Source organism: Colletes gigas, unplaced genomic scaffold (genome assembly GCF_013123115.1).
Source record: "Colletes gigas isolate AHSC1104 unplaced genomic scaffold, ASM1312311v1 Colletes_gigas_Sc00016, whole genome shotgun sequence".
Taxonomy (NCBI): domain Eukaryota; kingdom Metazoa; phylum Arthropoda; class Insecta; order Hymenoptera; family Colletidae; genus Colletes; species Colletes gigas.
The window spans coordinates 390,586-534,764 of record NW_025106645.1 but is presented as its reverse complement, the minus strand read 5'-3'; the positions used below and the strand labels follow the sequence as shown (position 1 = coordinate 534,764).

The 144,179-nt window shown below is 42.1% G+C and overlaps 6 protein-coding genes and 1 non-coding gene across 9 annotated transcripts; 5 read left to right on the top strand and 2 right to left on the bottom strand.

The window, feature by feature from the left end:
- Window positions 1-50,129: 50,129 nt before the first annotated feature.
- On the top strand, window positions 50,130-56,548 carry LOC122400101. The gene is made up of 9 exons (XM_043401343.1): window positions 50,130-53,609; window positions 53,749-53,990; window positions 54,082-54,259; window positions 54,520-54,662; window positions 54,830-55,005; window positions 55,069-55,180; window positions 55,329-55,511; window positions 55,713-55,955; window positions 56,064-56,548. The coding sequence occupies exons 1-9, from the start codon at window positions 50,621-50,623 to the stop codon at window positions 56,142-56,144; spliced, it is 4,347 nt and encodes a 1,448-aa protein (XP_043257278.1). The 5' UTR covers window positions 50,130-50,620; the 3' UTR covers window positions 56,145-56,548.
- Window positions 56,549-56,553: 5 nt separating this feature from the next.
- LOC122400102 (39S ribosomal protein L10, mitochondrial) lies at window positions 56,554-61,491 on the bottom strand. 2 transcript variants are annotated; one of them, XM_043401344.1, is made up of 3 exons: window positions 61,370-61,491; window positions 56,851-57,357; window positions 56,554-56,787 (listed from the first exon to the last, which is right to left on the bottom strand). In XM_043401344.1, exons 1-3 carry the CDS (start codon window positions 61,389-61,391, stop codon window positions 56,558-56,560), a joined length of 759 nt encoding a protein of 252 aa, XP_043257279.1. In that variant the 5' UTR covers window positions 61,392-61,491; the 3' UTR covers window positions 56,554-56,557. The 2 variants fall into 2 exon arrangements, 1 of the variants encoding a protein (XP_043257279.1); XR_006259335.1 differs by lacking the exons at window positions 56,554-56,787; window positions 61,370-61,491 and adding an exon at window positions 57,431-61,204 and having other exon boundaries at window positions 57,228-57,357.
- A 528-nt stretch (window positions 61,492-62,019) lies between these two features.
- On the top strand, window positions 62,020-67,367 carry LOC122400071 (UBX domain-containing protein 4). Its single transcript, XM_043401278.1, has 10 exons — window positions 62,020-62,224; window positions 62,418-62,552; window positions 62,654-62,910; window positions 64,513-64,597; window positions 64,792-64,926; window positions 65,028-65,407; window positions 65,482-65,754; window positions 65,839-66,147; window positions 66,231-66,466; window positions 66,548-67,367. Exons 1-10 carry the CDS (start codon window positions 62,143-62,145, stop codon window positions 66,681-66,683), a joined length of 2,028 nt encoding a protein of 675 aa, XP_043257213.1. The 5' UTR covers window positions 62,020-62,142; the 3' UTR covers window positions 66,684-67,367.
- A 2,125-nt stretch (window positions 67,368-69,492) lies between these two features.
- Window positions 69,493-78,733, top strand: LOC122400126 (homeobox protein ceh-19-like). The gene is made up of 5 exons (XM_043401385.1): window positions 69,493-69,667; window positions 70,252-70,374; window positions 76,016-76,242; window positions 78,309-78,445; window positions 78,520-78,733. The coding sequence occupies exons 1-5, from the start codon at window positions 69,493-69,495 to the stop codon at window positions 78,731-78,733; spliced, it is 876 nt and encodes a 291-aa protein (XP_043257320.1).
- On the bottom strand, window positions 77,632-81,105 carry LOC122400124 (cyclin-H). 2 transcript variants are annotated; one of them, XM_043401384.1, is made up of 7 exons: window positions 80,869-81,105; window positions 80,323-80,547; window positions 80,075-80,248; window positions 79,781-80,006; window positions 79,586-79,697; window positions 79,322-79,485; window positions 77,632-77,757 (listed from the first exon to the last, which is right to left on the bottom strand). In XM_043401384.1, exons 1-6 carry the CDS (start codon window positions 80,983-80,985, stop codon window positions 79,344-79,346), a joined length of 996 nt encoding a protein of 331 aa, XP_043257319.1. In that variant the 5' UTR covers window positions 80,986-81,105; the 3' UTR covers window positions 77,632-77,757; window positions 79,322-79,343. The 2 variants fall into 2 exon arrangements, with proteins under 2 accessions (XP_043257319.1, XP_043257318.1); XM_043401383.1 differs by lacking the exon at window positions 77,632-77,757 and having other exon boundaries at window positions 78,990-79,485.
- Trnam-cau lies at window positions 77,948-78,020 on the top strand. Its single transcript has one exon. It is a non-coding gene; the product is annotated as a tRNA-Met (tRNA).
- Window positions 81,106-124,954: 43,849 nt separating the features above from the next.
- LOC122400176 lies at window positions 124,955-142,970 on the top strand. The gene is made up of 3 exons (XM_043401491.1): window positions 124,955-125,233; window positions 125,788-125,955; window positions 142,841-142,970. Exons 1-3 carry the CDS (start codon window positions 125,163-125,165, stop codon window positions 142,902-142,904), a joined length of 303 nt encoding a protein of 100 aa, XP_043257426.1. The 5' UTR covers window positions 124,955-125,162; the 3' UTR covers window positions 142,905-142,970.
- Window positions 142,971-144,179: the final 1,209 nt, after the last annotated feature.

Genomic DNA, 144,179 nt, shown 5'->3' with positions numbered 1-144,179 from the left:
ACACTAAACGTTTGGCAGCAAGAAAGGAAACCTTTTTCTCCAAAAATCGACTCAAACATCATACTTAACGGGAAACAGGGAACAACGTAGTAATTGGACCTTGAGCTTTAAATACAACGTCAGATTTCATATTTAAAATTACAGAATGAGTAAATACCATTTTCTGTATTTATTCATCTATTTTTCGTCAACATGAAATTTTGTTTAAATCTTTGATTTCTGGTTGTCCTATGAATCTACTAAGTTTCGTTTAAGTAGTTCGATAAGGTTTCCAGAGCAGTACGACGGATAACATTTATTTTATTCGATCGTGACTCGATGATAAATATCTCGAGGCGCGGTGTATGTGGGCCCAGTAGGTTCTGGATATCGAGTGGATGGAATTTATCACTATCGAAGTATGTCCAGGAACGTGGATAAAATTTTGGACACGGAATCGCGTGTATCTCGGCACCCCCATAAGTCGGAAGGGTGGTTTCTTCCAGAGGAATACCTGAAACATGGGCTACGAGCCGTTGATTTAATGCCCATGGAACGTCGAAGGTGTCACGTAGGCCAGATGCTGGCGTCGTAAAGGCGATACTATAAACTGTACCACCGGCGGATGAACGAACGGCTAAGACGACAGCCGGACGAACCTACGAGGGTCGTAAAATCCACCTAACATTTCGGCCACGATTCAAATTAGACCTACCTACGTGTTTGCAAGCACGATACTATGTTTCGGAGATCTGGTACGAGAACATTGTCTAGGATCGTTGTCTTATTTTACCACCAAGATGGCCTTAAAGAAACTAAATATTCTGTCCAAATTGATTTGAAATGTATAAATGTTTGATATAGTCGTCTGCAAGCACGGTATTATGTTTCAGAAAATTGGTATGAGAACATTCTCTAGGATCGTTGTCTTATTTTACCACCAAGATGATCTTAAAGAAACTAAATATTCTGTCCAAATTAATTTGAAATGAATAAATGTTTGATATACACTGGTGGACAAAATGATAAGGCACCGTTGTACACATAAGAAATTCCAGATGTATTTAGTAAAATCTTAAAGTTATTAGCAGTAAACTATGTTATAAGTGAGAAACTTCCTTTCAAGGCCACGTACCAGTCTAGACAAACAAAACACGGTGCATTGTGGTCTTTGAGTTTCATTGTTTCGAAATTTCAGGTGGACAAAATGTTAAGGCACTTGAAGTAGTCTGTTAGAAAACGTTGAAGTGTGCAGTTCTCTGCAAGTTTATCTTGTAGAAATTACTTATTAATAGTTAGTTTATAAGTGTTTAAATACTTTTTAACCCAAAATTAAATTATGAGACGAGGAACAGCATTAAGCGAAGATGAGAAGATTAAAATACTCCAGTTAAAGTCTAATGGAGAAAATCAAGTACAGATTGCAAAAAAACTAAAAAGAAGTCGGTGTGTTATACAGAATTTTTTACAAAACCCCGAAAAATATGGGAAACAGAAGCCAAAGGGAAGACCTGCAGCCTTTTCTTCAAGAGAAAAAAGATTAATTTTGAAAAAAGCATCGAATTCTGGACTTACGCCTTGACAAATTGCAGTGGATTGTGGAGTTAACGTATCGACTAAAACAGTGAAAAGAGTAATTCAAAAAACAAGCTATTTAAAACGGAAGAAATTTACTATAAAGCCGCCGTTAATAGACAAACATAAGACCGCCTGATTAAGTTTTGCAATAGAGCACATTCAATGGAAAAACCAGTGGAAACGAATTATATTCACGGATGAAAAAAAACTGAATTTGGATGGTCCAGATGGATATAAATACTATTTCCACGATTTAAGAAAGGAGCAAAGGGTATTAAGTCGCAGACAATGTGGTGGTGGTGGAGTAATGATATGGGCAGGTATCGGCTATAGAGGAAAAACGGAAATAGAATTCATTCAAGGCCGTATGAATAGTGCTGGTTACTTAAATTTAATTAAGAGACACATAGACACTTACGCTCGCAGAATTGCTGGGACAAAATATATATTTCAGCAAGATAATGCAGCTGTGCATACCGCTCGCATAGTAAAAAATTATTTTGAAACGGAAAATGTAAAGGTTTTAAATTGGCCCGCAAGATCTCCTGACCTAAGTATTATCGAGAATGTTTGGGGAAAACTCAGCCGAACATTATATGAAGGTGGAAAACAGTATAATACAGTGTCCGAATTAAAATCTGCAATTTTAGAAGCTTGGGAAAGCTTGGATCAAAATTATATAAAGGATCTGTACAGAAGTTTACCAAGAAGAATGATTTAAGTGGTACATCGTCAAGGGCAGTCGACACATTATTAAAACTTAAAAAAACTATGTAATCTTATTTCATTTTAATACTTTTGTAATTTTATATTGAAAGTGCCTTATAATTTTGTCCACACTCAATTTCATTTTCTTGGTATAAATAATAAATGGATTGAACGATTTATTTAATTTTTTCATATATTATGTCAAAACTAGTACCTTATTTTGTTGTGTATTCATATTCCACGTATATGTACAAATAGATGTTCATTTCCAAAAATTTTGAGGTGCCTTATTATTTTGTCCACCAGTGTAGTCGTCTGCAAGCACGATACTATGTCCCAGAGAATTGATATGAAAACATTTTCTAGGACCGTTGTCTTATTTTACCACCAAGAGTTTTTACCACTTTAAATAAACTAAATATTCTGGTTAAATTGATTTGAAACGAATAAAAGTTCGACGAAAATTTTATTTTCAAAGAGAACAAATTTCACGAGAAGCTCTGCTCTTTTATAAACGGTAATCTATTATTCCTGTTTCATTCTCATAGGTGCAGACGGAAATTGAGAGTTTCGAAAGATTCCAAAACAGAGCAACGTTACTTACGCGTATTTCAATTCGACTTCGTTTGAATATCCCGCAGTGGACTTCGCGTGGAGGAAATGGCCCTTTAAAAATTCTAATGGCACGCATTTATCCAAATTGCGTCCGAATACAAAACACCATATAAAAGCTAATAACTCCCAACAGTTGCGTCGTAACGACATTGACGATAATATGATTTTATACATTCAGCAGTAGTTTCTGTAATGTGTATTGCGACGAGAATGTAATATCTCTTGAGAAGTATGTCGTGAATGCCATTTCGATGTTACTAAAATTGCAAGTTGAATACTGAATTCATAACAATAAACTGTTAATATATACCCATTTGTAGGGAAACAGAAAATTGTTCGAGCAACAAAACTAACGTTTAAAAACTTTCTTTGTTCTAATCAGATCCTCTATAGTTACTTGAAAACAACTATAAACTATGAGCAAAGTATCGAATTCAGTCTAGACGTGGGCTAGAATTTCAAAAGCGGTTTGGTGTAATTTAACGCGTGATATCGAGGAAACTGGTCTCATAAAATATATAACCGGTCGATCGTTAAAGGTTTTTCATGCTTGGAGGCACATTTAATGTCGCTTCCTCTTCCGTTGTTACGGACCAAAGTGTTAAACGTCATATTATCGTCAAGTTAATGGTAGCGAGGGATTTGATTTCGATGAAACGAACCTATTTCCATCAAATCGTTTCTAAATCCATAAAACGTCAGTAATGATGCCCGTTATAGCAATCCAAAGGTCGTGAAAGCATGACATCTTCTGGTCCGTTCGATCGCGGATCCTCCATTCCGGAAGTCGAGAGTTCTCGACGCCCAAACGTTTTCCTGCGTTTCGATGCTTTGTCGTTCGTCCCTCGTACTGAAAAGAAATTACAATATTAATAATAAGATCGCTCACATTTATATAAAAGCCCCTCAGAGTAAACGTACAGTGAAACGAGGCGAGGTTTCGAAATATCATGGCAATAATTTGGCGAATGTCGTTCCTTGAAACAAAGGCCAAACGAGTTAATTAAATCCCACTTCGGTAATTGGGGGCCGATTGTGCGCAACTACGCGGATTAGAGAGTCATACAGTTAATGTTGAAATCGCTAATTTCATAGCATGCGCGAAGTTAATTTGTCCGAATTTGATGCAATGTATATTATGAACAACCCCACAGCGAAGCTGGTCGTATTTCTGTGAATGCGTGATCACCGACACGGCCAGTGTGTGCCTGATAATTTATAACCAACTACAATTTACTACGATTGCGGAGTCCTCGTGGATAGCTATTTCCACGCCTGCTCTTGTTCGTTTCATAAAGGATGAACAGGGTAACGTGTACAGTCGTTAATCCCCCAAAACAGTAAGTAATCCTCGTCCTAAAGAAAACGCGTACATTTCCTATTCTTTTCATCCTTCTATTTATAATAGATATATTATATATCAATGTTTTCTTGGTACAACAACGAACAACATTATTCTTATCTCGTTGTTTATCTGTCTGGATCCAATAATTTTTTAGAAACTCTTTGAATATTTTACATCGTCACGACGAGAGTCCAGCATTTTATCGCGAATACTGAAATATGAGAAATGAAACGTCGAGACAATGGAAGTTGTACAGAGTATCTAATTTATTTTATGCTCGAGTGGTTTCCGCGAATCGATTAAAAAATCGTAATGTTGATACGGTACGAGCGAGGTTAATGGCGTGGGTGGAGAAGAACAGACCCAACGTCACGCAAGACGCGGCTGTCTGGAATCGTAAGGCAGTCGTCTAGTCAAGACGCAATATCGCGTCGCGTCGCCGTCTCTACATTATAGCCTCGGTATAAACTCCATGGGTCTCGGTGTTGCTTCAGTCTGTCGTGTTCCAGAAAGTTGAAAAGCATGACAAGGACGCTGTATCATGTAAATTTAAGGCTCGCCGCATCGGGAATTTTTAAACGTGAAAAATGGACTATCGCGCCGGGGGAAAAATAAACAAAAGGAATACGATTGACCGTAATCACGCATCTAATCGTATAAATTTTCCTAGTTCCGTATTAGAACTTCAATCGTGTAAAATATTTTCAAGTTGTGGAACGAACGAATTTTTGTCGTTATACTTTATACAAGTATTACATTCTACGTTTGATCAAAATGCGAATTAATTATGATAAAACGCGTAAGGTGTCCGCGAGCATATTTTTAACTTCTGCATGTTCAATTGGCCGAAATTATCGAACGAACAAGCGGGTTGAAAAAGCATAATTGTGGAAATTGTCGTAGTCAAAATTGGAAAGAGAAAATGTAGTAAATGTCGTCTAGTTACTGGACAGTGGATATTGGATAGTTTCGAGCTCGGCAGTAATCAAATATTCGTCGAACCAGTTTCTGAACATTCTACTGAAATATTATTGCTTATGATCAAGAAACGGATTAGACCATGTACGGAAATGATATTCGATCGATGGAAATCGTACGGTTGTTTAAGCGGTATCGATTATTTGTACGAAAGTTTAAACCACAAATATCGTTTCGCGAAATCTCGATATTAATGTTCGCGGACGCCATATTGAATATAGTAGAATTTACCAGATTCGTAATTTTACGGTGCAGTTGTGTTCTCGAGTTCTGGAATTGTTGCTATTTCGGTAGTGTTCTATGGTGGTGTAGCCAGGGGTGTTTCCGCGAATGGAAACCGGCCAAGTCGTGCTGGTTGAGTTATGGGTCTGGTACGCGACGGGTGGATCAGGGGATCACTTACCGCACGATTTCGAAAGAGTTTCGCGAGGGGTAACAGCCCCTGCAGAGAGATAGTATGGAAAACTCAATGGGCCGTGGTATTCGGCCGTGTAACCGAGAACGGCTGCAAACACGGAGGATTGATTTCAAATTTACTAGAAACGTCGTGTTTTTTGTTTCCGTTGCTATTTTATAATTCGAAACGATCGAACGGAACGGGCAACGGTATATTTGTTGCGGGCATCGCGATTAACCCAGCTGTCGGTGAGCGTTAACGTATTCGGTGCATCATCGTCGGTCGCTTATCTACCGGTGGTTATTTTATTAACGAAAATACGAGGAACGAAGCTCCATACTTTCGATCGTCGCGTAAAAACAAACGAACCGAACGCAAGAGTAAACACATAGTACGCATTAAAAGTTGACCAGGATACTTTACGCGGCTTTACACCAGAGCTTATAAATTTATTACTAAAATCAATTTCAATGATACCGAATTTACAATCGGCGTCGCACCCGCACCGGACACCATCGCGAAACAAATAGGGATTTATTCTGCTGTCGCCATTGGTGGATACGTGTGCACCATCCATTATATCGAGTGGGTATTTATCGCGGCGCGTCCAGTGTCCTCTCCCCAAGATAAAACCCCCGATGCGGGGATGAGTCGAACCGGGACGCTCGCTGATATCAAACGTAACTTCCGGTCGCGTATCGCGCGCCATACCCCTTCCACCGTTTCCCCTTGAAATTCCGCGATAAGATTTGCATTTTGTGCCACAGGAAGATCGCGAGCAACGCTTGTCGACAACGTGTGATGGCTATTCAAAGAACGGGATAATCCAAAGCAATGGCCAGCGAGGAAATTACGTTTACCAAAGTAACTGTGTGTGTGCGGTGGCTTGTAAAATCCTAGCAGGCCCTGCCTTAAGGGGTCATTCTGGTTTATCGGGCCGAAAAGTGAGGTAAATTCTATGAATTCTTTCTGATTTAAATACATTATATATTGAAATAAATACATGTAGTATTTATTGTACTATCTTTTGGCTTTATGAAAAATATTTTGTTATACATAAACAATTATTATTGTTAGTGTTCTATTAGCGTAAATATAACACTGAAAAAAAAACCTAAGTTGCTGGCGTAGGTGATTACAGTCTTCAGGGTTATCTGAAAGAAGAAAATGAACAAGATTTTTAATCGGCATGAATGTCGCTATCGCCCGTACCTCGTCGAACAATTTCTGTTAAAATAACAAAATGGCAGCGGTTAAAAGTAACTAAAAAAACGCTGTTTTTCTTTTACGTTTCTTTTAACCGCTGCCATTTTGTTATTTTTTAACAGAAATTGTTCGACGAGGTACGGGCGATAGCGACATTCATGCCGATTAAAAATCTTGTTCATTTTCTTCTTTCAGATAACCCTGAAGACTGTAATCACCTACGCCAGCAACTTAGGTTTTTTTTTCAGTGTTATATTTACGCTAATAGAACACTAACAATAATAATTGTTTATGTATAACAAAATATTTTTCATAAAGCCAAAAGATAGTACAATAAATACTACATGTATTTATTTCAATATACAGGGTGAGGCATTTTAAACAGGTCACCTGAATAACTCGCTTGTTTTTGAAGATAGGAGAAAATGCATTAGACCAAACTTATTTGGTATCGGGGGGCTCATAATCTGGTATTACCAATTTTTTTGTAGGTGGAGGCGTCAAGGAGATATGAAGGTCAACTTTGTTTTTTTAAATGGAACAGTATATTTTATTACTTACATTCTGATAGAGTGTTTCAAGGCGAATACAATGACCTATTATTAAGGTCATTCAAGGTCACCCAAAGTCAACTGCAATAGAAAATAAATTGTGTCAGAGTACATTTCGAATACTTGTGTATCACGTGTGTGTATTGCGTGACACGGGTCACAAAAGATAAACAAACATTCAATCACATTGTACGCTTATCCGTATCCTCAAACATTATTGGTAATTTTACTACCGACTAGAGCACAGCTTCGTAACATTTATTCAGTCTAAGTGTTTAGTTTTCTAAAATGCGTTACACGATAGCAGAGAAAGTAGAAATGGTTCTTATTTATGGTGAATGTCATAGAATTATGAGGGAAGCGGTACGTGTGTATAGTGAAAGATTTCCCGATCGTAATAATAGACCTTCACTTTCTGTCTTTACAAACATTATAAAAAAGTTCCAAGAAACTGGAACTGTGGATAACAAAACACGTAATCTTGCCAAACGAGCAACTGATGATGGAAACTCGATAAATATTGTAGCAGCTGTAATACAAGATCCACATGTTAGTACAAGACAACTGGAACGCGAAAGTGGCATCAGTCAACGAAGTATTTTACGAATATTACACATTAACAAATTTCATCCGTTCCACATATCACTTCATCAACAATTAACTGAAAATGATTATACAAAACGTTTACAATTTTGTGAATGGGGCTTACAAAAACTACAAGACGATGAAATGTTCTTGAGTAAATTGTTATTTACCGATGAGGCCACATTTACAAACCATGGAGCAATTAACCGTCACAACATGCACTACTGGTCGGTAGATAATCCACGATGGTTGAGAGAAGTCGACAAACAGAGACCTTGGTCTGTAAACGTCTGGTGCGGTCTTCTTCATAATAAAATAATTGGTCCATATTTTATTGATGGCACGCTAAATAGTAGTAAGTACCTGAGAATCTTAGAAGACGTTTTGCCAGAATTGTTAGAAGACACTTCACTGGACATACGACAATCCATGTGGTTCCAGCAAGACGGATGCCCTGCTCATTCAGCACGCAATGTTACAGAATTTCTAAATAGAAAATTTGGAGATTCTTGGGTAGGTCGATCAGGAAGTAACAAATGGCCGGCACGATCCCCAGACCTGACACCTCTCGATTTTTATTTGTGGGGAAAATTAAAGGCAGAAGTGTACCGCGAAAAACCAACTACCAAACTTGACATGCAAGAACGTATAAGAAGAGCTTGCTCTGTAATAGATACAAATGAAATTTGCCAGGCAGTGTCATCAGTATTGCAACGATTTAGACTATGTATCCATGTTCAAGGTCGCCATTTTGAACACTTGTAATAGCAGTATCAAAGTATCCAAGTGTTCGAAGAGTGCTTTGACACAATTTATTTTCTATTGCAGTTGACTTTGGGTGACCTTGAATGACCTTAATAATAGGTCATTGTATTCGCCTTGAAACACTCTATCAGAATGTAAGTAATAAAATATACTGTTCCATTTAAAAAAACAAAGTTGACCTTCATATCTCCTTGACGCCTCCACCTACAAAAAAATTGGTAATACCAGATTATGAGCCCCCCGATACCAAATAAGTTTGGTCTAATGCATTTTCTCCTATCTTCAAAAACAAGCGAGTTATTCAGGTGACCTGTTTAAAATGCCTCACCCTGTATAATGTATTTAAATCAGAAAAAATTCATAGAATTTACCTCACTTTTCGGCCCGATAAACCAGAATGACCCCTTAAACGTCAGGAGATATTCAATGGTCGGTCAAGGAGTATGTAGGAATAGATGATCGTACGAGCACTTGTGAGAGAGGTACAGTTGAGCGTAGCCCTGTATTGGCAAGCACGGAAGGTGTCGCCACATAACCTACAGATATTTGATACCTTTATTATTATTATTATTATTTTCGTTTCATAATTTTTTTGTAATAAATAGGAAAACATTTGGCATAATACAGAATACCTTGGCATAAATCGTAATACTGTTGCCTGCCTTCTAGCTCGCGGAAGGCAACGACATCCTATCAATGTGTGTGCTTTACAACAATAATATTATTGCTTTCGCAGCAAGATTTTCTCCGGGGCTATTGCCGTGATTCCCAAGCCGTATACGAGGGGAAACTCCTCGATATGGTTTTTGATAGGAGCCAGCGTTATTTACCGAAGTCTCGCGAGCAGGAAATAAGTAAGTTTCGAGCGTTGTTACTTCGATCGTCGTTGGATCGGGGAAACCGACCAGGGGAAAAAACTTTCTATGACTTCGTGCGAGTATCGGACATCGACGAGGCAGGTAGAGGCGACCGCAGAGAAGTATTGTCGTTCGCCACTTCTGCACTCCATCCACGTCTTCCGGTCCCTTTTTATTGCCAGACACACGGACGAACGATGCCGCTGCAAAAAGCCGCACGACCACACTCGCATACTCAATAACGTTACAGTCGGTACACACGGTCCGGATGACCGGTGCGCTAAGAAATCGAATACCTTCGCCATAGTACGCTCTAGCAAGAGAAAATAGGGAAATTATACTCATAGTTATCTAAATTATTACTGTTAAACTTTATAGAATACTTGACATTTCAGACGAGCCTTATAAAGTATTCATGTTTGCCAGAAAGTTCACTCTCGGCGTGTCTCTTTTCGTGGTTAATTGTAGAACTGTGTTAATTATAAGAACTGTCGTGTAGTAACGCCTCGATGGTGTTTAATAGAACTTACCAAATGTCCATAAAAAGCTATGGCCCCATTGAGTATTTTGCAAAGACAAAAGTCTCATGAATTTAGAGATAAAAAGGAAGAGGCGAAGAGGAAGCTGGATGAGCTGTTGCAGTACCGCGAGCATGATCGTCCTGGGCACATAAAATCGGCATAACGCACGCGGTGTCCGGTTTCTAGAGACGGTCCTTAGTTGATTGTATTTACGATATCACGTTTTATGGCGGTTCTTTTATGCTTTAACAGAGCATAAAGGAGAAGGAAACGTCGGCCGTGTCCTAATGCGTAACGAGTTTCTGTAGAAACAACAGGGGATGGAAATCGGACGGAGAGGGTAGATCCGGAAACAATGGACGAGGACGGAGACGGGGAAACGTCTGTTCTTTTCTCTTATCCGCGATAATATTTCTTGCTTGTTGCTCAACCGAACAGGTTATATGCTTCGAGGCAGAATAACAAGGATTACTTCGCCAGGTTCCTCGAATTTACTTGCGTTATGGGGAGGAAAATTTCGCGATACGAAGGGGGCTCGATCAAAAATTTCTGACCTTGATGAGGCACCGTAGGGGCGCGGATTACGTCGAGGCGTGTAAACAAGGCGACTTTTTCCTGGGTAGACTCGGATCGAGAGAGTGAATCACCCCTCAAAGTTTCCTCGGGTTTTATTTCCCTCGATGTGCCTCGTCGACCGAAGGGTACGAAGAGGAACTTTCCAAATGTAACCGGTATAGTTTTAAGAGACTTACCAAACTGCGGTCGGAAAAATTTAATAAGCTTTCGAGGGCGCTCGAAGCCTCCCAAGTATTAGACGAACAATTAGAAAACGGGCAACTGAAGCTTTTGCAGATTATTCTGCTAACAGAATCGACGTTTCTGGGAACTGAACAATGGTGGAAAAAAAGTAATTTGTAAAAAATTCAATAAATGGTGCGGTCAATAAATGGAAATAATATAACAAAAGATACAATTAACCTCTTGCGCTCCAAGAGCTTCTATTCTAACAATAACAAAATATTCCTTTCCCATGCAAAAATGTATAAATACTTATAATATAAATTTTATTTGTATATTTTCTAATTCGTGTTACCATAAATGAAACTTGTATCGAGATATGGTACGTAATATGTTCGCCACCATGGAGGCGCCAGTGGAACGCTTAAACAGATTCTGTATCTTGGATAGGTTCCTAGCTGGAAGGAACGTCTTAGGAAATCAATTTTTATTTATTTGACGAGGGGGTCGGAGGAAAGATTAGGTTCGAGACGCGGGGATAACCAGGATAAATCATACGATTTCGTCTACGCGTGTAAGCACGTATCGTCGGGGAGAGGTTTTACTCGGGTCCGCGATGTCGCCTTATGGGTTCCCATATTCCGCACGCGTGTCGCGCGACATCGTCCCCGGAGCAGTACGTGTGCGCGAAACGTGGGTGATTTCTATTCATCGATCCGCGTTAGGAGCCGGTCGTGCTCGGCTTATATGGAAGTAACGGCGGTTTTATGACGCGGCTCGATTCCGGCGTTGGCTCCCGGTAATATTCTCTTTTTTATTCCGGTACCCCGGGATTACCGCCCCCTTTTACACGACTTTCCGCAAGTCGAACGTCGAACGGGGCTCGCAGGTAAGCAGGAGGAGACCAAGCGCACGAAAGCACCGGGGGATGCAACCTCGAGGAATCCGGGAACGTCGAGGCACCTCTGATACACTACCCTCGTAAGTTATGGCCGGCACACGGCGCGCCAACTTTATCGGTTATTTAACGTTCTCGTCCGGCGATTTGTCGCCCAATAGATCCACCTAGCGATGGCGTTCGAAAGTCTGGCTTCTGCTAGTCGATCCAACTAGTTTAATTTCGAAACGGCAAAGGATTTTGATTCTGTTTTTAGAGTGGAAGCATGTCTTGTTGGACTCCATGGCGTTCATTTTGTTGGGAGTCCATTATACCAAGGTCTATGAAGCTTCAAACATTGGTACTCTTTTCCAATTTATTGAAACAAGTTCTTAACCTTTTCCACGGATTTAAATATTTGTTTGTTGTCGCCGATATCCAAGACGTAACATTTATAGCGAGCGTCTTATTACATTTGAATTGTATGATCAGTAAAACATTAGTAAAGTAAACCTAGGAGGCACGACCTTAGACGCTGGGAAATTCAATAATTTGTCGAGGTGTATATAAATGGCTGATCGAGCACTTGTGAGAGAGGCAGATTGAGCGTCGTCCTCTACTGGCGACTGCGAGAAGTGTCTCTACATATTCACTTAACCATGGCGTTCGAGTCAAGCTTGCAAGGTCCCCTATTTAGTTTAATTTTAAACAACACAAACGATTTGATTGGAGCTTCTGTTTTTAATGTGGAAGCATGTCTATTAGATAGTGTTTATTATACAAGACTTGATTCAAAATTTAAACTGAACGTCTTACATTTGCATTATACGATATAAACGAAGAAAATTATACACATTTAACGCGGATCAGACGAATTTCCATTTGCAACAGAAACTCCAATTGCTGAGTCTTTTCGAGCAACTATCATTTTACGGACCATTAAAGAATTTTGTTCTCAAAAATGGTTAGGATTTCGAGGGTATGTCTATTGACCAAAAATGACTGCATTTGACCCCTGCAGTCGAAAATAATTTTTCTAGAATGATTTGAAACTTTTCAATAACGCTGAAAAATTTAAGCAACTGCCCCCCTTGTCGATTTTTCTTAAAAATTTATTTGACGCTGTACGGAAATGTTGTTTAATACTTTTTTGTAGGTACCCATGAGCTGCACTTCAGAAAAAAGTGTCATTGAAATATATTCACTATTGTAGGAGTTATGACTGTTTGAAAATTGGACAACTTTTATGGGGTTTTTCACACTTTACGGGGTCAATGAACAACTTTTTCAATATTGTTAGGATTTCTACATATTCTTCACTAAAATACGCGTTATTTGCATTTTGAAACATTATAATCCTCCAATTCGTTCAGGAGTTATGATTTTTTAAACATACGCATAAAATTTCAGGGAAATCAATCAATGTTTGGTCAGACATTGTATTTTCGGTAAAGAATTTTTTTCTCGAAAGTGCGTAGGATTTCGAGGATGTGTGTATTCATCAAAAATGACTGTAATTGGCCCCCCTCCCCGCCCCACCAAAAATAATTTTTTCAGAATGATTTGAAACTTTTCAATTTCGCTGAAAAATTTAGACACCTATCCCCTGTCGATTATTCTTAAAATTTCGTTTTTAATTTTTAATAATTTTGTTTGACACTCTACGGAAATGTTTAATACTTTCTTGTAGATTTCCACGAGCTCTGCTACATAAATAAATTTTAATGAAATACATTCACTATTGTAGAAAACCATTAGAATCTACTACTTCTTCCTCAAATCCCCGAAGCACCAGGACTCATATACAAGGTGGCTATGCATTAGAATGTGTAAGTCCCACAGTCAACTCACATGCATTTACACACACACTACAACTATCTGTCCATCAATACTAATTCAGTGAATAGTTTCCCAACTGACCGCTTTCCATGAGAAAAGGACGTTAAAATCACCTCTGAATTTTCAGGTCGGTATTGTAGTCAGATTGGGTCACGGAAGTCCAGAAGGTGTAAGGTCTTCCCGTGTACCTCGTCTGTGGTTATATGTAGGTTTCCAGGTCAGGGACTCCGTGCGTTGTCACGCAGAACTAGAATCGATGATCGGAGGCGTCTTGGACTGTCCAAGTCCATTCAAATCGTTCGAGCCAACAAGCTTGTAAGACAGCTTGAGCTGGCTCAAACCCCCACCCGGCTTGACTTGTTTGAAAACTGGCAAGCAAGCTTGGCCTGAACGCCATCTCTAGTTCCAGCGCATTAAGATTACGGCGAACTATCGTGGAAGTCGGGATTAAGCTGTGCGAACTGCACCGCCATGTTTCCTCTCGTTCCTCCGGTAACAGGGTTCAAAAGAGTCAGGTATCGCTGAGAACTGAGTACGTTCGCAGTATTTGCTTCTTTATTAAACTAGTAGACAGCCCACTATTGCGCCATTATTTAAAGAATTGTATGAAAGGGTACATGGATATATTGATTTAAATTAAACAAAAGCTTTGCGAACTAAATCCGGGTAAAAATGTTAGTAAATATTAAGCAAATTTGCCAGTTGGAGGATACAACTGGCACTCATATATAATTTAAATATTTGTAATATATTACGATTAAAACAATTTATAAAGCGTGATCAATTTTGCTCACTGTTATAGATATACGCAGCCAATATTTGTTCGTTTGGATCATTGCGGTCGCATACTCTTCGTGATTAACCTTTTCGCTCATGGAACCGTTGAATGTACCACATTGAATTTCATATATTTTGAAACAGAGTGGAAAACAATGTTATCCGTTATTTCGCATTTTCCTACATTTCATGTGTGTAAATTGTATTAAATGTGTAGCCATCTACCTTCTCGTAAAAGAACTGATACGAATCTATGTTTATATAATATAATAATTTGTCACATCGTCCATGGAAAACAAAATTCTTTATTTTATGGAGTTCGTTGAACTGGGATTACCGTGAATATCCACAAAATAGAGTCATTTATAAATTGGAAGAAAATAAAGAATTAAATAGATTTTTAAGTAATTATGTACATTCCTAACGACCTCGTCGATTTTAGCAATCTTCGAATACGCTAAAGGCGATAATTATTAGAATCTTGAATTGTAGTACTTCTTTGATACTTTTTTGAGCACTGACCCAACCTAGACCATTACTTTTCGCTTCGAAACACTCGTAAGTCTTGTTCAATAACGATAATAATTATTTACATTGGTAACAACCTCACCGACTTTAATGGTCTTAAAGTATGTTAAAGGGGAACGGTTCTTGAACATTCCGATGAAGGAATATTCCATGTCAAGATTCGATTCAAAACAATAAAGACGAATAAATAATTCTAATTTCGAAATAACATTGTAATTAGGTATTATTATCCATCCTCTGCGATCGTAGGAAGATAAAAAATTAGTGAAACCCCAAGCTTGAGCGCGTTTTGTTCGAAATATGGTAGAATAACAAATACTAATTTGAAATAATGATTTCAAGTAACTTATTATTTTAAAAATTGAGTGATTTACTCGTCCAACTTCAAGATTTTTAAAATCGATGATGTGCGCAATGTGCATACCCCCATTTTTTATTAACAGAAAACAATGGAAGATATCGTTATAATTTTAGAATAAGAGACGATAAGATAGGTTTTGTCAAAATAATACAAATTTCAAATAGAAAGTATTGATTTTTGGCATATTGCTTTCAGAAGCAAGAAAAATATGGTTTATAGAAAAACAGCTTTAAAGTATTTGATCGCTGCTTTTTGCCACAACCAACCATCTGCTTTAAACTCTTATAACTTTCTCGATTCTTTGAGTTTCAAACTATAATTTCACCGTCTTGTTCTTTCCACTATACACGAAACCTTTAAAAAATATTACATTCGGGAAGGATACACCTTATTTAAAACATTTCGTAACGAATGTTTATTTAATTCGTACACAGAAATTTTGACAAAATGATTTATTATCATTTCGTTAATCAAAAAGAACATTTGGAACGTTTCGAACGAAATTTTGTGCAATGTCAAGCAACATCCAGTTTGCAACGTTAAATATTAACCGTGTATAACATTTAGAAACCATTCCATTTGTAATATATAATTAGTAATGTTTCAAAATGTCAGTTTAACGTTACGTATGAAACGTTTCTAAAACATTCATTATGCAACGTTACGTGAAATTTTCGTATGGAACGTTTGTTTTAGGGCATAGAGAAACATTTCAATAATATTACATAATCGATGTTAATAAATCGTTCATTGCACAACATCGTGCGAGTGTGTATATGTTCATGAAAACAATTAAAATGCAGTATGAAATGGTACTGATTTATACATAGAAAAACACGAAATGTTAGAAAATATGAATGCCCACAGAATTCAAATACATAATTACTATTTGATATATTCAACTAGAAATATTTATCAAAGATTGTACACGTTTAGAGCTTCGGTATTTTTTCAAATTACTCGACCGAAGTTTGAACTTTCCTTGCATATCATCTTAAAAATCGTTTCAATCATCCGTACCATAAACCCAGTCTTCGAAACGTCCCGGAGGAAGTGTTTTCCTACAATAAGCCATACAACGTTTACGATTTCTGGATAGTAAAATACTTTAACGTTGCTGTACTTCTGAAATGGCAATCGCGAAGTTCAGGTTATGTAAGCGAGGGAATAATCAAGTATGTAGTTCCCTATATTTCATTGCGCCATTTCCCGCTACCTCATAACGCACGGCCATGTTGAAATACGCTACAAGCTCGCGCGGGATTTATGTTTCGAATATGGTCTAAAATATGCCGGTGATTCGCTTCCAGGCAGTTTGTAGTTGTGACCGGTGCGTCGGCAGAATTAGAAATATTCTTAAGTAACGATACTCGACAGGGAGGAAATTGCACCCTCCAGGAAAGGATTGTTCCATAGATTATGCGTAAACGTTTTCTGATACGAAACGACCCGCATAGAAATGCGGGTTTTCTTTTAATTAGGATTTATATTCGTGCTGTTACATTAATCAAATTCAATATAAATTGTTAACAAATAATATTTATTATTTCTGTGAACTTAAACATGGAATCTGTTAACAAATGGAAAGACAGAGAGAGAACAAAATTGTTAATGAATAGCGAGACCAATAAAAGAACACGAATATGATGAAACAGTAGCTAAAACGATACTATCTTACAACCGAGAATCGGAAATGACTCATTTATGGCTACGTTTCGCGAATAATGGAGAGCGTTTGATCCAATACAGTCTTTATCCACTGTCTCGTGTGAATCCGGCTGTTCGTCACGATCTCAAAGAAAATGAAGACAAATCTCGAAGATTAAGGGAGACGAAGCTTCATTCTCGCTTGTTCCATGCAAGATTCGTTCCTGTCTCGGTGCACTATGTCACCCTAATCGAAAAGAAGAATGTAATAAGATTACGAGATAATTTTTGGATAATAATAACAAAGACACTTATCCAATCCGGATCTCGAGGGATTCGTTCCCTCCAACAAAGGGAACAGTTTTAAAAATATATAACTTTTCTCGTTTCTCGATACAAACCCATGAAAAGAGAAAACCCCAGGAGATACAGCAAGAAAATTTCTACGTAACTGAAACTACCACATAACTCCGCGGATATTGATTTTAGCAAGAATTGGCTCGAGCGTGTGATACAACGCGGTTCGATAGTGCTCGTACTGTTTCAATTTTTTTCGAAAGGAGCAGGGAGGAATACTCGTTTCTTCCGCGAGTCTCGAAAGACAAAACTACGGGCAGTCATGTGGACTTGAGGGTTTCTCGAGCCCTCCCACATTATTGATATTTTTCTTCGGGAAACGAGCCACTTCCATCGATAGAAAGTAAATTTCACCAAATAATATAGAATCGAAGCAACTGTAATCATTTGTTTCAACGTAACGAGAATTTGATGTTATTGCACGTTCGGTCGAAGGATTCTTTAGCAATGCTAGTTTTTCAAACAAATTGAATACGTTCAACATCGCTTTCTGCGACCAGTTGCTCAACATTGTTGGATCACAACTATAGACCGCTTCGAATCGGACTAAATCTGTAACCCCTTGAAAGGAGACGCGTAATGTGCGATATTTTATTTGCATGTAAAATCCTACATAGCAACATTGTCCTGAAATTTTAACTCTGTTTCATATTAACTTCTCACCATTAGAAATAACATCCTTGGCCAAAAACCTTGTTACAATTAATTCCATTAATTTGTACAACAAACTTTTTGAAGCTGCATGCATTGCTTCAAAAAAAATGTCCAAACAAGTATACAATTGTATCGGGTATAAAATGCATTTGTTCGAAACTTCTTAAATTTATAATTCAAGCACGTGCCAGTCAATGTGTTAAACGTCGACTGATTCGCGTCTTGTCTACCAGTGACTAAAAATACTATCTGTAAACTACTTTCTTCTCCTGCTTACCGAATAAATGTATTATTATAAGAAGAATATTTTACGAAATACATGGAACTTGGAAGGGAGAATTCGATGGTGGCATTTTTCGGCGGAAAGCATCGAGACTGGCCAAAAATTCGCACCTCATCGTTCAGGAGGCATCGACAGAAAGGCCGATTACGCGAGCATCAAACAAAGTAGCGATGTCCCCGACCAAAACAGGGAAACCCTGTCGCCGCGTTATGAAGCGTTCTGCGAGAGAGTTTGATAGGCGTAGGAGAGTTGGGGGATGGAAAACGCGGCGGCGCCTGCAACGTTGAATACCCGAACACAAAGAGTAGGTGGTTTTGTGGGCGGCGGGTACTGGTCGAAAGGGTTTAGAGGGATGGCGGGTTTGGGATTGCGGAGCGACGGGGATGGCGCGGATCTCATCCCTCGACTCGGTCTCCGTTACATTGCGTTACAAAGAGCGCAACCCACCGGCAAAATCCTGTCAACGGTAACGAAGGTTTCGTGGTGCGTTAAAATTCTGCGGCGGGAAACAATATTGACCGAGTTGTTTTTTCGCATTTCGCGTCATCGTGCTCTGTCGTTCATCCCTCTTCATCCCCGGCGCTCTCCGTCTTCATCGCCGTCCGCGAACGCCCCGTTTCCCTCGCCCCAGCCCCATGCTAATTTCTTTTGTTTATTTTCATTATATTTTATTTACACTCGTCCGCGTGCCGCCGCTGAAAACTGTCCTCGCCACCCCGCGAAATTCTGGACCGCGGTTGTCCGTGTCGGTCGGTTTCCCCCGAAACGGCACACAGAGGGTGGATTTCGGGGGTGGCGCGAGGCTTAATTGTGAGATTAAACTGCCGTCGGTACGGGCTGCAACTCTCTGTCGTCGTGCAATTTGTTGTGCACGCTCGCGCTTAACGACTCCCGGAACGTTTAATGTCGAACCTAAGGATCGAACTAGTCCCGCCACGCCCCGACGGCCATAAATTCGTGACGATGCTACCGAGCGTTCGCGACGGGTAATCATCCCGCGCCCCCCGTTGCAATTTCGCTCGCGTAATTCGTCTTTATCGTGGCGCTAACTTGGACCGCGACGAAATTTACTCCGGTTTCTGGATAGCGTGGGACCTTCGACCCTCGAACGCACGAACTTGTAATAATCGGACGTATGACAATGCAACATCGACAGTTTTACGTGTCATAAAGGCTTGAACCTTTCGAAAAATTCCTCGTTCAAAAATCAGGTTTACAATTTGTAATTAAATTATAGATCTCGGTATTTAATTTGCTAAACAAAATTAGTGGTCAATTAAACTACTGAAATCGGTAAAATTAGCAAACATAGAGAATCTTATCCTATATTTAACATGTTGACTGCCAGTCTAAAATCCTAAAATTGTTTACAAGACCAAAACTTTAAGTTTAGTCAATTGTAAACTACACAATTTAAAAGTTGTCCTAGTAGTTACGTTCGTAACTTCATTAAAATTTATGAAGCCTATTAAAATTTATTTTCTTTAACATTTCAACTTGAGAATAAATTGTTTTAGTTCTACTGTTAAAAGTTCTGTCATCCATATATGGGTGACGTGGCAGTCAAAGTGTTAAAGAATATTTAGAAATAAATATCTTATTCTAATTAGTATCATTGAAATTCATGAAGTAGTATGGAAACGAATATGGTACATGAATTAAAAAATATTTCATGATAGTTTTCATCCAATGTTATACGTATCAAAACAGTCATACCAATTAAAAAAATAATGCAAAAGTAGAAATAGAGAAGGAAAAGATTCGTAATAATCAAATAAAATAAACAAATAAATTTTGTGCTAATAATATAAATCACTGAGGTGGAATTACTACTAGTCGACAAATAGTTACGAGTGATCAGCAGAGGTCAGCAATTCACTAATGGGCAGAGGGACAGTCCCAGGGATACTGACGAATGCGTCAGCAGTGGCTTTACTTACATCCCTTTCTATGATGATGGAAGGGAGGCGAAACGCAAAGTGAAAGTTAACAGTTAAGACGGTATGGTCTCTTGACCATTCCTGAATCTTCACGGAACCGTTGACCTTGCCATGAAAACCTTAACGTTGACCATTGAAGACCATTAGTTAACTATTGTTGACCATCGAATAATCACTGACCCATTAAAACCATCACGAAGTCAAAGATTAAAGCCTTCTTACGAGGATCCCCTTACATTTTGTTCCATTTTTAAGTAGTGTATCTTACATATGTTATAAGATAGGCATGATATAGAAACTGGACATATTTAGGATTATAATTATCACTAGACATCAAATCTATGCTTATTCTAATACTATTAAGCATCTTTTTTACAATCATAAAGAGGACCAAGAAACTTACCAAAGCAGTACTACTCCAAGAATGATAGTTGACAGAAACTGTAATGGGATCTAAAAAGCCATATTTAATAATTTGATATTTCAAGGTTTTGGCCACGTTTCCGGATAAGTAGAATATTTTAAATGATCGAGTTGGGGGAAACACACTGTGCAATCCGGGAACATTGCACGCATTCCTAATTACGACCAGGTTCTCTCTGTTGCATCCGTGCAAGGTCCGTGTCCAAGTCTATTCCAGTATTCGCGCTGCTTTACGATACGTCAATCGCTATTGACAGTTAGCATGAGACTCCAAGGCTTTCAGTCAGTTCTGATTACAGTTTCGAATTCTAATGATTATGAGCCAGCAAACTAACATCTCTGTTAAACAGCCGGAAATGTATCCTCCTAAAAAACTGCCTCTGGTTTTAACTCGACGTTAAAGATATTTGTAAGTTTACTGCAGTAGACAGAAATAATCAGCAACCATCCTTAATTTTATACCATCTAGGAACGAAGTTTCATTAGAATCAGAGAAACTTCGTAGATATTCCTTGAGGTTCCGCGATTCGAACCAATTTCAATTCACGATCGAGCAAATTCGAACGATGATTCTGCATCCCTAATCATATTTCGATCGCGTTTCGTTCGCGGTCGTGGTAAACGTGCTCACGACTGCGACTGATCGGGACATCCAATCCTCCCTCTTCCCCCCTTTTCCCTATTTCGATGGACATGTGCAACGGAAAATGAAAAATAATCCACATGTTCGATCGAATGAGCGAAACGTTTCGACGATTCGGTGGAATACCGTGTTCGTTGGCCATGAGACGGAAACCGACAGGCTGATCAAATTGAAATGCGATTACAGTTCATTAGCCGAAATGTTCGGTCGAACGAGAGATCCAATTACCAGCCGGCGGGCAACGAGTAGGAGAACGAACGCTATAGAGAAAACTCGTGTTTCCCGGGTGAAGGAGAAGAAACAGGGAATAAAACGGGACGATGCACGATTCGAAGATTGTCTTGGCAGAAAAAAGGTATCACGCATGCTGTTGGCGATTCAATATAGGTCACTCACCGTCCACTTGTTCGTCATTTTCGAAAAATTGTCGTCAAAACAGGGTCTAACATGAATGAAAAAAGTTCCAAAGCTCGAAGATTGGCCCACAAGCTGTAGTTGCATTTTCAATTAATAAAAGGCGACCAACAACTTATAAAAATATTGTAACTTTAGTCAAAGGAACAGTTAATCCGTTTACATTTGTTATAAAGCATTATTCCTCTGGAATATGGAACAAAACCAGTGACGTAATATTAGTAATATGCAACCATTAGGAATAAATTTAATATATTTTCAATCACAATTTTACAGCCAATATCATTATGTAAGATTAAATTCTAATGTAAATGTTGCAATTGATTAATTCAAGGGGCTAACCTGTTCGAGGCATACGCCATTACTCAAAGCAAGAGCTTGCAGGATTAGTCCGCTTTAACTCTCGTAGCTTCAATTAATATTTCAAAAGCCAGTCGAAGGAAGATGCGATATGGTGATATATTATACAGGATGCATCAAAGTGTATGTACAGAATTTCAGGAATAAATACGGTACGTTCCTAATACACATAATTACTAGTACAGTTCAGTCATAGTTAATATTTTATGTGAAAATTTTTCATCAACTATCAACCGTCTATGAAGACCATAAATGAAAATATTAATACACACTTTATATATTGTAGAAATCAAGAAAAAAGAGAGATATGGAATTCGAACCTTCGAGTTGTTGGCCAGCAGCCATCGTTACTTTACTCCGATCTAGCAATATTGTTGGTACCACATTTTGCTTCAGCCAATTTGAATATTTCTCGAATCGTAACATGGTAAAGATTTCCTCGATTTGTACGAAGAATCGATTTAGAGAATGGTCTCACATTTAATTAGCGAAAACGTTCCATGCATACTTCGTCCCGGAGGAAACTACGATCTTGTTGCACCAGAAATCCCCAAGGCCAATCACGTTCGACTAACCCCCAAATAATCGTCACCCTTCCCGCGGTACGACCGTGGCGAAGATTTCGAAAAGTTTTCGAGAAAATACAGTCGATCGTTACGACCGGGGAACGCAACGTCGCGACGCAATTCGAATCACGTTTTTCCATTACGACGTCAAACATTCGCGATCGTGTAACTTTAATTGAACGTTTACTCGCGAACACAACCGCTGCTCGCAATCTGAGTCAGTCGATTAACATTAACCGCATCCATTACAACCTTGAGTTTTATTTCAATCTATAATTTTGATTCCACGATTATTCGTCTTCGAAATGGGCGTGAAGAAAATTTTTAAACAAATTAATTCTCAAGAATAAGTTCTATGACAAAGTGTGGTTACGCTAGTTTACGAAGTTTAGAAGTTTGGTATAGCAATCAACGAATTAAAGAAATCGATATCGTAGCATGGAAGTTGGGTTCCATTATTATTGTACATTGATTCCCAAAGTACGGGTAGAGTTTTAGCTGTCCTCGTCAACTTTGCGCTGTCATAAAGCTAATTCTGGAAAAAGTTAATGTGTGCTTTCGTTTCCTAGTAACCCTCTCCTCGAATATCTCCATCGTTGACGATATCAATTTCCCGGTACAGTTGATACGATACGTTCGCAAATATGCTGCCATTTCGTTTGAACTATCCACGCTTAAATAATGTATCGATATCATTAACCGAGGGGAGTTACACAGGGAACGACTGTTCGTTTGACCACAATTTCGAAATCAAATACGCGTTTAATGCCTCGACCGGAGTGTTTTCTCTGGCTGCTCGATGTTTTGCGCGTAAAATTGAACGCTGGGCTGATCGACCCGGAATATTGGTATTTTTCAAATGCGGCTGAGAGAGGAAAGTGTACGAACCTAGCCGATATTGGAATAAATTTTGTCTTGCAGACGAACGAAAAAGCCCTTCTCCAAAAAGATGATTCGCTGGCCACGTTTCGGTAAACTGTACTCCAAATACATATTTCTTGTGACTCGACTCTTTTGCTATAATAACTGATAGTGGAAGTAAAAGCTTAAAAATATTCCTCGAAAAACGTTCGTAAAAATTAAGACACACTGAAAGAAAATTACACATAAGAAACACCTTTTAAAATATTCATGTAATCCATAAATAACGATCGAGAAATTATATTTGGACCAGACGCATAAGATAAGAAGTATGACAAGAACCACTACATTGCAATAATCAATTAGGGAAAACACAAGGGATCGAGCGAGGAGTTTGTACTCGGATGATATGAGGTGACGTGGAGGATATAGAATATGTAGACAAGCGTAGGCAGCACGATGACACAGATTAGAGGCGCTCCAAATTACAAGCGAAGGGGAATGTCAAGAATTTTAGACAATCAAGTCCATCGATAAAATCCATAACACAAACAGAAACAAAATGATTCATCGTACGTAAACGAGTTGAAAAAATTCCCTTCGTACAAAACTCAGTTACTGATTGTTGCTACGAAAATCTCATCCACTCTCTGGCAATTGAATTCGTGTTCGCGATTCCGGACAAAGACAACCAATGTGTTAAATTATTCGAATAGTTTCCCGGCGTTACTTGGGAGTTTCATGTGCTATGCTAGACAATGTAGTCCTAATAATCCGGCGTCGGTCATTTGTTGAAAACCACATGCATATCCATTAAATTGCAGATATGTAAATAATAACAGTAATAATTCTTTATTTGACGGGTCGATTCCCCTTTGCACACATTTAAAAAGAAAATTTTTAAGATGGACTTAATACAGAGTTAAATCCAATTTAACTATAATAAATCCAATTGTTTACAAAATTTATTTACACAAATTATAGTGCAATTTATACAATTGCCACAGGCAGTATTGTGAGCCTCTTCGAATATTATGATTTATAAAAATTGACATAGAACCACAATCCCAATGAATCGAGTCAAGATAATAATTTATGAATAATTCGTATTTAGAAATAATGGGAGTCTACCGTTTGAGTCGAAACGAACCGATCGGTCGTCGAACTAATTCACGGGCGCCTGGGCTAGGACGACCAGGCAATACGTTTCGCGCGAGCGGGTCAGAACGAAAAACAACAGAGTCTGTCGGAAGCGGAACCGTGGCTGACTTATTAGGCGAAACTTGAAAATCGCGAAGTTGCCGTAGGCACGTCGCGGTGCAGCTTACACGGAACGACTTTACGAGGTGGCGACGACGTTGTCGTCGGCGTTGAACGTTATGTAAAGTTGGCTGATTTATGCGCGACAGAGTTGGCCCACGAGGCAACACGAAGGATTCCGGCGTAAGTTTAAACGCTTCTGTCGCGGCGCCCCTAGTCGAACGAATAGTTCCCGGTGAAGTTCCGAGCCGCGTTATGGCCACGTGCACCTGCAACCGTGCCACGCGAGAGCCAGGACTTCGAATCTTGATTAATGCGTCCGAACCGTTTGAATCTCCTGCGAATCCCGCTGGGAGAAAAATCGTGCTCACAACCTTACGGCTCGGAGAGTTTAATAATTGACGAGGATCGATCGCCATGTTCATGCCGATCCTTCTTCCGCGTACGTTATTTCTACACCTGCAGAGATGAATATCATCTCTGGAGGTGCTTGAAATCTAAGATGATCATAGGTTTCTTTCATATCGATTCTGAGATCCGATTTGTATCGAAACATTAGTGATATTAGTAACAGCGGTAATCCATCGATTCAAAAAATATTGTGATGTAAGTGGTCGAGTCTCTAAATAAAATTAACAAAGAAGTCACCATTTCCTAACAAAATTAAAATTAAAATATCTCGTCTTCAAGAAATGATTTTTTTAACACAAATAGGTTGATGCTATTCTTGCGAAGAATATCCAGGTGCAACCAAAAATATATGCTCCCATTCAAATAAAAAGGAAATGACCTTCCGTGTGTCCTCTACACGTCCACTTAGAAAAAAATTAGTACCATCAAAAATTGCCCATCTTGAAACCATTCCAACTTCGTCTGAAAAATTCAAACGTAAATCTGAATGGCAATATATGGTAACCCATCCTGTACAAGGATCCAAAGAACCGAACAAAGTTAAATAATTATAAGTCAAGAGATATTCCACAAGGTTCGCCGTTGATAATGAATAAGAAGTGCATGTTAAAAAACAGACGTCGTTCACGAAGTATCCAAGAACGCGAACGAAACGCGCGTCCAACAGGGAAGAATCTACGCCGGTGGTAGCTCGAAAATTAATCCGCGAATTAAGCTTCGGGATTAATGTCAATTCACCGTTGGTAATTGGTTGACACTGAATCGAAGCTGGGCTTAAATTATAAATGACTACGCGATGATCACGCATGCGCGGATTACAGTCCAAGCATCGGCGCTGGATGAAATATTTCTTTTTATTTGCCGACGTCGACGCCTGCGAATATACTCTTATTTATTGTAGCGCGCGACGTCGGATAGTTCGTTATTTATGCACGTTCTAATTTGTATTAGTACCCGATGTTAATGCCCGGTGTCCACCCGATGAAGGTTGATCGGTGCCATTAAATCTCAATCGCGAGAGTCAGAATGCGAATCTATCATAATTTTTCTAAGACTCGTTCGTAGAGCTTTCAAATTCTTCAACAAATCTTCGCGAATAAATGAATAACAATAATAATAACAATTCTAAATGAATTTTACAGCCCACGAAAGATTAACGTTATGTTTCCATTTTTTATATCTTACTGTTTCAGCGAACGGATTATTGCATTAACTTGTAACCGACTAGTATCGATTCGCTGGTGGTTCGACGTCCCAAGAAGAACGTCTGAATTACCCAGCGCCCTGAACGGAGGTTTTAATAGCTCGCGGATAATCGACCCATCAAAATTTAAGGTAACGCGCGCGAGGCTCGGCCGCGAGGGCCGCTTCCGGCGGGGATTTTCGAAGCCGGAAGCCGTGCAGTCACGAGAAGGCGCGAACGAGTATGGATCCGGCGGAGAGGGAGGGCTGCCACGGCGTATTGCCGTGGCGGAAATGAATATTTTACCATTAACTTTGCGCGATTCCATTGTAGTAATTGCGAACACTTCCGACCAGCGGGTGCCAAACCGCAGGGCGCTACAATCAATTACGATGGCGTCATGCCGCAGTCCATATATTATGCAGCACATCGAATGTCCCCTCAAATGATACCTACGTGTTTGCACGGCCGTGCTTTATGCGTCGTTCGGGTGCACGTCTCTGAGGTTTCCCTGTGCGCCGCTGGATTCGGGATGGCTCGCCAATGCATGCGGAAACGCGACGCGTGTGCGCGCGTCAGGATTCGCCGGTGCGTGCACCTCGACAAATTGGCAGCGTTAAATTTAATGTCATTCATTTTCGTCGACGAACGACGATCCCCGACGCGACCCCGTGCAAATGTTTTGCAAAACCGTGGCCCGGCGACGACGACGTCGACCCCCTATTTTTTTGATCGACGCTAGACACCGACTTGTTCTAGCTATTGTTAGCTATATGTTCTGCTATTGGGATCCATCGGTAAATCGATCCTAGGAGGCCTTGTTTTAGACACTGAGATTATGTGATCTCGGCGAGCACTTGTGAGAGACACAGGTTGAGCGTAGCCCTCTACTAACGAGCGCAGGAACTGTCGCCACGGAATAATCCTTTTTACGTGATACGTAATGTGGCGCTGCTGCTTCTTCTGCTGCGGGTATGAACTCGTGAGAATCGTAGGAGGACAGAAAAGGAAAGAAGGGGGCGCGTTTCGTCCGGGTCTGTTAGCGGACTCATCAGTAAGGCTTTCTAGCAGGTCCTGCCTTAGACGACTGGGATATTGGGAAGTCGATCGAAAAATGTATACATACATATACAGCAACCGAGGGGTCGGTCGAGCGCCTGTGAGAGCGCGACCCCTCTAGTGGCGAGCATGGGAGGCGACGCCACAGTAACATTGTTACCTTTGCAAATTTCCTAGTCGAACTCATCGATAAGGCTTATCTGGTGGATCCTGCTGTAGAAATGGTGCTATTAATCGTTCGAGCAGTCTTCGATTACTGGATAGTACATAATTTATTAGTACATAATTGATTTGAACAAATCACTCGAGCGATTAATAGCGTCGCGTCTGAAACAGGATTTGCTAGATAAGCTGTACGAATGAGTTCAGTCGGTAAATCTGGGACGAAACGTTCGAATTCGAATTTAATTTTAACGAATGTAACGGATAAATTCGACTCTCTAGTCGTGAATATTAGAGGCCTGGTCCATTGAGCGTTTCGAAACTGGTGAGATACATGTCACCGTCCAGTTTACACATAGATTTTATTAAGTATAAACTCCATTCTTTTATTTCTATATTGCATCCTTTCTTGTTATTACATATAATACATATGTATCAAATCAGAATAAATTTTGTCATAATCTTGACAAGACTAATGGGACATATGTGTCCCATGTAACTTTGTACTGTTGTAAAAAATCAATTTCTAGTTTTATCCTATTATAATGAATAAATTCATCACCTGAACTATTATGAACTAAATGTGCCCTACCTTATTCGCTTTAGGTTTAAAATCAATTCCCAGATTTCTGTATAAAAATTATTTCCAAATATAAATTGCAACTCTGTCCTCCCACCTTTTGTGTGCATATAACTTTCAAAGGAGTTTTGGATTGATAAATGAACGAATAAATTCTCGCGAACTCCGGAACGTACATATTGCTTCGGTTGAATTTTCTGGGACAAAAACGAGACTTCTTCTTCCACCCATTAAACAAATCTTTTGTCTCGATTTTCGTGGGATAAGCTATTCTGTTTTTTAGGGAAACCCATGGGCTCGCCTAGAGCGCAGCTAACGTCGCTGAGTAAGCAGGGACTTTCTCGCCTCTTCCGGTCGGATACTCGTCTTCCGCCGGCGGTGAGGAAAAAAATCATATCTTTGTGATTTACTGCTCGACCGAATTTCATCGCGGAGAGTCGGATGGAGAAATTGCCAGGACGAAAACGTAGCCCGTGAACTGCTCCTGGCGGAGACCTAATACCTTTTTCGTTGCCGTCGGAAACCTGCGATCTTCGTTTCAACGATCGCTCCAGCGACTCGTGTTTTTTTTTATCTTCGATACGCGAACACGGTCATATTCGTTGATTATCGCGTTCCCCTTTCAAACACAGCGAATCAGAGACACGGCAGCCGTGCATCAGTGTACAAGATAACTCCCGTATAATTTTCCCATTAATACGTATTAGCGAAGGGTCCACTTAAAGCTAAAATAACCAAGAAAAACCGAAGGTTACGAGTCCCCCCCTCCCCTCTCGAGTGCAGACAGTTATAAAGATAAATATTCGCTGCCAGAAACGACGTTAATAACGCTTTAAACCTGGCAGAAATCGAGCTTCGCGCACGGATATTGCAGAAAAACTCTAGAAATTTTAGACCCCTTTTCGTGGGTCAATATTTCGTTAAGAACAGAGTTCTACGCCTTTAAAGTAACGTTTTTTCTTTGCTTTCGTTTGGGTCCTCTTTTAAAAGATAAATGCGATCGTCAGTGTGCTTTAATTGAAATGCAAGAATAAATATTCCACACCTGAAAATTGAAAGAGGAAATACCTGTACAGTATACGTTTGGATGTTGATGAAAGTACCTCTGTTCCAATTCGCAGCATTCACGTCTTTAATTTCGTTCCACACGCTCCAGGCCGTTTTACACGCACGAACGGGCAAATGATCGAGGACGTCGGCTTTACGTTCGCGAACCAGATGGAAAACATTATTTTCCCCGACGTTCTAACGAGGCGAAAACGCTTTTTTCCTCGAGCGACTCGATAAACCGGGGCGGAGTGTTTCACCGAAGTTCGTCGAAAACGGCGATGATAATTCAATGTTTCAAGAATACGCCTTCGTCGTTCCAGCCGACTTCGTTTTCGTCCTTTTTTCGATTCTGGGACGACGCGGATGTGAACGAACCTTGGCAGAAAGCCGGTGTTTAATATCCGTGGTCGAATTTCTTCGATAAGATTTTGCAACGTCGCGCACCGACCGAATTTCCCGTTCGAGGAAATTAACAAACGATTCCGCGTCACGAGTTTATTCGAAAACTTAGCGCATACGCCATTGCACGGTCGCTGCGTGTGCGCAAGGTGGATGCGCGGAAGAATTCAAAGCGTTCCTCGACACGCTCTCTTCTCGAACTTTCCGAACTTTTTTGCGATCGGGAGGAAAGGTGATCTCGAGGGCGTATCGAACTCTTCGGTTTAATAAAAAATTACACGCCGTCCTCCACAGGCCGACGTCGGGAAATTGATTACGTTTAAGACATCGAGCCATCGACGCGAACGAAGGTTGTGGCGGCGAACTACTATAGACGCGTCAAATTTCCCAGGTTATTAATCAAAAACTTGTCGGAAAAAATGCTTCGCGCACACTCTCGTTATCGTTCGATACGTCGCGAATTACGGTCGCTGATGCAATATCCCAGGGAAAATTTGCTTCATAAAACCGGGGACCGTGAACATTATACGGAGACACCGATTCGACGTACTTTGGCTGTTTGCTGGAGTCATTCTCACGGGCGAAAGGATGACTTTTTGCAGCAGCAACGACCTGTGCGACGAACAGTTAGTTTCAATCGGTTGCTCAACAACAGATACTACATAGATTAAACGAACTGTCAATCGACTCGATTGACCGCAACGGTAAACTGTTTATACGCGTTCCGCTCCTGGCACGCTCCGATCAATTGATATGGTCGATTCCTGCTTGTAAATTATGATACGACTGGGACGTCGGTTTTTGACGCTGTCCTGATCGAGAAATCCCTCAGGGAAGACGCGTTATTGATGCGTATGGCGCACGATTTGTAATCATTAACGTTACAAAAGTGCCTGCAAATTGCTAGATCTTCCGTTAAAACAAATTTGAAACTTATATTAACCATTCGTAACACGTTACTCGATGTAAAGCTAACAATTAAAAGTACCACGCACAAACTAACCCCAACCTTAGCTCCAAAATCGCCGAATCCCATCAAGAATGAAATTCCTAAAAGTCGAAAATAACAAAAATTGGAAAATGTATATCATTTTTGGATGATAATTTTCAAGCTTCGTCCTTTGTCGAAATATCGAATCAGCGGATAATCGCGGAACTCGAAGGGGACAATGCGGCCCAATATCGAAGATGAAGATTTTCGAAAGTCGCGAACAAGATTTAGAGCACATAATAATTTCCAATTCCTCGGTGAAATCAACAATATCAACAATGCGCTCTCCCTCGCGTAGCCCCATTCAATCTTCAATAATATCGGGGAGCCTCGATAATGGTTCCCGAATGGGGAAGGAAATATTTCGTCCCCTCGATGCGGCTTACAGCAGCGAGTACAGAGAACCAGCCCTTCAATGTTTCTTCGTTCTCGAATAAAGGTTCCAGTCGGCATTCATGATAGGCAGATGCCTTAGGAGATCACGTTGCATGATTCGTCCACGAGGAACGACGCCGTAAAAACCACATAAAACGCCTGCGGCAAGAATACGCGGGGTCTACGAGCAGGACCTTAACGCGCGTTTCAGTCGACCTCGAAGCCGCGTATCGCTCACCCCGGCTAGAGCAAACATAATAGAGCCTGGCACATACTGGAATTTTCATTTTTCCGGTCGACCTCGCGGAAGATCGTAACCCGCCCGCGCGACAGACGCACCCACCGGGTCACGTCTTCAGGCGTCGCGACACCGAGAAACGTACGACTGACCGACGCTGTGCTCGAAAATGTCCTGTTGGTTCTCGAGAAAATGACGAAAACCCCCCGAAAAGTATCGATTGACTATAAACATCAACGTTGGGCAGAGAAAGAACCATCTTGTAGAGAAAATTCAGACGAAGAAAATATGACGCCGTGTATTCTAATGTAATACCCAACAATGGATTTGGGATTCGTTTGATAAAATTTCCTACAATATTTCATGCAGTTTATAACAGAAGAAAATAACATGAGATTGTGTTGTTAATGTTCTATTAAAGGAGACTTGAAGTTATGGATCACTGTGTAGAAATAGGGGATGTTGAGGACAGGTTTACATAGTGTTCGTATAAACCTTTAATATGGATTGAAGCTTGTCTTAAGGGCACGTTGTCGAGTTTACAACGAGATCCAGAGAAACAACGCCATTTTTTAGAACGTCGCTGCCACGGTTCTGTTTTGTATCGATTTTTAAGGGGCTATTCTGGCGTAGACAGACAATTTTTGAAAATATATTTTCAAGAAACTAAACAATGCTACACAATCGACGTTTTGTACAGATGTTAACATTTCATCGATCTGCAGAAATGTTTTCCCCAGCTCTGATATCAATATTTTAAAAATCACCATTCATGATCATCGTACATATTGTTTTACAATATATTGCGGATATTTGCAAGTAAGATTGCCACGTAATTAACTCCACAAACTCTGTAAAAGCTGGCACCATGTGTTTCACTTTGTATTTGATCGGTTAAATGTCTGCCGTAAAAAACTTGCACGCTCCACGGTGTTTGTAATCTCCGATAATCAGGCCAGTATGTTCGGAGGGACTCGCTGAGCTGTGATCTAAGTAGTTCATCGCGATATAGTTCGTAAACTGTAAAGTTCTATTAACGTAATAAAGATGTATCGTAGAAGAAAAGCTGCAGTTAACCTGTAAATTTACGGACCACTATTTGAAATTTTATTTATTTAAAAGAAGCTAAATATCTCGGTTGTAGAGATACAAAAAATGTTTCGTGCATACGTCAGGTCAGCCTTAAAGGCTGAACGCCGGAGGGTTTAAAGTTTTTTCGGTTAGAAATTTGGTTATTAAAAGCGACAAAGTTTGATAGTTTCTAAACTAACACCTGGAAAAAGTTTTGCAACAGCGTGGTCAACCTTTTTCGTTGGGCACGAGAGAGCAAACCACTCGAACGGGCAGCAACTATGCTGACAAAAGCCAGCTGCCCGTTGAAAACGTTCTTTGTCTCGCGTCGCATCAAATTTCATCCCTTAACGAAGTTTAAATTTTGATATTCTCGAAAATGAGTCCAATCAAGGTATGTCGATCCTTTGTCTAGAATCTAAGGGTAGAAACACGCTTCCAAAGAAATTCTGATCTTCCATACTTTCGCTAATATCCCCCAAACCGTATTGAAAAAATTATTAAAACTGTTTACCACAGTAAATATTACGCGATAACGATCTGATACGCGTAGTATTTGAACAAGGTGGTCCATATTGATCCGAGTTTTTTTAGACTGTTAACAAATTTACAGGCACACTCTCGATTATATAACATCTACATAAAAGTCGCCACCGCAGTTTGGCATGTTCGTCGATAACGACACTAAAGTTCGTTGAAAATTACTCATTACTCGAGCTAATAACAGCGATTAGCCCGTCGATACATGTATTCCCCGAGTGCTCGGTCTCACTTTTCATCGAAACTCGGTTAACCTATAATTTTGAGGGCCTCCGATGCCTCTGGCTCATTACGATATCGACCCCCTCCCCCCGGGGGCGAGATTGTTCCCGTAGTTTTTTGCGCTATAGCTCGGTCGAAAGACCGGCCGAGTGGTTGCGGCGATATTAAATTATTAATAACCCTTCCAGCGAAATGCACGCGTATATTAAAAATTCAAGCACACGATCGACTACAATAATTTATGCCACGAAATGTAGACCACGTATTTCATTCGTTTCCATGTTGATAGTAGGGAAAAACATTTAGTAAAATCTCAGAAATCACTAGTTTTAAAGCATAAAAAATATGCCAATGTCTACTGTACAGAGATCGTAAGTTGCCAACTACCCGAAACTTTTCAACGCGGCGTCTAATACCCTTTAGAAACTCCATCTTTCGATTCTAAGGGATCGCGTCGGGTCGTTTTCCCTCGGATCGTGAGAATTATTGCGGACGATTGTACAAGTGAAATTCGCGTTGCGATATGCGCGGATCGAACACGTCAAGCCACCCTTGGAAAAGTTCGAGTGGCAAATCAGCCAGCAGCGTGTATTATAAGTGTCCGTACGTAAATCTGAGCTGCGATATGGCCGCCGGTAGCAGTAACCGATATCCAACCGAAGATTGCATGGCATAATAGTGAATGGAATTTTTATGGAGCGGCATTTTTCGAACTGAATGTTTTATCGAGACTGCAGCCAGCAGTTGGTGAACCTCCCGCAACCCCTTTACCCACCCCATTCGACGAGCGTATATCCGTGTGTAACAATCCGTGGGTGGGTATCTTTGGGTGTTTGCGACCGTGTGCGTATTCTTCTGCCTTTCGTGTTTCCATCGTCCTTTCACCCCCCGTCACCAACCCCTCGAGACTCTTCTCTCTTCCCTTATAGGCCACTATCTCGGCTCGGGTCTATTCCATCTATCGCCTCCATTCTTCGCGAGCCCGTTAAAAGCAATCCATACTTTATTCTCGCCCCGGCTGTCTCCGCGGCCTTTTCTTTCATTATCTCGGGGAATTTCGACGGATGGCGTGTGCACCCGTTCTTAATGCAGTCTGGCGCGCGGGCCAGACGCCGGCCGTCGGCGTCGTAATTTCGGATCCGTCGCGAGACCGTACCGTGACGCTCGGCCGAACCGGAATCCCTCGAAAAAATTTTTATTCTACTCTCTACGACGAATAATTCTATTTAAATCAGTAATCGTTTCGATTATGAAATAATTTTCCATATCTTCTACTTGCTTTCACAAAGAAGAATCGCCTACTGTTTGGTTGCGATACGATTAATAGTGACAGAACTGTGGCGCGCCTCTCGAAATGGCCACCAGAGGGCCACGTTCACCTGTACCTTTCTTACAAGTGCTCGAACAACCAGTTATTTCTATATACTGAATAACCCAGTACCAACAGCAAGCCGCCGCGTAACTTTTGAGCCACCTGTACACGATATTACTAGTTTCCACCGGTATTCGTGAATTCCCAGATTTCGTGGGAGCTGATTTCCCGATGTTGCAAAGTGGGAAATCTTCTCGCCGAGAGAGAAGCTTCGGAGTAGTAACTTGTTCGCGGGATTCCGTCGCGACGCATCGGGGACGCGTTAACCGAAATGTTGCGTCGCGCGGGCCCCGCGAACTCCTCACAGGGAAAACCGTTTCCGTTTTCAGGAGGAACGGTCGTGCGCATTGTAAAACGCGATTTCTGCAGCAAGCACGCCGAGGTGTCGTTCAATTTCCTCGGCTCGTCGAGTCTCGGGCTTCTCGTATCGATCACTCGATCTCTGGTGTGCGTCAACACTTCCGGAATAGGTGACGACGACGGATCCATGGAGATTCGGTACCGGATGCATCCGGGGCTCCTCCGGCGCTGGGGAGGAAAACGTTTCTGCTCGAACAGAGTAGATAGATACATAGACGTTTATTGGTCGGAGATAACAGTATCTATCGAGACGCAACCGTATGCAGACGAGGGTCGAAGAAGAGATGCTCCTGCTTTAGAAAACTCCAAACCTTTGTCTACGAGAGCCCCAGAGTCATGATATAAATTCTCTCGAACGAGATAAATAAAAATCAACTGTTTTAACACTTTGACCCACCCGTCAAGACGCTGAACGCTGTTTGAAATCGAATGATGTTCGGAAAGATTCGAAACGGTCGCTGTATACGAATGGAACAGGAAGAATAGAGGGAGGGGACGAGGAAAGGAAAAATGTGGGATTATGAGTTTATACCGGCTTCCCGCGGCTGGTACAAGAGTTTGTTCGAGTATTCGATTTTCAAGCGTTCCACCCTCCGCCCCCGTACGTCCCGCATATCCGACGTATGTATCCGCATTGCTCCCCTCTTCCCAACATCCTGGCTGATCATAGGTGGGTACTCATGAAAGTATATTGCACTTTCCGCCACGGTTTACACGTTGCATTCTCTGATGATTGGATTGAAAATCGATCCTTCGCGATTGCGTTATTCGAAGGGGAACGTCGGTGGTTGTGGGTGGCCGGATTCGCACGTGAGGTGGACAGTAAGACGCTTTCTATCCGCTCCTCCTGGTCCTCGTCCTTTCCCTTTCTCGATTTTCTTGTTTTTTCTATGAGAATTTTTATTCTCGAACCACGTTACTCAATCTCCAAACCAAGCATTCGCAAACCCATCAATCTCGATCGATCGGTCGACGTCTTGTCTCGAAATACAGATGGGAATAAACAAATGGGGACAATTCGAGAATCAGATTATGCGTGAAACTCTTGACTTTCCCTATCAATGTGATAGGGAGGAGTTAAGATCGTCAGTGTTCGAATAGCACAATCTTCTCAGATTTTTATATACGCTATAAGATAAGCAAAAATATGGAGGAAAATTAATATTAATACTTAAAACGTTGATTTTAGACAATTGTAAACTACATAACTTAACATTTCTCTTAGTACTTGTTTTCGTAACCTCGTTAAAATTTATGAATCCTATTCAAATTGATTTCCTTTTGACATTTTAACTTGAGGATTGTTTTAGTTCCATAGTGGATGACACGGCAGTCAAAGTTTTAAGATGATGTGGCGTCGCCTCCCATGCTCGCCACCAGAGGGGTCGCGCTCTCACAAGCGCTCGACCGACCCCTCCGTTGCTATATATACACTCCTCGAACGACTTCCCAATATCCCAGTCGTCTAAGGCAGGGCCTGCTAGAAAGCCTTACTGATGAGTCCACTGGCAGGCCCGGACGAAACGCGCCCCCTCCTTTCCTTTTCTGCCCTCCTACGAATTCTCACGAGATCCCCTACCCGCAGCGAAGCAGCGCCACAATTGGTGACCCGGACGGTGAATTGGACAACTAGGAAGCAGCTCGAGAATTTTCCAGGAAACCGCAGACCCGCACGCAGCGTAGGACGAAGGAGGCAGCGCCGAACAACCGTGTCTAATCGTACTAGCAAATAGCTCTTTCGTAATCCCTCTCCTAAGGTGGCCTTTCGTTCACTCGATCGCTCGGTCCTGACCAAATCTACCTGACGAGGCCGTCGTCTCCAGGAGGACACAGATTGGCAGGATTCGAAGCAGCAGCAATAGCACGCATAGTGGGGCCACAGGTAGGACAGCAGCATATACGCTCGATGACTTCAGGAGCGCAAGGCACGAGGACGACTCGCCGCGCCAGACGATCAAGAGAACGACCACGCAGCAGCCAGAAATCACGCAATATCCTACGGCAATAGAATCGAAGTTCTAGCCAGGATCAGAGAAAAAATCTCCAGTGATCGTCAATCGAGATAGAGGCGCTATACGAAGACACGACGACGACGACAAGTCCCAGAGGAACGGAACAACTGTAGATAATGTACATAGTATTCGATAAGTCCTGTAAATAGTAGACTTAATCCGGTATCGTTAGCACTGGCAGGGGGGTAATGTGGCGTCGCCTCCCATGCTCGCCACCAGAGGGGTCGCGCTCTCACAAGCGCTCGACCGACCCCTCCGTTGTTATATATACACTCCTCGAACGACTTCCCAATATCCCAGTCGTCTAAGGCAGGGCCTGCTAGAAAGCCTTACTGATGAGTCCACTGGCAGGCCCGGACGAAACGCGCCCCCTCCTTTCCTTTTCTGTTCTCCTACGAATTCTCACGAGATCCCCTACCCGCAGCGAAGCAGCGCCACAATGATATACCCAAATTTTGTCAGTTTTTAACATCTTCCTTCATGAATGAAGCAGAGACTGAAGGTTGATGCATATTGGATGCAATTTGTAAACAATGGAAAATAATTGCGCGCCGTACAACGTTGAATGATTGACGTAACGCAGGGCTACCGTGAAAGCTGGGAACGTAGACGAGACGCAGTTTCCTGCGTCTGACGCGTCTCGTCAATATTGATTCAAGTGATTTCGAAGGTTTAGCCCTTCCATCAACACGGAAAAGCTGAAACTGTTTGAAAACAGCCTGTTTCGCGCGATACGGATCAAGCGGATTCGGAGAAAGAAATTAATCGGATGCAATAGAACCGATGTCGCGTTCATAACATTTGTAAACCGCACACAATTTCTGGGTTGGTCGGACCTGCGTTCCGTAAGTCACGCAAAAATGTGCGGCGTACAATTATATTAGATCGTGTTGGAAAAACATGATAACGGCGCTATGCAAACGCAGGCCTCTCCCGGCGGAAACGGGATAAGACGGAATAATTAATTTTCCATAAGTCGCGACAAAGAGCAGGTGCGTTCGCGGTAAACCGATAATATATATCACAGCATGTAAGAACGGTAACCACATTATATCGGCGCTCTGTCCCGAAGAACTGCAGATACCGGGAAAAGTGCACAGACGGCTGTATTCCGGCGCGGGGATCCTGTAACTCAGTGTCTCCCAACCTTTTGACCCTTCTGAGTTTCCATGTTTGTCGTTAAAAATAGTATTATCAAGGAGAATTGTCGAAATCGTCAATTTCCATGTCATTCACAAATACAAACTCAACGCAAACATGAAATATACGAGTAATAATAAATAGAATTAGAATGATTAATCTTATATTTAACCCTTTGCCCTCCGAGAATCTTTACGAACAACTGGTAATACCACTCACAATTTTGTGATATGACTTCTAAAAATAAAAAAATATTCTTTTTCCCACAAAAATGTACGAATATCTGTAATTTAAATTTATTAGTATATTTCCTAAATTCAATTTGTGTTATCATAAATGAAACTTGAATCGAGCTAAGCACCACGGCTGTTACTCCACATTTCTCTATTTCTCTAAAACTGGGATTATCATAGAATATTTTCCATTGAAGAAACAGTTTCAGTACCCAAAATTCGACTATTTTACACAATATTGGCGTCACGTAGAAGCTGAGTGAGTCAAATCGATTTCTTAAACTTTCTAATCAGTTTAACACCCCCACCCCTCCCAAAAGGTCCTACCGTGACCCAAGTTGGGAAACGCTGGTCTAAGGGAACGCCATACTTGCGTAATACCCGGATTGCGGATACGCGGACCATAAAATGCTTCGCACGGAACCGTAGGTACCGAGCAAACAAACGCTCAGCGGAACATAAAATTCAACATATAAAAATTCGCGCGCGAACCGCTGCGTTGCTTTTACGCTCGCGGGACCTTTCCTCTTCCTCTATCTGCGCGTTATTTAACGCAGGTCGCATGTGCGTTTGCTTGCGTTTAACTATCCACATTAATATGCTCGAGGTGTGGAAGAGTCTCGCAGTGTCTCCACGGTTAATATGATTGTCGGCGTTTCTTTGGTTGAAACCGCCTTCCGCTAAGAGTAAATTTAATATTTTTGGTTCTTCGATTTTCTTGGCGCATCTACGTGAAAAAATTAGTCGAAAACGTAGAATAAATTTTCTTCTGTACGATGCTTCGTTTTCGAGATAATTGAATCTGAAGATTTGTCTGACCACATATCAGTACTCGCTGTTTCTACTTATTTCTCCGACGAATCTTTGAACTCCATTTTCTCGAAAACAAAGCCTCGTTTGGGAATTCTGTGTTCTACACTTTCGACTTCTTTTTTGGCGTAGAACCATTCTCTTATTTCTTTTTCTAATATTTCTTATACGAATATGATAGATTTTAATAATATATTATTTTTAATAAAGTAAAATTTACACTAATTTCGGTACTATTGAAGTGTAAACTTCTAACAATAAGGAAGTCAAACTGCAAACCGAGTCTTCATATTGTTTTTATCTCAACAGAAACCAAACCTGGACCAACTGTTGATACACTCGTAAGCTCCCATTCGGACATCTGTTTGTGCATCTGTCTATAGAATCTGGATGTAACCAACGTCTAACCCAAAGCTACCTAAAGACTTAACCATGACCCAACCGATACCTAACCCCAATTCAACAAAGATCAAACCGAAACCAGACCAAGTCTAACCAACGGATTTAATCCTTAACGCGAAACTCGGTCTATGCTCGACTACTGTGGACTGTTCAATTTCTACTTATGGCGAGGATGTAGAAGTTCTACGTCGTTACGATTGTATCTACACAAGTATCTGTTTCCTATCAAATTAAGCAAATTGTGCAAAGACGGTACCTGGGCATCTCAGACGTCGTTCATCTACGAAATCATAAATTGGAATTCTTGAACGGTAGAATATATATTTAGTACAGTCATGGGGCCAAGTTTCAATCGAAACTACATTTAAAATTTTGTATATCTCGTCTGTTGACTAATAAAAAGGTGTACGATTAAATCGTACTTGTGATTTAAGAAAATCGTCCATTAGATTGTAAGGAGACCCTTATAAGAAGGCTCTAATCTTCGACTTTGTGATGGTTTTAGTGAGTCATTGGTTATTCAATGGCCAACAATGAGATTGACATCGAGGTCAACGATCCAGTGAAGACCAAGGAAATGCCAAGAGGTAGGACCACCATTCACTATTGTAGGAGTCATAGTCGTTTGAAAATTGGACCATTTTTATAGAGTTTTTCTCACTTCACGGGGTTAAGGAACAACTTTTCCAACATTCTTAGAATTTCTACATATTCTTTACTAAACTACGCACTGTTAACATTTTAAAACGTTAAAATCCTCCAATCCATTCAGGAGTTGTGACGTTTTAAAGATACGCATGAAATTTTGGAGTGACATTGCTGGCCTGAAATTATATTTTCGGTAAGGAATTTTTTTCTCGAAAATGGTTAGGATTTCGAAGGTATGTCTATTGACCAAAACTGATTATAATTGACCCCCGTAACCAGAAATAATTTTTTCAAAATGATTTGGAATTTTTTAATTTCGTCGAAAAATTTGTTCACCTGTCACTTTTTCTTAAAAATTTGTTTTTGAATTTTAATTTTGTTTCACGCTCTTCGGGAATGTTGTTTAACACTTTGTTGTAGGTATCCATAAATTCTACTTCAGAAATAAACAATGAAATACATTCACTATTGTAGTAAACCATTAGAATCAACTACTTCTTCCTCGAATCCCCAAAACTATACGAAGCGTCGGAACTCATATACAAGGTGGCTATGCATTAGCGTGTGTAAGTGGAGGGGTAGGTTCCTTCGAGCACCGGTCTACCATCTAATAATACTGGATTGCCTTTTTCAATTCCTCCCATAGTTAACTCACGTGTATTTACGCACACACGACAGCTATCTGCTCATCGATACTGATTCAGTGAATAGTTCCTCAACTGACCTCCATGCATGAGAAGGGGACAGTCAGATTGGGCCACGAAAGTCCATAAGGTGTAAGGTCTACTCGTGTACCTCGTCTGTGGTATAACATAGTTGTCTTTACGCAAGACACTAAGTTATCGCGAAAGCTTATGCCGGGGCGGCGGTGTATCGGTTGCGGTGGAATGGCCTCGAGAAAAATTCGAGTTGTTACGCGTCGCGACGCCTCGAGACGTTGGAAACGAGGCGGCGCAGCCCTGACGGATATCTCGGTTGGCATTAAAGTATCCCGGATGAAATACGAACGGCGGCATTCCCTTCTCTCTTATTGCAAATGACACGGTGACTCGATATAACGACGGAAATAAATTGCCGGGAAGTAATCGCGATGTGTCGTTCAATATTAATACGAAGAAAACAAAGAATACGAAGCCACCGTGCCACGATAAATTATTACGAGGTAGATACATTATTCTTTCGGACGTGGACCAGTGACGCGCGGCTAATCGTTTTAAAAGTTCGCTCGGTTATTAACCGTGGCACGATTCGCGATCGATGGCGAAGCGTGGGTGCCCGCTGTCTGTAACAGAGTATAATGATACCCTATCCATATCATTACTGCGGTAGGTTATTTCGCGGACATCGAAATTGTTGACGATTCATCGATCGAGCTTGTTTCGCTTGACCGAAAAGCTTAATGTTATCGAGGCTTGCCAATCGAAAGCTAGTAAACTACATGTGTTCGTGACTTGGTCGACTGCGCGGTAATTGTTTAAATGTTGTCCAAATATCGACAGGTTGTCTCGTTCGGACGGCTGTAATTTCTAAATCCGAGACTTGGAAGGTAACCAGAAATTTCGGGAAAATTTTACGAAATCCAAGGAAATAGAGGAAAATTTAACCCACAAAAACATGGAATCGTTTATTCCTAATATGGATCGCAAAGATGTATTCCAGACGACCTGTTTTTGAAACTTCCTCTTCCATTATTAGATTTTCACGATAGAGATTGAAACGCTATGTTCGGAATATCGATCATCGATATTAATACAATGCTGTAGGCGTATCGGTGCCGATTCAATTGCACTTTGAATTGTTTCAGAATTTATCGAGGCACACGCTGCAACGATTCGTTGCCTTGTAGAGGCGTTGTTAGAGGCTACACGTACACCGTATCCTTTAATGTCACCTACAAAAAGGAATCTAAGAAAGCACAGTAAATATTTCTTTGCTTTTGAACGTCTTACGCGCGGGTATTATCGTGTCACAAATTCCGAAACGACTCAAAGTGAAACTAAATCAGCAGCCTACGTCTACAACGATGTATTAATACCGATGGCCGACATTTCTAAATAATTCTTCCTTGATTATCATACTTTCGCGCCATGGATCAAATAAGTCGATTACAGGGCCCTGGAAGCCCCACATGGAAGCCCCTCACATCCCCATGTAAATAGACAAATAGACAATTACCAATATAATGGTAAATAAACAGACATAGATAGTTGAAAGTAAAGAATCGTAAGAGCTTAATCGAATCCAGTACGTCCATTCGGTTGATTAATTCAGTCCGATCGCCGCAATGGGATACAATTATTTAATGGCGAAGTGCTGGAAAGGACACACCATGCACGAGTCGGGCCGTCCCGCTTCTAATAATTTGCGAACGACATTTCATATGCAAAACGATCGGTTTCGAGCGCAGAACACGAACGGATACACGCGGATTTACGCCTGCTGGTGGACCCGTACGACGCGACGTACGTACGCGTCTACCGGGTGGCCAACGATACAGGGACCAGAATCGTACCATTTGTCGAAACGCAAAAATCCCTGACACGATCGGTTGGTACGCACGTTCCACAATGTTTGTCCAATATCGACGCGTAACGTGGTCGTACGGAATGATATATTTAACGTCATAATCCGTATTTTAGCGAAAGCTCGTTCCGCGCAAGATATTCGGATTGTTAACTTTCAACCGAATGAAACGACGCGATCGGGTCCGCGTTCGTTTAACATTTACGCTAATTAATATATGATAAATGAATCGACGTTTTGTTAATAAACGTTCGGCTCCAGGAACGGTTTAATTTGCGTCGCAAAAAACAAACGCGGCGATAAATTCTGTTTCATTACAGATTCGCGGGATTTCGACAAGCATTCGAATAACAATTAATTCGAGAACAGAGGAATATTTGCGAATCGAATACCCCGCGCCGCAGACATCGAACGCTGCTGTGCCAAACGTGATAGGCTACGAAACACTTTTCGACTCGATTATTAGCCGCGACGCGTTCAGTATCGTCGTTCGGTAACTGCTTGCCTTTGCTGGCCTCTGCTGACCACTGCTGATCACTGCTGACCACTTCTGATATATCTGGCAACGTATAATGATTTCTACTGACTGCTGCCAGCCTCTGCCAGCCTCTACTGGCCTCTGGTGGTCTCTGCTGGTCTCTACTTGCTTCTGCTGATCTCTGCTGGCCACTGCTTACCACTCCTAATACTTCTGACAACGTAAAAAGATTACTACTTGCTACTGTTTGCCTCTGCATGCCTCTGCTGGTCTCTGCTGACCACTTCTGATATATCTGGCAAACGTATAACGATTACTACTGGCTACAACCCCTGGTGGTGAGTGCAAGTCGAGACGTACGCAATAAAGGCATAGGTCGCTAGATCTGTAAGACATAATTTACAAGGACGAGCGAGTCGTAAAAAGGGAAACTGTTGTCAGATTGGGCCACGAAAGTCCATTAGGTGAAAGGTCTACTCGTATACCTCGTCTGTGAATAGGCGACCGACCTATTTTCATCGGTAAATAGAACAAACAACGATAAGCGCGATTACGCTCGCTGGCTCGCCCTCTCGTACGGTTTAACCCTCTCCTCTTTCGCTCCTCGACGATTATCAGGATCGATTTACTACTGTTTCTGATAAATGACCATCCGTCCTACTGTTGATCGCACGCGTTCCAGTTAATGCGTTCGGAAGACTACGATCAATCCGCGGCGCGGTGGAACGCAAAGCGCATTAAAGCGTGTTGTGAAATTGAAGAGGAAGATTTACTGGAAATCAATTTCATACCTGGTCGGAGCATTCGATTCAATGGAAGAGGGATTTGAACAGTTGTGGAATTAGCCAGAGAAGGATGATGCGTCATCGGTAAAGCTCCAAATTTCTGCTCGCGTTTGCGCTCGAAAAGACCTGAAAATGGATTATTTATTGTACACGTAAGGAAATGAAATTACAGAATATATCGTAAAGTTTATCGATGGAGTAACACTTCTATACGAGGCGTATGGGATTCAACTTTTATCCGTGCGAATTTGTTTTCTGCTAACAATTTTCTAGGATTCCGGGTCCACCGTGGAATTTCATGGCGGAGATTTGACGGAAATTTTGCCTGTCCATCGACGATCGGCGATTAGGTCCGGGTTTCCAATTTTATGATCATCGGTAGCGTTAATTGGTCGCCGTGCGAGAAATCGAATTTTCGTCGAACAAACGCCGGGGCCCCGGCGTTTCATAATTTACTTCGCGGCGTCGCGACGAAACAAATTTACGGGCGAATGTAATTTGGCAAGCTCGTTATCAGCGATCATTTCACGAATCCGCGCACCCGTAGCGGATTCGGCGCGTCTGTACTCGCGTAGTATTCATCAACGGGTGCAGATATTGCCAGGAGCTGGCTCACAGCTTGCGGTACGTATGGACACGGAGAGAAACTGGGGTCTAATCCCGCGTGCGGTGGGTAACTTCGAGAAGACAATCTAACTATCTTGCTCGCGTACGGAACAACGGTGTAACTAAGGAGATAGCCAAAGGGTACGGGAGGTCCCGGAGCAAGTCGAAGTCCGTCTGAGGAGTATTTTCCCTCGCGTATCGCAGGGTCCCTCTGTTCTCGAGTTAAGATGAACACAGATCGTGCGCGCAGCTTCCCTTACGTCGACCCTCGAGGAAACGCTTTAATACAGAATACGTCAACGAAAGATCGATCAAAACTTTAAACGTCCGTTTGCGTCGATCGATGAAACGCGCGACCGTTGACTAAATTTCCCCCCTGCTACTTGCAAAGTAATCACGACTTGCTATTGTAGGAAAAAATAAGCGAGATAGTGGACTGCTAGTCATATAGGAATAGGTGGTCGGTCGAGCACTTGTGAGAAAGATACAGATAGAGCGGTAGCCCTCTGGTGGCTAGTGCGAAAAATGTCGAGTTTAAGTCGATATCTACTTCATCTGCCAACTCAATAATTTTTTTTAAAATAATGAAGTTCATAAATGAAGAGTCTATTTATTTATTTATTTACGGGCGAACATCCTATTGATTTATAAAGACGTTGGTTCATCGTAAATTACAAAAGATACATTAAAAGAGTTATAAATGTACTTTTAACTACTTATAGACTAATAATATAGCATCCACGGTCAGGCAAATCGTATTATAGTACAAAAGTCAATAGTTTTGAGATTAAGTAGTTGTAAGTTGAATACAAATATTGACATGCTACGAAGAGAAAGTACTACAGCGTGGCGTAAAAGGTAAAGTTAATGTTACAGGACCTTGTACGTGGTCCTACGCACTCTAAATAAAATATATTTGAATCTGTATCTGTATTATAGCACGGAGACGATTATCGATGCTCTTGAACGGGCAGCTCGGCGGTAGAGCACGTCCGCTTTAATTTTAATTTAAGACGCAAAGGAAGGAGTTCGCCTAAATGAAGCCACGTCGTTCCGCGATCGACGTCCCGTTTTACATACCGGAAAACTTTTTGCTCGGATGGAGTGGTCGGGGGCAAAAATTGTGATCGCGATTAATTTATATCCCTGTTCCTGGAAGTGCGGGCGGAGTCGGGCCTGCGCGTAACTGAATAAAACATCGGCTGATCCCAACAGGAGTAACTAAATTTCGAGCAATGGCGCGGCGCCGCAGCCCACGACCTTTCGAAAGTTCAACGACACTCGGCCCGGCGTGCGCGACTTGTAGCGCTTTGCTGGGGAATCCGGCATAAAAATTGTAAATCGCGGATATGCCCGCACCCGGTGGCTCGATACCGGAGGGAATAATCGTGCGTTACGATCGGCCGCGGAACTTCGCCTCGGCGTGGGACGTGAGTTACGCGGACCAAGAGTTTTCGAATAGTTTTAGCCTCTTCGGAATACGCGACAGTCGTCCGTCTGTTTATTTTCGTTTACTCGAGTAGTTCCTACTACTTTGTGCAAACCAACGCAGCCTGTCGATTTACCAGGTATTTCGCGATTTAATTGCTGGTCCGCAACTGTTCGATAACTCTTTTCGATCTCTGCGAAGACCACCAAGTTTCTGTCTACCTCGAGGCTTCGTAGTCCCGACTTGCGTGAAAACTTGCGGGACTCTTGGAGGCCCATCGGTGGACGAAGAACCGGAAAGAGAAGGCTTAAAGGCTTCCGGGTGGGTCGAGGTAGACGTAAGAGAAAGGGAAGCAAGAAGCGACGGGGCAACATTGACTTCTTCATTAATGGTAATGATCGTGTTCTAAAAGTCTTCGGGAACTCGCGAAAGGAAACATCGCGATTTGTATTCAGGACGCGATATGGCGCTGGTACGTAGCGTGGAACAGGGTTCGAGCCAAGCCAAGGGGTGGTGGGTGGATTCGCGAAATAAACTCCCGAACGAGAAGAGGGGTTGGAGATCGAGAACAGGGTGTACGGTAGACTCTTGCGCTCCAGTTCGGCTTCCGACAATAAAAGTGAGCTAAGACCACCCACACACGGCCGCCACGGCGTCGTTCGGACGTAAACGTACACTAACTGTCTGCCCGGTCTCTCTGTCTGAGCCTGGAACACTCGAGGACGCCCTTTCGGGAGACTTTATTTGGCGACGTCGCTCGCTCCACGCCGTCTCATTGCACGCTATAATCGAACGAAATCGAGAACGGATGATAATTTTTACGGGTTACGTTTGGAGAGGGAGCGTAGAAGAGGACAAAATGCATCCGGAAACGCGTACGAGTCGTGAGACTAATATTATAGCGTCGACGATGGTAGCCCTACGAGCGTTTCAGGAATCTGCATAAAATGAGACTTTCAAATTTATTATATTTACACACAGCTCCACGTACATACAAATATACGATACCCATTTGGGAGTAATTGCACGTATCTTTAATTTGTCCTATTTTATATTATAATAAGCGTAATGTCCAACGAAGTATATAATAAAGCTGACGAAACACTGACATCTACGGAACTTGGATTAAAAGTCGGGCGCAACATCCAATAAATCCTTGCAGCTGCAACGTGCAGAGCTTCTCAAGAACTTCGAGGAAAAGAGTTTCGCGAGATAGGGCAAAGGGAATCTAAGAAAGAAGTATTAGGTGTTTTAGGGGATAGGATAGAGCGTAGAATGTTCCCAAGCTGTAGGAAAAACACGGGAAGAGATGAAGAAGTTCCGGGGCGCGAAGAAGCGAATCTAAACGAAAAAGGAAGCAGAGTAGAACCTGGCAGAGTAGATACGAGGATATCGTATGGATCAGAGAAAGCGAGTTTGATCTTTTCGGAAAGCATTCGAAGAAGTCGATCTAAGAGAGGACAGTTGAAAAGTAAATGCAGCAAAGTTATAATTAACGAAGAAGGAGACTAGCGTCTATCGATTACGACGAGTGCTCGACGACAAGGAAGGACCACGTACGAGAAGAAATCCTGCTTATGCCAATTTAAAAGCCCCGGTGGAGATGCAACCGCCGAGGCACCGGAATAATGCTAGCTCCAGTGTGCACGGAGTTGTTTAGCAGCGGCCCTCTTTGAAGGCGCTGTGGGAAAAACCGACTCGTGGTTCATTTAAACGAAACCCTTTAACGAAGTGTAGCGAAGTATCCGGGCGAAAATACTTTGAACGTTGGCGAGTAATTAAATAAAACACGGAAACTCGGATAGACGCTTCCTTAGAACGTCGTTCGTTCTCGCGCGTCTCTTTGGTCCGCGATTTCGACGCCATTGTTCGTCATCGAGGCTCGCGTGTCCCGAACGTAAATACACGTCGTACCAGCGTGTCCGTTTCGTGGTTCGCGCAGTGTTTGCTGAAACTGCTTTGCCTTTCGAGATACCTGCCCGACGAACTCTCGTGCAAGCGTGCTCGGCGATGTGGTTCAAGTCTGCTGGTTGGCTCCCTCTCGTTGGAGCTTTTCTTCGCGGTAGATGTAATTAAAAATACTCGCTCGGTTAATTTCCAAACAGCTACGCGCGCGCAGCCCGCATGGAAAACCGCGTCATCGCCAAAAAATTTGTCGACGATTGCATGTAAAGAGAAGAACGTTTACTTAACCAAAAGTCGAAGATCATCATGGTCTTCTTACTTTTGTCGGTTTAATCGATGGATAGACGCCATTTTGGACAGGACAGTTTGTGTCTTGCACATTTTTTCGGTAGACTAAGATAAATAGAAGTCGTTGACACAAAGACTTTGTAAATAAGATGCTAGAACGCATACATTTTGAAGTTCTTAACTTGAGAAATTTGTTTTGTCCACTTTCCACGAACTTCAAAGACCGCCGCGTTACACCGGAATTCTTAAGGGAAGGTTGCATCGTCAGGAGAGTTGAATTAAGCAAGATACTAAAGGAAGATAAGTTACGAACGAGGGAGGAAGAGCGAATAACCGACCCAGAGAATTTGGTGGGATTTAATTTCAAACCGTGTAAGTTGCACCACCGCGAGAACGTGCGAAGATCATGTTCTACTTCACACTCTGGAGCCACAAAATCTGTAAAAATGAAACTGTAATGTCGTGATTGTACAATTTTTAGGAGATTTAGATTCTAAACCGAATAAAATCTACCGAATCGATTAGTTAACATACTTTGTTGGAAATTAAATTTATAAACCCTTTTGTCGTATACAAATTTTCGATACGCGGGTACAATTAAAATAAAAAAAGTTAAACTATAATGTGAATGAAGCCGCGGGTAACGACTGATCGTAAATAATAGAGCACCATCAGCATACATATACATGTGGCAGTTACCTATTACAAACGAACATTGTTGCATATTGCACATGTACGTCATTGGGTATCTGAAATAAATATAACGCAAAATTTGTACGGAGATAGGATCGGCAGAGGTGGAATACAAAATAAAAAATACAGCACTAACCATGAGATATCGCGAGTAAAACATTCCACCGTGTTCTAAACGGTCGTGTAATATTTTCAAAGCCTTTTTCTCCAAGTGTGATAAATTATAGGGCTGCACCAAACACCTCAAAGGGCAGTGAATCTCCCATTTCTGGTGTAATCCCGTACTCGAAACCTCAAACGCACCAATTATGTTGCTCCGAAATGGCATCGAATATCGGACAACGTATTTTGGACAGTTTTTAATGCGACATTGATTTGCTCGTGAATAAATGTCACCAGTGATACAGTTCAACCAGTAACGAGGTACTGGTCATTACTTCCCTGGTCCATGCTCTCACACAGGATTAGTCAAAGCCCAAAATAATACCGTGGGCGTTCGGTGTTTGCGCACACTGCGATGCAAACATCTATGGTTTATCAAACCTTTATCGCTATGAATTCTTAACAATCGAACCGTCTCTCTTACCATCGATCAGATGTATTTATTTAGTAAATGCTTATCGATCTTTCCTACTTGTAAAAAAATTAATAAATTTAAAAACACTCAACGAACTTGGTCATTCATAAATGTTTTTCCATGTAACGAATTTTATAAGACTTGAAGAGGGAGGTTACAGAATCGAGGTCCGATAATAGAATAGATATAGTAGTAATGGCCGTCTAATATTAAAAATTTGTTTACTATGTGACTTATGCCATACGTGGCCTTGGATCGTACAATTCCAAACAAACGTAGACATTACTAGCCATTAGTTTCTTCGTGAATTGATCAAATTTACCAGTCTTTTTAACAAAAGAAAGAATTTTCGCTGTCCATTGTACTCTCACTGACATAAGATGTATCCGTATAAGTATAGATCAGGAAAAATGATTCTTTTCTAATCTTGCTTCTTTCTGGTGGTTTCTGTCGGTTCTTTGAACATTTTATTGTTCTTTGAACTGTTCCTACGCTTAAGCTGCAATTTGTCTTGCTGTCAATGCAGGGTTGGAAGCTTTCCTCAGAAGTTGGAAGTGTTCCTAATGTCTTAGAAATTTCTATTATTGTACAGTTCTCACAATCGAAACGTTTAATTATGTTACGTCTTGTTGCATTGTCGCGGCTAATAGAACATATTTTCATACAGCTCTGAACTTCCCAAAAATATTATCTGTGTCATTTAAGAACGTCCCGGGATGTAAACAATGACATCCGCACGCGGGGGAAGAATTGTTTTCTTGCAACGCAGAATTACATGGTTTTAGCGTCGAATAGTATTGTCGCCGAAGCGTATCAATCCCATCGCTAGATCATCCGCGGTCGAAAGCCGCGCGCGAGACCCGTATTTCTCTGTTTTGATTTCGGACAGCGGCGCGCAGACAGCAAGAGTGGACTTGAAAATAACCAACGGCAGGAGAAGGCCCGTCTATTAATAGTGCACCGGAGAGTATCTTTGTCGCGCATTCGGCAGCGTCCCCGTCGGTTTCGCAGCAAAATTCGTCGGTCAATTTACCGTTCCGCGATACATTCTTCGCACGTAGACGCGCGAGTCGCGTCGTAACTCGATCGGAAGACGAGGTTCCGCGGAAGTTCGCGCCCGCACCTTGGCAGCCATCGCGAATATTCTCGGGACGGTACGCATCTCTAAGCATCGCGCGAACCAGAGAACCCGGAGCTATCCGGAGTTGTACGGACGACGAAGGGCCGTGGGTGGAACGATCGCAAGATCGACGACGAAACAAAACCAGAGTGCAATAGTTGGCGCGGATGTCTGTGTACCGTAAGATTCCTCGAAGGTTCCACGAGTTCGGGTTCACCTACAGACGAACTGGAAGGAAGTTAAAACCACATTCGAGTGAATCTAAATAAAGAACTACGCGGAGCAGTGGACGAAGGTGGGGTCGGATGCTGGCTCTGGCGAAGAGGGAATATGCGGTGAGTAAGAATGGTACAGCGGGCCGCATGCAGCGTCGAGGCGAACACATTCTCCAATGGCGTACGGATCAGCGACCGGGAAGCCAGAGGGTCGAACGTCGCCGCAACGAACGCCACGGTAGATCACGTACTACGCGCCGTGGACGAGGCACGCGGGAACGCGAGGTTCTCCCTCTTCAAGTGGTTCAAACGGTCCGGTAATCGCGAGTCGTTGATCGAGAAGCGACGAAAGACGGTCGACGAGTGCAGGGAGAATGACGGACGACCACGGAGCGTCTCCTCGAGCGCGGAGAGCGTAAACACCTTCTACAGCACCACCACCGTGCGTAGTTTCGCCTTCCACGCGGGTACCGTGGGCAGATGCGACGGACTCTCGTTGGACATCCTCGAGCAGGCGGCGGAAGTCGGACCGTTCGCGGCCGGAGCCTCGAAGATCGCGGTAGGCAACAAAGAGAACGACGTCGCGGACGCGTCTAGCACGCTGCCAGCGAATGTGCACTCGCACAGAAGAGACATAACCGCCAGATACTCTCTGCAACCGTCGGCGACGTTCGCTTCTTGCGGTAATCTACCGTTTCCGGAGAGACGGTTGGGCTCGTCGAGGAGGCTAGACGACAGAAAGGCCAGCTACAACACGGGATCGGCGCGCAGGAGGGTGCACGTGAAGGGCAAAAGACGCGCGCCAAATCCACCGGAAGTTTCGACGAACGCGACGGAGCTGGATGCTCGAGAAACACCGCGCAACAGCAACAGACGAAAGAGACGCGCGCCCAAACCGCCTGAAAAGCCTGAAACGCCGCCGGTCACGGATGGCGGAATGGACATAGGGGCGCGGAGGGACTCCGAGACGATCAGCAACGACACGCTGGTGCTTCAAAGGGGTGTTCTGCTGTCGAGAAAAGAGACCAAGAAGACCGCGCGAGAGAAGCACGCGAGCACCGTCGCGCCAGACGTCGCCATTCCTCGAGACAGTCCGACACCAACCCCGGTCGTTGGCACTCTGAACGCAGCCATGCCGCGACCTTGGTACAAACGCAGCGTCTTCGAGCATTCCCGGGATTCCGGACCGTCCAGGCGGGGCGACGTTCTCCGGGGGCCTGCAACCTCGACGGGCGAAATAAAAGAAGAATGCGCCGCCTCGAACGTGGCTTCTTCCGCCGGCTACTCCGTGGACGCCTCTTTGTCGAGGCTGAGCTTCTTCCATCGCGGCGGCCAGTCGGAGGAGAGGAAGAGGGAGGCGAAACGAAAGTCTGGCCTGTCGATTCTAACCAACATCAGCGAGCTGGACAAAGAGGCGGCCGCCATCGTTCAGGAGGAACAGGCGAGGGCGAGGGCGTCCATGCTGCTAAAGTCCTCGCGGTTCGTCGACGCCCTCGAGAAACGAAACGAGGTGAACGAGGAAATCGTTCAGGACATTGTCGCATCCGCGATGGAGAACTCGTCTCCCAGACGGGGCACCAGAGCCCTGATCTCCAAGTTCAACGCTATCAGCAACATCACCAAGGTCACCGTCAGCGCAAACTTCTTCGCGAAAGGGGGACGAGACCATCAAGCGTCCAAATTCGAACGGGACGTCGTGAGAAACGCAAGACCGTTCGAACAGGATCAATCGAGACTCTCGGCACCGTCCACCGCGGGTCAGAGCAGCCGTATGGAGAAAGACATCTCGAAATATTTTCTACCGCAACAAAGGACCGCGAAGAGCAAAACGGAGAACACGGACGCGAGGCTACCGGGGGCCAGGATCCCCGCTACCAAAGAACAGAACGATCGACTGGCCACCGAGACTTCCAGCAGAATATCGTTCCTGCAGAGCCAACTCGCTGCAAATCGAATGAACGATCCGATGTATCCGCGGAAGAATGAGGCAGCGGAGGATAAAATTCGATCAAGGCAGGATGTCGAAAAGAAGGAAAGAGCGACGAAAGCGAGCGACGAAAACGCAAGGGGATACTTGTTTGGCCCTGGTCGTGGATCCGCGGGAATCGTTCTCGAAGAGCCCAGAAAGATGGACAAGCATCACCTGGAGAGCGTGCAGAAAGAGTTCTCGGATATCTTCGACGAGATCGACAAGCAACTGCGTATGAAGGAGTTGAAATTCATCGATCGACGCGCGAACGCGACCACGGTTAATCAGAGGGACAATATTCGCGAGGAGGAAGCCGGAATATCAAGCAAGGTAACCAAAGTGCTCGACATCCTGGTGGAAGCGGAGAAGGACGCCAAGACAAAGACGACCGTGCAGTCGGAAAAATCGATACCAGTCGAGGTTTGCTCTTGTTCGGCCGACTCGAACGCGAAAGCAAAATCAGGCAAGACGAGGTCCCCGATACTGAATACCGTCGAGGATCCAATTACCACGGATTTGAAAGAGATGCTGAAGGAAATGAAACACTCGTTACCAAAGCGCTCGAAGCCGGGTAAAATGGTGACGCGTATCGACGACGGGGCTGAGAGAGTGACGAGGGAGAAAGAAACACCAGCTGCCCCGGAAAAGACTACGTACTTTGTGTCCGCGGTGACGAAAGTCGAGAATATCGCGCTGCGCAACGACTACGATACGAACAAACAGAAGGTGTCGTGCTCGGTGCAAACTAGTGGAAACGTGAGAAGATTGAATCAACCGTCCACATCGGCTATACAGCCGTCCACGTCTGGATGGAAGCAGGAGAACGTTCTCTACAAAACATCCGGAAGAAATTTGGGTGGTTCGGGCCTGGTGAAAAATACCTTTCAGCTGATAAGACCGCGCGACTTCGCCGAAATCGAAGCTACCAAAACGACGAGGACCGCCTGCAACGAGAACACTTACGCGAATGTGATCGAGCAGTCGCTTTACGCGAACGCTCACGTTCCTCCGTCGCCGAGACAACGCGACAATTCCGCGCGAAGTAACGACGTTAAAAAGATTAATAACGCCGATGCAACGACGAACGCGTCTCCAGCGACCGAACGAACGTTAAACGCGAACGAAGACACGTTCCGGGGTAGCGAAGAAGGTAAAATGTTAATTAAATGGCGCGGACAGTCGTACGACGCAACGGGTGAATCATGCGCCTAAATATATTACGCGGTGTCATTCGTTTTTCCCTATTACTACGTCCTTATCTCTCTTTCTCTTTCCCTTGTTTCTTGCAGAAGACAATTCAACGGAGAAGAACATGAACACTCTGGCCATAAACCGATTACTTAGAAAGTTAGAAGCTGCAATTGCATCTGGCCATCATCAACAAGCGGCGGGCTTGGCGAAGGAACTGGCGCGGCTCAAGATCCACTGTTCCGTGATTCGACAACGATCAACCCGTCTCAAAGATCAGTTGATTAAAGTCAATATGTACATTGAGGACAAGCTTGCTCACCAGGGACCCATACCTCTTCAGGTAAATACCGGTACCTGCTCGAATCAAGGCACCCGCTTGCTATCCATAACGTGGTATTAGGCTGCTTTGCTAACTCGAGATATGATAACAGTTGCCGAGCAAGATGACGGTGGCCGAGCTGAAAGCAAAGATACACACGGAATTCGAGATACCGGCGAACGTGCAACGATGGATCATCGGTAAGAATTTGGCCGACCGCGATGGAGCAACTCTAAACGACTTACAGGCTGTGGATGGATCTCCGATATTTTTGTATCTCGTAGCCCCAGGTAACGTAAAAGAAATGAAAATCCAAACGCTTCTAAATATTAATAACATAAAGATTATTGATATTGCAAACGGTATTTATATTCATCGATATCCGTACGAACCTTTTAATGTGTCTTAAAACGTAAATTATATTTCTTAGGGATCAAGAAATATATCTGTTCCTTCTTAATATCTTCGAACAGTAAATTTCTCTACGTGTCTATTTGAACTTTTTCCTGACCGCTCTTCTCGTATTTAAATGTTCTTTTTCGATTTGCAGAATTAAAACCTGAAAATGTGATACAAGTAGAAAAACTTAATAACGCAGAGAGACTGCCAAATGTGATAAACGATGAGGCGACTTCGTCAACGGAAGTGCTACAGGCTGTGGAAGAAGATCATGAAGTGATCGAGGAACTCAAAGTACTATTATTGCTAAAAAGATTAATTAATTTGGATACTTGATGTTTTTTTTATGTATCTATTAATATCAAACATTGTACATATATTTATTTATGTTTCGCCAAGCTATAAAAATTTATTCAAATATAAATAATATATATTCTCATTTGTAAAATGACGACAAACAGGTGACAGAGGAAATAGATACACCGGAAATTAAAATGGAACGATACGAGGAACTGATCTCCCTAGAAAACTGTGACGTTATACCGAATTCCGAGCCAATCGAGTGTCCCGTATGTTTCGTTACATACGGTCCACGCGAGGGTGTAATATTAAGAGATTGCTTACACATGTTTTGCAGGTACGAAAAATCGTTATAGACTTATAGTTCCCTGCCCCAGTTACTCGACTATTTTTTTTCTAGGTCGTGTATTGCTAATACGATTAGATACTGCGAAGACGCCGAGGTAAAATGCCCTTACAGGGATTCGGAATACACTTGCGAATCGACCCTTCAAGAACGTGAGATCAAGGCGGTAAATTTATCGTTAAAATCTGCTAACAGTAGTTTTCAAGTTTTTTGAAAAAGAAACCTTCTCTAAGGTTTAAAAATTATTTAATCTCCATATTACAGGAGTTATAAAACCCCAAACAGGAGTGTATTTGATCTGTATGTCTGTTTAGCTTGTCGAGCCAGAGGTCTACCAGCAACATCTTGCGAAGTCGATTGCCCAAGCGGAGAACAATGCTGGGAACAACGCGTTTCATTGTAAAACTCCAGATTGCCCTGGTTGGTGCATCTACGACGACGACGTGAATAATTTCCTCTGCCCCGTGTGCGGCGCAAACAATTGTCTAACTTGTCAGGTCAGGGAGTGAAACGTAAACATTGTAATTCGTCTTACGATACTAACATTTAGTTCCCCCATATTTTAAATCTGAAAACTTGAAAAAATTTTCTCTAACATACCGGGAGTCTTCTAAACAGATGGGGTGTCTCTAAAAAGTAAGTGTCCCAGGTCTCGACAAAGTGCTTATACGGGTTACTAATTAATTGTTACATCTTAGGTCATACACACTGGAAAAAATTGCAAACAATACCAGCAGGAATTAAGACTGTCGAAAGAAACGGATCAAGAATCCAGAAGAACAGCCGCTATGCTGGAAGAAATGGTAGACAGAGGCGAGGCACTCGCATGTCCAACATGTGCGGTTGTGTTAATGAAGAAATGGGGTTGCGATTGGTTGCGTTGTTCAATGTGCAAAACCGAGATATGCTGGGTAACGAGAGGGCCACGTTGGGGTCCAGGAGTAAGTAATCGATACGTTGAGATATCGGTATTATAGAAACAGTAATGTACCTGATAATTACTTGATCGTTTCATTTCTTTATTGATCGTTCCTTTTTCTCTCTCGCAGGGAAAAGGGGACACGTCCGGGGGCTGTAGATGCGGAGAAAATGGAGTCAAGTGTCATCCCCGTTGCAATTACTGTCACTGAAGAGAACCATTAGAAGATACAATTACTACAACGACGCGCAACAATGTACACGATAGAAAACATGTACCGGATGAAATTTTTCAATATTGTTAACATACTCACGTATCGAGTTCAATCGGTACTCGAAACGTCCGACGTCTTTGATACGTGATTAATGACAAGTTCGATAACCGATAAACTAATACTGATAAGTTACATGTATAGGTTACACGCTGCTTGCTCAACGATTAACCTTATCGCGGAACCGTCCTTCGTGGAAATGAGATAATAAAAGAGGCGCTCACCTCGGTTTCTAACGGTTATTCTTATCATCTATCCGAGCAAAAGGATTCGGGGAAATGAATTGTATTTTACTTAAAGCTTCGTGTGAATCATAAACGTATAATAAATTATTGATACAGGTAGTTTTGCAATTATACAGGCACCGATTCTTCTTCGTTCTCGTTAGAGGGCGTTTCATTTGTACCGATCTGTTTCAGTCGTGCCACCAGTGTTGTCTGATGATGCGTGAGTTGTTGATTTAGATTAACACCACCCGCATTTTGTAGTACTTGAACCAGACCCAATTGCGCCGATGTCATGTCCATGGAACCATATTTTATGAAATAATCGTACTTGAATACTTGACCCTCCAATATTCCCGCTAAAAAAAAAAAAAAGTCAACTAATCGATACATTCGTCGGGAAATAATTCTGTATCACTTACCCATCATGTAAATTTGAAAACATTTTTTAAAAATTTTTTCTAGAGCAGCAACATTTATGTCAGGACTGAACACAAATGCAGTGTTTTGACTAAGTAACGGACTAATGCCTTCGTAAGGTGAATCTTCTATTGCTTTGCGCACAATGCGAGTCCCGTATTTCTTGTAGTACATGTTTGCCATTTTTAACGAAACCTTAATATCGAATAAATCATTTTCCTTTATGCTATTTACATGCAAGCAGGCGACCATTTTCGAATTGTCGAACCAATTTCGGACTTCCTTCGCTATAATTTTTTCGTAGGGCCCAAGTTCGTAATTACCTTTCTCGCCTAATGCGTTTCGACATAGTTCGTCCAGAGTCTTATCCTGATTAGGATTGATAAAGAATGGCGTTAAAAGTGCATTCACTACAGCTTTCTTATAAAACACTTTCGGCTTTTTAAGATTTATCTTGCCTCTATAACGCTTCTGTTGGTACAACAACTGATTTGGTGTTAACTGAAATGCTATAACAGAAGAAAACAAGTTTATACTTGCAAGCTACGTGCACCCGTTATCTGGCTTAATTAAAATACCTACCACAATGTTTTCGGGCTCCGATACGGACTGTTTGTATCGATGATTTTTTACGTAGAAATTCGAATTTACAAACAACGATCAAAACGATCAAAGTAGTAAAAATACTTTCTGGGAACCTAATATATTAGTAACAACGGAATAATTCCTAATTCGGAACTATTGGTTATTCAACTTACACATTGCATGAATTGCGTGCACGATTTTTTATTTTAAAAATAGATACATGATCGGTACGAATTGAAGACGAGTACAAAAATTATATATACAGAATGAATTATTTCTTGCAACGATATAAGGCACTTTGGAACAAATCATACATGTAAATATATACTATATGGTCGCGTGTACGTGTACGTGTACGCGCGTAACGTGCGATGAGTGTTAAAATGTGTATTCGTGTATAATATGTTTCTAGATGTACAAGTACGTTTATGTATATCGTGAATTCCGTATCTACGTTATAAATACCCTTCTAATATTATGCGATATAATTGATCGTTCCACTGCAATAATTGCTGGATTCGTGGCGGGCTTCGATACTGTCACCGAAATTGAGCGATTTTCTATTCTTCCCTAATCGAAGCATCGACCGTATGCCACCCTTTTTTCGCGAACGTTTATATCGATCATCTAAAGCTGAATTGAGAGAAGCCTGTTTCACGTCCCCCCTACTATTTGGAAAACCTTCGCGATCGTCTTTAAAATTATTGCCACTCGTTATCCCGCCATGCACATCATCCACGAGCCAATGTTTTCTCGGCGAAGTGAACTTATTATTACATCCAGGTATAGTATACACGTATTCCGACTGAGCAGGATCCACGGACTTTTCGTATCGTTTTATATTACTATCGCTCGCCGTGCTACCCTCGGTGGTACTTTTACTTTTATTCTTTTCAAAATTCTCCGATTTACCTCCTCGTCTCGTCTGATCCTCCGACTCTGTCGCCTGATTCGCGGACTTTTGATTGGCTTGTTCCTGATTTTTATTCTCGCGACCCTCCCGTAATTTCTTATTTCTCTTATAAGTGTCCGTATTCTTTGCATCGAGAGCGGCGTGCCGCTTTTCCGACATACTTTGCCTACCTAACGCGTCGCGGGAAAACTTATTGGAAGAGGAGTTAAATTCCTCCAGAGATAACTGACTGTCGTAAGTCGGGTCCCCTGAACACTGACTGTCTTTGTCGTCTGTGTTTCTCTTAGCATCATTGCACTGTGGTTCACTGGAATCTTCTAACAATACTTGTTCCACCCGCTCGTCGCGCTGTCCTACGGTGACCTTTTTCACGTTACTGGCAGGTTCGATCCACGTTTTATTGGTAGCAATACAGTAACTTTCATTCCTTAGACTGTTCTTATTATACTGTTCTGTTAATCTGTCGATGACTGGATTCCAAGGAGATGCTGTTACACAAGACAACAAACCCCCATTGTCTAAGATATCCGACTGTGAGTTTAAGCTATTCTTTTCTTTCACTCTGCCCTCATTGGCTTTTGTAGAATCGGATATGTATATACTGTTAGCGGACTCTAATTTACAGCGAGGAGTCAAATTCTCAGGAAGATTCTTCTCGTTTCCATCGTACGATGATATCCTCCTAGCTATTGTGAGGGTAATTACACCTGTTACAGAGCTATTTGTATTGAGCATTGCTCTTCTGAGCGTTTCCATTGCATCGGAATTAGATAATCCCAACAAAGATACCCCATTAACATTGAGCAACTGGTCATTCGTCCTTAACCGTCCGTCTCTAGAAGCTGCACCACCGTGAAGAACACTTTTTATAAAAATCCCCAAATCCATGTTAGTGTTCTCATCCGTGTTTGTAGTCTTTCCTTTTACACTGACACCTAATCCTGCTTTTTCCGAGTCGTGTACTGGTATATCCAAAGTTAATATCATGCGATTTTTTCGCGGTGACAAAACAATATCTTCCGAACATTTTACGGACTTGAATGTACATTTATCATAATTACGGGTATTAATTTTATCTTGTGTTTCAGTATTCTTCTTTATCGGTGACGTATTCAATGTGTTCCAATACTTTGAGTTATCTGTAATTTCCGAAGCTTGACTCGCAGTGGTAACATGAGATTGAGAATCTGGAATGCTGGAGGAAATTTCTTCTTGGCGCGATACCACCATTCTCACTTTCCCGCCAGGCGAAATACTTCTAAGAAGCGAAACCACTTCCGCTTGACTTTTGCCGGTCATTTCTTTATTATTTACTTCCAACAGCCTATCGCCAGATCTCAATCTGCCATCCTCGACCGCAGCACCTTTCGATAATATATTCTTAATATATATAGGACAATGTCCTCCTGCAGGATTATCACGTGTGGTGACACTAAATCCAAGACCGTTACTTCCTTTCGTTAATTCTATCTCTATCATACGTCCAATTTTACGAGTGTTAGCAGTCTGTAACAAGTTGTAGTTACTACATTGAAGTCTTTTGACATTGTCATCCGTTTCTGTCTTTTCTGATCCTCCACTGGTGTTTCCATGATTTTTATGCAGCGATTTTTCACGTGGTTTTTTATGCTTGACCACAGAAATTTGCAAACATGGTTCAGTCATACAGGTTCGAAATATTTCTTGCACTTTGGAGAATGGTATATGCAATAGGTTGTGACCATTTATTTTTATGATTTTGTCGTGCAAATCAATTTGCCCATCTCTAGCAATTCGGCCATTGGGCTCGATACCTTCGACTCTGAGTCCCTGATCATTACCCAATAAATCATAACATGGCACCACGTGAAGCCCTAGCGGTCCTGCTTCATTCTTTATCACAATTTTTCGAATTTCCCCCTGATCTCTAGATTCAATATTGGCATTCGCATATTCAAACGATGCTTTGGCATCTTGTCCCAATGGTTCTCTGCGCCGAGATTCTCTGGGTAGAGATTGAGCAGAATATGTAGTTAAACAAGGTTCTCTGGTTGATAGAGCGTGCATTGACAATCTTTTAGTGCTTTCTCTTTTAATACTACTGGTAGATACAGAGGAATGCATATCGATTGGATAAGATAATTCTTTACCATCGGAGTGAAAAAAATCTGGGCTATTTGTCCCAACCGAGCTTGCCCCATCACCACCAGCATGGGTAGTGTCTGTACTTACAAAATGAGCAACAATCTGTTCTCTGTCATCGGCTACATCACATAACCTATCATCTGGATCCAACAGGCCACCCCCAGTTAAAGAAGATAAGCTGTTTATAGATAATGTATTATCATTTTTTCCAGTTGCCTTTTTGTACCTTAGAATAGCCTCGTGCATTAAGTCCTTAACCAGTAGGGTTCCATCCCCGCAAGGAACCACCACTCGAACGTTGTCAAAACACACAGTCACCTTCATGCTCGCTCCGATTTCATATTATGGCGTTATACGTTTACGAGAACGTATTGATTATTCGTGATGTTGTAGCACGATTAAAGTTGTTTCTAATGTATTAATAAATGAATAAGACGATGTATACGCACGTGTGACAAGATACACGAAGTCGTAAATTTTTCTTATATGATACGATTATCTTCTATTATCTGTCGTGTACTTCCATATTCCGATAATGAATCACCGACATTGTACACTGGACACTTTGATTTTCTTATTGTCGGTTATATTAATTTAAAAACAAAACGTATACGCGAAAACCAAGTGAACATATTCGAAACAGAAAACTTTGTCACAATTGATAAGGCGGACGCGTACGCCCAACTTTATCACAACATCAAATATGCGGAACAGACGCACTCGCCATTACCACATTTTATTCCACTATTCCTTATGACAACTCAACGGAAAGCAAGAAACATGGCGATACAAACAGTGTGGCCAACAAAACAATCCAATGTGCCGCTTTCATCTTTCGACATCCAAAGAAATGTAATTTAAGTATAATAAGTAAAAAAAATTATACAATGAACACTTACCATTCTTCACAAGATGCGCCATCGTTTAGCGATACTACTCCCAAAAGAACGATAATAACTGATTCACGGATGAAGTTTACGTCTTCTTCAATTTCTCCATCCACACACTTATTTACACCCTAACCACACTAAAATGGTCCATATCCGTTGGTTCTTATTTAACCTTGGAATTTAAAGGCCGGCTTTCAATGAATGTATCATCGTCGATTTAACAATGAAACTTATTTTTAATTGGTTAAGAACAGGTGTACAATACATGCATAGAACACTAATTGGAATTCTGTATTAATTAATGATAACAATTTGTATAATATTATACATGATAATGATCGTGTCATTTACATTGTTATGACATTTACATAATTTAAATATGTTTCAACATTCAGAAAAATTTTTTCAATCATTTTCGATTAATTTTTAAATAATTTTCCATAAAAATCAAATAGTGGTCAATAGGATACCCACTTTCATTTGATTGAGAGATTTAACTGATACCATTTTTCACATGGATGTGCAAAAATTGGGCTACATCTAGAAACATTGGTGACACCAAAGAAATTTCTGATGACACCTCTTAGTATATCTATTCTGCGCTTACTGAATTGAATTAATTTGATGCAGTTGGATATAGTCCAAAGTTACCTACCCAAACCTTACTCAGATTTTGAAACGTCAGTTATATAGAAAATTTCAAGTGATTAAACTACTTTTTCATTACGTCATTATCAATTGATAATACAATAGAATATAAATATTTTTAAATTCACAAGAAAATGAAGTGGTTCGAGGGTAGTATCAACGAAGCAGTTGCGACGTCAAAATCCAAGAAAGCAATTTTTGTGGTTTTTATCGAAGGTACATATTTATAATTTTAGGTTAAGCTATTGTTCGTTTTGTCACTACTCTTTTATATGGTTACTAAATTATATCTTTGACTGAAATTATATTTGTGCAATCATGTTTGCTTTTTTTACATTAAACCATGGCAACTGTTATTTCTGTATCTAATTAATGTTACAAGTTAAGTTGTATTGCAACCCATTTGCAGGAAAGGATGACAAATCAGCAGACGTTGCTGCAACAATCAATACTACAGAAGTTTCTTCTCGATTAGAACAAGAAAACTTTGTAGCAATTCGAATAGAATATAAATCTGAGACCTATATCTCCTTTGCCAAAATTTGTATCCTTTTATGTAACGTGTTGGCAATTATAGATAGTTTATTAAAAATGCAGTTCTTAAATATCATGGAAATTTAATATTTTCCTAAGTACTTTGATAAGATACAATGGTACCTGCCCCATCTTTATTCTTTATTGGTGAAAATGGTACACCGCTGGATGTAATTATTGGCAGTATAACAGCAGCTGAACTGTTATCTAAGATTGATTTAGTTTTAACAAAGGCAGGAAAGAATGCAAATTCTTCCAAGAGTTTGATAGATGGGGAGAAAAATGCTACTGTTGACAGGAATGTTAATGACTCTGATAATGCAACAAAGTCAAATACAGAAGCATCTATAATGGAAGCATCAAAAAATGTGAGCGATGATGTAACTACAAACAGTATGAAAGTAGAATCTTCTACTAGTTCAAAACCCATAGAAACACCAAACACTTAGTAGTACTTGAACCAGAACCAATTGCGTCGATGTCATGTCCATGGAATCATATTTTATGAAATAATCGTACTTGAATAGTCGACCCTCCAATATTCCCCCTAAAAAAAAAGAAAGTCAACTAATCGATACATTCGTCGGGAAATAATTCTGTATCACTTACCCATCATGTAAATTTGAAAACATTTTTTAAAAATTTTTTCTAGAACAGCAACATTTATGTCAGGACTGAACACAAATGCAGTGTTTTGACTAAGTAATGGACTAATGCCTTCGTAAGGTGAATCTTCTATTGCTTTGCGCACAATGCGAGTCCCGTATTTCTTGTAGTACATGTTTGCCATTTTTAACAAAACTTTAATATCGAATAAATCATTTTACTTTATGCTATTTACATGCAAGCAGGCGACCATTTTCGAATTATCGAAACAATTTCGGACTTCCTTCGCTATAATTTTTTCGTAGGGCCCAAGTTCGTAATTACCTTTCTCGCCTAATGCGTTTCGACATAGTTCGTCCAGAGTCTTATACTGATTAGGATTGATAAAGAATGGCGTTAAAAGTGCATTCACTACAGCTTTCTTATAAAACACTTTCGGCTTTTTAAGATTTATCTTGCCTCTATAACGCTTCTGTTGGTATAACAACTGATTTGGTGTTAATTGAAATGCTATAACAGAAGAAAACAAGTTTATACTTGCAAGCTACGTGCACCCGTTATCTGGCTTAATTAAAATACCTACCACAATGTTTTCGGGCTCCGTTACGGACTATTTGTATCCATGATTTTTTACGTAGAAATTCCAATTTACAAACAACGATCAAAACGATCAAAGTAGTAAAAATACTTTCTAGGAACCAAATATATTAGTAACAATAGAATAATTCATAATTCGGAACTATTGGTTATTCAAATTACACATTGCATGAATTGCGTGCACGATTTTTTATTTTAAAAATAGATACATGATCGGTACGAATTGAAGACGAGTACAAAAATTATATATACAGAATGAATTATTTCTTGCAACGATATAAGGCACTTTGGAACAAATCATACAAGTAAATATATACTATATGGTCGCGTATCGTGTACGTGTACGTTCGTAACGTGCGATGAGTGTGAACAGAAAATTTTTTCATTCATTTTCGATTAATTTTTTAACAATTTTTAAATAATTTCTCATAAAAATCAAATAGTGGTCGGTAGGATACCCACTTTTATTTGATTGAGAGATTTAACTGATACCATTTTTCACATGGATGTGCAAAAATTGGGCTACATCTAGAAACATTGGTGAAACCAAAGAAATTTCTGATGGCACCTCTTAGTATATCTATTCTGCGCTTACTGAATTGAATTAATTTGATGCAGTTGTATATAGTCCAAAGTTACCTACCCAAACCTTACTCAGATTTTGAAACGTCAGTTATATAGAAAATTTCTAGTGATTAAACTACTTTTTCATTACGTCATTATTAATTGATAATACAATAGAATATAAATATTTTTAAATTCACAAGAAAATGAAGTGGTTCGAGGGTAGTATCAACGAAGCAGTTGCGACGTCAAAATCCAAGAAAGCAATTTTTGTGGTTTTTATCGAAGGTACATATTTATAATTTTAGGTTAAGCTATTGTTCGTTTTGTCACTACTCATTTTATATGGTTACTAAATTATATCTTTGACTGAAATTATATTTGTGCAATCATGTTTGTTTTTTTTACATTAAACCATGGCAACTGTTATTTCTGTATCTAATTAATGTTACAAGTTAAGTTGTATTCTAACCCATTTGCAGGAAAGGATGACAAATCAGCAGACTTTGCTGCAACAATCAATACTACAGAAGTTTCTTCTCGATTAGAACAAGAGGATTTTGTAGCAATTCGAATAGAATATAGATCTGAGACCTATATCTTCTTTGCCAAAATTTGTATCCTTTTATGTAACATGTTGGCAATTATAGATAGTTTATTAAAAATGCAGTTCTTAAATTTCATGGAAATTTAATATTTTCCTAAGTATTTTGATAAGATACAATGGTACCTGCCCCATCTTTATTCTTTATCGGTGTAAATGGTACACCGCTGGATGTTATTATTGGCAGTATAACAGCAGCGGAACTGTTATCTAAGATTGATTTAGTTTTAACAAAGGCAGGAAAGAATGCAAATTCTTCCAAGAGTTTGATAGATGGGGAGAAAAATGCTATTGTTGACAGGAGTGTTAATGACTCTGATAATGCAACAAAATCAAATACAGAAGCATTTGTAATGGAAGCATCAAAAAATGTGAGCGATGATGTAACTACAAACAGTATGAAAGTAGAATCTTCTACTAGTTCAAAACCCATAGAAACACCAAACACAAGTAGTGAGACAGAAGATGCAGGTACCAAAGAATTGACACCAGAAGTATGTTTACACCACAGGATTTTTACAATTGCTTAATATTAAAGAACAAATACCAAAGTATTGTATGCTTTTAGGAAAAAGTAGAAAGAGCAAAACAGTTGATTGAGTTACAACAAAAAGAACGTATCTTAGAGGAACAACAGAAGGTGATACAACGAGAGAAAGAGCGCCGTAAAATGGGACACGATGTGCAAAAGTTTAAACGATACCAGCAAGAATTGAAAACAAAACAAGCTCTTGAGGAGAAAATGAAAGAGAAAGCTGATGAAGCAGTAGCTAGAGAAAAGGTTAGGCAACAAATTGCTCAGGATAAATTAGAACGGAAACAAAGAGAACTAGCTCTACAGGTTTGTAAAACTTTTTTTTTAAATAAAACAATGGTTAGAGTTGTATTTGTATGTATCAAAAAATGCTATTCTTGTTGAGCGTAGCAGGAAAAACAAACAGAACCGGTTCAAGAATCATCTAAATCTTATGTCTCTGTGGCAAACAAAGCAACTATAACTCGAATTCAATTCAGATTGCCAACTGGCAATCCTCATATGGGACAATTTGAACCAACAAGCACTTTACTCGACTTGCGTACATATGTTGTTCAGAATATTGATTTACCATTCTCTCAATTTGCAATGTCCGTCTCATTTCCTAGAAGAGATTTGACACAGGAAGAAGATGATAAAACACTTTTAGAATTGGAACTAGTTCCTACTGCTGTGATTTTAATTCTACCTATGAAAAATGTAATTGAAATTTACATTTAACAAAAATTTGTTCACATTTCTATCTTACATAAATTTTTGATTAACCTAATTTGTGATTTTAGTCTAAAGTTTCGGCGACTATCACTACAACACAAGATGCTGGTTTCTTATCACGATTCGTGTGGACCTTTTTTGCACCTATCCTAGGTGTTTATAATTATCTACTAGGTTATTTCTCGGGAGGTACGCAGGTAAATACGCAAAGGCAACAGAACAATTCTGCTGAAAACAGAGATACGACAAATAGATCAGATGGCGCTCATATACCTAACCTGCAAGACATTGCTAACTCATCAGGGTACGTTGAACATTTATGAAAATGCTTTACATCGACGGAATACAAGTACAGAGTTTATTAAAATGTTGTTTGTGGTCCTAGTTTGGTCAGAAGATACTTGGGTAACGAAGGCGGGACAACCATCAAAACGGAGGGCAATATACATAAACTTCATTCAAGTGGGGATGATAATGATGAAAATAATACATGGAATGGTAATTCAACGCAACAAATGTAGATTATCACAGATCGTTCAAGTTCAAATACGTTCAGTTATTTCATTAACCAAGATTTTTAATGCCCAATGGATATACTATTTTTAATTAAAAATATATTTTGTTAAGCTTTCACACCTTCCCGTTTTATTTTAGCAAAATCAAATGTTGCGTGTTAGGATGCAATGTAGTATGATACAATTTAATCGAAAAGTAAAATATTTTATTTATAAAAAAATGTTTATTTTCGTTGAATATTTAGTGGACAAAATTATTAATATTCTACAGTTCTATATCACCTTCTTACTGTGGTAACTTATTTTAACAAGTTACAAGTGATATACGGACCAAACGCAGTCGTCTAGCTGCGTTGTGACATATAAAGTTACATCGCGATGTATTTCGATGTATTGACTATATATATACACAATCTACAAATGATATATATACAGGGTGTTTGATCACCTCTGGGTAGCTGAACACCCTGTATATCCTCATATCTCTAGATGAGTGACACACATTAAAAATTATAAGTTAATTTATATTTAGAGATTTCCTTAAAAATTATTTTACTATATTACTCTAATCGAACTTACTGTACATGATTATGAATGGTAACAAACATATATGCAATAGCAAATATATTATGTTTTATTTTGTAATAAAAGGCGAAATGCACCGAACAAAGGGCCTTTATTCTGTTAATATATAAATAAAGATATAAAAAAAATTAACACAAACTTATGTTTTTGTTACGTTTCACCCTCCCAAAATGGCATCAGCGATCATACGCTTAAAAAATATTACTATTATAAAATAGTATTTGGTTTCGAAAAAATGAACACCCACTGAATGACACCGACCATCGAACAAGTGGATTCGAGGAAGTTTGTTAGAACGGTGGGAACACGGAATCGCGACGCGATATTTTTCGTCTGACGAAACACGACTCCAAAAATATGTTCAAGGCGAGGGAAAACAAACGCCAGGGAACTGTCTGGTTTGTCGTGTTTTGCGGTTGACACCGTCCACAGGAACCGATAATTTACATCCTTCCCACCTCACGAACTGTCGATCGCAGCACCAATTAAGCATAAAATTGACAAACATTTTGGCCGACATGTTCCTTCGAAAGTTTCCGCTGTCTGGCAATGTAACATATTGCAGAACCTGCGAGAGGTGTGCCGTCCGAGTAACATGATCTCGCAGACACACCTACTTGGTCCTTTCAACAGCTTATACTGTCTACTTTGCTCAAGACACGTTCGTTACGCTCGAAACAGTAGGGTTTCTACGTTTCTTTTTATTCCCAATTTTCAACAATTCATATATATTATTCGATCAACCTTGTACATCGATTAAAAAGGAAACGAATAACTCGGCGTAAATTAAACGCGACGCGCATAAATAAATTTTAATTGAAACTTGCATAGCGAGGGATTGTTGCCGCCGACGTCCCTAGATCTGATTTATACGGAAGAATCGCGACTTGGCTACCAGCGGCTTTGAAACAAATTTCTGCAGTGTATTTTGCTGGTTCGCATAAACGTAGCCAAGTTCCACATCTGTCAACAGTTCTTGTATCACTCTGTCATCTCTATCATCGTAGCGTTAATACACGCGATTGTGCGTCTAATAATCTCATTAAACGTACGACCAATTGTGCATCTTCCGTGGTGGAGCCGACACACCCGTCACATCGTACGGTTTTACGCGAATTCATAGAAATTCGAACGATGTAGACAGTTGGCTAAGGTCTAATAATACAACCGAGCCATTCAGTGTTTCATCCTGTTCAAATTTACAAGTATTGTAAAAATTCTGACTAATAGCGAAAAATTCGATCACTGAATCTGAATCCTATCCAGGAGCATTCTTTTCGGGTCTCCAGAGCTGGACCTCTTAGACATTTAAAGAAAAACTCTGTTTTGAGTACTAAACTCTTTATTTATACCTAATATATACAAAAGCAAACGAATAAAAAGAAATATTTTTAATTAGAATATTATTAAATCACCGAAGTATTAAGCTGTTCAGCGTGTCATCATTGTTAAGCCGTGATCGGAAAGCCCGCAGAATCGTATACGCATCGGCGCGCAACAGATTGAAAATTGATTTCAAATCTCGGCTGGCTGCTGTCGAGGCAATTATTAAATAGCGTTTCATGGCGGTGACAGAAATTTATGGATACCTCATTACCACCGTTTAGTGACTGCTACCGTCGCGCTGTACGAGATCATTAGGGGCTCCTTCCAGAAACGCACGTGCTTGCCAAGAACCGCCCAATGTTGCACGGCATTGGCCGGCCGCGCGATGACGTCGTGAGCACGTGGCTTTGCGACACCGCCTCGAGGAACGAAGAATTTGACTTGGCTGCCAAAATATTGTTGGACATCGCGAGCAAACCCGACAAACAGTCGCTGGTTTCGACTCTAATCCCGCGAACGGATCGCAGGGTAGTCCGTATCGATGTCCTGAATCGATCCCGCGTTTCTCGATCGCCGTACGACAACGTTCCCGAGCGTTTCCGTTATACTTCGACGAAGGAAACTGAGGATTCCAGTGTTTGCGACGCGACAGTGATAACCGCGCCGGAAAAATGTGCAGTGAATCGTAAATACTCGAGACTCGGGTAGACGCCTGCTATCATGGACAAGTTGATAAAATCATTTCACTAATTGCGCTCGTTGAAAGTGAAGAGATTATAAATCATTTTCTTCGGGGCAACGCGGAAGGTATCTAATCGAACGATCCGCCGCGCGATCGGAATACCGAATGGTGATAAGATCTAGACGACAGTGACGAGAGCATCTTGGAAATTAAGAATCGAGGATGTCGGAGGAACGCGTAAAAACGTCCGAATCGACCAAGGAATCGACCGAGTTGGCCGAAAGTCCGAAATTATGCTCGTTCAGTATCGAGAGCCTTTTAGCGCCGAGCAAGAAAAACGCGGACGACGAGGGGCGCTTACCCGCTCTGACCGAGGTCTATTTACAAGCCCACGAATGTAAGTACAATAGAAACAATGTAAGTTTATTCGCACGGAAAATCATCGAAATATTACGTTCATCATAGCAAAGTTTGAAAATTTCATATTCGTTGATCTTCAATACAATTCTTAATGCGATATAAAAAGAAGAAGGGAAGAAATGCATTCGTACATTCTAAGAAATAAACAATACAAGTAAATTAATGTACAAAGAATGTTTGCAAGAAATGTAGAAAGATATTATCGTTAGAAAGAAGTGACGAGCACAAATAGAAAAATTGTAGAAAAGACTTGCAAAGGAAAAGAAGAAAATAATGTTCTAACGTTGTGGATGTTATATTCTATTTTTCGAAATAATCTTAGAGAGGATTAGAGTAAGTTGTGTTCAAAACAAGGGATAATTTCCTTAAATAGTATTGCAATTTTCCAAAAAATTTACCTTTTACTCTATATTTCTTACAATCGCTTTTCACGTATTCGAAACTAGTGTTTCTTTTCCTCATTGATCCCGATGTTCAATGTATATGGAATTTTCAAACTGCACTAAGTAACCAAAGGATAAAATAACGAGCAATTTTTGTTACATTAATTGTTTTAAACAGCGAACGATTCTGAGGGACGGAAGCTGGTAGCGCCAGATTCCTCAATGTCCGTGGCAGAGGAAGCCGAGTTCGACGATTCTGATATGGTTTGTTCCACCTCTCCTGAACCGGAAATGTGCTACGGTGAGTTGAATTGAATTTTTGAATATCAGGTCAATATTAGAACAGCGACGAAAATAATCGATTAAGATATTTAGAATAAGATGAGTTATTAGAAATATTAACTAAGAATAAGGAGTTTACAAAGTACCGTTTTATTTGAAGAAAGCATCGGAACGTTAGAACACAGACGGGAAAATAACATTTATTATGTTACTAAATTTAATTATACACAATGTCTTGCAACAGCACTCTGCAGAACTTTGAAATTATACAGGTGTTCCGCACTTGTGTTTGTTTTAACTAATTACTCGGTTAATAAAGGTATATCCAGTGAAAACGCGAGGACAGAGACTTGGAAATTGTTTGGATTCGACGACGACAAATAATCGAGTTATTTCAACGGAAAGATTACTATTAAAACATTGGGCAGTATCTGCAGTATATTTACATTTCTTTAACTCTACTTTCTTTCTGGTAATTGTATAATATTTGCATTTAATAGCCTTGTACATTCAGTTACTTATTATTTAAAGCGACTATTAATTACTGCATGGATGTACAAATAATTTGTTTTTCAAAAGGATAAAACAAAATTCATGCAGTAAGCATGAAACAAATATTACACGATGCGTGCTGAAATGCTATCGCATGATTTATTAACACAGATGGAATTTGCATTTTCAACGCCAAAATCATTCGTTTCGATGCATTCTATGCATAGAAACTAATTTTACATTTAATAACTGAAGTATTTGCACAAAAGAATGTTTATAACTTCGTAAATATTAATTTTTCGACCCATTTTTATTAAGACTTTTATGCTTCTATTCGCGATAAAAGTTACGTACCCTTCATATGAAACTCAGTAGCTCATACGTATAATTGATTTCCTTTTTATTTTGTGCACTCCTATTAAAAAAATTCGAAATATTTAAAACCGTGGGCAGTGGAACAATTAACCAAATCAGAATCGATTCTTAAACATATATCAACAATTAACGACTCTTTTCTTAATAATATATTTTTAAGAATTTCTGAATGAGGAACTCTGCAAGTTCCCCCCCCCCCCATCCTTGGATCTTTTTATCAAGCCACTCGAATATATCTCAAGTTGTCGGCGCAAAACCGAAGAACTCTTTGATCCCTTTAACCTTGCGTTTATTACATAGTGCGCAATAAAGAGTAATTGTTTCCACTTAATTCGGATATTGTTACAGAGGTGAAAGGGAGTAATTGTTACAGAGTCGACGCGCTTCCCTCGCGCGGTAACGAATTCGTAAGTTTGTGCCGAGGACCGTTGCCCCGTGAGTTTGATCCATTACTTCCTGCAGGGTCCACGCCCACTCAATGTTCCTGCTTCTCGTCCACTATTTATCTGTCTCCTGCTAATTCTGCCATGGAAATGCAGCAAAATGTGCGTTCGCGCGATACCTAGCACAGAATGAAAAAAGACACCGCGGAGCATTCTGCCCGCATCTTGCGCGTTGGTACATTTGATTTCGCTTCTTTGAACGCCACGGAAGACCATTAACGCGATGGCTGCCAACCAGAATCGGCTAAATTTTATTCGCGAATAACCAATAAAAATTCTAAACTTATTCGTAAACTAGCTTTTATCTACGTCTTTAGATATATAACATTTCTATGTGCAAGTTCGCGGAACAGAAATCTAATTATGGCCTCCCCGAGGTCCTTGGACTCCAGCTTAAAACCACTATCATACGTTATAAAGTATTATCTTGTATTATATATTAAAAAGTAAGCTTAATCTATTTGACCCAATGAGGCATCGCGTCCTAGGTATCTCGTATTATCCTCTTACGAGGATAAGATAAATGTTATAACACGCTGACAGAACATTTCGCGATTTACGAACTACTTCGATAGTAGTTCGTTGATCGACGACTCGCTGGACTTAATTTCAATCTGCCGGGATAGCAAAGTTCCTCGACGACTAATTTCCACCAAGGACCCTCGGACCGCGTGATTTACACTGCATAATGGTCGCCACGATAAATTCGAGATCTAAGGAAAGGACAATTCTCGTTTGCGGCGTGCACCCGGACTGAGATATGTGGGACGTCGCGTCCAACTACAAAGCCGTCAACGCGACTCGTAAATCTCTGCGAGAACCAGCATCGCGAGCGAGTAAAGTCGTCCAAAAGTTGCTATCCTTTTAAACGAATCTCGCCTTTCTGATTTCTAATGAGCCGTTTGTTTTCTGCACGATTCTATTAATCATGCGCGAAATAAATTCAAACGCCATACCGAGCAAATGAAAATAACACCGTGGCGCTTGTTAAACATTGCATTGTACAGAATGCTCGCCATTTGCCATTAACTCTTTGTTGTATATGTACAACATCTACCATTGAAAGTTATCGTTTTAATAAAATAGTTTATGTATTTTTTGTTTGGTGAGGTTAAATTGTCAAGAGTTCTAACAAACGAAATTACTTTTGCAACCAACTACCAAATTATGAAATAAAGGGTTAAATAAGTACAGTATTCTACTGATAAAGGTGAACGTTTCCGGGACTGACTTTGATATTTACAAGGCATAAGATTCTGTACTGTGACGCTCGTTTCTGCTGCATATTGTCAACCTCTTTGATGACAGGAATCTTGCAACAGCTTGTTCGCGATGCGAAGCAGTTCAGGTTTTTCGCTCTTCGAGGCGTTGAAACATCGACTCCGTTTCGTTAAAGTCTCTTCTTAACCGTCAGTGCCGCGGAACAGCCTAATTCTAGATCGTTGTCCGGGGCGAACAAAATTAAAATAATACAAGATAAATAACTATTTGTTTGATCGATTTATACGAATTTTTATTCTATCTATGGACTATAAATCAGGAATCAATTTTTGTTTTTATCGTTCATTTGTTCGTCAGTTCTGGGTTCGTTCTAGCTAGAAACCCGTAATATTGTGGTACTAGCATGAAACAATCGTTTATTTCGGGTCTCGGCCTGTATTTTAGAAAATTCCGGTTAGGTCTGCATCAGGAATCAATTTTTGATTTCTTCGTCCATTTGTTGGTCAGTTCTTGATTTTTAGGTGTAATTACATAGTTTGTGTAAATTAGAGCTAGTCGTAAAAGACTCGTTGAACGAATAAATTACTTTACGTAAGTTTTATCGATAATCTATTATTTGATTCAAATTTTGCTCGTCTCTGATCATAACAAAGGGCCATCTGTCCGTCCCCGAGGTCCGGTTGACCAATCGACGCAGCTCGCGCGCGAATTAATTGACTCCCGGCGGTTGGCCCGCGAGCGTGAAATCGCGCAACACCGAACGAATGAAAATTAGCCACGGTTTATCGCGCATTTCTGCTCGCGCTCCCGCCATTCATCACCGAATAATTAGGAGACAAGTTCACCGCGGCTCGCGGCAATTAGGTAAACTAGAGGGCGTGGTGTTCTATTTCGGCGACTGTTCGCGTCGGGCGCGCGCTTCACGGCCGTTTCAACTTCCTTTTTGCGCCGTCGTCTTCTACGCGGGACTAACCCTTTCTTCCTTCTTCGCGGAGCTCGTTCGTCAATGCAACCGAGTCAGAAAGTCGACGACAAATGAGCCGCGCCAGAGAACAGGCACCCTCCGAAAATATTTTTCCCTTCCGTTCGCTTCGTCGCCATTTCTTTTCCTAAGGAAAAACTCGTCCATTAGAATTCCACAGTTTCTACCGTAAAAACCGCACACGTAATCCTCCAAGACATTATTTAAACTATCGCTTTCAACGGAGCACGTGGCGGGTCTTACAAACGCGCCCATCTTGAACGAGTTAACATCGATGTATCCACAAAATATTGAAAGCCTGGTTAAATTTCGCTTTTTTAGCTGGTTTCTCGCATGAGTGCATCTTGGTGGGATAGATCCTGGCGATGCAAAATGTTTCCACGGGCTGCGGTCCAGACTACCGTTTTACATGAAAATGTAAACACATGTAGAACAATTTGATATTATTATCCGCGTGCGCTGATATTCAGGCGTCAGAGTTGGAATCTTTCTTGAATTTACACGTGCACAAGCGTGCACGTCGCGCGACGTGTGCTGTTCACGTCGAGTGAATTAGAGGCGGTACAGTTTTAGCCGACGACTCGGTAGTACGGGCTGAAGAGAAGACTCGAAAAACGCGCGAGATACGCGACAATTACGTCGCCATCTGACAATTAGTAGCCGGTAAACGACACTACGCGGTCCCGGTGACCATGCCGCAAATACTTTTTTCGGGATATTTATTGCCATCCCGACCGCAAGGGTTGCTCGACTCGATCCATTCTCCTCGAGAACAAGGAAGCATCCACCATCGATTTATTGGTGCTAAAATAACCGATGCTTTCTTCGGGTTTGATCGCTCCGCGTCCGAGTTCCACGCTTGTTCGAAATGCACGACCTAACCGTTCAATTTCGCGTTTGTATGTCGAGACAAATGCTCCTCAAATTCTACTTTATTCCTGCTACTCTATTCGACACTCTTTCTCCTGTTCAATTATTTGTTCGCTAGAATAGGTTTGAACATACACTTTTCTAGTTCTATTTATTTGAGAACTAAATTACACGTGGCGAATAAGATTGCAATGTTTTAATTATAATTAATTACAATTTATCAATACCCAATAAAAAGCTACGCCAGAATTCTGTAGACCGTTGTGAGTTACTGTGTCTTTTCGTTTCCAAAAGACAAAGCAACAAAAGGCTTGCATAGAATGATAATGTGCTTTCAATGTTCGTTAGAAATTGTTCTCACGAAGGTGATAAAATGTAGCACACGAGGGATGGTATGAACTTCGAGGCGAGTATCTTTTTTTCTCCCCCCGAAGTAGCAGGCGTACATCCAGTAGTCGAGGCGTCGCGGTGCCACGGTTTTTCGTCGGATGACGAATGGGCAGATAATTAGAAGATGATCCCTCGCTGCTTAGAGCGTGGTTCTGTTACCAGTCGACCGAAAGAGACCCCGAAGACATTCCTCACGACCGAGGCGCGACGTCTTGTACGACTGGCTTGTACACCCGGGATAAATATAAATATAAACAAGTTCGATGGGGCAAAAAGGCTCCGAGATTGATGAGGAGGAAAATTTCGTGGGGGTAATTGGGCCTCGTCGGGTCTGAACGAGTCACTGTTCGGCTCGATCTCGTTTAGAAGCAATTAAAAACGAAAAAAACAGTCCCATCGCGGATGTGCTGAACTCGCGCGCGATTAATGGATGCCCCTTTATCAACATGGCGGTCGATTCAATTTGGTTCCGTTGAAATACGACGTTACTATTGTTTATAATTTGCGTTGGGCGTGATTTGAAGGATTACAGAATCTAACAGACACAATACAGATGGTCTAACGATTACAAGCATTCTTATGGAATATAGATTTTGTTACAATGGTCCGTGTCGTTTCGTTAAAAAGTCGTTTGATTCGAGCATCGTTCAATTACCCAAGTAGGGTCGTTGCGAATACGTTAAGAATTGATTAACCCGTCTGTGGCGACGCGCGTGTTATTAAAGCTTATTTAATTACGGCGCAGTTTCGTTCCATTTAATCTGGGTAAAGTAACGCGACCGCGTCTCGTAATTATTTGATAATTACACGATAAGGAAACGTTATTTTAATTATCAGTCCCGCGCGGACGCATGACGAGAGTTATCTATTTTCCAACGGTGTTGCAGAAGCGTGCACCAGCAGTAGCGGTGCCAACTCCTCGACAGGTGCGGACAGGGACGTTCAAGAAAAAAGCACCGGCACGATTAGCGACGACGAAAGGAAGAAGAGGCCCCGCACGGCGTTCACCGCCGCGCAAATTAAGTCGTTGGAGGCGGAATTTGAGAGGAACAAATACCTGAGCGTGGCAAAGAGATTGCAGCTCAGCAAAAATCTCAAACTGACCGAAACTCAGGTACACATTACGCAATGCACTCATTGTTATACATCCTCGACGCTGCGATCCGACGACTAAACATCCTGTCACCGCGCGAGGAGAGAAATGGCTACCATTACGAGCACGACGACACCAATAGGATTATTTATCCTTTCACAGGGTGGTAAAAATAAACATCCAGTTACTCGTTTCAATATTCAAATTTTAATGGTTAAAGTATCGACGATTGGAAGGATGCACCCTTTAGAAAATATTGTATTGGTTCACTTTGGTTGTTACTGTATTTGTAATAACGAAAGAGAATCCCCTTAAAATTGAAGGGAAACAGATTTCGTGGAAGTCGCCTCGAATAAGACGCAGTACACACGATAAATCGCGATAACGTCCGCTGCGACTTCCGCAGGCTTCGCCACCTGAAATAGTTTAAGTCCCTTGTACGCCGAGTTCCTGAAAATCAACTGCTTTCTGAATTATGACTCCGGGGTCCACCACATGTGTAGGCGCGCCACGTCGTGGCGCCATCATGGGGCGAAGATCGCCCTTTAGGACCAATTAGCACTTGTACGCCCTTTCTTTTCGCGGGTTGCCAGAGAATAAGAAAACAAAACGCTCCTTCCTTTCCCAGAAATCTTTAATTGTATCGAGAACTCTGTGCATGTAAATCTGGGTCACTTTTGACCCCGTACAAAAGATTCTTTCGAACCACCTGAAACGGTAGATTTCAAATCATAATATCTCTTTTTAAATAAAATTGACTCTGATATAAGGGTCTGACGATTCGCAGTGACCCCATGTTAAAAGTTCGATTGCCCGTGCCAACGGCCAAACTACGCTGATCTTTTCGCGCTTTCGTCGGGTTTCTAATATTACCCTGGCACTCGAAACTCGTGTATTCGGCGAAGATTTAAGTAATCACCGCGTTAACTACACAAAGTTGTAAAATAGATTAAAGCAGTTGCATAAGTCGCGAGCCGTGGGGTTGCTCGAGCTTTAAATTAATTAATTTACGGTAACGCTCCAGATATTTCTCGTTCCATTTGGTTGCAATCGGCGGTACCCGTAACGTTGCGAACGGTAGAAATATCGCGGTGGCACCGCGAACGAGGCAGATAATTATCTTTGCGATCATGGCAAAAGGGAGGACGATCAGACGACGGATCAGAGGGAAGAAGGAGACGTGTCGTGCCGCGGACATAACTGTCACAATATTTCTCGTACTTAACGAGCCAGCTCCGGGAGTCCCCTTCTTCTTGGTGTTTCTCCGATCCGTGCGTACGTTCCAGCATGCCACAAGAACGAAACGTCCCGGACGACGGATGTTTCGAGGCGACGGGCCGAAGAGGCGTCGATTTTTTAATTAGGATATATTACCACTCGAATGTTCCGAATCCGACTTACTCTCAGAAAATTCCGACATCATTTTTTCCCCAAGTCGCTTCACGTGTTCCACTACCATACGTATCCACCGAATTCACGTTTCTTCTTACTTACCGCAGGCCTTATCACACCGTAAACCTCGTACTTACAGGCGTCCTAAAACACGAAGGTAGCTAAGAAATTTGTATGCTTTCACAATTTGATATACTACCTTTGTGAGATCTATGTTTACGATACACTCTCAAACATTTTTCGCTGATTATCTGACGCGAGTATCATAGAAAGTTCATTTTCCCGTATGCAACCCTTAAAAACATTTAAATGCTAGAAGCAGAGTTTCGCAAGCGCCTCGGTAGCGCAGTAGGTAGCGCGTAAGTCTCATAATCTTAAGGTCGTGAGTTCGATCCTCACCCGGGGCAAATATTTTTGGTATTCCGAATTGCAAAGGAATATTAAAATTTTTTACAATGTTACCTATCTTGTTCCATACTACTCGTTTAATCTTTCATTCAATTAATATTGGTACGGACAATTTCTGTTAGTATTAACCGTATGCCTACCGTTCACAGACTATTTTTTAAGATTAAGACACTATTTATGATCATATTTCGTGCGATTTTTCAATACAATGGCTAATTATGAAGCTCTTTTAATAGGATCCACTGTTATCGTATTTGTCGAAAATTTCTTGTATTTTTCCCCCACAGATTAAGATTTGGTTTCAAAACAGACGAACTAAGTGGAAAAGAAAATACACGAACGATGTTGAGTTACTGGCGCAACAATATTATTCCAGTTTGGGGATTCCCACGCCGCGACCAATTTTTGTCGGTGACCGTTTATGGTAATTAAACTTTCCCTTTATGTTTACGCTACTGAATAATTTTCCATATCTTAAACTGTGCAAATATTGTGCAGGTTCTTTAACTATCCAGGACAACCACAACCCACGACACCGATCTTTCCGCAGCATTTAACAACAGTGCCTTTACCACCTGCTTTGCCCATTGTACAGCCATTGCCAAGTAACCTTTCGATGGGACAACAAACATCGATTTTTCAAAATATACCTACGAACAACCCCACGTATCACTTGAGTCAAAGGTTGGATTTCAGGCATCAAGACTCGTAAATACAAAGCAGTGTAGTGTCCAAAATAAGTGAAACTTAAAAGTTTAAATCTTCGATATTAATTGCAGTGCATGATTGAATCATGAAAAGGTGAGATCACGTGTGATACATATTTTTGAAAACTTTAGTATTAGCTCTTTGTACTGTAATTTATGTTAGCGTTTCTAAACATTAAGAAATGAATTCAATTATCGAATATTACGTCACATGGGTTAGGGGATTGTGGAACTGACGTGATTTGAAAATGGCGGCAAACGTGGCGCTACTGAAGCATGTCTCGTTTGAAAAGTCGATACTCCGAGGAATCGAGTAATCGTAAATAATAATAAGGATATAAGGAAAGCATGAAAACCGTAGAAGTGAATCTTGTAACTTGCATTTATTATAAGGAGACAGTATACACCCCCGTTTTTAATGGTAAAAGTGAACATTTTTATCTCCAAATAATATATAAATAGTATTAATAAATAATATTGTAATTTCTTTGTTGCATACTATTACAAAAGGTAAACTAATAAATTATTTATTAAAACTATACAATGGATAGAGGTATAAAAATAATGTCAATGTAATTTATTATGCTGCATACCTTTTAAGAAACAGCAAAATATTTAAAGAGCAGAAGGAGACAGAACTTTTGTGACTCCTAAAATCTTCTCATCGCTTGCTGCTTGGTCCTGCATAATTTTGGCATATTTCTCATTATCCTGTAAATCTTCTTCATCCAACATTTCCTGCATCCTTTGTTTATATCTTTTATTGTTCAAGGACAAAGCAAATTAAAGCAAATTTGACATTACCTTACTTGCATACGGGTTATACACTAATAAGATTATCTTAAAGCTATACTTACATATCACTGTCAGGGTTATTTTCTTGATTTCTACACTTCTCTAATTTTTTTTCCAAAGCCCTTACCACATCCTTTGAAGGAGATTCTACGCATTTAGCCATAGATCTTATCTCTATAATATACACATAATTTCCCTGTTACATAGAATCACAGAAGTAATTCTAAGTACTATAAGTAAAAAGACCATATATTTACTTCTTACTGCTTCTATTATACATCCTAAGTGTTCTTTTGAGAACAATATATCGGTTACATAATTATCTAGATTAGCAGATGCTCTAGATGCTGCATGTAATGTTGCAGCTAATGCAACTTGACTTGGTGCATAAAGTAAAACACTATCTGTTAGGAAAACTCTTTCTAGAAATTCATCTATGTATGGCCTCAATCTTTCTGGATTTTCCAAAGAAGTATATCTGGTCTAAAAGTATACGAACTGAATTTACCTACATATTACATTAGTTCATAAGTAACTACTGATCGATATACCTTGATATCTATCATTAATCCTTCTACGGGTCTAAATGGATTATGTACTGTTAAATTATAGTTCAACTGTTGCATAAGAAGCAACTCATTATTAAGTATAATGTCGGATGCCTTTTCTCTATCCCCTTTAATATTAGCAACAAATTGATATATAGACACATTAAATTCCTCTACCTAAAAATATAAAACCCTGTGACAGACTGCATAAACTAGCACACACCTTACAAACAGAGTGAAAGGATAGTTACTTTACAGGCCAAATATACGCATGTGACTAAAATCTCTTTCGGATGATAGTCCATAACACTGTTTCTGAGGTAGAATCTTTTAAAGTAATGCAATGCAGTGGCTATTGTAGCTCGAGGCATCGGAGGACTGAATCGACGACAAAAATCTCTCAACTGTGATTCGTAAAAACGGAGAAGCGTACGCTCCTCTGTATGCGATAGAAAATACTCTTCCCTTTCCTCTGGCTTTGGAAAATATATTTGTACACATTATAGTGACTGCTGTCCAGCAAGTAATAAAATTATTTGTAGTTTCTAGTATCAAGTATACCATAAAAAAGTAACAATTATAGTACAAAACAGTGCGCGTATATATCGGCAAAATCGATTTAAAACGCTTCGATTTATCGATAGAGGTAAAACGCATATAACCTATAAGTTCGCAACAGCGTTTCATTGAAATTTTCAATTTTATCTATGATTGCACGATGTACGATGAAAAACGTGATCGAGGATTAGTACATTAAATAAAAACAACGATTTGCCGTAAAAAATAAAACGACTTACCGTCATGTTCACGCCATGTCTTTCGATAAATTCGGCATTCGTTTTCTCTCTCAGTAGCGTCAAATCATTTTCGTCGCTAAATATCCAGTATTTTTTCTGTGAGCTTTGTGGGAACATCGTCGCTCCAGTTTTGACAAGTGGATTCGAAAAACCGTAACAAAATTACATTCGTAAACAATGTACCGCGGGTTAACGCGGTAAAAACAGACAAAACGTGTTCACGACGGTACACACATGCAATGCTTAAACCAGCTGGCTGAAGAGGGCAGCATTAGGTGCAGTTTGAGTACAACTTCAAGTCGGTATAGTGGTGAACTGCATAATGGATACGTTACATGTTTGTGTTGCAGGAAAAGTTTTGTTCCTGGAGCAAGAAGAAATGTAAGAATTCTTAGGTACTGTTCGTCGATATTCACTTGTTTCTAAGAGGCCCTGGGTAGAGATAAATATCATCTTATGTAAGTCTTTTTGTTTACTTTAGTCTATTTGACATGGTGCTTTGAATTCAAACGAAAGGCTACTTGTAGCATGCTCATGTATTTGGAACATCGCGTAATGTATTTTTGTTTTTGAAGTTATGTTGCGTTTTTAATACAATGCCATGAAATGTTTATCGAATATTGCGATATTTTTAAATAATTAATGTCACGAAACTACTGTCACTTAAAAATACAAGATCGTGAATTTAACAGAGGTTAGAATTTTGATTAAGACGGTATGCATTATTAATCTTTTTTCGTGTGTGAGATATTTAGTGTTATTTACGCAAGTGTTGTGATAAAGAACAGTAATATTGTGATTAAAACAGTCGAATTTTTAATGTCTGATATTATTTAAGAAAATAGTAATACAATGCAAATTTTTTAATAACATTAATGTCATTGGGTATAAATTAATGTATATGATCTACAATGTAACAATTTTCGAAATGTTATTGTAAAAAATACACGTGGACAAAATAAATGGCATTTTTTCGTCGCATTATAACATTGTCAATTACAAGATATATTTAGGGATTTTATTGGTAAAACGTGCTCTTCGAAAAAAATTGTGTATTAGTTTGTATCGTACGATTTAAATATATTTTAACATGATGTTGCTACGAAGAATTCGAAAGTTCAGATTTAAAAGTGGACAAATATCGATTGAAAAGAATCAATAGAAGAAAGGGGAAGTTATTATCCTACTACGAAAAGATCTACGATAAAAAACTCCCAGAGGATATTCGAAGTTTCTTCTACGCATTTTAACGACAAAAAGTCAAGGTAGCCAACAGATTTTAACATGAAATTCACTTTCCAGTGCCCCATAGCTTAACTGCTTCCTCTACGCAACAGACAATAGCCGAGAAATCACAGGAAGAAGAAGAAAGGAAATAATATGCTTATTCCGTACGTTAAGAGAGCATCGTTGGAGAAGAATGTAAAACGCGAATGTAAACAGAGGTATATCTCGGTAAAAGGGATCGTATTTTCTGGTAACGTGATTGTACGTGCTAGTAATAAACAAGATCGGCGAATGGTTGATAGAGGGTCAGAGGTGGGGGTCCAATTTTAATATGTACGCCCCCGCAAGCGGTTGCACGTCGGATCTGAGTGGGCGTTCCTACGACCCTTTGTCAACCGATGACGCCGCTGCATCTTATCACGATCAAGGCTCGGGATCTCCCATTCTGCCTCTCTACCTCGTTCAGCCCTCGAGGCCATCCCGGTGCTGCCGCTTGTTCAAGCAAAGACGTTGCCTCGACGTCTCGGTGGCTATAACTTTCTACTTTTTGTACGCTGATTTATGCTTCTTTATGCTACGCGACGATACGTCGCCCGTGTAGTACAGTGGATCTCTTAAAATTTAGCGAAGCGTCTGCATCTCGTATCTCTCGGATCTCAGATTCGGGATAAAAGAAACGTCTGGAAATTTTCATCTCCCCGAATTGAATTTTTACATAAATAACGATCATCGAAACCGGGTAGCGTGGATTTTTGCTGATCGGGATCGTGCTAACCGGTCACGATACGAACGCTCTTGTGATTGGAGTGATATTTGCACGGGACGAGTGGTCGATGCCACTCGAGAAGTTTAATTTCCGACGAGACCCACGTCGAGAAACGCTATGGCACCCGAAAGTGAAGTACATCCGCCATTAATCTAATATTGCGGTTGCCGCCGCCCTCGACTTTGCGTGCTACACCCTACCCCGTTAAAGGTTGGTTCCCTTCGTACAACACAAACACCAACACATGGATCTTGTGGGCACGCGTGCGCGCATCTACACGAATGCCAGTGTACGGATACCGAGAGAAGGACAGCCAATCGGTTCGGTTTGCTGGTAACGATAATGCAAAATCAATGTCAAGCATGGCGCACGAGGTGTGATGAGCAAAGTGGATTACCTTTGCACCCTTCTACCACGGTGGTTCGCCGCAATCAAGAAGAAGTTTCCATCGAAACGCGGTTGTTCTCGTGGCAACTTACTCGAGACGCCGGGCATAGCTCGAGCAACCAAAATAGCGAGGCACTTAAGATTCGGTGCACGGAGTGCGGAAATATTGCATATAAGCGTATGCAATGTTTTTCTTTTTGTATGCGTGACCTACTGTATCGCATGACCGTTAGCATGCCGTGGTATCGTCGTCGGTTAACCCGCAAAAAGCGGTATCACGCCTGCTCCTAACACTCTAGGTCTGATCGTTGGGGTATCTGGCACGCGAACCTTCGACGATCGAAACCTTCTCGTGTGTTGTTCGCCGTGATGGACGTAGTGTTTGCATATTATATGAAGTTGGTGGTCACAACTCTTCCTTTTCTCGCCTGAAAGTGGCTTTCGGTGGGCCGACGATACTTTCGTGAATCGTGTTGCATGAGTTACAGACCGATTCTTCGAGAAGCAAACCATGTAATCTGCTTGCACTCGGTACGACGAATAATGCACGTTGCGCGAGTGTAATCGTTATTTAAAGGTAGCAACGAGTTTTATGGAAACATTATACGTACAAGTCGCTAATTCGTAAAACCAATATGTTTCGAGTTCTTTAATTATTTAATGCACCCTCGGACTCGTGTTAACAGGCAGTGCATCACTGTGCCCTGTACACGATGTACATTATCTACTATCGGATGTCCCGAGATAATACGCGTTCACTAGTCTGTGAAATGATTGTACGTATACACAGCGTGTGTACGAAACTAAATTTGCCAGAGACGTCGTTACGTAACAAATCATAAATCTCGCAACCAGCGAGTGTACATAGCTGGAAAATCGAGGTACTTACACGGGCACGCTGCAATTGGTTGTGCATCCGTGGATGCGCATATGTGAGAGACATCCGTGTACTAGTATAAACACGTTTGTGCATCACGTATGTACGTAAACATTGTACGTAACGCAACCTGGTTCGCGGCCACGACTCATGTCCCGACGTAATGTTCACCGATGATCTCCCGTCATATGAGTCATGGCGTTTAACTAAGATTACTACAATTTATCAAGGCTGCCGTAGGCATCGGCCTATTACGAGGCCCTGCAACGGTCGACCATTTTATTTTACCAAACTGGTAAATCGATTGACACAGTGTCTGTCCTCGTTGTACGAGCGTTCTCGATTCCATGTCGTCGTTGACCAACAAACGAGAATCTTTGGCGTAAAAAGAGAAGCGCGTAATTTGCAAGTTAAATACGTGGAATTAACGGTTTAAGGAAAACTTGTCGTGGAACGGATCGCCGTCCGTCGGCGATCAACCACGGGCGACCCGATATTTTTTCGCAAATATTAAATCACGATATAAAATTACGATCGCGTCGCGAGACTGTACTCGAGATTGTGTATCGAGATACGGATCGAGGTGATCGCGCGAACGGAACGCTGCTTCTGAACCAATTATCGTCTTTCAAATATCCACAACCAAGCATCCTGCGCTCCGGGCATCGGCGATGCAAATAACACTCCTGCCGAAGATCGAGTGCAGTGACAGTGTTCAATCGGTGATATGCATATCTGTATACTTACGAGCGAATCCTTAATTATACCATTAATGACGTGAATAAATACTTCGTATTAAGACAAACTTTCCCTTCGGTCCTCTGTTCGAGATATGCAAATGTCGTGTTCGTGAAATTGCGAAAAACAATCGTTGATTATCAAGGAACGAAAGGAGAGCACGTTAAGCCAAAGGGAATGGGACAGACAAGGAGGATGAAAGGGGAGTCTCGAGGACGGCTGTCCGAGTGCAACCTTCGCCCCCGGCGGGACCGCGGTCGGCGAAACGCACGTTGAACAATAAGAAGCATCGGTAAAGAAGAGAGAACGAAGTTCGGTGGTAAACGAAGGAGAAAGTAACGCAGAAAGAAAGAGCAAGCCAACGCTCGGTTGTATACGGTATAATTACAGAGGGCAGAGCAGTGGCTAGACCCGCTACAGCAACGTATCGTTGCCCAAGGCGCCAGCATACTCGAAATCGGCTGGGCTCGATCCTCTTGCGACTTGGTCCTAATTCGTATTCGTGCCCCGGGTGTAACAGATAGTATATGCTTCGAAAAACGGCGGAAGAACTGGCAGGAATCTCCTATGCTACGCCCTACTCCCCTATCTACCGATTTCTTCTTATCTCGTTTTAGCAATGCAAATCCCGATGGTCAACGGTGATCCGCCTGTTCTGTGATTCCGACGAAACTCACGTGTCCCACGTGATCTGTTATACGTGCATTATATAAAAGCCAACGAAACTCGTTAGATGTTTATTAAGGGTATCGATAACCAACCAGGGAGTCTCCAACTTACGGTAGACGCAAATTTTAGACATTGATAGTTTGTGTAAAGTATAAGTGTCGTATATTTATTGTAATGTTTAATATGACAGGAGTAGCGGATCCGAGTCCTCTAATTTCGGTCAGCCGCAGCCACCGATAATTAGCGACCGTAATCAGGGGGTCAGTCCACATGACGCTACGTAACGAAACGTAACATGGCGCTCCGGAAATCCCTTGCGGGTGAGGCGTGTGCATTAAGATGAATGCACACCTATCCATTTGTATGTACGCGTGTTACGTAGGTATGGGTTCGGTGTGTCAACGTGGACGACACCGAAAATAATGTTCAAACTTATCAGATGTTACTAATTACTTTGCGACGAGCTTATCGTCTGGCAACCCGGCTAACGGTGCTTAGCAAATTGCAGGCACATTAATGTGTATTAGCGTTATTAAATAATTTCAGGGAAAAGAATCTCACAATGCTAACAAAGATAACAATGAGGTCTGGTTAGAAGTTCCGAACGAATCTATGCGAACGTTGTCATTAATATATCCCATGCACGAAGAATTATTTCTGCAGCACCGAGTAACAGCAGTCTAAATATTTTGTTCATATAATTATACGGTGCATGACTATGCCGTAAATGGAAGACGACAACCTTGTACCCGTCTGCGTGAGAGACTTCGAAGCGCGATTGCGTTTCGCGGTCTCGGCTTGCGTGCGGGTTTCTTTTTTCCTCTGTGTACCGAACACGGAAAGGAAAGCGTCCCTTGAACGCGATAGAATAACGCAAGACTCCTGTACAATGCTAAGTACGAAGATATAAAGGAGACTTAATGGAGCAGATTATCATTTACACGAAACGGACCGACGCTCGTATTGTAACTGAAATTAGAGAATGGTATCTTATTTCGATCTTCGCACGCTTACTTTTGTATTATGTATAAAGTGTATCGGGGCCGAGTGCATGCGACATCAGGGCTTGTTATATCGGAAGGACGTCGAAGATCCTTTCGTTGTTTAAAACGAAGCGGGCTAACCCGCGAAATATGCTTGCTGGCGCAGTACGCACCTCGCGACCAGAGATTATCCACTTTTGCGGTAATTCGTAGCTTCCGACGTGCACGCTGCATTGCGCAAGATGGCCGCTGACTCGCGATCGCTGATTGGCGATGGCGGGGCGGGCTATTTGAGCGGCGGTTGGTGGTTCCAGCACAGCCCGGTGCGAGTAATTTTGATCGTGATTATACTAATTTCATAGTATACCCCTTCTCGGTGGCTTAAGCACTGGGTGAGTTCACACGAGCAGTAGTATAAGGCAAGAGTATCCGTACTCGCGAAATCGAACGCGGTCCGTAGGATTTCTCTCGAGGTGCGTAACAGTGATTTTGTGTGTTCTGAAGTTAACATAAGTGCATCCAAGGACGCTCGAGAGTATGTTTCACGTTGATTGTACCATTTCGTACGAATCGACAATCTCGTTTAGACGGCTCGACGTGCACGCAATAATAGTGTCATGATTCATAAGATACAATTAGCTCCATAAAATTGTGTATGCACAGCGATAGTTTGATTCGATCGATGTCATCGTCGTACATGGAAACGTTTGCACGTTTAAAATTTTACCTAATATGTGACACGCGTTGACCACCACTCGTGCATACATGATATATACGCGCAAGAATGTTTCATGCAGGGTACTTTTTCTCCGGTTTAAAGGAGAAGAGAATACTCTGAGCGTGCGAAGCCATCTCGACTATTGCTATTAACGTCAGCTGTATTGGACCATAATTGTCCTGTGTTGTTAGTGCGGCGTATTCACGAGCAAAAGGCCCCCGTTTTGCTTTCCTCTTCTTCTGCCCCTCCTCTTCCCTTTCACCTCTTCTGCCTCTCTTTCTCGTTCTTGTACGTTGGTGGCCTCTCTCGTCCGCAGCGAGCGGAGCATCGCCGCCATAGCGGTGGGGGCTAAATTACCACAATTTTGTACTTTTTATACCGCGAGGGAAAAAAAGAGGATAATTTTTGGTGGAAACGCAACAATTTTATCGGCCGTTGTTATGTGAGATCAGTTGGTGTCTACTGCCGCTGCGCGTTACACCTGTCTGTCCCGTGTGCTCCGTTCTCGACTTTGAAACAACGAACGCTTGGTTTGTCGTCTTTCTCGCTTGCAAAGGGTTTCCAATTGTTACGAGACCGAAGGTAATACGTCAGTGTCGTTCGCTGTATCTATCGATATTCGTTTATACGGCCGCCATTTTGGTGACCTTGAGCAAGGTTTCTTCGAAGTCCACGTTGCCACGTATCTTCGATCTTTCGCTATTGTATGCACCCCAATGAAAAGTGACACAATGATTAAAGTGCATTTGTATTTGTTTACGTACGTGTGATACTTCGTGCGCGGTTAAACGATGTCGTGCCTTTGCAATTTCATCACGTTCACTTCCGAAACAAGTGATGGATTATACGGCAAAATGCGTGCTGTGAAGGCGGATAGCCGCCATTTTGGTGACCGCAATACATTTCCTCGATGATCATCGGATATAGTGACACCCCCTGTGAAAAGATTACTACCGAACGACAGAAGGTTCCGTGAAAGAGATCGAGTCTCCAACATTTCGTATTTTCTTTCTCTTACGAGAAAAGTGAAACAATGCCGGAAGATGTCCAATGTGTTAATCACGTGAGTGTTTAGGATTTGGAATAGACGATTATTTTTCGGAATTCACGATGACAACTGGATACACGTAAAATAAAGAAGCGAACGGTGCAAATTGATACGGTGGAATAATTAATCGTATCCCATTCGTTGTTTCGTAGAACATTACGAACATGTTAAATTTATTTTCCAATTCCTAACTACTATAACCTTTTTGGTTCGATTTTGTACTCGAGATAAATTCTTCTACTCCTCCAGCGTGCCTCAGGCATAGACATCACTGTCACGAGAGATTTACGCTCCTCGAAAACTACATGTTGGCGCGGGCGTGTAGCCGCTGTACACCTTTGTGCTTGAAGCACTTCTTTCTTTATTTGTCTACGCGTCGCTTCGCGTTGCTCTTAATGGACCAAGTTTCAAATAGAGTTGGAACATTGTTCTGAAAGTAGTATCGAATAAATTGATCCACTTTGGTAACATACAAGTATAACACTATCATAAAACTTTATTCGGTACAACCTTCAATTCTGAGAAAACAAAAGATGCTTGAAACTGTTATAATTATAATATATTATAATTAATTTGATCAAACGCAATTACGATATTTTGCCACCCTCTGGGTCTATTTCCAAGACACTCTGTGTAATTTGTACGTACGTATAACCGTAGAATTTTGTCCGTTAAATTCTGAATCCGGTATATGGTGGTTTCGTTGTACTTCGTTAGAGGCAAGAGAATTATTGAAGCCGTCGGATCCTTATTGATGCCGAGGATATCTATCGCTCCCGGGCTTGCTGGACCAACGTTGAAAAAGGGGGAGAAAGAGGCAATAAAACCGCAAGGGTGAAAAGGACGGAGGTAAATAACGGTGGAGAGGGCGTGGTTGGCGCGATGCGGCGCCCTCAAAGCACCATCGCCCCTCGAGGGTACACCTTTTAAGAGTTCGAGGTACAAGGACCGTCGAAACTGGGAGCCCCGGAGATAAGATCCTCCTAGTTATCGAACGGACTCCCGTTCACGATCGATGTACCAGAACCCGTCCGCGGGTTTCGATATTCCCTCAGGCGATCCTATCCTTCCACCTTTTGATTTCTTTCTGCCTTAGAAATGTGGCCTTGGTCGTCCACAAGGACGCTTCTTTTTAAAATTAACTGCTGCGCGTCGGCAAGCTTTTCTTCGAAGTGTCTCGAACCCCGCCGTCGCGAAATATTTGCGAATAGAATTTTTATTCTGTCCGACGGCGAAAGATTCTCACGAGATATTATCGTTTTAGATTTGAAAGTTGAATTTTTCATAAATCGACTGACGGCTCGAAAGAAAACATTTAGTGTCGAAGGACACAACATTCCATCATCGAAGTTCGTTCGTTAGTCGTCGAACTATACTTTCCTCCGGTATTATTTTGATCCTGTAATTTTTTGTCAGACGCAGAAATCTTTTTCTCAGGGAAGGTAGTTCCAAAAAGTTTGAAAGCCACTGACTGAAAAAAAACTGCACGCCAGGCAGGACGCGTTGATGTCCCGTTTCCTCGAAATCGAAATGGATGCTAAGCAACTCCCCAGGAAGCATTCATATACGAAGAAGCCTACAGCGACGCGAGTCGCTTCCAGGATCTCAAATGGGCACCCTTGAATTAGTCCAGCCACGAGAGCTACTAACGACGATACGATGACCTCCGAGAGCTGCGGAAACAAAGACTGAGACGTAAGAACGGAAGAATATACATCGTTTAAGACGGTAATTACAGGCTCTGTTTTATCTTGTGGGACAGCCGCGGCAGATGTAGATAATGATAGCTTAAATGTGGCAATGTGTCTCACTTCGAGAAAGACGCATCCAGGTTTCCAGAAATCGGGCCTCATCGATCAGTAATTCGATTGCTCAATAGCCTGTACGATCAAATTCGAAAAGAAATAAACGCTAACGAGTTGAAACAGCACCTGGTCGCGTTAGGCGAAACATCCTTTAGAATTTAGTTCGTTTAACCGAGTTACGTTAACTTACTTAATACAATTATAGGTACAGGTTTAATGATAGTTAGCTAGAAAGTGAATATCGATTGCTTTAATTAGTTAAAAATCTATTCGAACTCTTCTACGTCTCGCAGTCACAACTATGGAGTAAGGCTTTTCGATTCTAAATCGATTCTTATAATCGAAAATTTCTTATTGCTTCCACATATATTTAAACTAACGTTTGTTTAAACACTATCCTATTAGGAAACGTTGGTACCACGTGGTCCGTTGGACTTCTGAGCATTCACTTAACCGAATAGCTTGTTCCACAGAAACTTATTTGTATTAAACATGAACTAACGAGTAACAATTTTATTATCAGAATTAAGAATTAAGGTGCAAAAGGCTTTCTAAGACCACTCGCACGAATCGTTCTCATTTTGGAACATTGAACAAAAAAATAACAAGTTAGAAAGCTTATTCTTTATTAGTTTTCTCAACTATTCTTGACTGGATCATACATTATTCAACGAACGTAACAGTATCGTTGGCTCGAATAAACTGATCTTAAAGAACATTACAATCTAAAATAAGATCGAATGCAAGCGAAAATAAGAACATCGTTCGGCAGAATTTTTTCAGAAAAACCGTATAACTTTACAGAATTCGTTCCAACGTCTCTATTATATGAGCGATTCCATCTATATGCAGATTTACGGTATGTTTTCTATCCGACGTTGAAATTAAAAAGTTCACGGTCTTTTTACGCGTCGTACTTATAACCGTCTCTGTCCGCAAGGACGAAGACGCGACGTCGGAGTTGGCTTCGAGCCCGCCCTGCGTCCCCTGCAGCCTCTAATTACCAAAAATTTTACGAGCCGCGCGTCCAGTTCTGTCATTTGTTTGTTCAAGCAAGCCAGAAGTCGCAGCTAATTGATTATCTGCTAATTTGTAACGTTCTCTGCTTAGTAGACGCCGAGGACCATCGTTGTCACGGTTTCTGGTACCGGATACCAGGTTTCTTTTCCTCCATCTTGACGAACGTCCATGTAGATCCGTTCCTCTACGAACGTTTAGGTCCGCAGTTAAATCTAATTTCTTTCAACGAGCGAAACAAACGTTTGCATCAGATCGAAACGAATCGAAATTTACATATGTCGCTGTAGGAGTAAATTATTAAACGGCTTCGCGAGCTAGCGCAGGAATTGAAATTTCATTTTACTCTCCGATAGAGTATATCGTAGACGCGTCGGTAGTAACTCCGCGCGAAAGCAGAGGGGGGTTAATGTTTACCCTCGTCTTGTTCGTGGATTGGATAATTGTATCAAACTTGATCTGATGGGGACAACGTAATTTGAGGTTGTTAAGTGCAATCTTGGCACCGTGCTCTAATCGCGACGGAACAATGAATAGATCTGTTCCTCATAATCAACTGATATAACATTTCAATGTAATTTACGGAATAATAACCGCATACCTCGCTGGGACTTCTTAGAGTACTTCAACGTACTGTGTTCCGACGGCGAATATTTCGATTCGCAACAGGAATATAATTTGTAGAACGCGAGGTGCCCGGTCGAATATCGAGCCCGACAGAGAGTTGGTTTCAGATTCTATAAAATTCCTTCTTTAACAAAATGGAGCCCGCCGGAGTAGCTAGACTGTCGTTTTATAGTTGCAATTTACTCAGCTTGGTACGAACCAGTAATTATCAGTTAGGAACTTCCATTTTACGGACAGAAGCAGCTCGTTCTTTTTGTTTTCTTCGAGAAAATAGGCCGTAAACATGCCTTTGGTGTAGGTCCAATTCACAGAGACATCTTCTGTCCGTGGCAGTCAGTTTTGATGGATTTCCTCTAGATTTCTACTTAGTTCATTACCTTCGATCACAGCTACTCTGAATCCCGAAGTAGGCGACAGAGACATTTGTCCTTTGGAAGACACGTGATACTTCTGAATGATATTCGGATTGTGTTGTTCCTGAAGTACTGAGCTAGCTAATAACCACTCTGGTAGACTCGATGTGACGGTAAATGTATGTTTAAAAAGGCTTGTTCAGAAGTTGTTCGGTATATTTAGTTGGCAATTTTTAGATATCCTCTATAACTGGAGTCGTATTACTGCAATACTGAAATACTTTCTTCCTAGCGGTGATAGTGCTCAGGATAGGATTTGTGTTAAACTAATTGGAGATTTGTACGTTAAAATATAATAATTGGTCAACTTTAGGCTAATATAATAATTGCTTTACACTTTACTTCGTGCTCTGTTGTACGATACAGTAGGTCTTGTATAAGGTGAACGGTGTTTATATACATGCTGTCCTGTATCTTCTGGTCTCTAATCGATGGCGATTTTGTTATATCTCCCACAATTTGGTTAACCGAGCAGAAGTTGAGTCTATCCATGGTTATATTCTATATCGTCCAGGAAGATCTTAGACTGTCAGAGTTAATTTGTCAGCTTAAAAACTGATTTTTCATCTTTAAACAGCCCTCTTCGAGTGGCAACATGTCTCGGAGGTTCGTTTTCGAGGTCATAGCCGGCTGTCTTTCGCGATGGATCGTGGATGGCCAACGGATCGCATAAGCCTGGCTACGCGGACCAGGACCGCGTAATAACACGGCAGCACGAAACAAACCGATGAATTAGGTACTATCGGGTTCTGCGAAAGCGGTCGACAGACGGACGTAGCAGGACGGGACGGATGGACAGACAGCTAGCGCGAGAGGCCAGCGTGCCGAAGAACGAGGAACTGTTGGGGGGGTTTCGGGACTGGGAAAGGGAGGGAAGCCTCGAAAGGGCCTGGCCTCGTGCAATTACGGGGCCCCGGCAACCCCGGCATTATCCCCAATTATCCGCGTGCGTTTTGAGGTTAGGTTTTCGGGGCCCCTCCGGGCGAGAGACGCGCGAGAGCCACCGCGAGGCATCGCGACCCGCACGTCCACGTAAACCCCAAAAGAAACGGGAGACAAAGGCCTCAGAGAAGAATTCAGAATGTATGGACGATCCATTATGTGGCGTCTGGCGTCAGAAACAGATCGATCCCGCACGTTTTCGGTTTTCTTCGCTTTGTGTGCTTTCTCGCGAACCGCACGACCGCAAGGCATGCGACCGATTCGTCGCCAAGGGTTGATGCATGGGTATTCACGTGACCGCAGATGCAATCACGGTGGAAGGAGGTCGAGTCAGCCCGAAAACCGTTACGGATTCGTTTTCGATCCGACTGTACATGGTAATGATTCTTAAAATGAACGTCGCTACGGGGTTGACGCGTTCATCTTTTGCACAACGGAGGCGAAAGCAAACATTTCGCCGACGGACGTAGTTGACATCCGAATACAAGGACAGTTAGCGAGAAAGAAAGCATTGTTTTTTATACGAATCATATTTTAAATGTCGTCCTTGACGTTTTACTGGGGAATAGAAACATTCAACTTACGAATCACGTCTGTGGTTCGTTTTAAGATTCGTTCGTACGGGGTGCTGATTTGGTAATTCTATTATTCACAATGGAAGCAAAGTTAACCGTGAACTTTGGTGATTAACGCTGCAATTAAAAGTACCCTTCGTGTTAGGGATACCTGACAGTATTCGTCGAAGCGAAAGCGAAACCGAAACCGAATAATATATTCATAACTGCCAGGCTGGAACGGTCTAACCATGGTATAGTTTACCGTAGACTGACAGAACACCCTGGCTTTCGCTCGCAGGGCGTAGTTCTTCGCGGTATCTGGTAACCTTTCACTGATCGTTGCTGCGATCTAAAGCACTTCGAAGGTAGGAAGGGCGAGGAACGATAGCTACGATGAAAATAGGGCAGTTTCGAGGACTCGGGCGGACCTCGTGCCGGTTGGCGTGCTGGAAAAGATTTACAGTCTCCGGCACCGGAAAGGATACCGAGAGGGCGGTCGGTGGAGGAATGGTTTCCGGCGGTAGCTTCTAGCTTTGGAGCCTACATCCACCGGGTCGATACGCGTGCCAGCCTGAAATAGTAATGATATCCAGCTGATGCAAACACGTTCGAAGACTGAACAAGGTAGACATTATTTTTATTGCACGCAACAATCTTTAATAATCGCGTGTCTTCGTAAAGTCCTTCCGCGTTTTACGGGGAATTCAAAGCAAATTAATTTCCGTCCATTTTTCTGACGAGTATCGTAGCCACATGTCGCTCGTAACCCGTGCCGTCGTCCTTTTTTGTTGTCGTTCAATCACGTGTCGTGTACCGCGTGTACGATTCCTCGCATATGCACGGTAATTCATCATTGCATTCGCGGGTTACTCCGTTTGAATACAATTTTCATAATGATATGCGAAGTGTACGCGGTACACACGGTCTGTTGCGTGGCTCCACCTGGCGTACGGAACGAAACGAGCTACCAGCTGTCCAATCGACGTACACCTTCCAGTATTATACGCTTTCAAGCTTCTACTCTTTGACTCCGGGATAATGAGACCGCCGGAATCGCATGCGATATCGACATTGTCTCATTATGCCTTACGATGCTCTGGATATTCGAGCGTTCGCGGTTTCGAACGAAAAGGAAGAAGTCGGTTATCGTCGTGAAGAAAGAGCGCCGGACTCCTTTCGGTAATTACACCGCTGGTGTTTCTTCCTTTTACTTTCCGCGTTGTACGAGATTCGTTTCAAATATTGGGAAAGTCGGTTTTTGCTGATGTAAAAGTAAATGGCTTCATCGTTTGTAAGACTTCCATTGTTTTAGGCAATTCTTTCGATCTTTTTAATCCTATATCATGTTTAGAAGAATTCCATGCTTCTGGGCGAAGAAAGTTGAATTCAGGTGGAAGGTGGCTGATTTTTTTGAAAGTCGGTTTTTGCTGATGTAAAAGTAAATCGCTTCATCGTTTATAAGACTTCCATTGTTTTAAGCAATTCTTTCGATCTCTTCGATCCTATATTATGTTTAGAAGAATTCCATGCTTCTGGGCGAAGAAAGTTGAATTCAGGTGGAAGGTGGCTGATTTCTCACGTGAATTTCCGCGTGCAGGAGTCGCGAGGCCACGCGTTCCGACGTTATGCACCTCGGGTTGGCTTTCAACCGCGTGTGTAGGTTTCGAAATATCACGTTGCCCCGCTCTATAGTTCGGTGCCTATCAATCACTTGGCGCATGGTCCGGCAATAAGATTTCTCGAAGGAGGGAGCTATTATCCTGCCAGACTCTTGTGATGCACGACCTCCAAGCCCGACGCTGGACCTTAAGCTCCCACCAAACGATCGCGCGCCGCACGAAAATTCCGTAACTGCATACGATCCAACACGAACAGAACCATAACCACCCTGAGGAAGGTGTGATTCTCTTCTAGGAAAAATCGTCCCAGGAATATCGATCCTTTCTGTCACTTGAGCCTCTGTTGCAAATACCGATCGAGAACCCCAATGAAAACCACTTTTATTTCATTTTTGAACCCTTTCAAGTTACTGAATTACTGATTTACCGAACAGCGATTTTATTCCAAGCATCTGATTCGTGCGTTAACGATCATTGTGGTATGTAAATTGCTAAATCTCAACGTTATAAAGAATCGTAAAACCGAATAAGTATCTTAAAAAACGTACAAAACGTTGTGGACACGAAACCGAAACAATGTAGATAAATTACACATCAATGAAAAAGTAATGAATGCGACGTCGCCAGCGAGGGGGAAGAGAATTATGACGACAAGATGGCTCGGAAAGCTATACATCCGTGCTTTATCAAGACCACTACGGTATAATGAAAAATCGAACAGTGCACATAAGTTAAAGTCTTGCCGAGAAAGAGCGATCGAGCTCATTCGCCTCATGAATATTCATTGCTCGTGGCTTCGTCGTACAATGGCAGGGTTGAAGGCGTCGAGCGAGAAAAAATGATTATTTAGTCTCTCCCGGATAAATGATTGTTGATGTTGGCAAGATTCGTCGGTTACAAGCAAGAATTTAACGGTTTTCAAATATCGTCGATAAACAGACACCCGATATATCGATATAAATTTCATGAGGCTATTAAGGATTTAACTCAAAGCTGGATAAATAACCATGCTCGGTGACCAAAATAATAAGAAGTAAAATAAAAGGAGGAATACACAATTTGGAGCAGACATTTCTAGATGGAATTTCGTTACTAACCAATCCTATTTATAATCTACGATAAAATTAAAATGGACAAATGCAAGAAGAATGCGTAAATAAAGAATCGTAGGAACTGGGAAAATACGAAACATTACACTGGGATAGAGTTATAATAGTCGACGGAATCTCCTAGGACACCCTAATGCAAACGGTCGAAGAGCGAAGTTTCCGCTGCATCTCAACGGGAATGCTTCCTGTTTCCTTTGGAAATTCATACAGCGCACGTCTTCCATAACGAGAGTAATGAAATTATCATAGGTGTAAGAGGAGATTAACCTCAGGACGAAGTTGCGTTGCGTGATTCGTGAATTCCCTGCGGTTGGGCTGAGCCTTCGTTATACTTGCGTTCGTGACAGCCCGACTGGTGGGATGCGTGTGTATCCCGCGGTAGAAAAAGAAATATTATCGGAGCAATGTCTGTGCGCGTTATGCGCGAAACTACCAGCGTGTAATACGCACGCTATTGTATATATACGCCGACCTTATCCTTCCCAGTGGATTTGTAAATGCGCGGTTTACACGCGATTCCAAAGAACCAGAAGAACCATCGGTGACTTCTAGAATCCGAAACCTACGCGTCGTTCCGCTCGGTTAACTGCAACGGGATTCTTTGCACTTGGAACAAAAAGTTAAACTTTGGTTCTGAACGAGGTTTAAAGCAAAAGTAATTTCTCTAGAACACAGAAAAATGGAGACAACAACTTAGTGTCTATAAATGTTGAAACACTTATCCGTAACCCAACGGTACCAACCGAGGATTAAACAGAGCGTTGTTTTTGCGCGCCCGATGCTTAGAAATTAATATCCCAGGGAAAGGTCGTTAGGTTAGTATATCGAAAGGCGATGTAAGATCTACGGATTGAATGGGATTTTCGCGTTTCTCGAATGTACTACAGCGGCTTTGGGGTGGGTGTAATCGCTTACGAAATGACATGCAAATGCACTGGGCATCCAAGGCGAGTCTGGTTTTTCAGGGCGTTACCCTCGGAAATTCTGGTCGGTTGGTTGGTCGATGGTGAACGTCGAGGGCGGCGCATCTGTCGGCGGAAGATTTATATCCCGAGGCCGCGGTTCCTTCCACGGACTTACCCGTTACCACTGTTACCTGCGTTAGGCACGCCAACCGAATATACTTCGCTCCGAATTTCAAGCATTGTCCAATCCGGTCTTCGTAACAATAATTTCTAGTTAACTTATTAACTAATTAGATACATGTGAAAGACAACTGAACGTCATATTTCCCAAAATAATTTACACAACATTTATGCTGCTCGTTCGTCGATAATTTAAATATAATAGAACATCGACAAACATTGATGCTTGGTTCGCCTTCGATACTGTTGCTTTCCACCATTTTTCAAATATAAAGCTCCTTAAGGAAAGACAGAATTTCTGCTACCAAGATTTCTGGACAAAGTTTATTGTTTCGTTTATCTTTTACTCAGTGCCACACAGACTTAAAGTTTAACTTAATTCATACTACTTCCCTCGGTAACTCGAGTTGACTTTGTTTTGATTCTTCGTCAGCCGAGTGAAGATACACAGTTATGGGGTACGATAGAAACTATTATAGGATAATGGAATAGTGGCAATAATCAGCTACCTTCGCGACTGTGACGTCGAGGTTACCGAGCTCGGGACTTCAGACACAAAATGGAGGACTTAGCCAGGACGGCGAGAAAACGATGCGCTGCGGCGCGATTATACTCGGCCGCGAGGGCCGTCCGGTCTATCAAAACCTGCTCAGCCATACATCAATGCCATCTATACGTATAATTTCGATGTCGACTGCCACTCGTTTTATTTGCCGCGTGCAAAATCCGGGGCGTACGCAGCGCAATTTAAGGTTAGGTTGACCGACACTGCCGACACACAATTCCACATGCTTATTCGCGAAAATTATTAGCACGTATAGAAACGTTAGTCCAAAAAGTATCGACGGGCAAAGGATTATCTAATTTAACCAGGCGATCTATTCGTAAATATAGAAATCGTTAGAAACGACCTCCTCGATTACGAGTTTTGTCCGATAGATACCGTTTTTCGCCGGTTAGCGAACGCGCGATAAATTGTTAGTTTAACGTATTAAGACGCCGCAGAAGATGCACGGTATTATTGGCAGTTAAATGACACGGTATTATCCGAGGGCAATAAATGTCACAATGCAATGTAATGACTCTATAATTTTGGTCACTTAACCGAAGTTATACCGTCAGCTGTAGCGACGCGAGCGCCACGTTGTTGATCTTCATTTAGTTTGCGTGGTAACAGGTTGAGCAGATAACGCCGCGATATTTATTACATTTTCCATCTAGGTACCGAGACCTGCATCGGAACGTATCTCGGTCTCGATCGTAAATTTTCGCCATCCATCAAACGGAAGAAATTATTTAACCCTCGAACGCGTTGTACGATTCCTTGCGCCGGTCCCGAGGGTCTCTTTTATTGCATGCCTTCGAACACTTTTTTCTCGGACCGCTTCCACGGGCTGACACTTGGGAATTAACAGATCGCTCGACGGCAATTAAATCCCCCAAAAGCCTAACTCTTTTTCTCTTCGCGGCGGTTCCCATGGTTGCACTATGCGCCCGGATCTCTGGCGCACGCAAAAGGAAAGCACCAAAATGGAGGAAACAGGGGGATCGCGGGAGGCAGGCGGGAAGAGGGACGAGGAAGACAGACATCATCGACAACCCTGGCGCACCACGGGGTACACGAGGATCCTACGGTTGCGCCAGGGTCGTGAGAGCAGCGAGAAAAAAGACGGAGAGGAAAGAAAAAGCAGACCAGAAAAGATACTGCGCTCGCTGCGGAGGGCAATATTTACGAGAAGGGTTGGGTTCGCCGAGTTTCAGCCATGGGACGTAATTGCACCGGCAGGCTGCTCTGATTTATTGGGTTATTACGGATCCTGCGTAAGAAAAGTTCAAGCGCGTGGTGTATGGATTTCTTTCGCCGCGCGAATATATCCGCGGCCTCTAAGATGGCGCGGCTAGACGCCGTGGAACGAGCCCTTGCGAACGTCGGCCGCTGCACTTTTCGAAAATTGCCCCGTCGAATCGTGTAACACGCGTTTACCGGAAATATTGACGCATAATAACTCGACGACCGTTACCGAATAATTATGGCGGACGGCGAATTTATTTCGTTTTCCTATCGATCGTGTAACTTTTCTCGAAACGTTGGCTCGAATTGTTGGTTAAGGTTGACAGCTAATATTTTGCGCGAAACGATCGCTGCATGCAATTGTACGTTTGATTGACAGAGTACTTATGATGGCGGACGGGTACGCCATTGAAACGGTAGGACCCTAACAATTTTTCTTCTTCTTAAAAAGGTAGAGGCGAACGATTACATTATTCCTGTCAATCGCCATTATCGTAATAGTACATTGTGTCCCGCAACGGCGGTACGTTTCTCGAAACAACGGTTGTCTCTGTAAACACTGGTTGGTTACGTTGGACTATAAAATAATAAAGTAACGGAAGATTGCACGCGTATAGAGTGCCGGGCAACAATATTTTGACAAATAATTTATTACTATCCAATTCGGCGCAATTAAGTTAGGCATGTATTTTATGCCCAAATGTCTGACAACAGCATTATGAACGCAATCTGCGCCATTTGCAATGCATATTTTACCGGTAACGCACGATGGACGCCATATTACGCTCGCTTGAATCGAAATGATAACTTCTATGATATTGTTTGGTACATAAAGTTCTAAAAAACGTTTATTGGACTAAACGGATTCTCTTTTACCTTTGGTCCAAGCGCTTCATTTGACTCTAAACGCTAAACGAAGATGATAGTGATCTATCAACGCGAGAAATTGTTGAGAGTCTAATTTTGCTAAAGCTAATACAGTGAATCCAGGTTTCAGAGCATTTCTAAATTTATTCCAAATAATTATTATGCTAATAATTGTTCTTTTAATAGTTTCAATCGACGTTGTGATAAAACTTTCTTTTGATTAAACCGATTTTTCGGTAAATTTTTGTCTTTTGACGTTCTTTTACATGAAATATCAACAATATTATCATCGGTAGTATTACTTTTTTTATCCACTTCCGTCCATGGCTCGTCATTATCTTTAATGACTTCAAAATTACATAAATTGTATGCATCCTTTCGATCGTGGGATGTTTTATAATGTATTAGATCCATATACACTGTTAAGAAGTACTTAACGTTTTGTAACTCTTTTTAATTACTTCTCTGAATTATTTATCGGCAGTTTCCCGAGATACATAGTATTTAAAGGATGCCAGCAGAAATCGTACTGCGTTAACCGGATTTATTATAGTCTTTCTGCAGCAGAAGCACGACTACTCGTATTGCTTTACAAGGCAAATTGTTTGCTTGTAGCAGTCACTTTTCATAGTTTCTTTGATAAAGAGGACACACGAAGACAAATTGCGATATATTGTTGCGTAAAAATTTTTACAAACAAACATTTCCATAATGGTATCACTGTGATTGCCTAAGAATATGCTTTATCTATTTGATTTCGTTTATGAGTAAGAAAGCTCAAGGAAATAATCATTTTCACACCTTTCGAAGCCGTCTAAATTTCGTAAAAGATTTTAGCTACAAAATATTTTTTGGATGATTTGTGTGCCCCACTGTATCGGTGAAATTACAATTTTCGCAATTTGAAGATCTGTTTCGTCCCTTAATCGTGAGTTATCTCGTGCAGACTTATTACCTAGCGGCATATGCAAGTGTTTCGGTTCCAGTATAACCTAAAAACGCCTTTTGAGTTAAACTGCGCCAAAATCAAAGGACCAAAAACATCAAGAGAATAATTTAGAGAGAGAAAAGAAAGAAAGGTCGCTAGTATCTCCAATGGACATCTAGACAAGGTACCAACCATCAAAGCGAGCAAAAGTCCCCAACGTCGTTCTAAAATAGTAAGAACCTGTGCTCCGATTACTCGTTACATCGGAATGTTTTGGGATTCGGGAAAGGGGTGAAGCAACTTTATTCCGGGCCATTTTGGATCGGACGCCTTCGGCATTTTGACGTTGGACGATAAATCTCGAAACGAGGAGGCCCGTAGGGGATACCGGGCGCACCAGAATAGGAGAAAAAAAAGATATCGGGATGCGAAAACGAGAGAATGCGCTCTGCCAATAGATTTACGAGGCTATCCGTCTTCGTAGTGCACGGCGGGCGCGCGTGTCCGCGAGGAAAGCCCGCCATTGTGTGAGTAATGCACGTATACGAATGTACCTACGATTCCAGAAGAACGGCTCGTTATTATAAGCCACGGGGCGTAATTGTTTCCAAGGAACCGACACGGCCAGGACCTTGCCTGGGAACGTCGAAGTGTTAGTCGCGTATCTACAGGACGTTCCATCGATAGTGCCGCTAGTCGGCGATTCTAATCTTCGCGTAGCAGCCGCGAGAGCCTCGGAATTTCCGTCGACGTCCTGTCGGCGCGCGAAGAGCACAGAGACCGCAGGAGCAACTTCCGCGGTGCGAGCGTGCGTCGACGTAGATCGCGATTAGATAAATTACAATTCCCTCTAAGGCTTTTGATAATCCGCGGTAAAACATGGAATTGAAAATTAGAAGCGGTCGGGGCTCCGGTTTCTTCTCGATTTCATTTTTTTTTTCTATACTCGCGTGAAAATCGCGTGCACGCGCGCCGTTCGGCTTCATAAGATCGCATCTCTGCCTCGCGGTTACGCTCGCGGGGAATCCCGCCGTTAGAAATTCACTGACGTCGTTCATTTTGTTTCAGACTCCGCGTTTTAAACTTCATTCGAAAATCACTGATACGAAATTTAGTTTCTATACTTCGTGGGTTCAACAATGGACGAACTTCCGTTTCTTGCACGACGCACAGTCGATTTGGATGTTTTTATCGCCTCCATCCGGTTCGTCCAGTTATCGATAGAGCCGTATAAGAGACGAGTATCGAAAGAATAAGGACGCGAATTCGAAATGGCGGTGATTTGATCCTGACAACCACCATCGTGCGCTGCATCGCGTACCTGTTACATCATAATCGCGCTAGATGGCTATCCTATCCCGGGACTCTATTTCTGCGGCCGAGTATAGGGTGTAATTAAAATGCGAAAAAATTCTTGGAAACCAGTTTCAACCCGAGGAAAGTATTTTTGCCAAGGGGGCTGGTCCACGATGATCTCATTTAATTACCGCGATCTAGTTATTCGCTCGAATCGCCATCCTCCTCTGGTTAATAATTTATCCATTCTCTCGGGCGTTGAAGGTAATCGATCGCGATGTATGGTATCAAAGATGTACGAGGAAGGATGTCGAACCAATTGCGACGATTGTCAGGGGTTACGGTAATGAAACAAGCAAAATTAAATATATATCTATCGACTGGGATTAAATTGTCTGCGGATGGAGTCTGCCGATCGTTACCTCGACAAGAGTAACTCTGTAATCACATCGATGCAGCCACGTTCCGACGTGTTGCTGCTTACGGATAGTTTCGAGGCATTAGTTTGCTTTTAGACACACGATACGCTTTTTCTTCCTACCCAGTTTGCTTTTCCAATTTGCAAAATCGATGGGTGATTGATTATATAATACATCGGTTCGAATCTGTCTTTGTGCGCCGATTCCATTATCGCGCGCGTCCGCGTGCCTGACGATTGTAATTTTCACTTCTTGGATAGAAAAATCAATAATCGATCGTGCCGTAATAACGCCTGGAAGTTTCCTGGAAGCAATATTGCCTGTTCGGTTGCATTTACGGTGAATATTTTTTCGTTTTATCATAGTAAACGGGTCCCGATAGCTAATGCGCTCGTGTCGTAACGTGATACGGTACTGTTTCTTGGAAACAATTTCGTCTTGCGAGAATTACGCTCGCGCCACGCCGAGAGAAGAAAAGATTTCTCGGTTATTAACGTGTACGTCTGATATTTTACACCGCCGCGAATTCGAGAAACGACGGCCATATCGGATGGAAAGAACGCCGCGACTCGAGGTATAGGGGGGCACGGCCACCATTTTGAAAGATGGTGCATCCTGCAAACCGTGCAACCTACACCCACGCAAAGGTAAGGCCGTCGAGAAAACTCGGGTCACTACAACCACCCACGTTTCATTCCCATTGGCTGAGCCCTCCTCACCCATAGGATACCACACCACCCACGGCCTGCGGACCCCTTGCAGGTCACTGTCAGACCTCTACAGGGTGTTCCTAAAGTACAGACCACCATCAGACCGACACGAGTCCCTACTCGAATTCAAGTAATGTTGGCCAAAATGCGGTCTGACTATAATCGTCAAAAGTAAATATCGAACACGATTATTCAACCGCAAAATGAATGCATGTTTTATTATAATTAAACAAATAGGTCAATAATGGGACACTTCTTTGAAGACTCTCGAATTTTTTAAAGGGAAAGTGGTATTTATTTATGAAACAATATATCTCTACTGCTTGTGAAATCTTTTAGGAACATGCATTCAAGACAGTTACGAAAAAATGCAACAGATAATTAAAAATTGCCTTAGCTGTGATCTCTAACGAATAAGATATTATCCAATAACACTATGAATGAGAGAAATCTGTAACGAGACCAAATAAATATCATTTATTTATAATTTGCAGATTTATTATTCCTGCTATTCTCCCAAAAATTAAATAGACTAGTATAAATCTATCTTGGTAAAGGGATAAAGAAGCCCCAATGGAGGTTAATTAACCACTCAATGGAGATGAACCTTATATCGATCAACGGAGAACGACATAACTGGGAGCACAGATAGGAGTACGGCTAGTCGATGTACCGTAACAAACGAATTCGGTTGTTAAACGCTGCATTGTCAATTTTTGTTGAATGAACGTGCTAGAAGCACACTTAGCGGAATGGAGCAGGAAGAGAAGAGTCCCCGACACGACTGTGCCGGCGCTCGGATTACAGTGGGTTAGACCTAGCGCTAGATTATCTCAGTGACGGTAAGTATAGGTTAGATCGGCAACTCTAGCCCATCTTGCGGCCATACCAGGAGCATTGCTTCCCCGAACACGTAAGTCCCGCACACTCGGGGCACGCTGAGCCACGCGATAATTCATGGAACTTTATGCGCACCTCGTGTAATGCCAGTTCCTGCATAATTTTTTTTTCGGCCGTCATGACGCGGCATGTTGAACCACGTTTGCCGCACGGAGCCCCAAGAATCGCGTAGACGGTACTTTTCAAGGTGAACCGCCGTTGAAAATCCGCGAGGAGAAAGACGGTTGGTCGAGAGCGTTGTCGGTTGCCATGATATCGCGTTTAATAAGATTCTTTCTCCGTTACAAGGACAACGTGTTACAAAGTAAACATGTTTTAACCACAGAACATCCTGCTTTACATTTTTGCTCCGATCGCCTCTGTATCACAAGACTATGAAGTATCGGACCGAAGACAGATTTAATTTCTAGGTTCGAATTCAGCGTATCAATATCTAGTAAATAAGTATGAACGTAAAGTACTCTTTGTCGAGTGGTTATCTCATCACGGTGCTCTCAACGTAGACCGTTTTCATATTATATTGCATTTCACGGCGTTTACGCGCGTGTTTCGCTTTCCATATCTTAAACGCAATGATTAATTTAGTAAGGACGTTAGAGAAGAACATTAATAGATCGATTAAGATGATCAACGCCGCTACTTAAATGATAAGATCGATCGGCGTACTTAGTTGCAGCCGTGATTTTGTAGGTTAAGAGTACGAGGAGATGGAATCTCCGGTGGCGCCGCCATTAAATGGTGCAATCTTTTTCATTCCGAAGCCACTAAATTTTACTACAATTAACGCCGGCGGCAAATTGCTACTGACGATCACGGAGATAACCTAATTACTACATAATATCAGGCAGAGTTGCTGTTACGATGTGCCGTAAAGAAGGAGGGGGAGTTTAAGTGCGGCCGAAGCTTTAGCGCTGCCGCAACGGCGAGATAATTTTTCCACTGATTATGGGTGCGTGCAATATTTCCATTAGTTGTCAATTTAGTTGTCGCCGCCTGATGGACGTGCCGCGGGATACATACCTACAACCGTACCGAGAATAATTAACAATAAATTATCCGCGCGAGCTATCATTACGGTAGCTAATCGTGACAAATTGACCGTTATATTATTAAGTAGCTTGCAGACGTTAATTGCATGCCCCCGTGTGAATCGTTTGAACGAAAGCAAGTGGATGGTCGTAATTGAATAATGGAAATCCAGACCGATCGTTTAGAACAGTAAATTGTGCCAAGTAATTGATCTTGTTTCAACCAATGGAACAGAAACCGAAGGAATATCTTAATTCTCTCAATATATCCAGTGAAATTAAAGTCCTTCGATCCAGGCTTATACCTTCGAGCAATGGAGTACATTTATTAAAGATTTAAATTTTTAACACTTAGGGGGACCTAAGCAGAGAACATTCAATTTAGCTATCGTTGCACGGTGTTCTATACCCTAAAATTTGTTACGACGGTCGTCGAGTATTATTATGATTGCAACGTAGCGAAGTATACTTCGAAGTTCACCGGAAGTCCCTCCTGGAGTTCTTCTTTTCTGGTCAATACTTTCCCCATCGACTTTAAGAAAGCGTTTCGAGTGCATTCGTTCAGAGGACGCCACGGTGCACGTCTAAAAGGCGAAGTTGGACCACATGCTGGCAGATGGCAGATGCAGTATCGCAGATTGCGAGTGCACCTTCAGGAATCGCCGAAAAGGAATACATACTAGCAAGAATAGTAAAAATACAGGGTACATTTCAACTGGACCGATCGGAAATGGAAGAAGAAGCGAACCACAGTGCCACGAGCGTTTATAATTCGATAACAGAAACGCTGTAATATAAAATAAACGTGTACACGTAAAATTACCGCCCGTAAGATGTAGATTAAAAAGCAAGAAAAGATAATGAAAACCAATAATGCCTTCTATTTAGCAAAATGAACGGTTCTTTTGCTACTCTTGCCGTTATTACTTATCGCGGCGCTATTACGGCGGAGTAACTGAAAAATTAACTCGAGTAATTTAGAGCCGGCGTTTAAGTTGATCGCCACGCTCTTAACGGATCCATTACGTTATCCCTGTAAAGTAACACGTACAGAGTGAAAATGCGCGTTCGTGTTTAACACGCGGTCATGAATTTAGAATTTCGATAGGGCAATGAAACACGTTCGAGAGTAATCTTCGGTGTTTGCTAAATCAAACCAGGCTCGGGCTAATTCCATTTCCGTGGACCGAATAAAAATGCTTCGTTCGTAATATAGCTTTTGCTCGGATGGACGCCATTTAATACGGATTCCAATTTACGAACGAAGCACAACCGAGTATGGAATATGTAAATTATTATTACGACTATCTAGAATGTCACCTAAAATACGTAAATTACGAATTAATTAAAAGAATGCAAAATCTTGCTCTTGTTTCTTTAAACACAGAACTTTCGTGCGGTATCTTAAAATGTCTGCTAAAAAATATGGATATATTCCTTGAGGTTTTCTAGTCTTCGGTGATAAAATTTACAGGACCGTGAATCGGATCCTGATGTTGGTTAGACGTACGCCAATGGGAGGGGATCCCAATCGTCCGAGGTTTATCGGGTCGACGTAGCAAATGATTTTACACTCGAAGCGATTTCAATTTCTCTTCTTTCCCCTCTTGACACGACGCTGCGAACGATTCCTCGTAATACGGGTCCCCCGATCAAAGTGTAGAGCCGCTCACGATCTCGCACAATCGCATATCGAAGCGAGTCGAAAGTGCGAAGCGTTTACACCGGTATTTGAACTTCGCTGATGACGGTAATCACGCTCGCTCGACGCTTCAATTGCACGTTTCGTCGGGTTTCTGCGCCTCGGTTACTTTACGATCGGGAGTAACCCAGCTCGGTGGTCAGGATCCGGCATCCTCCTCGTCCTCTTCGTCAATCTCTATCCCTCTCCGTGTTTGGTCCTTTTTCCCTTCTCCTTCGACCATCCTTTCTCCTCGTTTCGGTAAATTAACGATAGGCGCGCGCCACGGCGCGTTGTTCCGCAGGTAAATTTATAAACTGTTTCCCTCGAGTCGCCGCGTGTCACCGACGCTGATCGATCAAGGATTTATGCCCCGTCCGCGTTTTTCTCAACTATCACACCTTCCTTCTCGATACGATCGTTTTAAAAATTATTATTTGCGAACTTTACGGTAGAAAAAAATATTAATCGAGCACAGTTATCGTCGAAATAAACGAAAAGGAAAACTCGGTGTGATTTTAACGAAGTCTCAAAACCTAGATCGCCGGGTACTTAAAATTTTCACGGACGGTTGGACAAAACGACGCGGGTGAAACGCTCCGATCTGGATTTTATTATAAACGAACGAACCATGGCAATTTCGCGTGTTTGCCCTGTCATTAATCGCCGCCGCTGTAGAAAATACGGCGCCTCGTACGCGGCGTTCGCAGTTGCCGGGAAAATTCTAGGATTCCCAACAACGGTTCCCGTCACGGTTGGCATTATTTGAAGTGTTTCCATACGTGGACGAGTTATTACGGTAAATTACTATTGTCGCGGCTTTCCACCGCGCGGTAACCGTAATCTTTTTGACGCGTCGCGCGATGCCTTTCAATTCGGGTGAAATTCAAATTAGCCCTGGTCCAACCGACCACCGAGAAATTGGTCCGTCAAAATATATTTTTGCCCTAACGCGCGCGCTGGATTTTGGGTCGGGTTTATATCGAATGCATAGTGACGCAGGATGACGCAGCGGGTGACCCTAGATTACTATAACGCAGTCTGCTTCGTACGTGTCTAGTCAAATTTCATTATTCAATATGATTAACCGTGTCTCGTTCCGTTTACTCGAGCGATCCGGTCCATAACGCCCCTGTTCTTAACCCTTAAGTGGATTATTGAGCCCTCTGAAAGTTTAAACTAACAGTTATTTAATGTATGTCAATGTAATTATTTGGAAATTTACTTCATTATTTTTTAAATGCTTTTTTTGCATTATTTTCTAAATGCAACATTAAGTAAAATAATTTAGTTGAGATTGAGAGTCCACTAAAGGGTTAAATGTGGTATAATTTACAACTAGAATATATATAAAGTTTAATAAAACGACATAAAATATTTGTCTTTTTTGTGTTGATTACTTATAACCTAATCTTTGAGGTGACTTTATTACTCTTCCAAACTTCGTCCTACAGTTTTTGTTTGCTCGTTATTGTATTACTATTCGGTGTTGACTGTTCTCAGACTTTACACAAAGAATTGTTAATTTCAAACCTTTCTTCGTCCACTGTGTCCAACATGATTGCAATTTTCCACTTTTCAGGTGCGTTCTTGAAATTTGTGGCCAATAAAAATAGTTCATAGGACTGCCATCATTTTTTCTATTCCAAAGAATTCTGGTCGAGTCCAATGCGTAGCTTTGGAATATTCTTAAAGTTATTGAAATTTTCGATAATCACTTTTGAGTTCCACAGAAACGTTTAATTCAACTTGTTTCGACTATACCACTTTTAACACCAAATTATGTTCTTTTTTATGCAAAATTCGTATTAATTGACATAGATACGACGTAGTCTCATACGTACTACTCTTATTGGCGCGTCTATGACTAAGACGTTCCACTTTTAAACACTCTTTTAGCTAACACAATGGCTGGAAACAATGAAAACTCGTTCGAAACAAAGAACAGATTATGCATACTCTAAGAAAAGTAACTGTTGATTCAGACGGAATAAATAAAGAAATTAAAAAGAATAGATCTGTGTTTTCAACCCTTAAATGGACACGTCTCTTTATTAAACACAAATAATAACTTGAACGTTTTATCTGCTTTTCCTACAATTCTCTTGATGGACCAAGAATAGTAAGTACTTTCTTCAACAGCACTTTATAGTACGCTTTACTATTTTACTATATATATTCTCATATATTTGAAATTGATATCTTTTGGTTAACTTGTTGAAAGACCACTCCGTTAATGTAATGATACGGAAAGTGTTTTGCAAATGTCTTGGAAACTAAAGTCGATCATTTATTACATGTATAGGAAAAATTTTACAAAATATTGTCCTTTGCAACATATTTCAATCCTGTCAAACTTCGTGAGGGAGCGGTCTTTTGACAAGTACACGATTCTTTCGTCACGCGTATAAAACTTACCCGAAAATGATTTCAATAGCACAAAATATAACTGTTTCAGAAAAGCACAGTTAAAATGTCTTACAAGTTCACAGCACGAGATTTGAAACTCGACTGCCTTTCCTGGCACCACTTTAGCACCGAAAAACTTACATCCAGAGTCTAGAGTCATTATTTGAATTCAAATCTGCTTACATTGGAACTCTGTGACGAAAAACAGACCTCGTCACTAAGAGTCAAACAGCCGCAACTAGCTGTTCAGTAGAAAATCCAGTAACTGAATTATTTTTCTTTTAATGTTGATTTTTACCAAATTGGTAAATGGAAATTAACTTTCCTTTAAAGCATTTAAAAAATAACGAGTTAATGAAGGATAACATAAATTTTAAAATAATTAGATTTATATATATTAAACAATTATTAGTTTAAACTTGCAGCGACCCCCATTATCCACTCAAGGGTTAAATGCTTTAAAGAAACGTTGACTTCTATTTACTAATTTGGTAAAAATCAACATTAAGTAAAATAATTCACTTGAGATTGAGAGCCCACTTAAGGGTTAAATTTGTTACGCTGAAGAACGAATGTCGATTTTAATATACTAGACTTCGTCGTTCGTGTTGCGAAACTTGGCACAGAGAACTCTAATAAGACTAACTAATCGAGAACGGGACAATATGTGTACCGTTTAAAACTCTTAAGGGTTGAAAAGAGTCGTGAGCGTGTGGATCGTTTGAGACCGTCGCGGGCGATGTTCGCCGCGATGGCGTCGGATTTTCGGATTCGTAGGAAGGCCGCACGATAAGGGAGCAACGTGGACGCGGAACGTCGATGAAAATACCAGGAATACCGCGGCCGGATTCATTGTGTTTCACCTGGAAGCGCTGGTTCCCGGACGTCCAGGCGGAGGATAAGTCGTGAGACTCCTCTTGGTCTTCTCTGTGGTCTAAGAGGACGGGGAAAAAAGGGAGAGGGACGTTCCCCAAGAACGGTGGCGTGGAGACGCGGCGACACGGTCGTTCCACGGTGTTCGGAAGGATGCTGCGACATTATCCTTTCCATGTAGCGGGCCAACGACGACGAATGCACGCGGACACAGGAGCGGCAGAATTGCACGCACGCGGCCAGCAGCGCACCGGTTCGACCGGAATCGAAGCTCCGTCGAAGCCCGGTCCGCGGCTCGATCTCTCACGAGAGAGAGACCGTGGAGCGCGTGCATGAGTTCCACGCACACGCACACGCACACAGGAACGCACGCACGCGGGAACACGCGCGGAAAGTCGAAGCCAAAGCCCGGCAGTCGGAGGACGCTTTGATGTGGCCGCCGCCGCCGCCGCCGCTACCTTCGCCACCCTGAATACCTTTATATCTCGCTCTGCTGCTCTCCCTCTTTCTTTCCCGTTGTCCTACCGCTCAGCCTCGTCCTCTTTCGCTTTCTCTCCTACTTTGTACCGCTGCACCACGTTCACGGGGGCTTCGTTCCGCAATTCATCTCGGTGTCCGCGCGTCCTCGCGGCCTGAACTTCACCCCCTGCCGCGGCAGCCAACCGTGACACCCTCTCCTTCCGCGCTTCGACATTTTTTACGTCCTGGGAATGACGGCGGACCAACAGAATCTGCGTGTATACTATACGGATCCGCAAAATGAACCCCAGCGATTCGTTGGTTGAATGTTTCTTTTGCAACCGAGGGGATCCTCCATGGAGCCAGTGAAGACATTTAAAATAGATAATTCTAAAAATTGATAAGGTAGTACGCGATCTACGTTAATATGTACGCAGGTAAACAGACGCGTGACATCTATTGTCTTGAGAGAAATGTATCTACTATGTATGTATGTATGTAAATATGGACCGCGCTGTGAGGAATGTTTCAGAAGAAAAGTGTGAGCCGTTATCCAAATGATAAAGTAATTTGTAATAGTCTGTTAGTCATTTAAAATAAAACCCTAATATAAAATTAACACTTTTCTCGGGGGTCGACTATGACTGTCGGTGAAAGATAAAGGTGACTCTGAGGCTTGATGATATCGCTGTGTAGAAATGCCTGCTTGAGCTTGAAAGATGAACGCTGGTTTTAGGAATCATCATTGTAAACAGTTGCCTGTAAGCAATAGAAGGAACATCGGACCGTCCAATTCCCGAACGAAATCAAGAACACTCCCACGACGCCAATCCCGGTAATATCGTAACTGGTCCCTGAATCAGCGGCGAGTAGGAGGATTTCAGTCCCACGAAAAAGACGCGTTCGAAGGAAAATTTCTTCTGGAACCGCCTTAGTCCTTTCGACCGCGGATACTCGATGGAGATGTGTTTTGGACGCCAAGAAGCGATACAAGCGCGTATCGACATGTCGATCAAAGGAGCACGAAAGAGTGACGGAAAGCAAAATCCTCGGCGATGCCCGACGTGGCCGGAATGTGGGACGTAGAAAAAGCGGTGACGTCCCTCTCCTCTGCTTTGGCGGTACCAGATAGGAGCAGACGAGGATATCGCGGAGCTCGCGTTCCTGCGGGATCAGGAAAGAGGACGACTGTGGCCAGCACCTGTAGCACGTAACCGTGCGTCCATCTGTCCACCCGTACCATCGCTGGGAAGGCAAGGCCTGACTTCTTGCAGCGCAATCAATCGAGCCGCCGCCGTTGCCAGTTCCTATTCCTTTTCGTTCCCTTCTTCCCTTCAGCCTCATCTTCCCGCTCGCAATACTCTCGACGTCCTTTACCGTGCCCGTAACTTCAACCCCACGACTCACGGGGTCATTCCACGCTCGATCCTAAATTTTCTTTTTCTTTCTCAAAGTCGGAGGCCTCGGACGTTTCTAAAGAGGCTGAGTTGTTTTAACAAATCGATTATCTATCATTTAATATGTTCGAGAGGAATAACATTTTTGTCTCTATCTTTTAAATAATTCGAGAACCAAAGGGTAGAACCTGTCTGTGAGTCTGACGCTTATCCATAAGTCAGAGTCCTCAGACGTTTTCAAAGAGGTTATTTAAATAAATCGATTATCTATCATTTAATATGTTCGAGAAGAGTAACATTTTTGCCTCTAGTTTTTTAACATTTCGATAACTGAAGAGCTGAAGGTTGCACTCGATCGACCTGGCTGTAAGTCTAACGTTTCTCTGTGACAATGCCTAGCAGAGAAGCATCTAAAGAGACCTGTACTAACAATACTTTTTACGCTTCTAGAAACTACAGCGGCTACTATAAGGAAGATCCCGCAGGACTAGAAATTCGCAACGCTCGTAGGTCAAATCTGCATACCCATCGACCGTTCCTCGAAATCCCGTTTACAGAACAAAACAATGACTCGAGGAGGCAAGTGTCGGAGACAAACGACGGATGACAGGATCGCGCGTGTCACGCTTTCGAATTTTCCTATTTCAGGAACCGGATTATCGTTAGTTTTTCTCGGCTGACACGACCAGTTGCCAGGGTCGAGCCTCGAGGTTCCAGCAAACTGTCTTTCTCGTTTAGATACAATTGTTTCGATACATGTACGCATAACGTAACGATTGCTCGCGAACAATTTGCAAAATTGACGATTTCTTTATATTACGTAAATTGGTTTACATCTTTTCGATCGAAAATTATATCAGGGGATAGACTAGTTTGCAATAGATTTTCTCGACAGAAACGACTTTGCCGCTAACAAAGAAGCGAGTACGAGCTAGCGTTAAGTAATCTGCAAGCGACGGCCCCATCAGAATTCGATTGTACAGTAATCTAGGTCACTAACGATTTCATTATCATCAAATCATTGCACTGTTTGCGAATTTTTCGTGTTCGACGATGCGGATAACCGGATGCTTGCGGATCATTACTTGCCCAGTGATATGGGCCACACTTGGCTTGCTCGGAATATTCCACTTCTTGATGCAAATTGAGTTAATATTATGTGCGGTTTCGACCGCAGAATGACTGGGTTTAAACTCGTAAAGTAAAATTACTCGAATATCGTGCGTTTTCGTCCTGCCATCGGGAACGAAATACCAAACCGCTTCCAACGTCTTTCGAAACGCGAATACACGAAACGAAAGCGTAAGCCCCGATTTTCAATATTATATAATTTACATATATTACAGATACGGTTGTCAGTAAATTAACAAGTGTAAAGTAGGACGATTCTGTTTCTCCGTACACGTTACAGGATGTTTCAAAAAGTCGAAACCTTCTTGTAAGAAATTAAGCTAAGAAGGCAATCCATGTATACTTTAATAACAACAATTACGGTATCAAAAGTCCATATACTTTGGTATACGTAGAAATAAATATACTCGCGGATACGAATTTAACGTAGAGGCGGCTAAAATAATTTCTCCGTTTGAAATTGTACATATTAATTTTAAAAACAGTCATTCGTTCCCGAACAACATAATACAGTGTGTTCGAAGAACGCATCTTGGACCAAGACGTTTCATACGTTGCAACGTGATATTTTTAGCTGATCAGGATAACGCGAGCCGTTGTTCGTGGAATAACTTAGCTGAACGTTTGAACCGTCGAATAATAATCATGATATTCCACGCAGCGGTACTCACAGCACCGGCACAATATAATTAACAGTAGCCGTGTGCATGCCGAGCACAATGTCGGCCCGTCTTTGAAGCGAAGACCCCCACTGGAGGCGATAATTTATTATTTTTATAGGGGGCTATTCATCAATGGCCACGTCTCCTTGTTCGTTCGTCATTTTCAGGTTGTCTAAAACGAACGAAAGAGGGAACAGGTGTCCAGATTTCGTGAGAAGCGGCGTAATTGGCTTCGTGGGTAACGTCTTGACATTTGCGGTCAAAGAATTCAGCGGCAAGATGGATCCTTTGTACTCCCAAATATTACAGGGCTTAAACTCCTCGATTGGGTACAGAATTGTACTTAAATATTAGACCGTTTCTAGTGGTAAATTACCAAGATGTCCCCAGCAATTGGACTCTTGAAATTCGTATCACACCTTGGACTTAAGTGATCAAATTATTAATAAAAAGAATCCCTAATCTTTGATATTAATAAATAATACTACTTGATACTAGGTATAGGACTGTACTACAATCTTAGACCGTTTCTAATAATAAATTACCAAGAGTGAGATTATGTTGCATGCTAGTTTGAGACTGAATGAACGACCAGTGTAGATTATGTATTAGTCGGTAAGAATTATATGGAAGTAATTCGGAATGCAATGTTGGTACGAAGGTGTTTGTGTACGTGAATAACGAGAGTCGAAGAGATCTATTACTTTAATATCATGTTTTTTAAAATTAAATACGTATATATAATAATGTCCAGTGAGATCTTATTAATATCCATCTTGTATCCTATTCCATGACCCAGTAAATTGGATTCCTGAAATACATTTACAAGCAGTCTGATTATTAACGAAAAGTTTTTTTTAATCCGTATGTGTATGAGATCGGTGGTAGGAAACGCGTTAATTTGGAATGCGTTGGCGACATCAAGGTGGTCTAGAATGGCGAGACAAGTGTCAGGGTGGGATTTTAATTTCCACCCGGCGGGTTTTCGTGGATGTTCGGTAGCGGTCGTTCCCTATTGCTTTGCTCTATTTGCATTTAAACGGCTTGCCGCGGTTGACAAATGAGGCCGATATTATCGGACAATCGATCGGCAGACTTAAGGAATCGCTTTGCTCGCGCCCGCCGAGCCGGCGAATCTCTTAACTTCGCGAGCCCGTTTTAGGAGAGGGCCGGGAAGAAGAGAACAATCGGGCCAGCGACATGCCTCTACAAGCGGACTTCGTGTTCTTCATGTCCACCCTATTCCCTCCCGTGTTTTTCGTCCTCCTTCTTCGTACTCCTTTTTTTCTCTCTCTTATTTCCTCCCTGTTTCGTGCGATTCGTCCGCAGTGTCTATGGGAACGAACAAAACGCTCGATTTCGTAAGGATACTTAACCCTTTGGCTGCGACCAGAAATTACTCCATTGTTGTCCAAAAGTGACGATTATCTCGTCAAAAATAAACCTATCGTTATCTACTATCTCGTAATCGTTTTAAGTATTTTCGAAAACCAGACGCGAAGAAACAACCGACGAACTTCCAGCTTTCGATTTTTAAGCTAAGAAATTGTAAAAGGCTTCACCCATTTATGAAATGATTACTTTAAAATAGTGTTTCATTATCGATTTCCAAACACGATCGTGAACAACGATGTCTCCCGAAGTTAGAGGTTAGCTAACAAGAGTTGAAGTCATTTTCGGTCAAGGGCACGAGGTTCCTGAACCCCTTGGGAATCGAATCGGATAATGTTCGGGTGGCGTATGTCGCAGAGGAAATTCCGCGCAGGCAATTACAATATTTCCTACGTTGTGAAAGAGGATGGGCTTGGCTGACACTCTGACAGCCCGTAGTCAAATGTTCCACGCTTCCTTGCGTTCGCGTCCACGTCGCCATTGTATCTATATATGTGCATGCTCGCTTCCCTAACAACGACTTCTCCTTTTCGGGGTACGAGTGTCTCAACCACGGAACCTTTCACTCGTTTCTCGCTGTGTCAGATCCCCGACACTCGATTACCCTTCCCATTGTACCATCAGACATCCTAAACTCTTGCAAATCTACTTACTCTTAGTAGCCAAGTCATTCTGCACTAAAAGATCCAGTGCAACCCCCTCCGAATTGTACTCAAATTTAAGGGAACCTCTTCAGGGTGTTTTCCTGAGTTGGAAAAAACACTTCTGAAATTGAATCAATTTTCTTCCATTTATCTGCATTCGTGAATTTCTTTTTGGGCGATCATGGTCTTCTATTTGCAAACCTCTTTGTATCATCAAACATCCTAAACTCTTGCAGATCTATTTATTCTTAGTAACCAAGTCAATCTGCACTAAAAGATCCAGTGCAACCCGTTCCTAATTATAAAGAAAATTAAGGGAGCCTCTTCAGGATGTTATTCTGGATAAGAGAGAATCCTTCTGAAATTAAATCAATTTTCTTCCTTTTATCTGCGTTTCGGAATTACTTTTCGAATGACCCTTCGTGAACCATTTACGACGATCCTCTTCCACCGTATCTTTTTATCGACAGAATGGAGACCAGTTGTCGCGGTGGACGTGAATTTCCAGAGGAAACGTAGAGGAAGATAGCAGAGAATCCCGAAGGAGAGGCTCTCACAGGTGGACGCGTTGCGCAAACGAAAATCTCATTATCGCGAGACAAAGGTAGGACGATTAATCATCATCATCGGCGTATCTCTTTGCGGGCAGCGCGGTATTGCTCGCGGCGGAAGCGCGGGATGATAGACTCGAGGAGTCGAAACGAGAGGAGAACGAAAGAGAACAAGATGAGCGAACGAACGTCACCGCGCGGCGGTCGTGAAAGGTCCATGCGGAACTAAAGTCGTTGTCCTTTTGTTCTCCCGCTGCTGGAGCGTCCTGGCTACCTACCGTCGTTCCCGCTTCTTTCTTTCTTACTTTTTCTCCTCTTTTTATCCCCGTCTAAAAGACCATTTTTCCCCGAGCGATACCGCGACGGGAGCTCGATTCTTCCGCGATTCGTCGCGGTTCATTTGCGTATAGATCACGACGATTCCGTAGAAAAGAATGGCGACCCGTCTGATTCCACGGGCCGTCGGGCGAACGCGTTAAATTTGTAATTGTGTTTATTACCGGCGAGAGACGGTCGGTTTTCAATCGCGGCTACGCCGTGTCGCGCGTCCCGGAGCTAATCCGTGGCTTTGCAATCCGGAATTTCGCCCCCGGGGACGGAACGACTTCGCGCGATGCTTTTAAGCATATTTTGATTGCCTCGTAATACGCGAGTATCAAAGGGTACTCTACCCCGTGGCACATTTTTTACGCGTTCTACTCTCGTCGACGAATTTTTACGCCGCCGACCATATGCTTCGGCGCACCTGCTCCGTTGCATTTTGGAAAACGGCCAACACCTTCTACTTTCGACGGTATTCTATAATTCTAACATCGTTCCATCGAGAGAATTTGTTTAATTCTCAAGCTTTACCTTTCAAAGTCTCTGTAATATTATCCAAAATTGGAGCGTTTGTTCGATAAAGATCAAACGAGTTTGATCAGAATCTATAGTAGGGAATTTGGGCTAAACTTTTTCACATAAGTTACGCTGTTTTGTTTCGTGACAACAGATTTATAATCCGGACCCAAGTGCACCCTCGTGTTCGCGAGGAGCGAGCCTATTAAATTTTCGTTTTATTTATACTCTGAATGATACGCGTTTTTACATAATAACACCTATCACTGATATATGAATCACGTGGTCTATCAAGAAACATTACTGTCATTTATACGCGAACGACGCGGTACTTAATGTGTTAATACCTGGACGCGTTATAAATGATATCAATTTATCTTTAACAACGGTAATCAATTATGCACAGAGGGGGGATTCGTTACATACGAAGCGATGTGTATGGGGTGGTCCACCTGAAAGAGAACACCTGAATAACTTAATTAGTTTTCAGGATACTACAAAATGTTAACGGCATAATTTGCATAATTACAAGGGGTAGATATGACGCAAAAGGAGTTTTGCTCCTTCAAGGTCAATAGTTTGAGAATTTTTAGGTCAACTTTTGCTTCTCTTCTTCTTGTACCAGAATAAATTCGTCGGTAACTTTGATACCGTGGATCGAAAAGTAAACAAAAGGGAATATTAAATCACTTCATTTGGTAAAAAAAATCTTTTAAGATCAAATTTTCAAGAATTTATTTTGGTATACTAGTCACTTGGATACGATTATATTATGCCATTTTAAGTATTTAAAATTGTTTTCTTTCCCAGAAAAATTTATAAATGCTAGTGTAATTTAAAGTTAATTTTTATTTGTTTCTGGAATCTATTCTATGCTAGTTTGCAATAGTCCAAGAACAAAATTTCGCTTTCGTGGACAATTCAAGGGGTTTGGTGTGGCAATCGTCGCGTTAAAACGCACGATGCTTGCAACGACGTTTAAAGAACGATCGAGGATCGCGAAACTTGGGAATGAGGACGATCCTTTATCCGCGAGCGTCCGACGACGTGGACGTCGGTCGTTTCATTATCCTCGGCATCCCGACGCCGTCGTCCCGCGACGCGAAATAGAAGGAAAAACGAACAAAGACGAGAGAACGTAACGCCTGTCGTTTCGCCAGCGAGGTCGAAGCGATCGAGGGCTCGTAATTATTGGGTTCTCGAACGAGACGGTCGGTGACGACAATGAAAAATCCTGGAAGAAGGATTAATTTCCACCTCCAGGCGCCGCTACGGGGTCCCGGTACCCTTCGGTAACGAAGGACGCGGCTTCGTCCGCGCGGAAGTCGCATCGAAATTCCGGCGTGCACGTGGGGCCCATCAATCTTATTTATGCATATTAGAGATTACGCGTAATATGTAAGTACACGGGACGGTACACGATACCACCGGGCAAAACGAAGAATTAACAACGTTGTCCGGCATCAATCTCTGCCTACGGTACGTTCCGATGTCGCCGACCGGTTTTTAGGCGAACCTGCAGTGTTATTAAACGCTATTAGACACGCCGTTCGAGAAAAGTTCCTTCCAAGAATAGCGAGTCGAGCAACGGGCACACAAAACATTGACCCTGATCGCGATTTCGTCCTTCTGCAATTTTTAACAAGTTAATTCCCAACTCTTCGTCGTAACCAGCTTTCGATCTTATACTCGGAGACGTTCGAATGCTAATACGCGGCTTGAAAATGAACTCGAAACGTTGAATCTAGCGTTAATCTCGAGGCGACGAGTGTCACAGGAGGTGGTCCACGATGATGAATGCCAGGCCTTAGGCGGACCTCACCAGCGGCACGGTAGGTAGCCGGGTAGCCAACAACACGCAGCAGGGGGTTCTTTTCACCTCCGTTCGGTGGCACAGAATTCAAAGAAGAAACACGCTTCCGTTTGTGCGAATTCGGACCCCCAGTGTCTCTTGGTCTCTGACGTATTTATAAACAGCTTTTTGCGATACCTCCGGATTCCACTTTTCGGGCCAGAAGATGTATCTATCGGACGAAGACCACGATTCTGAACGTGCATTACCGAAACAAACGCCTGCAGTCGTCCATTGACGCTTCAGGTTTAACCCCCTCGCTATTATTTTCGGAATGGAGCACAAAATAAGATCAGATTTAGTTTAAAAATCTATATTATCAAGTCGTAATCGCAATTGCATACATCGATGTTTCATTTATTATACTAAGAGTGGATTGTTGAAACGAGAAAATCAATCGAAACACATACGTACTACGAGTTCCACGAATTTCTATCGCGTTATTAATCCAAGAATTCAAGTATTACTGCGTTTTGAGGATAAATTTTTGACACTAAACGGACCGTTGCCAGCTTATAAGTTTCTCAATAAAATTGTGAGTTATTAAAGAAACGTGTTCGTAACAAATTACGCACGCCAGGATTACGTAAGAGAGATGACTGCTCAGGAAATAATATTCCGCCAAGAATAATACCACGAAGCGAGGGAATAGGTGCCCAATTTTCCATCGAGAATAAAATAATTACAATCAAATAACTACAACGTATTATAAAGAGTATGAAATAATTTTAGAAATGGATTAAATTTTGCGGAATGCTCGAATCTAGCAATGGCGTCCGATTTTCAACGATCCTAGCGCCACACGTGTGGGAAGACCGCGAACTTCTCGAACGTAATAAACTTCGCGTTCGTTTGAACGGGCGGACAAAGGGCGAGAGCATCGTTGCAGAGAAAGGAAAACACTCCATTCGGTGCTGTGGGATTATAGAACACAGAGAGTGGCGTTTGCAAACGTCGGGACGTTGTAAAGAGGCGGCGACCGTCAGCGTCGGTTCAGAGGTTAAAAATGCGGCCTCCACGACAAAAGGGCGCCTCCGCGGACGCGAGAGTCTCTTTAACATGTTACTCGATGTGCGTGTTTGTGCTCGTACGTTGAGGCGGCGAGGCTTGAAAAAAATTGCTTGATACCAAACAACAATTAAGTAAGAGTGCCGCGGATACCTTTCGTGTCGTGGGAGAGCCGCCGTGGACATGGAAAAACATAACTTTTCAATGATGTTTCGACGAAACATTTTTATTTTAGGAGAATCACCTGCTCTGATTTATTAAAATTATTGGAGTGCGTACGTAATGTTTAAAGGAGGTTGGAAATCTCTTCGTTATTTTTAGATTTGAATTGTAAAAATACTGAGCATTCAGAAAATTCGAAAAACCGGTTCCGGATGTTTCGACTTTTGCCGCGCTAACGTCGTGCTAAAAGGATCGCCGCAGAAATAAAATAAGTGGCCATTAACATTCCAGTATTCCGGTTTGCGCCTAGAAAAGCAATGCTCTGCATCTGATGGGATTGGAACCTGTTTATCATGAGCTCCCAGAAAAATAACCAAATAATGAATTCGAACGGGAACTGCTCATAACTGAATAGATTGTCGAGGCTCGGTCGTCGCGCCAAAAATGGAGAGACTAATTTTCGGCGACTAAGAGGCACCGATTAGCTCCACGAATGAGTTACGATTGTCTCGCAATTACGGGCGGTTAAACGAAACGGATAGTTTTCGAGAAGATCAATGATCGCTCGCGAAAGAGTTATTAAATCTGAACGATTGGCTTCAACGGGGCACTTCGATTTCCACATACCGTGGCTTCTAATTACCTCAACGATTCATCATCCACTCGGCTTGGAATTGGTCTCGCGTGCTCCCGTATCGTGGATAATTTTATCCACGTGTTGTCGAAAAGAAGAAATCTCTGTGGAGAAGAAGAGAAAGCCACATGGAATCGTTTTTGGATTTAGCGCTGCGGAACTTTTAAATTGATACTCGGCAGATAAGCCATTGACTCTCGCGAGAAATCGTTTGGGAGACTTTAAACGCCGCATAAATGTCTTCTGACGGCTGAAGAATAAAGATTTACTGCTCGTTCGATGAAATGAAAGGCGTTGATTTGAAATATTCGTAGCAAAAATGATCGTTGTTGGTATTTTAAATACCCAAAATTTTTCTCCATTTTCCAATCATGTTATTTGTCTATGAAGATGGACCAAAATGGCGCGTACCTGATCAATTAAATTTATTTTTGAACGCAGAAGAGAAACGCTTAAAATATGGGATGAATTTTTAAAATTTGACATCGACTACAGAATGATATATAAACGTTCGTAGATCAAACAGGTTCTACGAGGCGAAGAAGACTATTTTTGAACCTCCATGAGCAGTTTGCATGGGGGTTGCAAGGCGGTTTAAGGGGGCGGGTCGCATCCCCATGACAACCGTTGGCCTCGCTGATAAATCGACTTCGTACGCGGTACATCGGCACACCGTGAAATGCGATTCCAGATTACTTTCAAAGTTACGATCCTAATTAACGATTCACGGAAGCATTCGTTGTTGAAATTACCGCTTTCGTGGGTTCATGGTTCGGTGCGCTGGAAACGAGTTCTGTAACTCAACCTCTGATAAAGTTTCTTAATAACCCAGCCTAGCAATGGCTTTATTATTAATTAATACTTCCGACGGTTGTTCGATATTCTTGTCTAGACCAAACTGATCGAAAAGATGTTCGATAACCAACAAACATCTTGAACATTCAATAAAAAATGCCTTCAGCGTCGATTCAAATCGAGCTAAATCTGTTACCTTTTGAAAGGAGATATATGCCCTGAAATTTTTGCTGTTTCATATTAACTACTCACCAGCGTCTACTAGAAATAACTTCCGCCTTCAAGCCTCCAAGAGTTAACAATACGAGCGGCAACTGATTCGTCTCTTGCCTATAAACGATTACAAAAAGTTTCCTCTTCCATTCACCAAATTTTATTATCGTTATTATTAAAAGAAAACATCCCTGATTTTCGAGTGTCGAGAATTCGCAGTTCTCCGGAGGAGTCCAACGATTACACTTAAACAAAATTTACTCAAGACACGCCCGAATAGCACAACTTAGCAGGCGATTAAAGAACCGCGAGGTCCGTAAAATGTCGGAACAAAACGTATCCTCAGCCGGTTGGAATCGTTCGAAGGGAAACTCTCGGAAAACGGTGGATTCTCTTGAAGCTCGTCTCTCTGTTTCTCACTCTCGCTGGGTAGAGACACCGGGGGGTACCTACTGCGTCGCTTTTCAGAAATTTTCCGCGGAGTAGGATGGAACGCGAAGTCGCGGGCTCTTGCAAATGTATCGCAAATTGTCGTTGCGAAGTGCTTAATGCAGGAGGCGAGAGGCGGTGGCCGTCGAGGTGGCGGAGGACGCGGGCCAGGATTGGGGCGAGTAGCGGAGACGCTCTTAGACGAAGGGAGACGAGCCATTTCGACGTACCCGCCCACGCTCGAATTCGACGCCGTGACGTCAGAGGCGTAGCGGAACCGTCATCGGCGGTGGCTGCGACGCCAACGACGACGACGACGACGACGCTCCTAATGGTTCGGTAATGTCGCCCGTAAAGATAATCGACCGTGAGATCTTCGACCGTCGGCTTTCTTCCTCGTGAATCTCCATGGGACCGCGAATCACCGCGCGAGAAAATGATTTTCCGCTTCCAGGACGAGCCACGTTACGCCGTGGATGCTGTCATCAAGAGAGTGCACTTCATGATGGAGCGTTCTTTGAGGTGTTTTGCTGCCGGTCTCGAATTCTTTTTCTCTCTATGCCTCCCGGTAAATAGAGAAGCGATGCGTCCTAAGCGATGGAAACGCTTCTTCATGGGTTTCCTCGATTGCGGAACAACGACTCCTCTAGACTGCAATGCGTATCGTTTCAATTTTCATTCATTTGTTCCCCGACCACACCGCGATGGGGGAGACAAAATATTATAGTAGTGTTCTCCGATAACGTTTAACCGAGTATCATTTTGCTCGTGAAATCTGGAACGAGAAACAAGCTATGAACATTGTAATTAATTTTACAAAGCCAATAACCAAATAACTTGCACGTTCGTTTATTTTCATCGCACGCGTCGAGCAAAAGAGCAGTATTGATTTTTATTGCGCTCGAATAACCGGGTGAAAATGTTTCGTTTCACGCGGGCGCGCGTGGATTCTTTCAATTAAACGGGAAATATTGCGATCGAATCGAGTTACCAAAGTTCTAATGAATATTTGCTGTGCTCGTTTCATCGTTTGCGTCTGGAATCTGCATCGGTACGTTCGACTCGAATGCAGATCCACTGCGATGTAGTAACATAATGGCCCCAACAACCCACGAGGGGTTGGGTCGGTGGCTCGGTTGCCCTCAAATCATCACGGGGGTGTGAGGCAAATGACGTTCGACCACGCGGAAGTAACGCGATAATGGCAGCCATGAAAGGCCCCACCGTGATATCTGGTGCTTTGATGTCCTCTCCCGATGCTTCTCGCTTCAAAATCCATTCTTTTCACTAACACTTTAAAACCTTGAATCGACGCACCGGACGGCGCTCCGTTCCATCGATCGACGCTTTATTACGATCTGGATGACATAATGATTTCGATTGAAGCAATCGTAGAGTAGTGATTAACTGCAGGGACCGATGGATCCGCCAAAACTAAAACGAGCTACTCGCTATTTTTAACATAAAAAAAAAATGTTTTGAATAAGTATAGAGGTTGCCGCATTCCAATGGAAATAAACTCGACCATTAAAAGATAACCTGTCGTTGTAAATTGATAAAAGTTCAGTAACAGGTTTTCTTTTTCTAATACCGTGGCGTTGGCGCGTCTAACTGGATCACCGGTGCACGCTGCAATTTCCGGCGCGAGTTGCTGCCCATCATCCGCCACGTCATTACGATGCTTCGAACGCGCGGATCTCTATTTATCGAGTTTGCTCTGGAGGCCCTGGTACCGTTCCATTAAACAACGAGGCAACGAGCGCCGGGGCAATTGGTACCCCGGGGAACGCGAGATCGATTCCGAAAACCGTTTTTGACACGGCCGGAAAAGAACTACCAAAAGGCGAAATTACGTCTGGAACGGGCCGAGGTCGCAGTCTACCGGAACAGAGAGGACTCGTCCGTAGTCGCAGTTTGTCGGCCAATGGGACCAGACAGAAACGCAATCGCAATGCAGGCCAATCCCTCTGCCCCGTTCGTCCACCCGCTCGCTCGCTCGCCCTCCCGTTCCCGGTAATGACAATCATTACGGGGAATGATTGCAGCGTCGGGTCCGCCAGCGCGCCAGCCGCTATTGGGGGATGGAAACCACCTTATAGAGTCTCTCCTCGGTCCTCGATGCGAGCGGATTGTCACATGCTCCCGGTGCGGCAAAGTGTTTCCTCTTCGTCCCGGCTTCCTTCGACCGGCTACTAGTGAAAAAAGGTTCCTTTTTCCTGGTGCACCAGCCTCCGTGGGATGGGAAACCTCGACCTGGGAGCCGCCCGCACTCCTCGGTTCGACGCCACGTTCCACTGATACGTCATGATTTCCTTAACCACCTACGACCTCGTTTACAAGTGAATTTGCAACGAGCTCTTTGAACTGGAGTGCCGAGAAACGTCGAGATTCGAGAGCATTATTTGTGATATCGGGGACGAGTGTATGATTTCGAAGGATTCCTGGAAATTGGCGAGAAAGAAGACGCCGACGGTCGTGACGAACAGACGTCAGTGATTTGGATGTGCGTCGGACGGTTGAAAGTTTAAGAAGATTAGTTGTCGATGAGTAAAAGAGAACTTTTTAGTGTTCCGAGGTGGTAAAGTAACCTCTGTCGCGATGGTTTCTTGGCTGACGGGGATCGAGTTGGCAGAAGAATATGGCGGTCGCTCGAGATACCCACGTGACTGCTCGCGTTCATGGAGGAAGACGTGTGCGAGGAACTTTAAGGTAACTCGAAAATTTATAAACCGAGACGAGGCAAAGATAGAAGCTTCGTTTCGTTAATTACGGCACGTGTATCTATTTTAGAAGCTAACATACTCATCAGCAGGTTCGGTTTATTCCGTTAATATGATTTTACTAACAATTTATTGCAAGCATCGTTTTGTTATTATCAATTAACTATGTTTTAAGCTCGTCTATATCGGTAACGCTGAATTTTCGGAAAAATTATGCTGTGCTATAATAGTGGTTTAATGAAAATCGGTTCACTACGTAACACAACAGACAAAGATACAAGACTGTTGGAATTTTGATTTTCATTGTAATCGATAATTTCTTAAATTTGAATATAAAATGAACTATAATCTTGATAAGAAACCAGTAAAAACGATGTCCGGAATTTTCTGTTGTCGCCCAAACTGACGATCGTGAAAGACGTGTCGGTACTCGGAGTATTTATTTTACTTGTTGAATATCGTTGATCGAGTTGGATTTATCGTTTACTTTTCGATTTCACCACGACGAACGGGCATAACGATTATTATTGTATCTCCGTTTAGCTGCGTCAGTTGCTGGAGGCTCGCCAAGTTTGTTGAAACTTCGCTGCACTATCGAGATGAAGCATCCGCGACTTGTGGAGTTAATTGTCGTTTGAAAACTGATCGTTTCCTGGACTTGACGGATTCCTTCGTCCACGCCGATCGGAGAGGACCTGGCCAACGTTACTGGTAAGCAGATAAAGACACCTCGATGCTCGAGGCAACAAGACAATCGAGTATCAATTTCAACGCCGATAAAATATCAAATGCTTGTTCAGAATGGCTGAGCCTGCTGCCCTATCTATCCTGGAGTATAACGACTGTTATTAATCGAAAATCCGGTGGAATTTTTCTTCTTTTATTATACACAAGATATACAGTCTATACAAATTATAGAAACATAAAGCAGTCAGCCAGATTCTGTAGATCAAGTTTGAATTTTCTAATACTTTTAACTTCCCCTGGGTGGCTCCGATCGAAGAAGATTGCCGTGGATCGAACCAACACCGCTTATCCTACTTACTTAATCTAGATCTACTTCGGATCCATAACAACTCAAGGATCTACCGAGAACATAAAAATTGATTTCTTGCATACTAGTGGAGCCTTGATTTTTCCAGCAAAAACGTTACCGCGGGACCGGTTAGGACTTAACCGGTAGCGAAAGAACAGATCGCAGGAAATCGCGTAGCAAAAAAAAAAAACGAGACTATGTACTTCGCGAAGTGAAACATCCTTCAGGTAGAGAAAAACTCGTGTCGAATTTTATTTGGAACACATAAAAATTTTAGAATATTTGGTTCTTTGCTATAAGAGTACCTTGATCATAAACAGTATCGTTCTTGTAATACTACAAAACCATCTTCTGTTTACCATCTCTGACATTCCCGGAATTTTTTTCGATCTTCCTACAATACAAAATTCCTATAATAGTGCTTTGATTATAAACAGTAGCATTCTTGGAGTTCTACAAAGCCACCTTATTTTTACTATCTCTGACATTAATGAAATTTCTCTCGGATTCCCTACAATACAAAATCTGGTCGAATTTCTCTCGATCTTCCTAGAATAAAAACTTGCTATAATAGTGCTTTGATTATAAACAGTAGCATTCTTGGAGTACTACAAAGCCGCTTTCTTTTTACTATCTCTGACATTCCTGGCATTCTCTCGATCTCCCTACAATACAAAATCTGGTAAAATTTCTCTTGATTTTCCTACAATACAAAATTCCTATAATAGTGCTTTGATTATAAACAGTATCATTCTTGGAGTACTCAAAAGCCATCTTTCTCTTCCCATTTGCGACGCCAGTGGAATTTCTCTCGATCCCCCCACAATACAAACGCTCTAGTCAATCGTTTGACATCCCAAAGACAGTGCGTTTGAACGACTGTTGCCAGGTCTTCCTGGGTGTACCAAACCAAACTAGCGACAAACAGTTACCATCAAACAATCCCAAACTCAGATCAGAAACTGAGAATATAAATGTATCTCGAAACGCGAGCAGTAGCGCGCATTTTTTGCTCAGCGAAGCTTGAAAAACCTCGTTCAGCTTTTCCGCGGTCTGTTTAATCCGGTTTCACCTGAAACTATCGGTTACAATGTATCGAAGCGCGCCACGAGGTGGGCTCGAGCACGCAAGAAGAAGAGATCGGAGACCGGTGACCGGATTCGGTTGGTACGCGCGCGGTTTCGTTGCCGTATCGTTGCGCGAGTGTGCGTATTTCTGGGCGCGTTCGTTGGTGTGCGCGTCCTTTCTCGCCGCGGAAAATATAATGATGGCGAACGGAGCTGCGAGCGTTCGTTCGTTCGGTCGGGACTCGCGTTGGAAACCGGCGATAAGGAGGGAGTGTCTACTGCCGCCATAATGATAGCCCTGAGCGGCTCTCTGACTCCGGTACACGCTGCACCGAGCCGCGTTGTGCACGTCGCGGCGACTATGCGCGGTCCCGCGCGGCGTGTGCACAATTGTACATGCACCGGAGCCCCCAACACTGCACGCAGGCACGCATGCACGCGTGCACGCACTGTACGTGTCGCCAGCCAAGGAGGGAAACAATGAGCGCGTTCCTTGTCACGGCTAGGTTCTCCCGTGACTACAAGAACCTCGCCCTCCTTCGCTCTTGTCTTCGTGCACGATGTTTTTGCGTACCACTACACAGAGGCGGGTCTACCGCCGAGCTAACGAACCTTCAACTTCGCCCCTTCGACGATTCTTCCATATTTTTCAATATTTTAATTTAAAAACGTTCCTCTCGCCTGAGAACCTGGTGCGGCCAATTCGAATAACGTGGTAATTTTTTTTTAAATTTGATTTAAAATTTAATATTTGTGAAGTTGTTGTTAATGATACAGGCGCATGGGAGTCTTGGCAGTCTCATGGGCCTTTTTTAATGTAATGTTTCGTGGAATATCATAAATATTAGAGAAATCAATGTTTCTTTTGTGCAATGAAAACTTGCGTAGAAATTAGTACAATTATTGCTGTCAAACGATCTCAAACTCATCGGTTCAGTAACGAGAATATCCAATATCGCCAAACTCAATTATCTCAAAAAACGATGCACTGCACGAACAAGTTTTATTCTATATTTTATAACGTAAAATTGCCCCCTTCGAAGGTTCTCGTTGCTTTTTAATTTAACCAATATTATAGTATAGTCACTAAAATCGTGTAGTGGGCCAGATTTGGTCTGGAATTGAGTCGTTCCAATTTGCCAAAGAAAGCTCCTTTAAAAAAGGAGCATATCTGCCAATCCCTCGTATTCTTTGGCATATTTCCAATATTCCAGACCACTGTGCGGCGTCCAATTGTCGACGGTCCTGATGAACGAGCCAGGGCGCGGAATTGTGTGGTCGGTTGTTGTTGTTACGAGCTTCAGGCGCACTTAATGGCGTAATGGATAGGTATCCCGCGAAAGTTAACACATTGTTGGGCCCTTTAAGCGGATGGACTTTTATTCCGTAACGCGCTGCTTAACAAGAGACACAATGTCTGCGCCGGAATTCACAGACGACGTTAATCTTTTAAATGTCGCGCCGGAGGGTATTCAAAAGTGGAATGCAATATTATATTCGAAGAAATACGCGTCCATAAGAAATGATGAAACCATTAGAAGAAACATACTATGGTAGAGTTCCGATTATCAGGTACCCGGTTATCCGGAATGCCCGAATAATTATTCGTATTTACATATATTCGTATATACATATTCACCTCGACTATTCTTCGATAAATGTTATGAAGTATATTTCACACAAACAAAGAAGTCACAGCCGCATGCATCCAGCAGTGACGTCGATAGTAAACAGTTGACGAATAAAGCGTAGGAATTTTATATATTTTATTTCTTATTAATAAATTGTATTACTACATTACCCATGGTTGTGTTTATTAAGAATCAAAAACAAATTTTTAAGAAAAATCGTGTTCGTTTTAAAAAAAAGTAGGCGCCTAATTTTTCGGCGAAAATAAAATATTTCAACTCGTTCTGGAAAAATTATTTTCGATTGCAGGAGTCAATTACAATCATTTTTGGTCAATAGACATACCCTCGAAATCCTAACCTTTTTCGAGTAAAAAATTTTTTACCGAAAATATAATGTGTAGCAAGAAATGTTTCTGTAATTTTATTTTTTGTTTCACTTCTTCTTGCATTTATTTCTGTAACCTGATGATAATGTTATTAGTGACAGGAAAACGGTAAAAGTGGGCCGAAAAAATACATTGGATGTAAGTAAGTAAGTCTACTTGTATACCTCGTCTGTGATTATATTCCTCGTTTTCATCATTTTATATGTAAGTACAGTCCAATTATCTCGATTATGCCGGATAATCGGAATATTTCTGTAAAACGAATCGTCTCATTGTCAAACAATATTATCCCTCAAGATTAAGAATGGCCATCGTAAAATTCAGTAAACAACATCAAGCCACCTAAAGCTGCTTGTAATGAACCTATTAAACCCAAGTGACCACACCTACGGACGGAAAAGGTACAATCCACTCAACCTACCCAACAGATTCATAAACGCTTAAGCATCACTGATTCGTATGATAAGCATTCTAATGGGTAGTTACAGTACAAATGGACTACCTTCCAACATATTAATTACTTCAAATTTGTACTGCAGAAACGATTGTGAACTTCTCGTTGAATCAACGCAGACAAAACGGTGCCAGTATTCGGATTTATTTTTATTAATGGGCTTACGTTAAAAGGTGTCGTAAAAATGTCCAATTATTCGATGAATGTTTTTTCGAAAACAAAGTGCCTGCTTGCAAATCGAAACGACGTATAAAGTCTCTCTCTATCGGTTCCATTAGACTTCTGCTGGGGGGGTGGAACCCGTTCATCATCTTCAGACCAAGAAACTCGAATCTCTTTTTGAGCTCGATTTCGTTAGCGTCCGCGATATCCCTCGTTGGGAGCATAAACGATCGAGAGCATCGGTTTCCCCGCTCGAGGGGAATCCTCCATCACGGCGTGCATGGTAGATTTGCCTCAGTCGATAAATTAACCCGAGGAACCATGCGGCGTTGCGTAATAACCATTGGAAATTTCGAAAAATCCGCGCGTCCCTCGTCGCAGATTCCGATCGCAGAAAAAGAGGAGGATTTCTCGATCGGTCCGCGCACCGCACCCCGGGTTCCTGGTGTCCGCGGCATCGCCACGAGGGTTACACCGGGTTCACCAGGAGCGCGCGGGGTACCGCCATTGGTCGGCTCGGTTCGGATTCATTAGCACGCGAACGCCGATTGGCTGGCCGGTGGGGCTATCGTCTTTTTGCTTTCTGGCCGCGTAATGACGTGCTGCGCGTCTCGAGGCTTATATGCAACCGAGCGATCGTGCATGGCAGATAGGTTTTGCTTGGTGTCTGCATGTGCATCGTCGTCCACCACAGACACGGCCCCCCCCCCCCGGCACACACGCGTCCTGGCAACTCGTGCGTGTGTCGTGTGCGTGTTCACACGTACAGGAAGCGGCCCGCCGAAGCTGGAAGATACTTCCAAAGCGGTGGGGAGGGGAAGGGAGGACGGAGGGGTGTGGTGGCGTTTGGCGTTGGTGTTGGCGTCGGTGTGCCGAGTTACCTGCATCGCAAATGGGTCTCCGCCACGCAGCTCAGCCCCGAGTCTCGAAAGGATATATATGTACGCCCTTTCCCTTGCACCCTCGACGAATCGGCGATCGTCGAGGGGAAGCCGAATCACCTGATCGAGATCCCCAGATTTCGCGAAAAAATAATTACGAGAACGGAGAGATAGGTAGATGGCGAAATTCGAACGGGTTGATGCGCGCCGCCTCCATTTTGAATTCCTACCGTCGAGGGTGTACCGGCGTTCCATCGAACCGATTACAATATTTCCGTGTATTTTGCTCGTATTCGTTCGGGCCGCTACCCTTCACGATGTTTCCGCGGATCTAGCAGGTACACACGAATGTACCGATTCCCAAAAATTTCATTCTTCCGAGCTGTCTGTACGAGATCCTAGCGAAAAGGCGTAAGTACTTTGTTTCGTTTAGTAGTTATCAGTGTTTTGGACAAATTTTTGGAAAAATGAAAGTCAAACACGCAAATAATGTCGTAACCCTTTTATTCGAACCGATCACGTATTAATTGAATCACAACGCGTGTGTGCCAGAAAAAAACCTGGAGGATCGTGTTGGTTATGCGCATGCTAATCGCCCAATTAGGGAAACAAGGTGGACAAGCGTGCAAATCGTCGGACGATTTTTTACGCAGTTCTTCGATACGCGTCTGTGCGTGGATTTCTGCTCGTATCGGGTGTTTTACAACTCGAGTATTCTCTGTTCATTCCCTTGCTGTTTAATTACCGATCCAGACCACTGTTTCCTCTTAACGTTATAAGCGGCTGTAGGGCCGTGACTCTTAAATCGGCGCTCGAGTACCAATGCGCGAGTGTCGCGACAGTACACCCCTATGCACCGTCGAGAGGGCGCCGGGTTACATGTGGGGTGAGTTTGAGAGCCCTAGGAATACCGTCGAAAGCACTTCGCCTAACGTGGAGACCCCGTGCCTAATGCCTCGGAAAGAATTGTTCTTCGTTATCGGACCAGCCTCGTCGATTCTCAAAATATTGCCGGAATAAATGCAATTGGTTACGCGGTTCATCGACTCGTGTCAGAAAAAAGCACACAGAACCGTAGATCTTCCATTAATTTTAGTGACAAAGATCGTATATGTATCGTAGAGAAAAAGTAAGATCAGTCTTGAAATGAAAAGTCGTACTGGGTCGGCCATTTTGTTAAACATTGTTCAGTCGATCGAAATGCAGCGACGAAAGAAAGACTTCTCAATGAATATTATTTGCTTTCACGGTTCTGGCGTAAATTTTTATTCGAGAAATAAAATTTTCCATCCGTACTCTAAACGATATTTAAACATATTGTATTACTATTGTAAACTACGAAGTGAAATGAAATTACGTAAACGCAGGAGCACGTAACGGCAAGTTACATGCAACATTGTCCGCAACCGTTGATTCCACGTTCTTTGTTTCAAATTTCATTCCCAAGCGTCCTCGCATATTATCCTCCTTTCGATGCCTTCATTATACAAACGCGATGCTATACTCTTTATACGCCGTCGCGTTTCTCTGTCGCGCCGCTGTTTGACTCTTCAACGATGCGACTCTCTCCCACGAGTTTACATTTGACGTAATGACACGGCTGAATATAATGCGTGACATTACGCTAAATGCTAAACGGACCTCAACCGACGTGTAAACACGGGTAATATAAAGTTCTTTTTAGTTATTTGTAAAACCAACACCCGGCAATTACAACAATTTAACACAAATGGATAGCCATAATCATTGTAATTCACGAAGACGGCTTGTCAGTGGAGTAATACGAATAACTTCAAGAGTATAGAAATAAAGATCAAATTTCTTGTCCGGTTCTTCTTTACAAAATTTTTCAGTACAACGAAATTGTTCAAGTTTCCAGTATGGGGAAACGTATGAGACCAAATACCGGAAGTGTGATTCAAGCAAAGCCTGGTAAACGTTGCGTACAGTAACTTTGCACGCGTTGCAAAGGTACTTTGTCACATCGTGGCGGCTCGAAGACCTTTTCTTTCGCATTCGAATCCAAAATGGCCATTCAAACGCGATTCGGCGTTAGCAGATATGGATCGTGCTCTCCCCGGAGGTCGGAGGGATCGCTCTGGCGCACGGGGAAACGCTGAACTGCCGGAGGACGGGGTTGGTGTCGCCATGGCAACAACGATCCCTCAGTAGCCGAGCCCTCCTACACCCTTCATTCAACTCTGCCACCCCTGTAATCCGCTCGAACTCGAAGACAGCCACTACGCAATTCTCGTGAGAGGATACGCGTTTCCACGGTGTCTTTCGGAGATCGCGAATATCCGTCAAGAAACGTCCATTTATCGAAACGAGTTTGCCCGATATGAAAAACGAATCTCTTGCGAAGCTTTAGTGACAATATGGAATCGAATTTAGGTTGAAACGTTAACGAAAAAGATTCTATGGTTTCGACGGGGATGGAACCATCTACGGAATTAGTAATTACAAATTATGAGAGAAAGAGAAGAAGGTATTAGAGTAGAACAAGAATAACGACATCGAGAAAACAAAAGACTTTGGCGTTAAACGAGACTGATCGTCCCCAATGGCGTATTAAAATATTGTAAATCGCGTAATAGTGTTCGAGCGAACTTAATGAGGTCTAATCAACGAGGAGTTGAAAATGGCGCGGTTGACAGCTACCACCGTCCGGAGTCCTTTGTCTAACGTGGCGTGAAAACGTCATTTTAATCGTTGAAACTAGGATAAATATTCATGAGTAGTCGCGAGTAACTTGGTCTCGTTTGAACTTTGACTTGATTATTTTTCGCGAACTCTTGCAACGCGTCGCAACGACCGTCGGGACATCCATATATGCATACTGCGACCGCGGACCAGACGTAGGCGAAAAGTCTCGTCGGGAACGGCCCCCGGGGTGGCGATAGTATATTGTAATATCGTCGGCTCGATTAACATAATATCTCTGCTCCTTTCGTATTCAAAATGGGCCACCGCCACGCCGGGCTAATGGTACTCTCCATCCGTGTTTATACTAATGCTAGGTTCCCCGGGACGAGCTCTAAGATCATAATGAGCCTTCGATCGAATTAGGATGGCGGGTGACTCTCTCTGCCCGATCTCCCGTTACTCTTTTGCTCCCCCTCGCTTGCTGCCCTCTTTTTCGTCTCGTTTTCTGGGGAATTTCGATACGCTTTTTCACGGGGCCTGCATCATTAGATGGAGACGCCACGATGCGTATGGTAACACCGGTGTGGACAACCCTCCGGTCCCTTTCTTCGTGTCGCTCTTGTTTCACTGATATTAAAAACGTTTCAGGGAAGAGACGCTCGAGCCCACCGATATTAGACGAGACGTCGTTACGTTCGGATGATTTTCTAATTGGTGAAAAGAAAAAAACGAAGCTGGACAGACGGGTGGATCCCTATTCTAGACTATCCGATAGACCCAACCAGACAAACGTACGTTTTAGAAATAGGAGTATATACCAAAACAAATACAAGTAGAATTAAGAAGTACAGGTCAGACGCCTTGGCAGGATCACTCGATTTTCGGTGTGTGCTAACGCTTCCGTTTACGATAGGATCCGTAGAGAAACACAATCAGTTCATAGTTTAGGATGCATACGTTTCTCGAACAGTGTAGATAAATGTTAATTAGTCTGGGGTTACAGCATATATTGAGATACAAACTCTCAAAAACTCAGAATGGACTAAACAGACTAACTTCAGATATTCTTCTGTTAGAGCAGATATCAAGCTACCGAGGAACGTTTTCGACTCTCGATATTTAATATACTCCATCCCCGACGGTATCGATTCTCGAGCGACGAGCCGGGAAAGAATGCGCGCGGGAAAAGTAATTTCTCGTTCGTGGAAAATCAACAGTTTTTCCACGAAACGAGCTTAAAATCTCCCCCTCGTTGGCTGGAGGAGTGCCATTAGCGGCGGCAGCGAGTACTTACTTTAGAAGCTTCCAGCTTCCCCGCCGTTGCATCACCGAGCTTTCGAGTACGGAGACACGATGTCGTCGTGGTCGTTGTTCTCTTATCTTCAATGACGTTCACGGTATTGCATCCATTCCCAGATTCTCTCGCGAGGGGTTACCCGAGACCGTTGCCTTTTTTATTTTAACATCGGTTTCGTAATTCACCGTTCCACGGTTCTTACGAAGATTTTTGAAATTTCCTGACTCTTTCATGACTGTAACGGTTCTCCCAAATTGGTATTTCAAAGCGACTTGTTGTTTTGGACGGCGCGCCATAGAGAATTCTATGAAGACTAAAGAAATCCTTACATTTTAAACGTTACAAAGAAATATATTCCTCTCGATCAAAACTTATTTTCAGTTTAAAAATCAGTACTGGACTTTGATTCTATTGGGATTCCTTGAATTCCATTTACCGATCTTTTTGAACATTTTAAATCACTGACTAGACTGCAAATTAATAATGTCATCAAAGAGTAGGGTCTGTTTAAGGGTGAAAAATATTTCCAATTCTTTTACAAAGATAGTGCATCGAACAATAATTTTGGCTACTTCTTTAGCTCGAATTAGAATTGTTAAAGATCTTAAATATAAATCTGATAACGAATTTGATGATTTAAATCACATTTTCTATCAGGGTGATCTATACCATACGCAAAGAGTTCAATCGATTTCGAGATAGCTTCAAGCTTCCAATTATCAATGAATATTTTAATCTATTTATTTACAAACCCAACACGAAGGCTTGCAAAGTATTTTCTCCTTCTCTAAAGAATACAAATAACAAATCTAAAAAGTTCGTTGTACCGCACACCTTTTTCTCATCATTGTAAAGCATATAAACCTGTACATATGGTCTCAAATGCTTCAAAAGAAAATTTGTAATGAATTTAGAGAATGATCTAAATTCGCGACACAACGATAAAATTACAACGATCGAGCGTAATACCTAAATAAATCTGGCCCGCGAGCCCTGGAGGTTGCCCCACACGTGATTTGTACCGTCCACCTTGTGGTTTTGCGGAACTCTCTCCTACTTACAGGTTAAAGAACCGTGAATATTTTGTGTCTTCAATTTAGTGCAACCTCTTAAGTGTTTCCATGCAGAAGATGACACGTTCTCTGAAACCCTGACGTGTTTCCGACACGATGCTGGGTAAAAACGAGACGAGCAATAATGCGCGCGTCCGACGCGCGAAATCGCCGGCCGGGAAACCTGAGCGTTTAAATCGCACGGTTGCACCGCGGCCCGATCCAAGACGAATCCGGGATTAATGCGTTTTTAATAGTGACATAACTGCGCCGCTCGTTCGCGTTTTTTCCCCTCCAAGGTTTTTACGCGAGCGGAGTGTCGGTCGTTCGTCGACGAATGCACTTCGCGGAAAGCCGAAACATCGGCCGTCGCGCCGAGTATTTTTAACGATCCCGCCGCGAAGAGGAAAGGAAAAGGCACGGGGCAGAAAATCGCGTGAATACGTTACACGCAACGAGCAACGCTCCACTTTCTTGAGGAATCGCGTTTTGCAAGAAAGTAGCGCCCGGAGCACGCCCTATTCTCCTTTTAACACCGATTCGCGCTCGTGGGTGACGCCAGCCTCTAAGTTAGCTAAATTTTATTTCAAATGAACTAATTTTTTTTTTTGTAAAAAGGGTCTTTGGTAATCTTGTCTATCAGGCAAAAAATTTCGCGATACAGTTAAAAGTTAGGTATTTTAGTGCGTCTAACGAGGCGATCTTAATCGAGGCTCAGAAGAGTGTTATTATAGAGATCTTCCAGGGTTCTATGCCATCAGATCAGCACCATGGAATGCACGATTCCAATTGCTAATGTTTAAAAATAAATAAAAAAAAAGATTTAGTAATTTTATTTAAAAGTGATTAGAGAAAGCTTCGTCGTTCTTTGATATTTGGAAGATTAGTGGTACGATGAGAAGTTACGAATACGAATTGAGGGTTAATTACAATAGTGCCCACCCAACACGGTCAACTAATGCAGCTGAAACGAGGCTTCGTCGAGGGTAACGTACGGAGAATGGAAGACCATCCTCGTATAGGCAAAACTTTTAAATAACGCGAGCTATTGACCGATGCACCGCATTATCTTATAGCTCGCGGCACGCATCTACCTGGCTCCTTCCTAAAACAAACCTAAATACTCTTCTCCTCGTCCGAGATTCACATTGTAATCAACATCTGGCAGCTTTTGTTTTTGCAATTGCGTCGAATCCTTCAAAGTCATCCACCATGCGGTGCCTGGAAAAAACTCTATGCTGCCCCCTTCTTTTGATCGATGTCTTTCATACACAAATCACCGTAACATGATTTCCTGATAAACTTCTTCCGACGAATGAAACAGTTACATACAGAATTTTGTGACTGGAGTTTCTACATCATTTTATTGGGGGCGTTTCAAAACTCATAGAAATCTAAAAAAACTGTATAAAATATTCTCTGTCATGGGAAACCGCCATATTGGTAACCGTAATTTGCATCGTATAGAATGGAGTACTTAAAATTTGTACTTTCTAATGATGCTGGCGTTAACATTGCATAATTATATTTGGGGTGCCTCAAACTCACAAAAATCTAAACTGTATATTGTTTGTTATGGGAAACCGCCATATTGGTAACCGTAAATTGCATCGTATAGGATAGAGTATTTAAAAATTGAAATTTCCAATGGCAGTGATGTCAACGTCGACGAGCGGTTTAAGCGTTTCGCCGAAATCGGTTCTTCTCGTCCTACTTGGCCCAGATTGCGGTTCTCCATTTGCTCGGACTGCAAATTGCTGACGATCAGCGCCGATATCTTCCGCATCGTTTTCGCGGAACGTTCGCCGGAAGATTAAAAGTTTCCCCCAGCCGGGTCATGAGAAAATGAGTGGGAATGATTATTGGGATCGAGCGTTGTCTGTCGCGCCTACGAATTTTTCCTTTTTGCTCAAGGGGGTTGGAGGCAGGGTCCTTTTGAGGGAACGCCGATACGAGGCAGGTGGGGAACGCGGCGCGATACCGATACGTATCATAGTTTTATTCCTTCCACGGTCGGGGAAAAAATGTAATTGGCCCGACCGAAATCTATCGCCAGGACACCGTGGGAGGGGTGGGACGAGCGCCGAGGGATGCCAGGGGATGAACGAAGGAGAAAAAAAGCACGTGTGCGAACGGGCGACTGGTCGTAATAACAATGATTAGCACGACGAGAACGGCCCATGAAAAAAAGAAGAGCAGAAGGAAGTCCTGCCTTGGCTCCGTCTCAAAATGGCGGCCACCGGACCACGTGCAACCATCGTTGGTCCCAGCTTCTTCGATCATCCCAACGAAAATCCTCCAACCGAACTGTTCGTTGATTTGGCAAACATAGGCTCTACTTAAAAAAAAAGACTTCGTTTGCCTATGACTCGAAAGGTTCTACGCTATTGGTATAGTGATTGCGATAGGATAGAAAATATTATGTAGACATCAATGTTACGTTCTGCTAATGGAAGTCTGTATTACAACGACGAAGAAAGAATATTCTCTTTGGTGCTAAAATACACCTTGCCATTTGAAGTCTGCATAGAATAATCACGTAACACGACATTTGGCGATGTCAAATTAGCAGACGAGTGCCGACTTATGGGAAAGTTGTTCGTTTGCGGTTTAATTTCAGGGTGGTCGTAGCTAGCGCCACTATCCCGAGGACCAAGAACCACGATCCTCTCTTATCTTCGTATCTCCGAGTAGGTTAAATCGAGGGTTAACTCTTCGTCGTCGTCTCCTTCTTTCGTGTTACGATGCACCGAGCTGGAGGAGGAGGAGGAGGAGGAAGAGGGTCCAGCATTGTTCGCGGACATTGTAAGTATGTCCGGAACAAAGAGCGGTAATCGACCCGTGTAACATTTATAACGTAATGGGAGGGCCTCACCGGCCCGTAATAATATCAATTACGGGCCAAGCGGAGAAAGCGAGAGAGAGTCTGGGCCACGGAGAAAGAGAGACTAGAGAGAGAGAGAGAGCCAGAGGGTGGAATAGAGGATGAGGCTTTAGATCGGAGGAGCACATTGGCGACGCGGATTCGCGAATCTGTCGGCCAGAAAATTGACCGACGAACCCTCTCCAGCCAGCCAGCTGTCTTCAAGATCGGCAGAGGGCCTCGTGACGTTCTCGTTAACTCTCGTAATCGAGCCTGACTGTAACCAGATTCGAATTTAACTATATCCGAGGCTCTCTAACCCCTAGCAGACCAAAATGAAATTTTCGAGTGGCGCAAATTGCATGATTATTTATCAAAAATACGAGAGCAACTACTTCGCTTGGACTGTCGCATCGCCCATATATGGATGTACCACTAGAGAACTAGAAAAATTAGTTCTTATGTTGAGACGTAGAGGGGAATAAATATTGAGCAGGGTTTGTGAATCACGAGTAAGATTACAAAAAGGAGTAGCTACCGAAACAAATTTTAGGTCATCTAGTTTACAATGCAATTGGGATGTTGAAAGGAAATAAATTTGGAAAAATTTGGAGTTTGGTTTACGATGGTTTAAAATCAAAATTTTAGTCTTGCGGAATACTGTACGGTTTTAATCCGGCAGTGAACGCGTTAACTAGTCTGCTAGTTGGTGATAGAAGTCGTGAAAAGGAAAACAACGAGATTTCTGACTGAGATCGATGGGGTGCGTAAGCGTAGCGGACCGACACGTCGCGAGGTAATCGGAATCAGCGTAGAGGCACCGAAACAGTGCCGGGGCAAGGTCGAGAAACGTATCGAGGAGGGCCTGAGACCCTCCGTTTTTTAATATCGCTCTCCTCTCGCAAGGTTTTATTTAATGGCGAAGGCGGTAACCGCGCATAGAGCAGCCGACCAATGGGAGGCCGGCTGGAAATCATACGCGGGATCGCCGGCCGCACGGCTGCCTCCGAGAGTGGAGGTGAAGTTAGGTTAGGTGAGGTTATGTTCGCTCCCCGCGTCTCCTTAACATTCGACGGGCCTGTCCCGGCACGGCATCGCTCTTGCAAGAGGTGGGGCTCCGACTCTTCGATCGGCGTCGGGCATTTCTTCTTCTTCTTCGTCTGACTCCATCCTTTTTTATTTACCTGCCTACACTTTTTCACCGGCGTTCTCCACCTCTTCTTCTTTCGTCGCTCCGTCATCGCCTCCTTCGCCCTTCCGAGACTCGCCCGCGAAGGGTACACTATATACTTAGCATTGCTTTCGTTTTAGGACGAGAACGCACAGCGAAACATCGAGATAAGTAAACCGTTATCGCGAATATAAATAAGGGGGGAAGGGGGGGCTACGAGTGCAGGATCGAAAGTAGAACTCGGTCTTCTCCTCGATTTATGCCACGGTTGGGCAAATTTCCTTCCCAAATTACGAACAAAACCCTCGTTGCAGCATCGTGTTCCCTGAAGTTTTTGCTATTCGTATTAATTACTCGCCAGCGTTTAGAAATAACATCCTTCAACAGGAATTTCACCGTATCCAATATGGCGTCGACATCTTTCCATCGTATAATCGTTTTCAACATCAATTGACTCGTGTTTTTCTCTCGTTTATTCAATTATTTTTATTATTATTAATAAGAATCTTAGATTCATTCCTAAACTAACACATTCTCTCATTTAGGAAGATTTAAGCGGAACATAAGCATATATAACCTGATAATTTATAAAAAATTATTTTACCCCGTCGTTATTGTAATGGTTCTCGACGATGCACCTGTATGACGTTTACGTTACGAAAGATCGTTTTGAGGTTGTAAACTCTATCTCGAATACGATCCTTGTTCACGATCGATCTCAGTATTTTGCACATCGTATTCGAGCGAGTGCTGTATTTGTTATCAATTTGCCAGGCGATTCGAGGCGTTACGATCGAATATTTAAAGAGTCCTTTATACCGGACTCGTTTCGAAAGACGATGGAAAATCTCGACAGAGCCGTGGCGCGTACGTACTCGGATAATTCTCAGCATTGTTGGATTGATTTGTGAGCGCAATCGATGGACGAGGGAAACGTATCGCGTATAAGATACTTCGTATCGATATCTGGTTAGGATTACCGTTGGGTTGCATTTCAACTTCGCAGCTTCTGCTACTCCTGTCCTAATAATCGGGTTATCGGCCATCGATACGCCGAGAACTCTAATTACATTCTTCTGTGTTACTGCTTAACCGTGCTGCGCGCAATACCCTTCTCTTCTGTCAATACCGAACAAAGCGTTTCGCAATTCCTTTCGAGTACAAGAAATTACGGGGTACGATTCGAAGACGTGGGAAGTGGAGGAGCTCTTCGAAGACCGAGAAACTCCGCGGGATTGTCGATGCTGCGGATCTGTCGATTACAGATAATTAGCGACGTCGGACGAATGGATTTCTCGGTGGAATTTTATTGAAAAAAAAGGAAAAGAAAAATACAAGAAACCGAGGAGTACGTATGTTACGAGCTGTCGGTTGAAAAATGCTTTGAGGACACGCCATCGGATGGTTACTGATAAGGCGTGTTTCTTGGTAGTGTGTTTGGCCGGGAAGGCTCCGCGATCAGGAAATTGATCAAACGACCAACGACAAATCCCACGTCGACGTCGTAGATCCGAGACGTATCGTAAAAGGAATTAGAAATCCGCGCTGTTTTCCACGTTATTCGGATCCGTTCGCGGAACAGACGTCGATCTCCCGTAGATCTCGGTTAAATTATAAATAAAAAAAACTTGTTAAACACGAGCGACAGATTTCTCCGGCGATCGCGTGATCCTGTCGTTTACTCTGGAATAACAATCACGTGACAATGCGTTTCTCGCGTGCCTCATCCCACGTCCGATTAATCCGCAATCTTTACACGGACGACTGCGTTGATACTGTTAATTATTAATTAGCTACAAGAGCGTTAGCATATTAATCAACGCTTTTTCTGCCCGTTACGATCCGTTCGAGGCCTCTGCTTAACGAGGCTGCTGCAAGAATCTCTATAAGATATATTTCTCCTATAACGCATGATTTTTCACCGAGCAGCTGAAAAAATTGATTCTCAAGATCAGATGTCAAAGAAATTTGGACACAACTCATGAATTTCAACGAGGCTGTAAAAAAAAAAATTCCAATTGTCTGAGAACAAAGTTTCTTATTTAACAATAATTGGGTTAAAAAAGAAATTCAAAAATATTCAAACCCCTGAATGGAGAATAAGATATAAACGCAATCACCCTTATGGATTTATTTGTACGCCCTGGGTAGGGGCTATAACGGTGCTGGCAATAAGGCATAAATAATTATTCTATACGAGTGCATCGAACTAGAAGAAATTAGAAGAAAGTGGAGAAAAGCAGCCATTGATGCAGTCGCGCGCCTTCTGTTGATTCTTGCGTGTATCGATCGATGTGACCGTAATTTTCGGATCGCGTGCCACATCACCTGCCACCTTCCTTTCCGATGCGGACCAATGTTATCGGAACGCCGACGGTTTTTCCTCAAACCCGTATAATACTTTATTTTTCACGCGGCTTTGTTTTTCAACGCGTGCTTTCAGGGACGGAGACATAAGAAACCGATTGCATCTTGTTCGCAAGTTCACGAGCAATTAATTTTATTTCCCTGACTATAATTACTATCCTGAGTACACTTCCAAGTAGCATTTTCTACGTCGTCCGCGTGGATGTCGATTTAAGAAAGTTTATTCCAAAAATTCTAAACGCAGGAATTTGTACAGAAAATTGGATGAACATCGATAGTCGACAACTTATGACCTTTGCACAGTACATTTGCACCTTTTGAGAAAAGTTTTGGGAAAGCGAAGAAGCACAATTGTCGGTTTACGTATGAATTGTTTACGCTTGGAGTATTTTAGCTATCAACACGAGGGCGTATCTGAAAAGTAGACGACAAGTTATTTTCGTGTTTAGAGATCAGTCGAGCAATTTTGATTTTTTTTCGAGCCACCCTGAGTGCATGGTTGTGTATTTCGGAGTTGTATTGGAAAAATGGCGCGCAGGACGGCGACACGGCAATCACGTTTCCGTGTTCTTTTCTGTTGCAGGTGCAGCGCCGACGCATGGACAGAGAGGGGAAAAAAGAGAACGAGAACCTTGAACCAATCGTAAATGGCGTGGAGTGAAAGCGGTTGGTCTCCGCGGTTTTCCCAGAAGAGCGCGCGAGCCACGAAATTATCGACCTGTAAATCGGAACGAGGGATCTCGTTTCTTGCCTAGCGAATAGCCCTGCTCGTTCATGAGGAGAAACACCTTCGAAACAGAACGCGAACACCGTACGAATTTATCAGAGTAAATGTTAAAATCTACAAACTGGCAATTGGAGTTCTCTTTAGAACGAAGTCCCTAAAATGCGACCGAAATTCTGTAATTTTTATGGATTATTAGCAAATAAATTAACGATTATAATGTAGTGTGGTTCAAATGTTACTATGTGAGAAAATCTATGGCCTCCTTTCTTCTCCCAATAGTCTTCCTATAAGAATTAGTGATCGCTAGAAGAGTGTTAAACATTGAAAATGATTTAGAAAACGCAATGGTGGATTCGAGCTTATCGATAACCGTTGGTTCGAGCATCCTTCGAGAGTACAGCTAACGCATAGTTTCATGCATTTTCCAACTAGCCCGAAGAAACGCGTAATCTACACAGTAATAAATTATTATTCAAGATGAAAAGATTCCAGGTACTGTCGGTCCGCGGAATAAATGACATTCCTTTATTAAAACCACGTCAGAAAATAATGCACACACGCGAGCTTTCATCAATCACTCTGTTGCATTGCCCAAGGATGTTTCGCCGATGGAAATCTTTAAGTCAATGGTCCCGACCACGTTTCTGAAGCAAGCCGAACGTCGTTAGGGTAATGGCGACGTTAAACGTCCTCCTTGTATCTTCATTCATAATCTGGCAAATAAGCGCAGCCAACGAAGCACCACAGGTATTTGTGTCGGGGTCCAGTAAGAACCCCGATGTTAATATCCAACGATCGATAAAATAGACCATTTATTACATCAACGGGGTGGCAACGAGTCTTTCAGATCCAATATGGCCGCCGTTCATCCCATCCCAGGTACATATAATTTGTCACTGTTCGTAACCCTACTTTCTTAAACGATGTGTATTCTGCAGGGAGAGTGAGAGAAATTTCAGCGTAGTCAGAAGTATATCTAGTTTAGTATATCTGGTTTAATAGATTGCCTGTGTTCTGGTTTAATATTCGACAACCGATTGAGAAGTGTATGCCACTTGAACACTTGGGAGAGAGCGTAGCCCTCTGTTGACAAACGTGGGAAGCCACAGCTGTGTTTTAAGAACGAAACAAAGTAGTCGGTGCCCGGCAAATGGTACTACCGGAATTACTCCCTGCCCACGTGAACTCATAGAAT

Bases quoted from the DNA above. Each gene is read 5' to 3' on its own strand.
- LOC122400071 (XM_043401278.1), top strand. From the start codon at position 62,143: ATGAAGTGGTTCGAGGGTAGTATCAACGAAGCAGTTGCGACGTCAAAA. The intron at 62,911-64,512 runs GTGAGCGATGAT...TAAATTCACAAG, and splicing joins TAATGGAAGCATCAAAAAAT to AAAATGAAGTGGTTCGAGGG. The intron at 66,467-66,547 runs GTACGTTGAACA...TTGTGGTCCTAG, and splicing joins GACATTGCTAACTCATCAGG to TTTGGTCAGAAGATACTTGG.
- LOC122400101 (XM_043401343.1), top strand. From the start codon at position 50,621: ATGGTACAGCGGGCCGCATGCAGCGTCGAGGCGAACACATTCTCCAAT. The intron at 53,610-53,748 runs GTAAAATGTTAA...TGTTTCTTGCAG, and splicing joins GTTCCGGGGTAGCGAAGAAG to AAGACAATTCAACGGAGAAG. The intron at 55,181-55,328 runs GTAAATTTATCG...ATGTCTGTTTAG, and splicing joins AAGAACGTGAGATCAAGGCG to CTTGTCGAGCCAGAGGTCTA.
- LOC122400102 (XM_043401344.1), bottom strand. From the start codon at position 61,391: ATGGCGCATCTTGTGAAGAATG. The intron at 57,358-61,369 runs GTAAGTGTTCAT...CTTCTGTTATAG, and splicing joins GGCGCATCTTGTGAAGAATG to CATTTCAGTTAACACCAAAT. The intron at 56,788-56,850 runs GTAAGTGATACA...TTTTTTTTTTAG, and splicing joins TTTTCAAATTTACATGATGG to CGGGAATATTGGAGGGTCAA.
- LOC122400124 (XM_043401384.1), bottom strand. From the start codon at position 80,985: ATGTTCCCACAAAGCTCACAGAAAAAATACTGGATATTTAGCGACGAA. The intron at 80,007-80,074 runs GTATATCGATCA...GTATACTTTTAG, and splicing joins GATTAATGATAGATATCAAG to ACCAGATATACTTCTTTGGA. The intron at 79,486-79,585 runs GTAAGTATAGCT...GAACAATAAAAG, and splicing joins AATAACCCTGACAGTGATAT to ATATAAACAAAGGATGCAGG.
- LOC122400126 (XM_043401385.1), top strand. From the start codon at position 69,493: ATGTCGGAGGAACGCGTAAAAACGTCCGAATCGACCAAGGAATCGACC. The intron at 69,668-70,251 runs GTAAGTACAATA...TGTTTTAAACAG, and splicing joins CTATTTACAAGCCCACGAAT to CGAACGATTCTGAGGGACGG. The intron at 70,375-76,015 runs GTGAGTTGAATT...ACGGTGTTGCAG, and splicing joins TGAACCGGAAATGTGCTACG to AAGCGTGCACCAGCAGTAGC.
- LOC122400176 (XM_043401491.1), top strand. From the start codon at position 125,163: ATGGCGGTCGCTCGAGATACCCACGTGACTGCTCGCGTTCATGGAGGA. The intron at 125,234-125,787 runs GTAACTCGAAAA...ATCTCCGTTTAG, and splicing joins CGTGTGCGAGGAACTTTAAG to CTGCGTCAGTTGCTGGAGGC. The intron at 125,956-142,840 runs GTAAGCAGATAA...TTTCTGTTGCAG, and splicing joins GGACCTGGCCAACGTTACTG to GTGCAGCGCCGACGCATGGA.